Source organism: Macaca nemestrina, chromosome 17 (assembly GCF_043159975.1).
Source record: "Macaca nemestrina isolate mMacNem1 chromosome 17, mMacNem.hap1, whole genome shotgun sequence".
Classification (NCBI taxonomy): domain Eukaryota; kingdom Metazoa; phylum Chordata; class Mammalia; order Primates; family Cercopithecidae; genus Macaca; species Macaca nemestrina.
Window position 1 is genome coordinate 64,960,351 of NC_092141.1, and position 138,444 is coordinate 65,098,794.

At 50.1% G+C, this 138,444-nt stretch overlaps 8 protein-coding genes, 1 long non-coding RNA gene and 1 other non-coding gene across 10 annotated transcripts; 2 read left to right on the forward strand and 8 right to left on the reverse strand.

Moving 5' to 3' along the window:
* Positions 1-7,215: 7,215 nt before the first annotated feature.
* Positions 7,216-10,941, reverse strand: LOC105472416 (keratin, type I cuticular Ha7). The gene is made up of 7 exons (XM_071082022.1): positions 10,388-10,941; positions 10,118-10,200; positions 9,133-9,289; positions 8,627-8,788; positions 8,419-8,544; positions 8,050-8,270; positions 7,216-7,667 (listed from the first exon to the last, which is right to left on the reverse strand). The coding sequence occupies exons 1-7, from the start codon at positions 10,877-10,879 to the stop codon at positions 7,559-7,561; spliced, it is 1,350 nt and encodes a 449-aa protein (XP_070938123.1). The 5' UTR covers positions 10,880-10,941; the 3' UTR covers positions 7,216-7,558.
* An 11,677-nt stretch (positions 10,942-22,618) lies between these two features.
* LOC105472160 (keratin, type I cuticular Ha8) lies at positions 22,619-27,146 on the reverse strand. Its single transcript, XM_011725174.2, has 7 exons — positions 26,593-27,146; positions 26,323-26,405; positions 25,374-25,530; positions 24,878-25,039; positions 24,672-24,797; positions 24,275-24,495; positions 22,619-23,993 (listed from the first exon to the last, which is right to left on the reverse strand). The coding sequence occupies exons 1-7, from the start codon at positions 27,082-27,084 to the stop codon at positions 23,876-23,878; spliced, it is 1,359 nt and encodes a 452-aa protein (XP_011723476.2). The 5' UTR covers positions 27,085-27,146; the 3' UTR covers positions 22,619-23,875.
* A 12,053-nt stretch (positions 27,147-39,199) lies between these two features.
* On the reverse strand, positions 39,200-47,059 carry LOC105472159 (keratin 32). Its single transcript, XM_011725173.2, has 7 exons — positions 46,530-47,059; positions 45,765-45,847; positions 45,445-45,601; positions 43,941-44,102; positions 43,737-43,862; positions 42,484-42,704; positions 39,200-39,924 (listed from the first exon to the last, which is right to left on the reverse strand). The coding sequence occupies exons 1-7, from the start codon at positions 46,995-46,997 to the stop codon at positions 39,795-39,797; spliced, it is 1,347 nt and encodes a 448-aa protein (XP_011723475.2). The 5' UTR covers positions 46,998-47,059; the 3' UTR covers positions 39,200-39,794.
* Positions 47,060-47,647: 588 nt separating this feature from the next.
* On the forward strand, positions 47,648-47,838 carry LOC112425004 (U2 spliceosomal RNA). Its single transcript, XR_003015974.2, has one exon. It is a non-coding gene; the product is annotated as a U2 spliceosomal RNA (small nuclear RNA).
* Positions 47,839-55,775: 7,937 nt separating this feature from the next.
* Positions 55,776-60,724, reverse strand: LOC105472157 (keratin 35). Its single transcript, XM_071083123.1, has 7 exons — positions 60,200-60,724; positions 58,968-59,050; positions 58,616-58,772; positions 57,719-57,880; positions 57,303-57,428; positions 56,582-56,802; positions 55,776-56,262 (listed from the first exon to the last, which is right to left on the reverse strand). Exons 1-7 carry the CDS (start codon positions 60,668-60,670, stop codon positions 56,115-56,117), a joined length of 1,368 nt encoding a protein of 455 aa, XP_070939224.1. The 5' UTR covers positions 60,671-60,724; the 3' UTR covers positions 55,776-56,114.
* A 4,981-nt stretch (positions 60,725-65,705) lies between these two features.
* Positions 65,706-70,116, reverse strand: LOC105472156 (keratin 36). The gene is made up of 7 exons (XM_011725169.2): positions 68,963-70,116; positions 68,201-68,283; positions 67,803-67,959; positions 67,136-67,297; positions 66,911-67,036; positions 66,512-66,732; positions 65,706-66,142 (listed from the first exon to the last, which is right to left on the reverse strand). Exons 1-7 carry the CDS (start codon positions 69,491-69,493, stop codon positions 65,947-65,949), a joined length of 1,476 nt encoding a protein of 491 aa, XP_011723471.2. The 5' UTR covers positions 69,494-70,116; the 3' UTR covers positions 65,706-65,946.
* Positions 70,117-79,983: 9,867 nt separating this feature from the next.
* LOC105472155 (keratin 13) lies at positions 79,984-84,566 on the reverse strand. Its single transcript, XM_011725168.2, has 8 exons — positions 84,034-84,566; positions 82,629-82,711; positions 82,273-82,429; positions 81,923-82,084; positions 81,673-81,798; positions 81,360-81,580; positions 80,720-80,745; positions 79,984-80,365 (listed from the first exon to the last, which is right to left on the reverse strand). The coding sequence occupies exons 1-8, from the start codon at positions 84,502-84,504 to the stop codon at positions 80,259-80,261; spliced, it is 1,353 nt and encodes a 450-aa protein (XP_011723470.2). The 5' UTR covers positions 84,505-84,566; the 3' UTR covers positions 79,984-80,258.
* Positions 84,567-91,912: 7,346 nt separating this feature from the next.
* LOC139359639 (uncharacterized) lies at positions 91,913-97,429 on the forward strand. The gene is made up of 3 exons (XR_011615841.1): positions 91,913-91,976; positions 96,460-97,130; positions 97,226-97,429. It is a non-coding gene; the product is annotated as an uncharacterized lncRNA (long non-coding RNA).
* On the reverse strand, positions 92,816-97,985 carry LOC105472154 (keratin 15). The gene is made up of 8 exons (XM_011725167.2): positions 97,423-97,985; positions 96,188-96,270; positions 95,909-96,065; positions 95,218-95,379; positions 94,999-95,124; positions 94,586-94,806; positions 93,724-93,749; positions 92,816-93,195 (listed from the first exon to the last, which is right to left on the reverse strand). The coding sequence occupies exons 1-8, from the start codon at positions 97,918-97,920 to the stop codon at positions 93,098-93,100; spliced, it is 1,371 nt and encodes a 456-aa protein (XP_011723469.2). The 5' UTR covers positions 97,921-97,985; the 3' UTR covers positions 92,816-93,097.
* A 4,593-nt stretch (positions 97,986-102,578) lies between these two features.
* Positions 102,579-107,504, reverse strand: LOC105472153 (keratin 19). Its single transcript, XM_011725166.2, has 6 exons — positions 106,998-107,504; positions 104,246-104,328; positions 103,899-104,055; positions 103,330-103,491; positions 103,094-103,219; positions 102,579-102,960 (listed from the first exon to the last, which is right to left on the reverse strand). Exons 1-6 carry the CDS (start codon positions 107,415-107,417, stop codon positions 102,706-102,708), a joined length of 1,203 nt encoding a protein of 400 aa, XP_011723468.2. The 5' UTR covers positions 107,418-107,504; the 3' UTR covers positions 102,579-102,705.
* Positions 107,505-138,444: the final 30,940 nt, after the last annotated feature.

A 138,444-nucleotide genomic window follows, 5' to 3' on the forward strand; every position in this document is an offset into this window, starting at 1 on the left:
ACTAGTCATCCAGTCCACCATTTTCCAGGAGAGCTCACACCATCAGTTCCTGTGGCTTACAAGCAGCTTCCCACGCTTTGTGCAAGACACTGGTATCCAGAAAATTAACAGCAGCTAGCTCAGCCTTAAGGCACTCACATTATAGAGAATTGTTAGAAAGTCTTCACAAATCTACCTTTGTGTTACCTCTCCCTGTAGCTTTCTTTGGGTCATTCATTCATTCATTCAACAAACATTTATTGAGTACCTACTCTGTGCCAGCCAGGGACTGAGCCAGAGGCTGGCAATATATTGGCAAGTAAGTCAGAGAGTTGGCCCTGTAGTTCATTTACTCTCCAGTTCTCCCCAAGGTGTCCCATACAGGATAAATCTAATCATTCTGTCACATTCTCAGTTCTTTGTGGCAGATGTGAGATTTCTCACTCATGGTTCTGCATTCAGCATGGTTCTAGATCCCCTTGCCATCCCAGGAATATTCCTCTGGACACGCTCCGTGATGTAACAGTTCCTATCACTCTTAAGTGGGGGCTGTACAGTGGGATTTCTGATGAGTTTAGATTGAAAGGCAGCCAGTAGATGGCCAGAAAATCTTCTTGCCCAGGAGTTTCGTGTAAACCATGCTGGTCCCACTGGCTGTTCAGCCATGACAACCAGTCAGCCACCACTTGGTCCCATATACAGTCAATGAGACCCATGGGGACCCTTCCCTGTAACTCTATACAGATGTGGGTGATATTCTCCAAGGCATGGCTTACCTTGTCCTGGTGACTTACTCTAAGTGTCTGATATTCCTGAACTCCTGTTATACCAAAGCCCTTCTCAAGGGGATGGGGAATGCAGAGATGAAAAGGAGAAATTTCCACCCTCAAAAAGCTGAGAGCAGAAAAAGAGGTCACGTAACTCAGTGGAGGGGTAAGTGACTGGGCCTTAGAGATATAGAGGGGCCATCAAAGAGACTTTGTCTGGAACTTAAGATTGGGAAGACTTGGATGGGCAGGAAAGTGGGAGACAGTTTTCCAGAAAAAGAGGATGAACAGGCCAGGCAAGGTGGCTCATGCCTGTAATCCTAGCACTTTGGGAAGCTGAGGCGAGCGGATCATGAGATCAAGAGATTGAGACCATCCTGGCCAACATGGTGAAACCCCATCTCTACTAAAAATACAAAAATTAGCTGGGTGTGGTGGCGGGCGCCTGTAGTCCCAGCTACTCGGGAGGCTGAGGCAGGAGAATTGCTTGAACCCGGGAGGCGGAGGTTGGAGTGAACCGAGATCGCGCCACTGCACTCCAGACTGGGTGACAAAAAAAAAGAGATAAACACAAGAAAACGCTCAGAAACAGAAGTGGGCTCAGGAGAACTGGGTACAACTTCAGAAATGCAACAGCCAACAACCGGCCTGTCCCAAGTGCTGGATCCCCAAAGAAATGAGTTTGAATGACACAAAACGTCAACCCAAAGAGCCAAATTGCATTTCTAAAACCTGTAAGACTGAAGTTTGTACACCTCTATGCTAAAAATATTGTCTGCTTCTATTTTCGTAACATCTCCACCAGCGGTTGTCAAACTTTAACCAGCAACCCCCAGAGGGCTTGCAAAAATGCAGATTTCCAGGCCCCACTCCATAGTTTCTGATTCAAGTGGCCTGGGGTCAGGCCGGGGAGTCTGCATTTCTAACAAGTTCCCATGTGACACTGATGCTGCTCGTCTGGGGACCACCCTTGGAAGACGGAACCACCGCTCCATAGCAATAGACAAGCTTTGTGGTGACTTCATCCTAGGTAAATGAAGCACCGGGTCACAAAACAGGATTTGATGAATTCAAGAGGAGCCCGTGTTTGGATTACTGTACTTCAAATCAGTTAGCATGCAGTTTTCTCCAACATAAGAAGCAAGTTGTTTGTTTTCCTAGTTCGCCCTTCTTTGCGGAGGTTTGTTTTAGGAGGATATCTAGGATGAAGGAGAGAGGAGAGACAAGAAGGAAAATATGAACACTGTGTTGCTTATGCCTGTGGGGAAGAGGCCAGTCCATGTGAAAAACAATGTTTGCAGAGGACAGAGAAAGGTCACATGAAGTAATATTTATTGACATCTATTATGTGCAGAGAACCAAGCTTGGCACTTGGTATACAATATTTTACTTAATTCTCTCTCACACACACACAAATCTATATGCCCAAATTAGATAGACACCTACTATGTGCCACCTACTATGTTATTTGACCACCTACTATGTGCCACCAAATATTATACTATGTGCTTCCCATATCGTCGTGTCTTTTCATCCTTATAACCACACTACAAAGCAGTTACAAGTATCCCACTGTAGAGTGAAGAAAACAAAGCTCAGAGCAGTTAGGGAAGTTATCAGAGCTCACAAAGTTGGAATGAAAGTATGGGCCTTGAAATGTCAGCCCAGGTCTGCCTGAGCCTGAAGTCCAAGTGCTTTCTGCTCTGCCCAGTGACCCAGAAAGGGGCAGATAGTGGAGTCTGGACTGAACCACAGGCCAGCACTCCTAGACGCCAACTGTCCAGCTGGATTTATTCAACAAATAGCTATGAGATTCCCGCTCTGAACCACACAACTCACCTAAAGAGCTAGAGACAGAACAGAGTCCTCTGGAGGTTTTCGAGCAGATGAAAGAGAGAAAGGAGAAATTTTAGAAGATTAATCCAGTGTCTGTCAACCTAAAATAATCAAAAGGCTCAGGATCTGGTTAAAAGAGTTTTTGCAAACATAGCACGTGAGAGCTGTCTTCTGGGGACACACGAACACTGAAGAATGGCAATCAGTACTCCCAGTGCGGGGGGAAAGTGAAGATCATTTATATAGGCAGAAATAGAGGTGCCGAACAGAATTACAACGTTTTCCATACAAAGGCTAATGTACAGATGTAAGATCTGATTGACTGCTGTTGATTACACTCTCGTGGGGATGCTTAACATTCTGTTGTAAAGAGGCAGCAGTCACAAGGGCCTCCTTCTCCAATGTCATTTACTCCAGGTTTGAATACAAACAAGGGAGTCTGGTTACTGTGCAACATGTCAACACACAAGTCAGGAAGCAACAGTCCTTGCAGGAGAGAAGAAAAACAGCTATATGGCATGACCCAGTTTCCCAGGCTTAATTTTCACCTTGGCATAATAAATTTAGAAAGCCCTGACATTTCATTTTCTTTGTTTGTTTGTTTGTTTTGTTTTGTTTTGTTTTTAGATGGAGTATCGCTCTGTTGCCCAGGCTGGAGTGCAGTGGTGCGATCTCGGCTCACTACAACCTCCACCTCCTGGGTTCAAGTGATTCTCCTGCCTCAGCCTCCGACGTAGCTGGGATTATAGGCATGCGCCACCATGCTCGGCTGATTTTTTATTTTTAGTAGAGACGAAGTTTCACCATGTTAGTCAGGCTGGTCTCAAACTCCTGACCTCAGGTGATCCACCCGCCTCGGCCTCCCAAAGTGCTGGGATTACAGGCATGAGCCACTGCACCCGGCCCCATTTTTTTTTTTACATGCCCAGTGTGCACCCTAGAGTGGGAACACTCAGTCTCCATTTCGTGTGCCCTCCAGCACGTAATACAGTGTCTTGTACATAGTATTTACTCAATAAATAGAACACAAAAGAGTGACGGGCTGGTGGTATGTGCAGAACAAATCCGGCACAGAAGAGAGAGGGCAGGAGGGGGCTCTTCCAAGAATCCAGGCAGGATGTGATGGATGCCAAAACCAGCCACCAGCAGTGCTGATGGAAAGGAAGGCACAGAGGACATAGATGCTGCAAAAGGACTCACAAGACAGGGCAACTTACTGTACATGGGGTCAAAGGAAGAAGAGAAGCCGAAAGTGGCCCCAAGGTCACCCCCAAGTTCCTAGGACAATTGTGTGCATCAAGGAAGCTAAGAAGTCAAAGGAAAGAGCTGGCTGGAGCGGGAGAAGCTGCATTCAGGTTTGGAGAGGATAAGTGTGACATGTAGCTACCTGGGACTGGCCTCTAGGGGGTCCTGGGTCACTGAGAAATGCTCCTCCTCAGATGCTAAAACATATTTACACCTGGCAGGCAGGTAAAGCAGGTAGGCTTAGCCCAGGGGCTCGTACCTGAATAGGAACAGTGATTCTAACTGGGAGAGTCTGTGTATCACCCCCAACCCCCAGTGGGGATGCAATGTTTGGAATCTCTAAAACAGATGGCAGGGAAGCTATTTTAGTTAGAGGAAGTGTCATTTGAAAACAAGCATAACCTGTATTTGAAGTGAGCTGTCTTTTAGTCATGATATGAGTTTGGTATTTACGTTTTTGAAAGTTAAAACACTAAGTGAGAAGGCAAGGTATCTTTATATTCATTAAGTGGGAAGGCATGGTTATGAAACACTGAATTAGGAAGAAAAAAGATAAATTAAAAATGGTTCACCAAGCTGAGCTCATGAAGATTATTAGTGGCCATGAGAACAGATGAAATTGATTTTGTTCTTGGTCAGGAAGACAAAGAGAAGATGCTGAGAGGAAGGACAGGAGGATGGGGCACACACCATCAGCCTTAGGTATTGTCATGCGCATCCGTGTGAAAAGACCACCAAACAGGCTTTGTGTGAGCAACATGGCTGTTTATTTCACCTGGGTGCAGGTGGGCTGAGTCCGAAAAGAGAGTCAGCGAAGGGAGATAAGGGTGGGGCCGTTTTATAGGATTTGGGTAGATAAAGGAAAATTACAGTCAAAAGGGGGTTGTTCTCTGGCGGGCAGGAGTGGGGGTCACAAGGTGCTCAGTGGGGGAGCTTTTTGAGCCAGGATGAGCCAGGAAAAGAAATTTCACAAGATAATATCATCAGTTAAGGCAAGGACCGGCCATTTTCACTTCTTTTGTGGTGGCATGTCATCGGTTAAGGCGAGGCAGGGCATTTGCACTTCTTTTGTGATTCTTCGGTTACTTCAGGCCACCTGGGCTTATATGTGCATGTCATAGGGGATGCAATGGCTTGGCTTGGGCTCAGAGACCTGACAGGTATCACATACCATCGTCTACAAAAAAACTATACAAATAAAAAATGTTCCTGTTCAGGAAAGTCCAGAAATTCACTTGGATCTTCTTGGCTTCCCAGTGTAGACAGTGGTGGGGGCAGGAATGTGCCCTTCCCCAGAGCTCTCTCGGTGACTGCAGTGTCCACCCCAGTGGCCTGCAGCTGTTCACCCTTTCTCCTTTCCACTTTGCTGGAATTTGTGAGAAATGGCATTTGGTGTCAAACAATACATAAGTGCATGGGCCTCATGAGCCCCAACTGGTGTTAACCACGCGAAGGCTGGGAAGTGCCCAGGCAGTGCAGGATTGGTGAACTGAAGATAGACGGGCTCAGCACTAGGTGGCTCAGAACCAGATGTGGCCCTCAACCAAGGAACCAGAAGCCTCGGGGGGAGGAAAATAAGAGACACCTGGCTGCAATTATTGTGGCCAAAGCAAAGCCTATTGGGCCACATTCAGGGCTATATCCATCCAGTCGGTGAGAGTATGTGAGGCGGAGAGGCATAGAATGTCCAGTCGGGAGAATCACTTGCAAGAAGAGATGTCTGGGATTTGGTACCAGAGGGAGCCCTGAGCTCTCAGGCTAGGATAATGAATGTGAGTAAAACCCCCAGGGTCCAGGTGTCCTGACCGGGCTGGTAACCCACCTGCCAGCCTCTAGCCTGCATTTTCTGTGTACCTGAGTGGCACCTCCTGCCACACCTAGCCATGGTACCTAACAGGTAGAGCTTGTCAAGGGTGTGACCTGGCCAAGAAAGGTGGGGACAGGCCGGATCTCCACAACCCCATCACACTGAGGGTTGGTCACAGCCATTTCTTAAAACATGACTCTTGTGGGTTCCTCGTTAGAAGAGCCCACAAGAGCCCACCAAACAGTCTTGTCCTCTGACAGCCCAACGAATGCTTTTTTGGATTCAGTTAGGCTACTTGGAGTGAGAAACAGGCCTCATGACTACAGAAGGTGACTTTTATTACTGCGTATACATGAACAAGGAGTATGACCAAACTTCCCAGCCACCAACATAGAAATCTAGGGCCCCGATGCTGAGAGTGGGTTCTGCTACTATCTCTTCAGCTCCTTTTTCTCTCTGGGAGGAAGAGACTGTACCTGCTGGTTCCCAGGGAGCCTCAATAAACCAACATCCACTGAACACCTTCTAGATGCCGGGAACATTAGATGCATTACCCCTCAACCACAGTGAGAGGTAAATACAACTATCCTACTTCCACAAACGAGGAATAGGTCTCAAGAGAGTGCAGCGACCTGGCCAACTTCACTCAGCAAGGTGGGTTCAAATCTCACTTCAGAGTCACGAAGGTGGGATTTGAATCCAAGTTTCCCTGACCCTAGAGAAGATCCACCTCCACCACACTATGCTACCATGAAGAAGGACCAGTTTTTCATTGCTCTTTGCACCAGGGCACATGGATGACCTGAGACCCAAGAGTTTCATTCTTCTGGACATACTTGGTGCTTGCCGTAAACTGACTAGCATGGCGCGGGAGGCAGCAGCCTCTCCGGGCTGCTCCTCCACCTGCTCATAACCTCGTCTGGCTGTGAACCACCTCGGCCTGTGCCAGAGCCACATCCGAGAGGCAGGCACGGAGTTGGAGTGCTCTAATAGCAGCAGCAGCCCTCACCACCAGCACCTCCAAGACAGCAGCAGAATAGACAGCAGATATATCAGTGGCAGCGTCTCTCTAGAGAAAACTACAGCCTGGAAGTGACCCAAGACCAAGACCCCAGTCTCCAGTGCCCAGTCTGGGCCTCTACATTTGGGAGAGTGGGCGGGAACTCCATGGCTCCGTGAAAGGGGCCAACTGGAGTGAGAGGAAAAACTTGGCAACTTGGCCCAGGCAATTCTCAACACGACCTTCCTTTGACAAGATTAGAACGCTAAGTGATGTGATTTTGCTCTTGGACAAAATACCAAGAGGCTGAAGATGCCAAAATCATGGTAGGGACATGTTAGCTCTGAGTTGTTTTGAAAGAATTCAAACTTGGCAACTAGCATCACTTCCTTCCACCAGTCTGTAGGGATCCCTGGGCAAGGTGAATACACATCCAATGTCAGGAAAGGACCTTCATCCAGAGGCCCCAGAGCACCGCAGGGAGCTCCTGGAAGCAAGATGTCAGGGCCAGTGAGGACACAGGACCTGACGACCAGGACTCTCTGACACTTCACACACAACCAACACCAGGGGGACAGCACTTGGTGCAGGAAAGAGGTTTATTGACCATTTAATGCAGGGAACCCAGTGACATTTTAGGAGATTCTGAAACACTGGAATAGAACCAAAAGAACCAAGAAGAGACACTGGGAAAAAGAATCACTTTCGTGGAAGATAATTATAACATTTCAGCAACAACAAAAAATACAGCTTAGAGGCATAGGCAGGGAGACACTCCTTGGAAGTGTCTGCTACCCGTTGATTTAGGGAAAATGCCTCAGTGAGTCTGGTCTTTCTGGAAGGAAGACTGAGCAAGGTGAAGGCACTCCTGACCCCAGTGCAACCAGCCTCAACCTCCTGCACAGGAACTTCGGGCCTTCAGAATCATCTCCCCATGCTGGCTCCATGGCCAGAGGCAGACCCACCGGTGACAGGGCCACAGCTTGGACAAGAAGTACAGGAGGCAGGCGTGGAGCAGGGATTGCAGGGGAGTCTGCAGGGAGAGAAAGAAAAAGAGTTACATTAGAAAGATGTTTCAGTGATTGATGGACAAGGGTAAGACCAGGTGAAGGCTGGGCCTGCCACCAACAAGGCACACAGACCAGAGAATCTATACCAACAGTTCTTTCATCTGTGTCTTTCCACATCCAGGAGTCCTTGGGGAAGACTTGGTTTAGGGACCTGGCTACCATTTAGAGAACATTTTCTCAATAATCCAGTCTGCACAGACCAGGAGAGGTTAATGAGTCACTGAGCAGGAAAGCACAGGAAGGCTTGTTTATTAAGATGATATCTTCTGCAAGCACTTCCATCACCTCTGAGGAATTGCCTGATAGTCATGTGTGTGGTTTAGGAATTGCCCAGATCACACGTACTTGCAGTCCTCGCTCTCCAGAAGGTTCCGGTACGTGGCAATCTCATTCTCCAGCCGAGCCTTCACGTCCAGCAGCACCTGGTACTCCTGGTTCTGCCGCTCCAGGTCAGCCCGGATCTCGGACAGCTGCTCCTCCACGTTGCTGATGAGGCTCTGCATCTGGGCCAGCTCCGTGCCGAAGCGGTCCTCAGCTTCACACAGGGAGTTCTGCAGACAGTCCTTCTGTAGTGGGAAATAAGGGGATAAAATGTGCAAGGCCCCAGGGAAACTGCTAATGCCCCAAATTTTGATGGTTTGATGCTCCAAAATAAAAGGCTACTAGGCCATGGCACGGGGCATTTGCAGTGCAGTGAGGGTGAAGGACACATACCAAGGTGTGCTGGGCTTGGCGCTCCACCTCCAGGGCATTCACTGTGCATCTCAGCTCCAGGATCTCCGACTGGCAGCACTGCAGCTCCTCGGAGCAGGACATGGCCTGCAGGCTGATGCCTTCAGACTAGAGCACGGAGAGACATAGTCACCTCCCTGCCCAGATGGAGGCCAGGTACTCCCCAGTTCTGTACCCACCCCTCGTTCACCTGGGCTTGAAACCACTGTTCTACATCCTGGCGGTTGGTCTCCACCATGGCCTCGTACTGAGCCCGCATCTCCCCCAGCACCCTGTTCAGGTCAATGGTGGGCTCAATGTCCAGCTCGATCCGGAGCTTCTCCCCCAGCTGACTCCTCAGAATCTTTACTTCCTGCAGAAAGGAGGAAGGGACAGACAGCCTGTGTGAGGAGAGGACCTTTGATGGAGCAGACAGCACCAGGACCCTGACCCTGCAAGCAGTAGGAGGGGAGTCCCACACACAAGCAAATGGGAAAGTCTTGCTGAGAGTGCAGTGGGGAGAGCCCACCTGGACACCTTCCTCGTGCCCAAGGCAAGTCTGCACTTTCCACAGAGGCCCTCTGGACCCTCAGACCCCCCTCAGTCCTGCATCCTGATGCCAGCTGAGCCCAGACAATGCTCTGAGAGCCCCGGGGCCAGGGAGCTCCCCTGTCTGCCCAGCACCCTCCCCGGGAGTCTGAGCGGCCAGGGCCACACCTGCTCATGGTTGCTCTTGAGGGACAGCTGCTCCTCCTTCAGGGACTCCTGCTGGGCCTCCAGGTCAGCCTTGGCCAGGGTCGCGTCATCCAGGAGCTTCTGCGTCCCACACTGGTCCGCCTCTACCAGCTGGCGTAGGGAGCGCTCACTCTCCAGCCTTCCATTACGGGAGGTACAGGGTCAACAGGAATGCCCCAAGAGCCCCTCTCGGCTGCCCTGCCTTCCTACCTCCCACACCACCTTGGATGCTCATTTGTTCACGTGGGCAATATACACTATGCTCAACCCTGTAGCTACAGAGTTTGTAGTCAGGACATTATGTCCATTGACTACATGGAAGACTGAGGCTCAGAAGCAAAACATGAGTTTTTCAGAATTCTATGCCCGGTTAATAGTAAATGCACAGACTCATCCTAAGTGTTCTGACTTCAAATGCAGCCTTTTTTCTGCCATAATGGGAGTCATTTGGCCAGGAAAAAAGAATGGCTAAAAATAAGACTCTGGACCTTCAGTTTGCTGCTTTTCCTCTTTAGTTCGTTATTTCTCATTGTTTTCCTGCTTTTCCCATTCATTCAAGCCCAACTCTTGCTACCAAGGAGCTTCAATGACAATTCCTCCAGCTGATGGATTTGGCCAAGAGTCAGTGAATCTAGCAACAACCTACGCATTGACAGTTTATTTTTGTGATGACTCAATTTTACTTCTGATTGAAAAGCAAAATCCTCTTATCTTCTAGATGTGGGAGAAAATGACATAGGTTCTAACCAATCTAGACTATAGCCCTTCTTTTTCTTTTAATGCTTATATTCTCTTTCCTCCTATATAATGACCATTTCTAGCAATAGGCTAATTTAAGGTTTGGAGAGAAATATTCTTCTAGTCAAAAACTGTTTTTGAACACCTATGATATAGGCTGAGTAATGGGGCAGGCCGCTGGAAATACAGCAGGAGAGAAGTCACACTGGCCCTCCTCGGCCTGACTTACTTGATCCTAAAGTCATCAGCAGCCAGCTTGGCATTGTCAATTTGTACAATCAGCCTGGCATTCTCGGCCTTGCTGCACAGGATCTGAGGAAAATGGAAAGACGGTTCACACACAAAGCATCATACTCTAAGCTCCCACTCCACGTGTGGTGTCTACGCTCATGTCCAAGAGAAACCAAGAACCCAAAGCTCTCTGGACCTTATGTGGATTCCTCCTGCGAAGGCTTCTGCCTTCTCAGACCCAGCACACCCAAGCGATCCCACACCTCACCTTCTGCTGGAGCTCCTCGATGGTGCGGAAGTAGGACTGGTAGTCCGGGCACACAGTGGACTCATGGCACTTGCTCCTCTCGAGGAGTGTGGCCTCCAGCTCCGCGTTCTCCCGCTCCAGCTGGCGCACCTTCTCCAGGTAGTTGGCCAGGCGGTCGTTCAGGAACTGCATGGTCTCCTTCTCATGGCCATTCAGGGTGTTTTTGCCATAGGCCCCACAGATTCCAATGTTGCCGGGAATGTGACAGGTCCCTGGCAAGGGACAAGCACTGTGGCAGGTCGGGGGCAGACAGAGGCTGGGGCGGCCCAGGGGAGTCGACCCCACGCGGACTCGGTTGGCATGTGCCACGTTGGCCAAAAGGCACATGGGGGCAACGTTGGCCTCTGCCCCGGGCTGGCACCCAACGTCGATGGGAGAGACAGAGACATTTCTTGCTCCAGGAGCCATGGTGCAAACCAGAGGGCATGAGGAGCTGCTGTAGGAGGAGGTCATGGTGTAGGGCTGAGACTGCACAGGAGCTTCAGATCAGCTGGGAACGCCGAGCCACTGAGACTGAGGCCTCCTCTCCTCCCAGCCCTTTTATACCCCGTCCTGGGTGGGTGTTGGCTCCAATGCTTTGACCTCCTGCCTTGATTATCTACCTGTTGTGGTGCCATCATCCTGTTACTCAGCTGCTGAGTTTACCATGAAAAGTTTCTCAGCTCATTAAAGGAATGTTGACAAATCTGAGATGCTTCTTGGCTCTTTGAAATCAGGTTGGCTGTTGGTGGGAAGTCAGAGATTCGTTGTTTCTGCTCAACAAACACCAGCAGTTGATTCAGGCCCCACATGCTCTCTCTGGACTATGGTCTCTGTGGATGTGGTCACAATGAAGGCCCAAATCTTTCCGTCAGTAATTTGTGCAGCAGGAGAGACAGAGAACCAATGGGACCAAGTGGCTCTTTCGCCTGTGCAAGACTCAATCAGCCTTTCCTTTGAAGATAAAATATCAGTTAAAAAACCAATGCATCTACTGATATTTGACGATTTTGAGGCACCTTTTTTTTCTTTCTTCTTTCACATTGCATACTCCCCTGAGAAGCAATAAAACATCCAGAAGCATTGGTGCTAACTAAGTCTTGGTTGACTAGTCAGAATCAGCTATTCATTCATTTGCTCATTCATTCATCTGTTCAGCATGTTTCCTGAATATCCCCCATAACTCAGGCAGTGTTCTGGTTGCTGGACACGCAGTGTCCCCTGTTCATCAGGAGTAAACAATGCCACTGAAATGTCTGGGTGTTCTACACAAAATTGAATGAGAACCATAGATCAACAAGAGTTAGTGAAAGACAGGGGATCTATACTTCTGGCCAAGGATGAATCTAGAAAGAAACTACTAACAAACAAAGAAAAATCTTATTTGATCCAGGAAAGGGAGATTGGGCACAGAGCTCAAGCAGTATTCAAACGAAAGGTCCAGAACTAACACTGATTGAGTGCATGGGTGTGCTAGGCCTTCTACTGTGTCCTTTCCTATCTAACCCTTACCACCTATGAGGTGGTTACTCATTGCCTCCATGCACAGACGAGAAAACTAGAGTGAAGTGCATTTTCTGATTGACAGTTAGTGAACCGTCAAAGGCTCGATTCAGCCTCATGTCTGCTAGGCTCATTCTCTTTTCACTTCACCATGGCCCCCCGTGAGAACAACGTGTCATTGCCCCATCAGTGCTAGGCCTAAGGGGAGGGAAAGAAGAGGCTTAGTTACTGGGCGAGAAATTGTGGTGAAAAGAAAATTACTGAAGGTCTTTGTGTTCCAGCAAAGGAAAAGATTTAAATACTATGGCAGTGAGGACAAGAAATGCACATTAAAAAATTAAATGAGGCCGGGCACGGTGGCTCACGCCTGTAATCCCTGCACTTTGGGAGGCCAAGGCGGGCGGATCACCTGAGGTCAGGAGTTTGAGACTAGCCTGACCAACATAGAGAAACCTGGTCTCTACTGAAAATACAAAATTAGCTGGGCATGGTGGTGCATGCCTGTAGTCCCAGCTACTCAGGAGGCTGAAGCAGGAGAATTGCTTGAACCCGGGAGAACCCGGGAGGCGGGAGGCGGAGGTTTCTGTGAGCCAGATTGTGCCATTGCACTCCAGCCTCAGCAACAAGAGTGAAACTTTGTCTCAAAAAAAAAAAAAAAAAAAAAGTTACACTAGTTTGTAACATATGCATCATTTAAGACAGGGTGCGTTTTTCTGAGAAATGTGTTGTTAGGTGATTTCTTCATTGTGGAAACATTATAGAGTGAACTCACACAAACCTAGATGGTAGAGCCTACTACACACTAGACTGTATATAGTACAGCCTATAGTGTCTAGCTACAAGCCTGTACAGCATGCTGCTGTACTGAGTATCACAGTCAACTGTAACACGGTAGTATTTGTGTATCTGAACATAGAAAAGGTAACGCATTGCACTACAACATTATAACAACTTCGACATCACTAGACAATAGGAATTTTCAGCACCATTATAATCTCGTGGGACTACCGCCCATATATCTGATCTGTCATTGACAAAAACATTCTGACTGTATATCCCAAATCCCAGAGATTTTCAGTGGAGCTGGAGATCAAGTCAACCAATGACAGTGTGGCCAGGAGTCATCCCTCCCAAGTGGTAGAGGGAAACCAGAAGGACAATGGGACAAACTCTAAAAGGGTGTAAATAACCTCTTTTAAAAAAAATCCCAATAAGTGGGAAAGTAAATGGCTGATACTAGTAGCAAAACCTTAAATATTTGAAATTGACATACTGGAAATGAGCCATTATTAAGATTTTAAATGAAAATAATAGGATTTAGACATAAAATAGGAAGCAAAATACAGTAAACAGAAATAGTGTAGCCAAATATGCATCAAATATGCATTCCCTTCAGCTACACTTTTACAAGTTTTAGAAAAATCTTAGAAGGGGGTGGGTGCAGGTCTTAATGCTGGGAAGCAACAACTTTGGGGGTGAATTTACTTGAATGGATTACAAATTGCATTGTTACACAGTTAAAAAAAACTTTATGTATGAAAAATGATAATAGCCTTACACTGAGTACAAATAATACTTAAAAGCATGTGAAGATGTGAGCATCTGTTATGTTACTTGTAAAAGAAAAAGTTTAGGGTTTTTTCCATACATTATTGGGGTACAGGTGGTATTTTTTCCATAAGTGATGGGATTTTTTTTCCATGAGTATTGGGGTATAGGTGGGTTACATGAGTAAGTTCTTTAGCAGTGATTTGTGAGATTTTGGTACACCCATCACCCAAGCAGTATACACTACATCCTACTTGTAGTCTTTTATCCCTCACCCCCTCCCCTCCCCGCAAGTTCCCAAAATCCATTGTATCATTCTTACGCCTTCGCATCCTCATAGCTTAGCTCCCACATATCAGTGAGAATATACGATGTTTGGTTTTCCATTCCTGAGTTACTTCACTTAGAATAATAGTCTCCAATCTCATCCAGGTCACTGCGAATGCCATTAATTCATCTATTTTATGGCTGAGTAGTATTTAATCATATATATGTACCACAGTTCCTTTTTTTTTTTTTTTTTTTTAGATAGAGTTTCACTCTTGTAACCCTGGCTGGAGTGCAGTGGCACCATCTCAGCTCACTGCAACCTCCGCCTCCCAGGTTCAAGTGATTCTCCTGCCTCAGCCTCCCGAGTAGCTGGGATTACAGGTGCTGCAACCATGCCCGGCTAATTTTTGTATTTTTAGTAGAGAAAGGGTTTCACCATGTTGGCCAGGCTGGTCTTGAACTCCTGACCTCAGATGATCCACCCACCTTGACCTCCCAAAGTGCTGGGATTACAGGTGTGAGCCACTGTGCCCGGCCCACAGTTTCTTTATCCACTCTTTGATTGATGGACATTTGGGTTGGTTCCACGATTTTGCAATTGTGAATTGTGCTCCTTAAAATGTGTGTGTGCAAGTATGTGTTTTCTGCATAATGACTTCCCTTCCTCTAGAGTAGACACCCAGTGGTGGGATTGCTGGATCAAATGATAGATCTACTTTTAGTTCTTTAAGGGATCTGCACACTGTTTTCCATAGTGGCTGTATAGTTTCCATTCCCACCAGCAGTGTAGAAGTGTCCCTTGATCGCCGCACCCACGCCAACATCGACCGTTTTTGATTTTTTGATGATGGTCATTCTTGCAGGAGCGAGGTGGTATCGCATTGTGATTTTGATTTGCATTTCCCTGATCATTAGTGATGTTGAGCATTTTTTTTAAAGTTTATATACATATCTTTTGAAGTATTGAAAGGAAACTAGTACTTTATATTCTTTATCATATCATGTTTTGTAATTGTTGAATATGTTCCTGTTTATTTTTCTATGTTCTGTTGTGTAGCCTTAAGAAGTGTTTCAAAAAAAACAAACATATCTGAATGCGTAAAATAAGAGTAAATGCCCTACAAAGTGTGATGCTGCATTATATATAAAACTGTGTGCGTATATTTTTAAAAAGCGTAAATACATCTTTGCTCTGAGAAAAAGTTGAACAAGCATCCCCATGAAAACCACAAGGGAGTCAGGGGATGTGGGTGTTGATGAAACCTGGGCTCTTGGAATTCTCTCAAGAAGATACAAGGGGTCTGGAATTCTTCCCAAGAGAAAAACCCACTCTGGGTCAACTGTGGCTCCAGTGGCCCTAAGGTCAGCCATGACTCATTCTTTACTGGGACAATCCTTAGAGGGCCTCTCCCTGCCAGGCCATCCCTCAGAGGCCTCTGGGTGAAATTTGCATTTTCCATCTTCAAAGACCCCTTTGTTCCTATCTTCCACCTCAACACATAGCATCACTATAATCCAGATAATTGAAGCATTAAAATTGTTCCCTTTGATTTGCTAAATAGGAACCGTCTCTTGACCCTATCCTCTGGCAGGATTTTATCCCATTGGCTAAAATCGTGGTTCCTTCTGTCTCAGAACATATGACACTAGTTATTTCTTAAGCATCACAGCTGAAGTTTTGCATCCTTTGCGTCCTGACACGCCTCTCCAAAGCTTGATTTCTGTCTCTGGCTTGGGTTCTGCATGGTCCATTTTGCATAATGACATAGACACTGCCTGTCCTTTGTAAAGCAGAGCGCTCTTCTAATTTTCTTTGGTCTCAGAGGAACTGGCAGTAGGTGGAAGGCATGAGGCAGGTGTCTGGGATATACTCAGCTGTGCAGGTGGGAAAGAGCCCGTCCTTGACATCGCAGATGATCAGCTGAGCCTCCTCTTGCTCCTCCCTTTTTTCTTTTTTTTTTTTTTAACCTTGAGACAAAGTCTCGCTCTCTCACCCAGGCTGTAGTGCAATGGCACAATCTCGGCTCACTGCAACCTCCACCTCCCGGGTTCAAATGATTCTCCTGTCTCAGCCGCCTGAGTAGCTAGGATTGCAGGCACCCACCACCACACCCAGCTAATTTTTGTATTTTTAGTAGAGACGGGGTTTCACCATGTTGGCCAGGCTGGTCTCGAACTCCTGACCTCGTGATCCACCCACCTCAGCCTCCCAAAGTGCTGGGATTACAAGCTTGAGCCACTGCACCCAGCCCTTTTGCTCCTCTTTAAAAAGAGCTCCTGGCCCCTGAAAACAAACATATATGCCAAGTTGTATGAAGGGAAGTATCAGAAATGAAGAGAGAAGAGAGAGGTAGTTCTACAGCCCTCCTTCCTTCACAGGGGCCACCTCTTCTCTTAAGGAGTAAGAGATTTTGAGCTATAATCTGTCTTCAGGCAGAGGGGAGACACTGGGTTCAGAACAGCATCACTTGGTGCCACGGCACAGAACTCAGAGACCGTTCTGACGCATCTCTGAGTGAGAGAGAAGCAGAGGCACTGGGCGGCCCACAGGGTGTGAGTCTGATCTGCAGCCACCTGCTCCAGCTGCAGGGGAAAGATTCCAAAGACACCTAAGGAAACAGGGGCTACCCACACACCGCATCCTGATGTGAATTACGCCAGGAAAACACCTGCAAACCACGACCAGGGTATGTCCTGATACCACTGTGCCTGCAAGGCTCTCAGACATGCTGGGTGAGAACAGAGTCTGAGGAAGGATACCCCAAAACACCTTTATGATTTCAGAAGTCCACCTCAGCAGGCTTTGAAACAAAAAAAAAAAGTCACTATTTTCTTTTCTATTAAATAGGATTTTAAAATCTAGTTACTTGGGAAACTTTGGTTTGATTTTAAGTACTTTTTAAATTATTATTCTGCTATTCTGCTTTGTTCTTTCTTTCTTTTTTTTTTTTTTTTTTTTTTTTTTGAGATGGAGTTTTGCTCCTGTTGCTCAGGCTGGAGAGCAGTGGTCTGATCTTGGCTCACTGCAACCTCCGCCTCCTGGGTTCAAGAGATTCTCCTGCCTCAGCCTCCTGAATAGGTGGGATTACAGGCATACGCCTCCATGCCCGGCTAATTTTTTGTGTTTTTAGTAGAGATGGAGTTTCACCATGTTAGCCAGGCTGGTCTCCAACTCCAGACCTCAGGTGATCCACCCATCTTGGTCTCCCAAAGTGCTGGGATTACAGCAGTGAGCCACAGCGCCCTGCCTATTTTGCTTTATTCCTATCCCAGGTCTTAAGGTCATCAGAGACTAAATACTGAGAAAAATATCTTCATCTTCCCTCTCTTTTGTTCCCTGATCCTAGAGTTTCTTTGTCGACATGCTAGCACAGGACATTTCCCCTTATTTACCTCATACCAAGACCTAATACAAAATCCTTTAATGCAGCATAGTAGAGGTTTAAGACAATGAACTTTGGAGCCAGACTGCCTGGGTTCAGATTCTGGTTCTATCATTTATTAGCTATGTGAACTTGGGCTGGTGACTTGACGTTTCTGTGCCTCAATTTCTGCTTATGCACAATGGAGTGGCAATAGCACCTAGCTAATGGATTTAAGTTTTAAAAAAATTGATACCTGTAAATCATGTAAAATAGTGTCTAGCACAGAGTACACGGTAAGCACTAAATAAGTGTTGTGTTTTTCCATGGATTTTACTGGTGTGTTTACATGCTTACACCATTCATAATTCAAAAATGCTTATTAAATTAGTTATCATTTACTTATTTAATTTAGCAAAGATCAGAAGTTTAGTCTTACTAAAAAACTTTTGCACAGCAAAAGAAACAACAGAGTAAAAATACAACCTACTGAATGGGAGAAAGAATTGTAAATCATGTATCTGATAAAGGGTTAACCTCCAAAATATATGAGGAAGTCCTACAACTCAACTGTAAAAAAATTTTTTTTTTAATTTTTTTAATTAAAAATGGGCTAAGGACTTCTATAGACATTTCTCTAAAATAGACATACAAATGGCCATCAGATATATGAAAAAATGCTCAAAGTCACTAGCCATAAGGGAAATGCAAATCAAAACCACAAGACATCCCTTCACAATACTCAGGATGGCTACTATCAAAAAAAAAAAAAAGAGACAACATGTATTGGTGAGGATATAAAGGAGTTGGAACCATTGCACACTGTTGGGAAAATGCAAAATGACACAGCCACTATGGAAAACAGTATGGAGATTCCTCAAAGAATTAAAAATAGAATTACCATATGATCCAACAATCTCACATATGGGTATTTATCCAAAAGAATTGAAATTGGAATCTCAAAGGGATGTTAGTTAACACTCCTGTGGTCCTTGCAGCAGGAGTCACAACAGCCAGAATGTAGGAACAACATAAATGTCCATTGACAGATAAATAGAAAAAGAAATTGGTATGTGCAAACACTGGAATACCATTCAGCCCTTAAAAAGGAGGAAATTCTGCAATATGCAACGTGAATAAACCCTGAAGACGTTATGCTAAATGAAATAAGCCAATCACAGAGAGACAAATACTGCATGATTCTGCTTATATGAGGTATCTAAAATAGTTTGATTCAATCCTGAAGACATTATGCTAAATGAAATAAGCCGATCACAGAAAGACAAATGCTGCATAATTCTGCTTATACAAGGTATTTAAAATAGGCAAATTCATAGAATCAAAGAGTGGAATGGTGGTTTCCAGAGGCTGGGGGAAAAGGGGAAATGGAAAGTTACTAATCAATAAATATACAGTTCCAGGCAAGCAAGATGAGTAAGGCCTAGAGTTCTACTGCACTGCATTGCACCCAGAGTCCATAGAAATTTATTGTACACCTAAAGTTTTATTAACAGGGTAGCTCTCATGTTAGGTGTTCTTTCTATGATAAAGTAAAATAAAACAGAATAGATTAATGTCATGATTGTAGCAAAATATAGAAAACATGCACTTTCATACACTGTTGAGGGGGAAAATAAGTTGTACAACCTCTTTACAAAATAGTTCAGCAGTATCTGTTAAAATTACAAATGCATTTCTTTTTTTTGAGACGGAATATCGCTCCGTTGCCAGGCTAGAGTGCAGTGGCACGATCTCGACTCACTGCAACCTCCACCTCCCGGGTTCAAGCAATTCTCCTGCCTCAGCCTCCCGAGTAGCTAGGACTACAGGCACTCACCACCATACCTAGCTAATTTTTGTATTTTTAGTAGAGACAGGGTTTCACCAGGTTGGCCAGGATAGTCTCGATCTCCTGACCTCGTGATCCACCTGCCTCGGCTTCCCAAAGTGCTGAGATTACAGGCATGAGCCACCGTGCCCGGACATACACTATCAACCAATAATTTCCACCCATAGGAATTTATCCTATAGATGTACTTACATAGACAGAAGTATAAGGATAAAAAGTATAAGGGTAACCTATAGAAGTCCTTGGTGTGTTAGGCCAGAAACCATCTCTACTGTTTTGTGCCCCCCTTCAGCCTACGGATTTCCCCTCAATGTCCCCTCAGCCCATTCCTCTGTGTCTTTCAGGGGACCATTTTCTATGGGTGCTAAGCTGTAGATGGTCATGGGGCAAAGGTACAGTAAGTAGAAAGGAGAAAAGCACAATCATAGGAACCTGAAGAGTGAATGATTTAGGAATTAGGGAAAATATTAAATTCTGAATAAGTCGTTGTAGAACTATTTATTTGGCCCACTTCATGAATTATGCGCAGTAAAATAGGGAAATACTGACAACGCTGTTTCATTTTCCTCATTAAAAATACAATAATATTGTGACTGGGCCTGGTGGCTCACACCTGTAATCCCAGCAGTTTGGGAGGCTGAGGCAGGCGGATCACCTGTCAGGTGTTCAGGACCAGCCTGGCCAACATGTAGCAGTAGTAGTAGTAGCGAAACCCCATCTCTACTAAAATACAAAAATTAGCTGGGCGTGGTGGCACATGCCTGTAGTCCCAGCTACTCCAGAGGTTAAGGCAGGAGAATTGCTGGAACTCAGGAGGTGGAGGTTACAGTGAGCCAAGGTAGCGTTGCTGCACTCCAGCCTGGGTGACAAAGAAAGACTCCATCTCAAAAAAAAAAAAAAAAAAAAAAAATCCAATAGTATTGAATACTCTGATTTTGAAAGGTTCTGAAGGTCAAGTCTATCCCTGAGAGTTTATGTTTCTCAGCTCAAGAGATACCTTCAAGGGGAAGCTTTCTCCAGCGTCGCTGAGCATTCAATCAATTCCTCTTCTCTCTACTCACACTGACCCTTAGTTTACCTTGAATGTAACCCTCTTCATTCTGTTGTTAGTGTTGTTGGGAATCCCTTGGAAGCAGGAATTTTATCTTACTTACTGCTTTTGTCTTGTTCATCTCTGTAATTCCCAGTATATCACCTGATATAACAAAGCACTCAATCAATAAAAACAGAAGTGACTAAAGGAGCTCAGCTCTGGAGCAAATCATACTCAGTATTATCCTTCACCACATCCGGTGCATGGTGATACTCAGTAACTGTATGCTGAGGGAATGCCTGCATGCGTGCATGAATAGACATAGCATAAAGCCGAACCGTAGCATGTTGCACCAATGATACAAAATCCTCGACTTCTAAACTCTGTGGTGCTAAATCAAGTCAGAATTAAGGCAAGACTTGTTTTCTTTTAAAAATATATTTATATGAAAAGTCCTACAGAACATTCAAAGGTAGATCACATTTAACTTTGCTTTTATCCCATGTCCTTTTATGAAAAGAAGAGAATTATATAAATTGGCTGTCTGGCCGCCTTAAAGCCCACAACTGCTTCATCCCGCCACTTGTGCAGGCAATCTCTGGAAAGAGAAGAGTCAGTTCATTTGGTTTTACATCACTGGGAAGGGCTCTTCTCTGCTAATGACATACTCTGCCTTCAAGAGTCGGTGTTTAACCCTTTTCAGACACTGATACTGACCCTTAAAATGTTCAACACAGACTTAGCAACAGTTGGGTAGCAATGAACTCAGGGTAGGGTCGCTGGTTTAGGAAACTGACTTTTATAACTGTCCTTCTACAAATCTTGCGCTAAACAAACCCACGTCTGTCTCCTTTCCAAATCACACTGTGTCGGTGACCCTGAGAAACAGGGGCATCCAAGGCTCACATTGCAGGATCTCCCTTTAAAAGGCAGCTTAGAGCCACTTGAAGGAACCCGGATGAGATACTCAGGTGATGTCATACCGTAAGAGTTGATTTGCAGCCAGAGCAATCTAGGTCCAAGTCCTGGCTCAAACGCTTGCTAAATGCATATCTTCAGTCAAGTTATTTAACCTTTGTGAGCTTCATCTTTCAGAAGCAGTTCTGATGTCTGCCCTCCGAGAGTGCTGTAGTGCGGCACTCCGTTCTCAGAGGGAAGAGACGGCCTTTAACACCAGGCAGGAGGAAACCACTGCTACATAAAACTCCATTTGAAAACTGTGCAGTTACTTTCAAATGTTTATTTTAACAATCGAAGAGAAAGAAAGCAAAAGCAGGCCTCAAGGGATGTAGATGCTGCTGTTGGTAGTAAGGCAGGAAATCTACCAGGTACAGTCAGGAGACTGAGGCTGGCCTGAAGCAGGAGATGCTTTTCTAAAAAGCAGCATCTCCAAGAGACACATCAACACCACAGGTCCCGTGTTCATTTGCTTCTCTTCTCAGAAAAAGTCGTCCCTGTAGAGGGAGCTTTCTTTTTTTTTTTTTTTTTTGAGGCGGAGTTTCGCTCTGTCTCCCAGGCTGGAGTGCAGTGGCCGGATCTCAGCTCACTGCAAGCTCCGCCTCCCGGGTTTACGCCAAGAGGGAGCTTTCTAACTCAGATCATGAAGGAGAAAAAAGAAACAAAAAAGCCAGTTTCCTGAAAGATTCTTGTTCTTGCTTCATAACATAGCCTAGTCAGTCAGGTTCAGACAAAATGACTTGGTAGCATGAGAGGGTCTTCCAGAAGGACACGCCTTGCCACCAGGCCCACCTTTAGCACTTCAAGCTGAAGCCCCCCAATGCAACTAGACAGTTCCTTCCCTAGGAAAAGGAGGCTGGCTTGAACCATGCCTTTACTCTGACATCAGCGGTTCATGTCACTTCTCCGTTTCCCCTGGTTGCTTTTTCTCCAATGAAGCTACAAGACGTGATGAGGAGTGAGACTAAACTCAGAGCTATTTTTCCAATGAAAACTAGCTGGTAATTGCATTCAGAAATCAGGACCACCAATGGGCTTCATCTGCATTCCCCCGGAGTCTCCAAATTGAAGTTCTGCAGGGATCATAATGGCCCTTGGAATTACTGAGTGCCTCACAAGACTCAGGTGTGTTCTCGCATCACTTTAACCCTGGTGAACCCAAAGGGGAAAAATGGAAACAACATCACCCATGAAAGTGGGTCCTCTCCCCTTGGATGGTCTCAATAGAAAGGAGTTGCTGAGAAGGTTCTGCCCCTCAAAGCAAAGTTTTCTCATTCTTTAGCCTAATGCAAATACTCAAATACAGTCTGCTCTGGGAAGCAAGTTATTATGTGCACCATTTTGTTTCTGATTAAATTTAGATGCTAGAGGAAATTCATTTACCTGCCTGTACGAAGAAGCCTGAGGTCACGGGTGGCCCTTAAACCTGGCCATGTGGGTCAGCCTCTGCACTCCTTAAACATTATACAATCAATACTGGCTCCAGGTGAGGTTTCTTTGTGTGCTTTCTCCTTTTCAAGGTATTTTTATTTCTGTTATCTTAGAATCCATGACAGATCTGAGATATAAGTATGAACAATAACATTATCCCTGTTTTACCGCAGGAGAAAAAAAATGCTGAGGCTTAGGTGTGTGAAGTGATGATTCGAAAACCCCACAACAAGTCAGAGATAAAGTCAGGACTAGACGTGTTCGTTCTTTCAACAGATATTTATTAAGCATCTATTGTGTACCAAGCAGTGGGCTAGGCTCTGGGGATGCAGAAATGAACAATTGCTAATCTTGGGTAAGCATTTTGATTGGGAAAACAATAGATACAGAGGCAAGTTCAGCTGTTGGCGTTGCTAATGAGCAGGACAGAGTGCCAGGGCTGTGAGTCCTTTAGGCTGGTAACCAAACAGGAGCTCTCAGAGGAAAGAAACTTTCAGCTGACCTGAACATTTATAAGGAGGGGGAAGAGCACCCCAGAGGGAACGAAGAGCAGGGACAGGTCTCCAGGCATGTCCAAGGAACAGAAAGGCCAGTGTGGCTGAATCGTGGTAAGGAAGGTAGAGAGCATGAAGACAAGAGGTGGAAGCACGTCATACTTAGCAAATCTCTACCCGTAAATCAATAGGTTTCAATACTTCAGGAGAAAATACTAGAAAAAAATGAAGTCATTGTTCAGATTTTAGACCGGAAGAATTAGACAGGGACAGGGGTTATAGCCAGACAAGTCTTGAGAATCAGAATTTATAGAGACAAAAAAAGAAAAATTTCTTAATCTGAACGTTCCTTTCACATAGAAAGAAGCTATGGAAGCCATATGTAAGAGGCTGTGTTGCCACAGAAGGGGCAAGCCTGGTCCTTTGTCATAGCTAGAACCCCTGAAGTAGAAAGACTCAGAATTTGATACAAGGAAAGTTTCCACTTAATCAGCTTCCAAGGTAGGGAGGCAGGACGATAGAAGAAGGGAATTAGAAAAGACAGGGTCAGGTACAAATCTGGTTCTATTTCCCTCTCCCTGGGGCCATAATCCAGGCTGGCAATGTTAGAAACAACCCAAGAAATGTGGGAATCTCAGACAGTAAAGTCTGTTCTTCACTTCCTTTGTCATAAACTATAAAAAAATTCAAGTTAAAGTTGGTGTTCTTGAAGTGCAAGTGCAATTTTAAATCATGCCGTATTCCTACTCCAAATTGCTTTTCAACCTTATGCCTCTCCAATCCAGATATTCTGAGCCACCATGAGTGGCTGCAATCCAGCCACTGAGGGCATAGAGCTCACCTGGGAAAACCAAGAGCGGGAAAGGAAGGATTTTCATCAAGATTCCACCATCCCTGGTATCTCATAGCCTTTGGACAGGCCTATACATACAGAAAGTTAGAAGCCAAATTTTCTAAAGGTATAACAAGCATCTCTCTTTGGGTATCCCTCGCCTTAGCCAGCCCCTGCGGGTCCACAGGAATTCAGAATTGGCTTCCAGTGGTGCTGGCTCCACAGGTGGTGTAGGGGCCACAGCTTGAGCGAGGAGCACAGGGGGCGGTCACACAGGAAGGAGGCGTGGAGCATGGATTGCAGGGGAGTCTGCAGAGAGAACAAGGTGAGGGAAGTGAGAGGCAAGGAATGAATGGGGTCTCAGTGCCATGTGGGGGCATAAGGAAGGGGTCCCTACTGCAAAATAACAGTGGATGGACATTTCCCTTCACTCTGTCAACCACATGGAGTGTGCAGGACAGAGCAATGACTCACTGAAGAGGAGTGCACAGACAGCCTCATTCTATGTAGAGACAGCCCTTCTGCTGCCCTGAGGACCTCATGAGAATTGGGTAAATGATTTGGCCAGGAATTGCCCAGATCACACGTACTTGCAGTCCTCGCTCTCCAGAAGGTTCCGGTACGTGGCAATCTCATTCTCCAGCCGAGCCTTCACGTCCAGCAGCACCTGGTACTCCTGGTTCTGCCGCTCCAGGTCAGCCCGGATCTCGGATAGCTGCTCCTCCACGTTGCTGATGAGGCTCTGCATCTGGGCCAGCTCCGTGCCGAAGCGGTCCTCAGCTTCACACAGGGAGTTCTGCAGACAGTCCTTCTGTAGTGGGAAATAAGGGGATAAAATGTGCAAGGCCCCCAGGGAAACTGCTAATGCCCCAAATTTTGATGGTGATAACAGGTGGGAGAAACCTGGGCGGTGAGACCTCCAAAATAAAAGGCTACTAGGCCATGGCACGGGGCATTTGCAGTGCAGTGAGGGTGAAGGACACATACCAAGGTGTGCTGGGCTTGGCGCTCCACCTCCAGGGCATTCACCGTGCATCTCAGCTCCAGGATCTCCGACTGGCAGCACTGCAGCTCCTCGGAGCAGGACATGGCCTGCAGGCTGATGCCTTCAGACTAGAGCACGGAGATACATAGTCACCTCCCTGCCCAGATGGAGGCCAGGTACCCCCTGCTTCTGTACCTCCTCCGTTCACCTGGGCTTGGAACCACTGTTCTACATCCTGGCGGTTGGTCTCCACCATGGCCTCGTACTGAGCCCGCATCTCCCCCAGCACCCTGTTCAGGTCAATGGTGGGCTCAATGTCCAGCTCGATCCGGAGCTTCTCCCCTAGCTGACTCCTCAGAATCTTTACTTCCTGCAGAAAGGAGGAAGGGACAGACAGCCTGTGTGAAGAGAGGACCTTTGATGGAGCAGACAGCACCAGGACCCTGACCCTGCAAGCAGTGGGAGGGGAGTCCCACACACAAGCAAATGGGAAAGTCTTGCTGAGAGTGCAGTGGGGAGAGCCCACCTTGCCTTCCTCGTGCCCAAGGCAAGTCTGCACAGAGGACCACTGCACCCTCAGACTCACCTCAGCCCTGCATCCTGATGCCAGCTGAGCCCAGACAATGCTCTGAGAGCCCCGGGGCCAGGGAGCTCCCCTGTCTGCCCAGCACCCTCCCCGGGAGTCTGAGCGGCCAGGGCCACACCTGCTCATGGTTGCTCTTGAGGGAGAGCTGCTCCTCCTTCAGGGACTCCTGCTGGGCCTCCAGGTCAGCCTTGGCCAGGGTCGCGTCATCCAGGAGCTTCTGCGTCCCACACTGGTCCGCCTCTACCAGCTGGCGTAGGGAGCGCTCACTCTCCAGCCTTCCGTCACGGGAGGTACAGGGTCAACAAGAATGCCCCAAGAGCCCCTCTCGGCTGCCCTGCCTTCCTACCTCCCACACCACCTTGGATCCTCATTTGTTCACTGTTTAGCCCTCTGGCCTCGAAGGTGAATTAGACACAGCCCCCCTTCTCAAAGAGCTCATGGTCTAATGAAGCAATCACAACACTACATTGCACAATATACATTTTTGCCATTGTATTCTGTGGCAACTGCAGTTCAGGAAGATGAACTGACTTGCCTAAGATCATGCATCTTGGGACCAACACTCGTGCCATTGCGGGGACTGTCAGTTACCAAAGATAAGCAATAGCCAGGTGCCTGATCGTGATCTGCGGCTCCTTATGCCTTACTTTTCAGCTGTCTACCCCTCTCTCATTTTTGCCTAGGTACCTTATGCCTGGTACTTAGGGCTCCATAATTAAATCTGAACAAAGACTCATCTGTAAACGACTTCTCTGACTTATATATGAAACCCAATGGCTGTCTTGCTCAGTTCATCCTTGAAATCCCCTCATTTTGCTCCTGGTGAATGAACTCAGGCTCCCTTATCCTCCATTTTAGGGAAATAAATGAAGGAGGACAAACATATATGCTTGGATTAATGAGGAGTTTTCCCTTCCATCTTTCATCAGCTTTGGTTGTAATGAAAATTTTACTGTGGAGAATCTAGCAAGGAAGACAGGACAAACATTCACTCACTCAACAAGTATTTGGGCACTGGGATGGAGGGTGGGGAGGGAGTCACCCTGGCCCTCCTCCACCTGACTTACTTGATCCTAAAGTCATCGGCAGCCAGCTTAGCATTGTCAATTTGTACAATCAGCCTGGCATTCTCGGCCTTGCTGCACAGGATCTGAGGAAAACGGAAAGACGGTTCACATACAAAGCATCATACTCTAAGCTCTCACTCCACGTGTGGTGTCTATGCTCATGTCCAAGAGAAACCAAGAACCCAAAGCTCTCTGGACCTTATGTGGATTCCTCCTGCGAAGGCTTCTGCCTTCTCAGACCCAGCACACCCAAGCGATCCCACACCTCACCTTCTGCTGGAGCTCCTCGATGGTGCGGAAGTAGGACTGGTAGTCCGGGCACACAGTGGACTCGTGGCACTTGCTCCTCTCGAGGAGTGTGGCCTCCAGCTCCGCGTTCTCCCGCTCCAGCTGGCGCACCTTCTCCAGGTAGTTGGCCAGGCGGTCGTTCAGGAACTGCATGGTCTCCTTCTCATGGCCATTCAGGGTGTTTTCACCATAGGCCCCACAGATTCCAATGTTGCCAGGAATGTGACAGGTCCCTGGCAAGGGACAAGCATTGTGGCAGGTTGGGGGCAGGCAGAGGCTGGGGCGGCCCAGGGGAGTCGACCCCACGCGGACTCGGTTGGCATGTGCCACGTTGGCCAAAAGGCACATGGGGGCAACGTTGGCCTCTGCCCCGGGCTGGCACCCAACGTCGATGGGAGAGACAGAGACATTTCTTGCTCCAGGAGCCATGGTGCAAACCAGAGGGCATGAGGAGCTGCTGTAGGAGGAGGTCATGGTGTAGGGCTGAGACTGCACAGGAGCTTCAGATCAGCTGGGAACGCCGAGCCACTGAGACTGAGGTCTCCTCTCCTCCCAGCCCTTTTATACCCCGTCCTGGGTGGGTGTTGGCTCCAATGCTTTGACCTCCTGCCTTGATTATCTACCTGTTGTGGTGCCATCATCCTGTTACTCAGCTGCTGAGTTTACCATGAAAAGTTTCTCAGCTCATTAAAGGAATGTTGACGAATCTGAGATGCCTCTTGGCTCTTTGAAATCAGGTTGGCTGCTGGTGGGAGGTCAGAAGGTTTTTATTATTTTTCAAAGAAGCAAAGTTATTTTAGCCATCAGATGCTTAGACCTTGACTGGGTTTGGCCTCTTTATGGATGTGTCCACTCTGGAGACACAAACTTTCCTGTTGGTCAGTGGTGTAGCAGGAGGACTAACCCTTGTAATGGCAATGGTTCTCACTTGGGTTAAGACTCAACCAGCCTTCCCTATCCAGGGAAGAAACTAAGTCTTGGTATTGGTGGATGTTACGGCCTTGGGTTATCAAGAAGTCCTACATTTCTTCTTTCTTTAGTTGGTTGCCTTTCAGACTCACTTTGAGGAGCAACAAGACTTAGATGAATCCATTCACTCAACACACATCCCCTAGCTATGTCCCATTTGTCAGGCACCTTGCTGACACTTGACATATAGTTGGTTAAGCACAGAACAGTTCCTGTCATTGGGGAACAACTGTAACTTGGATAGATGTGATGTTTCAAACAAGGTATCTGAGAAGCTCATGAAAATGAGGATGACTCCGAAAACCATGGCTTATCTCGACCAAGAAGGCAAGCTCAAGAAGCCAGAAAAAAACAAAAAGAAATGAGCAATAATCTTACTGAACCTCAAATAAGAACTTTGAGAAAAGAACTCATGAAAGCCAAAGAACATTGAGTGATCAGAGCCTCTGTGGGCTCTCTTCATACCTTGCTTCCTTGATTCTAAAATCAGTCATGAGCCTTCACCCTATGAGCTAGGGGATTGAGCAGTGATACCTTTTAATCTTTACTTCCAACCTGGGAGGTGGGTACTCCTAATTTTACAAAATAAATAAATAAGCCATTGAGGACAAGAGATGTGAAGTCATTTTTCTAAGATCAACCTCACTATGAAGTATAAAGCCTATTCTCAACATCAGCTTCTTTCAACTGCAGAAGCTATTTCTTCACCTTGACTACCACCAAATCTCCCACCCCCAAGGATAACTACTGTGTCATTGCTAGAACTAAGAAGGATTCAAAGGCCTAGAAACTGGGCAAGAAGTTGAAGTGAAGATGTAAAACAAAAATCTGACGTTGTGTATTTTTCCCTTTGTATCTCAGAAAATACCTCAGATGTGGAGGTATTGATACAATAAAACAGAGTTTCTCCAAGGGCCAAATCAGAAGATGCCAGGGGAAAACCCTGTCTCTAAAATGGTTATATTACACATTCCACATTTCGATAGTTCTTGGTACTAGGGATCCAAGACACATGACTGCTGAGATCCCAAAAGTTTTCTTCCAAAATTTGTGACAGTAGATACATAGACCCCTGAGACTGAGAAAAACCTAATGTGGAACAATCCAAAGCGATTATAACTAGAAGTTACAGAAAATGAGTTTTTGCCAAGTCCCCTGAGCATTGAACAAAAGCTGAACATACATCTCTATAGGGATCAGATGTGCATGCGTGAAACACAGGCTATTGGAGTTCTATCAAGAAGAAAAACAGAATTTGAGCATTCAGTCCAGATTGGGTTTCTCAGGAAAGTAAGTAGTGGTGAGTTCTGACCTAAGGGCTAGTCAGAGCTCACCAATCAATAACCCTTTACAGACAGCATCATTGGGAGACATCACCAGGGCAGGCTGTCCCATCCTCCAGAGGCCACTGGGTGCAATCTGCATATGTTACATCTTCAAACACCCTTTTGTTACTCTCCTCTGCCTCATCACATAGCAACAAGCTTCTCTATAAATCAGAGAGCCAGACTTTTAAAGTCATTTCCTTTGATTTGCTAAGTAGCGCCCATCTTTTGGCTTTATCCTCTGTCCAGATTCATTCCATGGGCTAAAAGCCATGATTTTGTCCATTCACGATACATGACGCTTGTTAGTTACTTTATAACATCACTGCTGAAGCCTTGTGTGTCCAGATGACACCCCACTCTGCTCACTGGCTTGGATCCTGGCTTGGGCTTCTACCATGTACTGTTTTGCATAATGACACTGATGTGGCGTGGCCCTTTGCAAAGTTGCTTGGTTCCACTGACTTGTATTTTCTCAAAGGAGGTGAAGGAGCGGGTGGGGATCCTAAGACTCTGTTTCTTCCCAACCCTTTAAAAAGAGTCCCTGTGCCCCTGGTGACCGAATACGAGGCCAGGTTCAGTAACAAGAAGTGATGAACACAGAGTATGAGAGATGGGAGCCTGCCGCCCTCCTTCATTCACCTGTGTGCACGACATTCTCTGCGTGGATTCTGACTTTACACATGCCAGTCTCTAGAGGCATGAAGTCTACTGCAAATGGAGGTGAGGAGCTGTGGTCTTGGAATGCCGTTTTCACTAATTTGGATACATAGGGGCGTATCTGAACCAGTGGGAGAGAAAGTTGTGGAGCTGTAGGCTAGCACCTGGAGATTGTGCTTAACTCACAGCTTATCTTTTCTGTGTCATGGCTTCTACTGCTGGAAGATGCAAGGAAGCATCTAGGGAATTGTGTCCTGTGTGGGAACATCACCCATCACACATTGCAGTGAATGTAAAGATTTATGACAAGTACTGTATGTAAAGCTAGTGCTGCCACATCTCCAGGGTGTTAGAAAATGGTGTCCCAAACAATCCTAGATCAGGAAACCATGAAGACTCTTGAGAGAAGAGGCTGAGCATATAAATTTATTATTCTAGGTATCCAACTCCTGAGGCTTTGATGAATGGAAAAGGCACCCTTCTGTTCAAATTAAATATGATTTTATCTATATATGAATGTCTGCTCATTTGTGATTAAGAAATACAAACTAAAGAGATATTGTTTTCTTATCAGGTTTTGATAAGTTGGATAATAGCACATAATGTTGGCAAGAGTGTGGGAAACAAGTCCCATCCTCTCCTGTGGATGACAATCACGAGCTTCCACCTCTGCACATAGGCACAGAAACTACAGCCCATGCATTGGGACCTGTGAGCCTCACACTTGCCTCTGATGGCATCGTTTGCTGCTCCAGGCTTCACTGCAATCGACGCACTTGGAGAGTAGCTCAGGAGGCTCACACTGTCCTGGCAAGCAATGGTGAGGGAACAATGGTGAGGGAAGAGATTCCAGAAGATGAATTGGAAAGAGTTGGCAAATCTTTGAGAAGCAAGACTGTAAGAAGGGAAGAAAATATAGGATTCTGTTTTGGCCAGAGTGAAAACAGATCTTTGGCAGAGGTCAAAGATCCTCATGGTGGAAAATATTGAAAACACTGCTTTCTGTTGCTCATTACAAACCCCTGATTATGAAATCATGTGACCGTTCTCTGACACAGATAGATTGAGCTGTGTGGGCTCAGTCATGCTCTCTGCAAAGCCTTCTCTGGCTTCCCAGGTAGGCAGCTCTCCCTCTGCTGACACACTCCTCCCACCCTGGGAAACTGTAGCTGTATCAGAGGTGGTAGCTTCCCACCATGGACTTGGGATCTCCTGGACATCAGGGAGTTTGTCTCATTGCTTTTCCCTCTTTCATCTCCATATCCCCAGACCCTGGCACAGAGCCTGGCTGCAGAGTAGAGTTCTGAATCCATGTGTGTTTAATTATGTAAGCAGGTAATAAGAAACATAGTAGGACCAAGCAAAGACATTTGTATGCTGAACCAATGAAGTGAAATTATAGATTCTTAAGCAATGTGGATAAATACACAACCAGAGATATGCCAACAACTTAGCTTTCTGGGGGGAAACCCCTCCAGTTTGTAGTGTAGGCCAATTTCTGTGGTGTAAATACTCCCACGATAGCCAACTTCAAGCAAACAATACGACGTCACTGAATGTGGAGTTGGAAAGAGATGTGAAAAATCGGCTCTCGTAAGTTAGTAAGAGTTAGCTCCAGCATACCACTTGATCCCACTTTCTAAAGCCAAAATCATGACAATACATTTCTTACATAGTAATTTTTTTGATCAATCCTACAGAGAAACCAAAGGTAGATTGCATTTGATGACACAGGCAAGAGAGGAGGGCAGTATGGTCATGGTGCCACCCACAACTGCTTCATCATCTCACCAGTCACTGAGACGCTCTGGTTCCCCTCAGAGACCCACAGTCCCAGCTGCAAACTCAGGCAGCCTCTGGAAAGGGCAGAACCAGCTAGTTTAATTGCACATCACTGGGAACAACCCTTCTCTGCTCATGCAGGATGCTTCTCTCAAGTCACCCTCAACCCTTTTTCAGATAGTGACGCTGACCGAGGAAAGGTACAAGCCCAAGTGAGGCACTTAGCAAGCACTAGGCAGGGACAAGCCAGCACAGAGGAGATGATGTTTGATAAAGAAAACTGTATAGATTTATGTTGGTTTTTATGTTGTGTTGAGAAAAATTACTCTCTGGACATTTTCTTAAGCTGGTCATGTCAGCCTGTAGGGCAGTGTTCTCAGAGTCTGGTTTCTTAGCCAGTAGCATCAGTATCTCCCAGGAACTTGTTAGAAATCCACATTCTCAGATGCCCACTCCAAACCTAATGAATGCAGGAACTCTGGGTACAAGGGAGGGGGCAGCAATCTGTGTTTTCCCTTGTTTGTGTGTGTGTGTGTGTTTTGTTTTTGTTTTTTTGAAACAGGGTCTCACTCTGTCACCCAGGCTGGAGTGCAATGACACAATCTCAGCTCACTGTAGCCTCGACCTCCCAGGCTTAAGCAATCCTCCCACCTCAGCCTCCCCAGTAGAGGGGACTACATGCACATGCCACCACGCCCAGCTAATTTTTGTATTTTTTGTAAAAACAAGATTTTGCCATGTTGCCCAGGCTGGTCATGAATGCCTAGGCTCAAGTGATCTGCTCGCTTCAACTTCCCAAACTGCTGGGATTACAGGTGTGAACCACCATGCCCGGCCACAATCTGTTTTAACAAACCATCCAGGTGATTGTAAGGAATGCTCAAACGTGATAACCGTTGCTCTAAGAAAAGGGAATAGTCCCAGACACAGTGATTAGAAACGTCTGGGACAAACAGGCTTCCCCTCCCCTCACACCCCCTTGGAAACCAGTTGAGAACGGCTTCTACCTTTGACAGCACATCAGAATCCCCCGTGGGGCTGTCTCATCCTTACAAGGAGCCCACCCTGAATCCTCTCTCAGGGTGCACTGTCTATTCTGTTATTTAAAAAAAATAAAAAGGCCAGGCATGGTGGCTCATGCCCATAATCCCAGCATTTTGAGAGGCTGAGGCAGGTAGATCACCTGAGGTCGGGAGTTCGAGACCAGCCTGGCCAACATGGCGAAGCCCCATCTCCACTAAAAATACAAAAAAATTAGCCGAGCATGGTGGTGCATGCCTGTAATCCCAGTTACTCGGGAGGCTGAGACAGAAGAATAACTTAAACTGAGGAGGCGGAGGTTGCATTGACCCGAGATAGCGCCACTGCACTCCAGCCTGGGCGAGAGAGCCAGACTCCGTCTCAAAAAAAAAAAAAAACCCTAGGGAGTTTTCAGAACTTCTGATGCCCAAGCCACACCCAGACCGATCGCCCCAGAATCCCTGGAGGTGGAGCCCAACATCACTGTTTTGTAAAACTCTCCAGATGGTTCCAAAGAGCAGCCATGGTTGAGAAGCAAGGACTTAGAAGAACAAGAAAAGAAAGGATAGGAAAGGTGATATAGTCAAAAGCAGCAATTTGGGGTCAGAGTGCAGATTCTGGCTTTACTATTTTCTTTTAAGCCATGGAGCTTTTATTTTCCTTTATTGGAAATAAGGATTATAAAACCCACGCTGGCAATTATTTGGGAGAATTTACGCTCCAGAAAGCAGTCATCAGTTGCTAATAAAACTACTTTTAATAAAGCAGTACAGGGTTGCAAGACCTTATCTGCAATTTTGAAATCCAAAAAATTCTGAATACCAAGTTTTCTCATGACTCATTGGTCTTTGTATAGTGTTTCTCTCTCTCTCTCTCTCTCTCTTTCTCTCTCTCTCTCTCTCTCTCGAGACGGAGTCTCACTCTGTCGCCCAGGCTGCTGTGCAGTGGTGCAATCTCGGCTCACTGCAAGCTCTGCCTCCCGAGGTCACACCATTCTCCTGCCTCAGCCTCCCAAGGAGCTGGGACTACAGGTGCCCACCACTACACCCAGCTAATTTTTTTGTGTTTTTAGTAGAGATGGGGTTTCACTGTGTTAGCCAGGATGGTCTCGATCTCCTGACCTCATGATCCGCCCGTCTCGGCCTCCCGAAGTGCTGGGATTACAGGCATGAGCCACCATGCCCAGACGTGTTTATCTGTCTTATGCTCATCAAAATCCACTAAAATGACTTCAGAGACCATTCATAAGTCATAGCCATAGTTTTAAATACACTGCACAAGTCAAAAGATACAAAATAGCAGATATGTAGGCTGAACACGTTTAAAGATCTAATGCACAAGAGGACTCTTGTTAATAATAGAGTATTATATTCAGGATTTTTGCTAAATGAGTACATTATAGCTGCTCTTGCCATGGGGGTGGGGGGGCAGGAAATGGGTAACTACATGAGATGATGAATATGTTAATTTGTTCAGGTTTGACATCTAGTAGAATCAAGGGTGATTTTGGAAATATTATAACCACTGTTGGCAGCAATCAAAAAGGAGACAAGGAAACAGCCACAGAGACAGACTGCTACGTCCCAGCTGAAAATACTAAATAAATGTGATTAATTTTTTAAATGAAGTTAGGTTGTTCATCCTTTCCACCATCTTGTACAGCACAGGAACTCCAAAACAAATAGAAAGGTGAGAATGCCATAAGAGATGTTCAAATATGGGGCTGTAGGTTATTCCGTGGAAGCCAAAACCCATCCCAGGGGGATTAACCTCTAGGAAGGATTCCAGGAGGTGGGGAATATCACCTGGCTTTTGAAGCCCAGCTAGAATCTGGCCATGCAAAGATGAGAAAGAGAGCATTACACATGTGAACAAACATTTTGTGAGTGACAACACAGTTTGACAGAAGCACAGGAGGTTTGCAGAAGATTAGAGGGAGGTAAGCTACAAAAAAAAAAGTGAGGCTGGGAACATAGCAGACTTGAATGCCAGGACAAAGAGCTTAGGCTTCATCCTATAGGTAGTGTCTGCTCCCCAGCACCCAGCACAGCGATCACTCATTGCTGGTGCTCAATAACTAGGGAGTGAATGGTGGCATGTCCTTAAATAAGGCAGGATCTGGTTTGTGAAGAAATAAATCCATATCCCACTCGCAGTCCTCTCGTCACAGTCATCAGCAGTGATGCTTGTTGAATGGAGCTGGTTGTAGAACGAAGTGCTTGGGCCCTTGACATCACAGTTGATTTCTGGCACCTTCAATCCATCTTCATGAATATTCATGGAATGCCATCTCCCCAGGCAACCCCTCCCATTCTCCCATCACCGGTCCTCAGCCCTCTCTTTCCATGCCACTGATGCCAGAGCTCAAGGTCTCATCTTACTTTTTGTTGAAGCTCCTTAATGGTCTCAAAGTGTGAGCAGTAATTGGAGCATATGTCAGGGCACTGCCGTTTGCTCCACTGCTGGCTCTCAGCACCGCCCCTCCCCCTCCAGTTCTCATTCTCCTGCTCCAGCTGCTGCACCTTCTGCAAGCAGTTAGCCAGGCACTCACTTAGGAACTGCATGATCCCCTTCCCACTGCTGCTGAGGATGTCTTCACTGAACCGGCCACAGGTGCCCATGCTAGCAGGGATGTTCCTGGTCCCTGGCAGAGGACAGGCAGAGCGACTGCTGGCAGGGCCAGGCTGGACTGACCGTGAGCCACAGGTTCTAAGGAGATGGCTACTAAGTTGGTGACTCTCTTACAGGTGGGCCCCAGTCTTAGTGCTGGGATCTACAGACATTGGGAACAGAGTTTCCAGAGTGGCTGCTGGCCACAGTCTGCCTAGAGCAAGGAGCCTTCAAAGAGTTCTTGCCAAAGCTTGGAGAGCAAGGATTTCTGCTTTAACTAGAAGCCACGGTCCTAGAAAGTTGAGTTGCAGATTTGTGACAAGGGCCAAGTGCTCAGGTGCGAGTGTTTCCTTGCCCAGAGCTTTTATTCACCTGTCATAGGAGCTTTCCCCCAGTGAATCCTCATTTTTTCTGCCATCAGAACAACCCATCAGCATTTATTCAGTCCTCAGAAGTAGCTCCCCACTTTATGAAAGAAAGGGCTGACTTTGGACTTCTTGTTTACTGCCTTCTGTGTGAAAAGAAATGTTAAATGTTTTCTCTTTAGAGATGCCCCATTGAAAAGTTAGGCTTTGTTCCCTGAGTGACTATCTGGCATCTCTCTAGGAGTGGCATTGGCTCTAAGATGAATCGTCCTCTCCACTGACCTTCAATACCCAAAAACACCAGGTTCAGTGGCTCACTCCTGTAATCCCAGCAGTTTGGAAGGCCAAGGCGGGTGGATCACCTGAGGTCAGGGGTTCGAGATCAGCCTGGCCAACATGGTGAAACCCCATTTCTACTAAAAATACAAAAATTAGCCAGGCATGGTGGCATGTGCCTGTGGTCCTAGCTACTCAGGAGGCTGAGGCACGAAAATCACATGAACCCGGGAGGCAGAGGTTGCAGTGGGCCAAGATCACGCCACTGCACTCCAGCCTGGGCTACAGGACAAAACTCTCTCTCCAAAAAAAAAATATATGAAATACAAAAAGAATATTATTTTATGATTAATGATTTTCCTGGTTATAGCCTGGAAGAGGCATATTCTTTTTTTGATCACACTCTAAAAGGTTATACCTAATATAGTGGTGAGGAAAGATTCATTCAGTGCAACTCAGAGTCCACACACGGCCCCATCTCCCAGATGCCAAACCTGACTCCTGGATCTTTCAGGAAGCTGTCGCCCTCTGGCCAGTCTTCCCTGAATGGCAGTTCTGCCCATGGGCCCTCACTCCCACCCCCAGAAGAAGGTGCTTTCCACTAGGGCAGTGAGCAGCAGGGGTGAGGCCCAGACTCTTGAATAGCCTTGGGGAAAGTGGTGTCTTTGAAAAGCACACCTATTTTTTCCAGTCCCACTCAGAGAGGATCCCTGATATCTGTGAGGGTTTCTCCAAAACATCAAACATGACAGAGGTTTTATGACTTGACCAGGGTCCTGCCTACATTTCCCTATAAACTCTTCCCCTATAAAGAGTTAATTAGATGCAAACGCTTTGATAGGAGGAGAAAGTTCCTCTGAGAATCTCCATGCGTGGTACACTGAGTCCAGTTCCCAGGAGATCCTGGTGCTGGTGGGGGATAAATATCTCCCAAAGTCTATGCCCACAGCTTCATCCATCAAATAAGATACAGGCTAGGCAGGAGGGTAACTCGTGACACATCTGGCTTGAAGTACCATCCAGAGATAGAAGATGATGGACATCACTTCCAGCAGAGGGGGGTATTCCTGGCCCTGGACTGTGGGGCTTGGTTTCATATAAAAAGCTTTAACAGGCATCTGGGGAGTCAGACAGGTCTTGGCAAGTGGGAGGGACACACAGGTGTGGGAATGGGGACCCAGGTGGACTGGAACAATATGCACTGGGGAAACGGAGACTCTGGAAGTCCCCAGGGGCTCCAGGGTCCAGGACTTCAGGCCCACAACTCCTGTGCAATCACTGCTGCTGAGGCTCTGGGCCACAGCTCAAGGTCTTTGATCTTACTGAGCCCAGTGCTCAGAGAAGGAGATTCTGAGTTTGGCAGTTGCTAGTGATGCTTTTTAAGAGAACTGTATTCCCAGGGAGAAATTTCAGCTTCTCAGAGAAAATGTCTCCCTTCTTTGGGAAATGAAAGAAAGGGAAAGGGGAAATGCGTATTAGCCTGAAATAATAATAAACCTAGGGTGCTTGGAGAAAGCATAAAGAGCTTGGAGAGACCTATGAGGCTTGGCGTCAAAACCCTTGACTTCAATTCCCACCTGTTGGTTGCATCTGTGAGCACATCTTTCCACCTCTCTGGGTCTGATATGACTCTTCTGTAAAACTGGGAAAGCAGGGTCAGATCATCTGGAAGGCTCCTTCTAGTTCTGACAGTCTAAGATAACTCTGTCCAGTAGAACTTTCTGCGGTTCATGACTGTGTTGTCCTATTTACTACCACTTAGCCACGTGTGACGAGTGCAACTCAGGTGAACGTTTCAGTATATGCAGCCATATGTCATTAGGAGCTACCATACTGGACAGAACAGGTCTAGGATTATAGAACCAAAGATTTGATCTGTTCAGTGTGTTGTTTATCAAGCTGAGCACTTTCCAGAAAAGTTTTGCACTGGGGTTGAAATGAAAGATTGTTGGTTTGCACGCAGTTGTGAGAAAATCCAATCAGTCAGAAAATCCAATTAGCCCCTCTTTCTTGATATTTCAGCTTCTTGAAATTTGACCCACCCTTCAACCAGGAACCACAGCTTGCTGAGCAGTATGTTCGTGTCCCTGCTGTCAAGCTAATGACCTTGTCTGCCAGGGATGCCTGCAGGATCATGTCCGGAGAGCCTGCAGGCAGCTTCGGGATCCAATCCATTTTTCATCATTTCTTGGCAAGGCCAGAGGGAGGATACTTAATAGAAACATTATCTCAGCTCATTAAGGAAGAACTGTGTGTTTGGAGGGTGAGGTTCAGAAAGGTGTTCAAGATTCCTGTCCCCAGTTCTCTCCTCTTTACCTGCCATGGCCAACCCATTGCCAAGTCAGGTCCATCACAGTGTCTCTTAGATTGATTCCTTATTTTTCTATGATCCCTGACATTATCTTACCTGAGACCCTGTTAGCTTCTTCCACAGCCTATCCCCTCCTCTCAGCCATCCTGTCTGTGTTACTTGGTGAAACTTTCTAAGATGCCACTCCAGTCTCTTTGGGCTCAAATCCTGCAGCAGCCCTCCCACTGCCTTCAGGAGAGAGTCCAGAGTCCAGGCTGTTTGTGGGGTACCCAAGGCCCCCCTACCATCTGATGTCTTTCTACCATTTCAGCTTCATCCCCATCAGCCTCTCACAGGAACCCACTGCTCCAGCCAGCAAGACCCCTCAAGGCCTTCCGAGAGTGACCCCTGCTCTCTTGAAGATCCCCACGCACTTACTTGCCTATCTGGTGCCCTGTAGACCTTCTATTCAACCTCTAAGACCCATTTCAAATGCCACCAGCTACAAGAAGCCTTTCAGATCCTCTCAGCCTAAGACTCTCTCCCAATCTTGACTAGTGTTTACTCTTTCTAGGTAGGAATTTGGCAGTTACAATGGTCAAAATAACACTGCTGTGCAGCTAGACTTGGGTTTAAGTCTTTGTTCTTGCATGTAACCTTCAACAACTGACGTGACCACTCTATGCCTCCACTTCCATGTCTAAAATGGATACTATGCGTACCTTACAAGGTGGTCATGAAAACCGCATAAGTTAATTTATGTAATGTGCTCCACACAGTACTTGGTGCATTATAAGTGCTCAAGAAGTAGTAACCATTACCATTATTATTATTATTACTGTTACTATTATATGGCTCTTATGAAGAAAGGAGTGGGGTCTTATGCACACGGGTCTTAGCTCCTCCTGTAATTACAAGTGTTTGAATGGTGGTCATCACGTGCATTTTTTATACCCCCTGCACTCAGGTGTAGTTTGCAAAGAGTGAGGACTGTGAATATGAATCTCTAGAGCCCAAAGGCCTCGATTTCAGTCCTGGGTTGGCCACTTACAAGCTGTGTGACTTTGGGCGATTTTCTTAACTTCTCTGGGCCTCAGTTTCCTCATTTACAAAATGGATGAAATAATGGTCTCTTTTTCATGGATTGTTGCAAGGATTAAATGAGGCATTACTGACATTGTGTCTGGGAGCTCTCTCCTGGACTAGCCAGCCCCTAATGCAGAACCTGCACCCAGTAGCTGCTTAGCGAAGATATTTTGAAAGAATGAATGATCCCATTGTACCAGCTGTAATGAGATTTAGGGGTGGGTTTAATTACGGTATGATTCTCAATTACAGTAATTTGGCCTAGGTTTCCGGCATGATTATCTCCCTCCTCTCTTTGTTCTTTTATTACTTGGCTCTAGAGTAATTGATTAGTTTTAACTGGTTTACGGCATGAGGCCTTTTTAGTGTACACCTCTCAAGCCTCTATGGAAGCAGAAGGAGCATAAAAATAAATACAGAATTTGCCCCTTCCTCTTGAGCCCAGTTGAGTAGGATTGGCCTGTGGATGCAGCAGCGTAAGTGACAAAGAGAGACAGACATGTTTGCAAGGCCATTGAGTGCAGCTCTATTTGCCAGTTAACTAACAACACATGCTCTTTGAGGCAGCACAGACAACCAGAAACATCACCAAAGAGGACAGTTCACCCATTGAAAAAAGAGGCAGTTTTGAAGTGATGAGGGCTTGAGCACCCCCTGGAGTATCAGAGCTTGTTGCAGGTGATCCACGGTCCTGCTCAGGGTCTTCCTTGCTGGCCGGGTCTGGCCCAGCTCTTTTGGTGGCCACTGAATACCAGGCTGCCCAGCCCCAGGCCCTCCAGGATCCACCAGCACAAAGGGGCTTCAGTAGCGGCCCTGGGGGCAGGGTGAGCAAGGCACGCCGACGATGCGTGGCACACAGACGGTGCGGGGCACACATGGGGAGGGCGCACACGGGGTGCAGGAAGGAGTGGAGCACGGGTTACAGGGCAGCCTGCAGGAGAAAGTCACAGAGGGACAGGATTAGTAGAGAAGGCCTACTCGGCCACAGGTCCTGCCAATTCTCCCCTCAGATGCCTCTTAACCCCATCTACCATGCTTCCTCTGCTCAGCCTCCCTGGTCCCAACCTCCGCCATCTTTGCCTGAGTCACCTCATGGCCTCCTAACTGATCTCCCCAAGCCAGCTTGAGCCCCACCTAACCACTGTCCACTTAGTAGCCACAGCAATCTTCTATAGTCACAAATCCAGTTATGTCCCTCAGTGGCTTCCATTTAAGCTCAGGATGAAAAGCAGCTTCCTCTGGAAGCCATCATTCTCAGCAAACTAACACAGGAACAGAAAACCAAACACTGCATGTTCCCACTCATAAGTGGGAGTTGAACAAGGAGAACACATGGACACAGGGAGGGGAACATCACACATTGGGGCCTGTCGAGGAGTGACGGGAGTAGGGAGGGAGAACATTAAATCAAGTATCTAATGCACGCAGGGCTTAAAACCTAGATGACTGGTTGATAGTTACAACAAACCACCATGGCACATGTATACCTATGTAACAAACCTGCACGTTCTGCACATGTATCCCAGAACTTAAAGTAAAATAAAATAAAATAAACAAAAGCAACTTCCTTAATAGGACCTGCATGATCTTGCTCCCACCTCTTGCCCCAGCCTCACCTCATAGCTCCGTTGCTCTTGGAGCTGCAGGTACTCTGACCTTCTTCCAGCTCCTTGCAGGGACTGTGCTGCTAAGGCCACAGGCCTTATGCCCTGTGCCATACATCTCTGGAACCCTCTTCCCTCTCCACTCACCTACATTTCTTCTCTTGTTTAAGAGCTCAATTCAACTGTCACGTCCTCCTTGAAGCCTCCCCTGCCTCTCTGAGACAAGCCCCCATGGTACATGTAACTCCTTTCATCGTGATTAGTAATCATTCTATTATGGTCTGTCTCCCCTGCCAAGCAGTGAGGCCAGCAGCCAGAGACACATGCCCACCCTGCATCCTGGCATAGAACAGGCACCTAATAAGAATATTTGGATCAGACAAAATAATAAATGAATGAAGAATGAATATATGGTGAAAGGAAAAAGGATGATCTCAGAGACTGACAGGCATGCGCTCAAAACCAGGACCAACACACTGGATGCTGGATGGAAACCCAGTAGCTCACAGAACCAACGGGAGGCCTGAGGATCATGTGTAACCTGAAATGTGTTCCATTTGCCTGGCAGTATATATTTTCTTTAATTTGTTGAAAATACTTAAGAATCAGGAGAATTTGACATTTTTAAAAATCCAGATTCTCAGTTTCCCTGGAACTATCGGAAGATCAGCAATACTGGACCTGCTTCTCACACAGTAGAAGTGGCCCTGAGGGCATGCCACTGCCGGGATTGGACAAGGCAAGAGCTTTCTGCCTTTCCACCATCTCCATATGACCCATGTCATTCATGCATGGTAATGGCCTGGTCCTTGCAAATGTTTGACACAACACTTGCCCTGAAGTTATAGATTCTGAATAACAGAGAAGCAAAGCCAAATGCGGAATAAGAAATAGCTACAACAGTCGTCAGCCCACTGGGTGTCCACGGCCCAGAGGTACCCTGCATTCAGACAGCCAGCAAGTCCTGCTGATTCTACCTGCACAGTGTCTACAGCTGATGCCTCTGCTGCCCTAACTCAGGCCCTCCCCATTGCTTACCTAGGCTGTGGCCAGGGCCTCCTGGACAGTTTCCCTGCCTGGTTCCCCTCCCTCTACTCAGTTCTTCCTGCTGCTATCAGGGCCATCTTTCTGAAGAACAGCTTTGAGCTTGAGAGACATTTACTGAGCATCTACTATGTGCCACGTACAAGGAATAAAAATGTATTATAATGTCTCTGCATTCTAGATGTCTACCATCTAGTGGAGAAGACATGCAGTAAATTCTCTCATTTCCTCCTCAAAACAATAGTAAGGCCTTCCACTCGCCTATAAAATAAAACCCTCCCTTCCCAGCATGACCCATGTCGTTCTCCATAAATGGGCACCAGCTGATCTTGCCTGTCCTGCTCCCCAGCAGGGCTCAATTACACAAGGCTTCCTATTGTCCTCACGACATGCCAAAATCTCCCTTTGGAGAGCAATGGAGCTATCAGGTGAGGCTAGGGTAAGAGGCAGGAGCAGGATCATGCAGGTCCTATTAACAAAGCTGCTTTTCATCCTAAGCTCCCGACATGCCATGAGCTCCAGCCACCTGTCTCCCTATCTCCCTAAACATATGGAAATGATGGGAGGGCAGATGCCCTGTCTTCCTCTGTCTTGGTGCCCTCCATAGCACCTGCCCCATAGTGGGTACTTAATGAGACAGAGTAGTCTCCGAGGGGTCTGGTTCAGGATGGCAGCATGAACACAACTGCCTGACTTCCTTCAGAGCATACCAGCTTCTTAATGGCTCCATAGTCAGGACAGGGTTCGAAGCTGATGGTCCCTCAAGGGTAGATCCAGTTGCTTCCTATAACCTCCCAGAATCCCTGCCCACATATCTGTGAGCCTCAGCTGGGCCTGCGTACTTGCTGTCCTCGCTCTCCAGCAGGCTCCGGTATGTGTTGATCTCACTCTCCAGCCGGGCCCGGACGTCCAGCAGCACCTGGTACTCCTGGTTCTGCCGCTCCAGGTCAGCCCGGATCTCAGCCAGCTGGGCCTCCACGTTGGTGATCATGTACTGCATCTGAGCTAGCTGGGAGCTGTAGCGGGCCTCGCTCTCTGTCAGTGTGTTTTCCAGCGAGTCCCTCTAAGGCAACGGAAGACATAACTATGAGGAAGGGAGCTGTTTACCATGGCCTGCTTCAGAAAGAACCAAGAAGAGACAAATCTCCCATGATACTGGGAATGAGCCCTCCCTACATCAGTCACTTTGGAAACGGAAGCCCAGAAAGGTCAAATAACTTGTTCAAGGGTAAACAGCTGGTACATGATGGAACCATAGTTTCTACTCGTAAATCTAATTCTAAATCCCTCCTTCCTTCTGCAACCTTTGTCTGGCTTCAGGCTTTAGATCTGAGATTTCCCAAGTACCTCCCTGCTGGCATCATTTAAAACCGTGTTTTCAAACCTGGCTGCACATTAGCGCCACATGGAAGCCCTCAAAAAAATACCCATGACCGGCCGGGCGCAGTGGCTCACTCCTATAATCCCAGCACTTTGGGAGGCCAGGGTGGGTGGATCACTTGAGGTCAGGAGTTCGAGACCAGCCTGGCCAACATGGTGAAACCCCATCTCTACTAAAAATACAAACATTAACAGGGCATGGTGGTGCATGCCTGTAATCCCAGCTACTTGGGAGGCTGAGGCAGGAGAATCACTTGAACCCAGCTGGGGCAGAGGTTGCAGTGAGCTGAGATCATGCCACTGCACTCCAGCCTGGGTAACAGAGTAGGACTCCATCTCAAAAAAAAAAAAAAAACAAAAACCATGATCAGACCCCACCTCCAGAGACTCTGGTTCAGTTGGTCCAGAGAAGAACCTGGGCATCAGGATGAGTAATATTGAGATCCATAGGTTTGGAAGGGCAGGCTAAGCACAGAACAAGCTTTCTTGTGAAGTTGAGTTTGACAGTGTCCACCTAACCCATGTCTGATTTGAAACATCCCTCTTTGATCTCTGAGCTGGATCTCAGGAGAAACCTCCCTCCAGGAAAAGTCAACAGGATGAGCATCCATGGTGGCCGAAATCTGGGCCTCCTCTTCCTCTTTCCTGGGGACCTGCATCTATGCTCAGTGCCGCCTGGGATCCAGAGGGAGGGTGCCCACCCAGCAGCTCTCACCAGGCTGTGCTGGGCCTGCAGCTCAATCTCCAGCGCGTTGACCGTGCGTCTCAGGTCAATGATGTCTGATTGGTAGTTCTGAAGCTGCTCAGAGCTTGTAGCCACCTGCTGGTTAAGCTCCTCCATCTGCAGTGGGGGGAAGGAGAAGGCTGGAGTCCCTTCCTGGGGACATGGAGGAGGCCACCCCCACTGTGAGAGGCTCACCTGCATATTGAACCATTCCTCGACATCCCTGCGGTTGGCCTCCACCATGGTCTCATACTGACACCGCATCTCCTCCAGCACCCTAGTCAGGTCCACCGGGGGTGCAGCATCCACCTCGATGTTAAGACGGTCCCCAAGCTGGCATCGAAGGGACCCGACTTCCTGAAAAGGCACAAGAGCTCCAGACAAGTGCGACAATCCTATGATCCCAGCTTACCTCCCCAGGGAGACATGAAAAGATGCAACAAAAGTTGCTAAAGATTGAAACATTAGATGGCCCCCAAGGACTGCCGTCCACTCGGCAGCATCCCAGTGCTCTTCAAACTCCAGCTGAATACCCCTGTGATGGGAACCTCACTGTAACACAACACTTCCTACCACTTTGGCAGAATCCAAGAGCAGCACCCGGGTTTGTTTGATGCATCTGGGCTAAAATGGGAAACCGGTCCCCCTAGTATTCCCAGTCACCCTCCGCGCCTGTGTTCATCCTGGGAGGAGGGTAGCAGGAGCCTGGCTTGACTAGTTAAAGGCCCGAGTTAGGGCAGCTGTCTCCCAGGCTTGGCTGCCAAAGAGGGAAAGTTGTCACTGAGGCTGCCAGGGTGTGTGATAACTTCTCATTAGTGGCTTCTTGGTGCCATTCCCAGTTCTCTGATTTGAGCGAGATGAGTCAGGCACCCGAGGGTGCTTGGTGAGTATGTGTTGACTGATAGTTACTTTACACTTAAGCCTGAGGAAACCCAGCCAAGATTCAGAGACACTTGTCCATTCAAATCCCAAGTCAAGAGGTTGAGAGTCAACCAGGGAGGAGGGAAAAAAACACCATGGCTCAGGTGGACTTGGCAGCACACAGGTGCCCAAAGCAGAGGGCTTCCCCTCTGAGAAACTTCAGGAGATAGGAAAAATCAGAAAGTAAAGGGTTTGCCTATGGCTTCAGCTTGAGCATTTTATATACAAACAGAAGAGAGGACAAAATAAGGATGGAGGCAAAAGGAGGAGACCACTGCAGCTCTACTCCCTCTCAGAAAAGATAGGACTGCTTCTGAGAGTTTAGCCGGGCAGAGATGGACAGGCCATTCGACGTGAGATCTGGAACATAACTCACCCTCGCACCACTGCACCACTCTACCTCTGCTGTGTGGCTCTCGAGAGAAAACAAATTCAGTCGCCACTAGTGAGTGCTTGGCAGTCACACTAGCCCAGGAAATGCGGAAGGGAAGGGGGCTACTTTTCTGAGCATTGACCAAGTGGCAGGTGTTTCATACCCATGCCTTGAGGATTTCCATGATGGATATCCTATCCGTTAAATCCTCACAATAACCCTGCGTGAGAGTGTTGTCCCTGTTTTACAGATGAGGAGGCTCAGGAAGATTCCATAAATTGGGCAAAGTCACTGAAACAACATGTGGCAGGCTTGGGAATTTCAACCCACGCCTATCCAACCCCATACCCCACGTTCTTCCCCCTCTGCTTCCTGGGGCCACTTCAGCGGGACTTCCAGCCTTACCTCCTCATGGTTCTTTTTGAGGCACATCAGCTCCTCCTTCAGGGACTCCACCTGGGCCTCCAGGTCAGCCTTGCACAGAGTGAGATCATCCAGGATCCTGCGCAGGCCATTGATGTCGGCCTCCACCAGCTGCCTCATGGCCAGCTCCGCCTCATACCTGCACAAGGACAGGGTCAGCAACCGAGGGTGGAACTGAATGCAGAACTCAGGAAGGCCTTAAACTGCCGGCACTTTCCAACCCTCCGTGAAACTAATGGAAAGCTGCCCCAGAGCCTATGAGGACAGTACCTCCCCCGCTCCAATCCCCTGGCCAAACTCACTTTGCCCTGAAGTCATCAGCAGCCAGTTTGGCATTATCAATGTTCACGACCATCCTGGCATTCTCTGCCTTGGTACACAGAATCTGTAGGCCAAGGCACATGGAAAGGGTTAGTTCAGGATGAGAAGAAGGAAAAAGAACCCAAATGAAGAGAAGACAGCAGCAAAGGTAGGATCCAGCAGCCCTGCAGCCATCCCTGCAGAAGTTCCTCTTCCCTGGAACTCTGGGAAATATTTAGTGAATTGCTAGTCCTAGGAGAACTTGAGATGTATTTTTTAAGAAACTGGAGCTTCATAAATTCAAATTCCCCATTTTGGATGCTCCGAGCAATGTGGAAGGAAAGAATCTCATGTCTGAAGTCACTCATGTGACAGTTCGAAGGGTCTTTGACATTTACTGAAAACTCCCAGTGGACCAGGGGCTGTTCCAAGCAGTTGACCTGCATCATCTCATCGAATCCTTTTGACAACCCCATTAGATAACGACCATTATTATCCCTGTTTTACAGATGAGAAAACTGAGGCCTGTGGAAGGGATGGGACCTCCCAAAGTCATGCAATGAGGCAATGGTAGAACCAAGACTAGATCCCAGATCTCTCCATATGAAAGCCTCTGGCTGAGTGCTCAAATTATAAAATAACCCTATGCCCTAGGGAGGTCTCTTTGTCTTGAACATAGCTTAATAAGCTGACAAGATTCCAAGCTGGAATGCCGACTAGTCCAGATCCCTTCCCAGAGAGCCTGTTCACCTCACCGCTGCCCTTACCTTCTGCTGGAGCTCCTCAATGGTCCTGAAATGAGACTGGTAGTCAGGAGTCGTGGTGAACACCTGGGAGTGAGAGGCCTCTTGGATCCTGCTCTCCAGCTCCGCATTCTCCTGCTCCAGCTGCCGCACCCTCGTCAGGTAGCTGGCCAGGCGCTCGTTCAGGAACTGCAAGGTTTCCTTCTCATTGCCATTGAAGGCCCCTTCGCGGTACCAGCTGCCGGGGCCTGTGGAGCTGGAGATGCCACTGGCTGCCCAGCGGGAACTGGATAGATAGGTTTTGGAGAGGCAGCTGGCTGGCCGGAAGGTGGTGGGCATGCAGACAGAAGGCAGGCATGCCATGGGCTGGCAGACATAGCCCAGGCACAGCTCAGGCCGGCAGTTCACGCTGCTAGAACAGATCGAGGCAGGCCGGGGGCAGCTCTTGAGAGAGGCTTGCAAGTTGTTGGTGACACAGCAGGCGGATGTCATGTTGGGGAGGCCCTTTCTCCTCAGCCACAGCTGCCTGGATGTCTACAGATCCCCATGCCGCCCGGGCCATTTTATGCCCTTGCAGTGAGGGGGCTCATGATAGAAATTCATCATTGGGTGGTGTTGATGTTTACACCCAGCCCAAGAGGAAGCTGCTAATTAATTTGTAATTTGGTTTCCAATAAGGAGTTCCTTTCCTCATAAAAGAGGCCAAACTTATCATTTGGCTAAAGCAGAAGTCTGGGTTCCTGTCATTGATCACCATGAGAGAGCTTCAGGACACATCTTCAAAGGGTCACCTGCATGCCTGGGCCCTCATTAATAGGGAAGGCCCCCCAGGAGACCGCCACAACCCAGCCTGTGCCTCCATTGGCTTTGCCCACTGCACCCCCGCCCGCTTTAGCCCTGAGAAGCCTGCAGGTCTGTGCAGCAGTGGCTGCCTCTTTTAATGAAAGCATTCCCCATGGGAAGAGGCCTGGTTATTTAACAAGGAGATTTGTGGGTGGTAGAAACTGCCCCGATACTGGCAGCAGCATAAATCCAGCAGAAAGGAACAGGAGCCCCAGAGGCTTCCTAACAGGCATCATCTTCCTGCCAAGGGGAGGAAAATAATATCAGTAGGGAGAGAATGAACTCAAGACACAGGCAGCATCACTTCTCAGCCTTTTGGCTAAGATCAAGTGTGGTATCTGTTCTTATCATTTTAATATCTGATACGTCCTCTATCCGAGGACAGCATATTACATGGATTTTTGGAGCAGGGAGATGGAATAGGAGCTTGCGCTGTTCACTCTACACATTAACCTGGTATTGCAGTACCTCCAGGAATGCTGCACCCCTTCAAAAGCAAAAAAAAAAAAAAAAAAAAAAATCCAAACAGAAGCCTAAGAATCAGGTACAACTTTCCAGTTGGACCCTTTCTCTTGGAAAAGTCCATATCATGAACATCTCCAGGTGGCAGCTGCTCTATCTTGACCCCCTCTGGACCATCCACTCAATTATCACTGCACCTTATACACAGTTGTCAAGTGCTCAATAATTGTTTGTTGAACAAACCGAGATAGAATAGTTACAACAGGTTCTACTTTTACTTTCTCTTGTGGCGGATGGGGAAGGCTCACTTCAGGATCTCAGACCTTGGAAACAGTATGAATCTGCTCCCTTGGGAAAGGACGTTCTGTAGCCCTGGAATGAGGTAAGCCAGGAGACAGGGAGCAGATGTGCCCAACTATAGAAGCCTTGGGCATTCACTTAAGAAGGCAACAGGCTACAGCAGTGGTTTTTCAGTCCTGGCTGCAAAACCTGTGAGCTTCACATTTAGTATGTGTGTGCTATATAGCCACTTTTTTATTCAGTAATCTTCCTGATATAATTTCGGGGTATAAGTACTTGCCTTATGTTTCACATATTCCCAGAAATGTCAGTACAAGAACGGGAAAGGGAAAATGCCACCCAGCCCATTCATTACATAAGAAAAGGAGAGCATAGAGACGCTGCCTCTGACTTGCCATGTGGCCTTGGGAAAGTCATTTTGTCTCTTCAGACCTCAGTTTCCTCATGCCAATTGAAAGGTCACATTGAATACTCTCACAATTCGATTCTCTGTGACAACTATAAATTCCAGTACCTTGTCTGGATTACCTGTTTAGAGAAGATTATAGCATGAGATGGAAGGAGGTGTGATTGCAATACCAACTACAAGGGATGAGACTCATCAGGCCACCCTTCAGAATCGTAGCCAGCACTTGTGGAATGTATACGAATACCAGGTATGGTGCTGAGTACTTGGCATTAATTTGCCCATTTAATCCTCTCACCCAAAAACTATAATTATTATAATAAGGTGTTATCAGTGGTTCTCAAACTGTAGTTCATAGACCAGCAGCATCAACCTGACTCAGGAACATGTTAGAAATGCGAGTTTTCACCCTAGAAGAAAGCTTAGGTAATACCATTCAAGACATAAGCATGGGCAAAGACTTCATGAATAAAACACCAAAAGCAATTGCAACAAAAACCGAAGTTGGCAAAGGGGATCTAATTAAACTAAAGAGCTTCTGCACTACAAAAGAAACTACTATCAGAGTCAGCAGGCAACCTACAGAATTGGAGAAAATTTTTGCAATCTACCCATCTGACAAAGGTCTAATATCCAGAATCTACAAGGAGCTTAAACAAATTTACAAGAAAAGAGCAAACAACCCCATCAAAAAGTGGGCAAAGGATATGAACAGGCACTTCTCAAAAGAAGACATTTATGTTACCAACAAACATATGAAAGAAAGCTCATCATAACTGGTCATTAGAGAAATGCAAATCAAAACCACAATGAGATACCATATCATGCCAGTTACAATGGTGATCATTAAGAAGTCTGGTAACAACAGATGCTGGCAAGGCTGTGGAGAAATAGGAAAACTTTTACACTGTTGGTGGGAGTGTAAATTAGTTCAACCACTGTGGAAGACAGCATGGCGATTCCTCAGTAATCTAAAACCAGGAATACCATTTGACCCAGCAATCCAATTACTGGGTATATACCCAAAGGATTATAAATCTTTCTACTATAAAGACACATGCACACACATGTTTATTGCAGCACTATTCATAATAGCAAAGACTTGGAACCAACCCAAATGCCCATCAATGATAGACTGGATAAAGAAAATGTGGCACATATACACCATGAAATACTATGCAGCCATGAAAAAAATGAGCTCATGTCCTTTGCAGGGACATGGATAAAGCTGGAAACCATCATTCTTAGCACACTAACACAGGAACAGAAAACCAAACACCACATGTTCTCATTCATAAGTGGGAGTTGAACAATGAGAACACATGGATACAGGGAGGGGAACATCACACATCAGGGCCTGTCAGGGGATGGGGTGCAAGGGGAGGGAAAGCACTAGGACAAATACCTAATGCATGCGGGGCTTGAAACCTAGATGATGGGTTGATGGGTGCAGCAAACCACCATAGCACATGTATACCTATGCAATAAACCTGCACATTCTGCAAATGTATCCCAGAACTTAAAGTAAAATTAGAAAAAAAAAAGAAAAGAAATGCAGTTTTTCAGGCTTATCCCAGACAGGCTGAATCAGAAACTCTGAGGCTGGGGCTAAGGTGCAGCAATCTGTGTTTAGCATGTCCTCCTGGTGGTTTGGAGACCCACTGAGATAGAGGAAGATACAGGCATACCTCAGAGATAGTGCAGGTTCAGTTCTAGACCACCAGAATAAAGCAAATGTCACCATAAAGTGAGTCACACAAACTTTTTGGTTTTTCTGTGCATATAAATGTTATATTTACACTATACTGTAGTCTATTAAGGGTATAATAGCATTATGTCTAAAAACAATGTATATAACTTAATTTAAAAATACTTTATTGCTAAAAATGCAAATGATCATCTGAGCCTTCAGCAAGTTGTAATCTTTTTGCTGGTGAAAGGTCTTGCCTCAATGTTGATGGCTGAGGACTGATCAGGGTGGTAATTGCTGGAAGTTAGGATGGCTGTGGCAATTTCTTAAAATGAGACGTCAGTGAAGTTTGCTGCATCAATTGACTCTTCCTTTCACAAAAGATTTCCCTGTAGCATGTGATGCTGTTTGATAGCATTTTAACAGTAGAACTTCTTTCAAAACTGGGGTCAGTTCTTTCAAATCCTGCCACTACCTTATTAACTAAATTGATGTAGTATTCCAAATCCTTTATTGCCATTTCAGTGATGTTCACAGCATCTTCACCAGGAGTAGTTTCCATCTCAAGAAACCACTTTCTTTATTCATGAAAAAGAAGCAACTCCTCATCTGTTCGTTTTGCCATAACATGGCAGCAATTCAGTCACATCTTCAGGCTCCAATTCTAATTTCAATTCTCTTGCTGTTTCCAACACATCTATAGTTACTTCCTCTGCTGAAGCCCCTCAACATCATCCCTAAGGGTTGAAATCAACTTCTTCTAAACTCCTGTTAATGTCAATATTTTGACCTCCTCCCTTGAATCACAAATATTGACATTTAGAATACTGAATCCTCTTCAGAAGGTTTTCAATTTACTTTGCCCAGATCCATCAGAAGAATCACTCTCTATGGCAACTATAGCCTTATGAAATATATTTCTTAGGTAATAAGACTTGAAAATCAAAATTACTTTTTGATCCATGGGCTGTAGAATGGATGTTGTGTTGGCAAGCACAAAAACATTAATCTGCTTGGACAGCTCCATCAGGGCTCTTGGGTGATCAAAATGCATTGTCAATGAGCAGTAATATTTTGAAAGGAATCTTTTATTCTAAGCAGTAGGTCTCAACAGTGGGCTTAAAGTATTCAAGAAACCATGTTATAAACAGATGCACTGTTATCCAGGCTTTGTCATTCCATTTGTAGTGAACAGGCAGAATAGTTTTAGCATCATTCTTAAGTGCCCTAGGGTATTCGGAATGATGAATGAGCATTGACTTCCCACTTGAAGTCATCAACTGCATTAGCTCCTAGCAAAAGAGTCAGCCTATCCTTTGAAGGCAGACTCCTCCTGTCTAGCTATGAAAGCTGCTTCCCCACTAAACTTCATCATTTCTAGCTTTTTATTTAAAAGGAGAGACCTGCACCTTTTCCTTTCACTTGAACTCTTAGAAACCGTGATAGGGTTATCAACTGGCCTAATTTCAATATTGCTGTGTCTCAGAAAATAGGTAGACCCAAAATAGGGAGAGAGATGGGGGAATGGCCGGTTGGTGGAGCCATCGGAACACAGGCAACATTTATCTATTAAGTTCCCCATCTTATCTGGGCATGGTTTGGGGTTTCCCAGAACAATTACAACAGTAACATCAAAGATTACTCATCACAGATCACCATAACACATATGATAATGGAAAAAGTTTGGCCAGCCACGGAGGCTCACACCTGTATTCCCAGCACTTTGGGAGGCTGAGGCAGGGGGATCACTTGAAGTCAGGAGTTTGAGACCAGCCTGGCCAACATGATGAAACCCCATCTCTACTAAAATTACAAAAATTAGCCAGGCATCGTGTGCCTGTAATCCCAGCTACTTGGGAAGTTGAGGCACAAGAATCGCTTGAACCCGGGAGGCAGAGGTTGCAACAAGCCGAGATCGCGCCATTGCACTCCAGCCTGGGCAGACAGAGCGAGACTGTGTCTCAAAAAAAAGAAAAAAGGAAAAGAAAAAAATTTGTATTGTGAGAATTACCAAAATGTGACACAGAGACATATAAGCACATGCTGTTGGAAAAATTAGCACCAATAGACTTGCTGGAATCAGGATTGCCACAAAACTTTAATTTGTTTAAAAAAACACAATATCTGGGAAGTACAATAAATTGAAACTCAATAAATCGAAGTGTGCCTGCATATATTTTAACAGCTGTCACCAGAATTCATCTTGCAGGAAAAAAATAACTGTCTTTACTTAGAAAACTACATTAAGAAGATCTTGGGTTAAAAGGTGGGACCCCAATGCCTCGATTTGGCTGGTAAGACATCACAGGGAGAAAGGAGAGAAGGATTTGAAGTTCACAGGACAATCCTGGAAGGAAGGAATGAGGAGGAGAGAGATAGGAGCCAAGAGCAGGGGCTCCAGGATGATGATGAGAGGTTGTCACTGTGAGGTGAGGTCCCAAATGCCTGCATGAGCAGAGTTTTCCGTTGTGAAGTAAGGACCGGGTTTCTTATAACAGCGGACTGATAAAGGTAGTAGCAGCAGCATCCAAAGTCACAGAAGACCACAGTTCCAGGCAGTATGCCAGATCTGGGGTGTGTCGTGCAGATGGAGAAGTAGGGTCTGGGAAAGTTAGCCACAGAGAAAGTGGGGCACTGTCAGTTCTCAGACCCAGGTCTGGCTGATTCGAAGACTTTCCACAGTACCCCAACCTCTCTGGGGCCAGAGCAAACTATCAGGAAAACAGGTTTAGGAAGAGAAGAGAAAGGGATGCAAAGAATCCAGGAGGAAGGGCCTGTTTGAACAAAAGCAGATAGGACGAATGTCACAGCCTGGCCCAGCACCGTCTCCCTCCATTCATTCCCCCGCAGAAAACCAGAGGCTCCTTCTTTGGGGGAAAAAAAAAAAAAAACTCCAGAGAAAAGACTTACAGAAACTGAACTGAGGTGGTTGTACCATGCAAAAAGCCAGTTTGCCAACCTGCCCGTCCACATAGCACCTTCTATCAGCTTTTTAGTGTCTCGTCATAAAATATAAACAAAAGGATGACCAGATACTTGAAGGAAGTTTCCGATATTAAAGACAAAGTAAAACAAGCAAACAAACAAAACAGTAAAAAAGGAAATTGAAGAAAACAGAAACAATGCAGAATCCAAAACTATATATATATATTTTTTTTAAATAATCTCAGAGTGGGAGAGATGTATATCCATATAGCAGTTATAGCCTTGAAACAAGAACTGAATGTTATAAAACAGGAACAAACAGAGAAGAAAAAAAATAACTTTTTGGGAAAAAAATATAACAAATTTAAAATTTAGTTCAAAAATTTGAAATTGAAAGAGAGATAAATGGCAGAACTGAGAAAGTCAAAAGCATAATAGGGACTAGACCTGGTGGTGCTAGGGTCTATGTCAGAGCTGCCCTGAGCCCCCTGCACTCCCAACTGTGTTGCCAAAAGGTCCTCCACCAGACAAATGACCTCTCAACCCTGGCTGCATGTTCAAATCGCCCAGAGAGCTTTCAAAAATCCCAGTACCAAGTCATATCCCAGACCAGGTAGAGCAGAATTTCTGGGGCTCAGAGCAGACATTGGTATTTTTTAAAGCCCTCCAGGTCATTCCAATGTACAGGCAAGGTTGAGAACTTGTGGTTGAATGGAAACAGCGTTATAATTAAAAGCACAAGCAAATGAAGTAAATAATAATTAGAAGTAGGATTACACATGATTTAGTTGGCTACATCTTGGAGGAAGCTAGGATGGGTTTGGAAAGGATGTGTGCCACAGAGAACGCCATAAAGAACAGCGTGGCCTATACACAGCAGAGTTAACTGGAGCCCATGTACTCCAGACAGCATCCACGTGCTGCTGGCCGTAAGGCTCCCCGCTGACTTTGCTTAGAGTTGGAATTAGATAATGAAGCATGTAACTGCATATTCACTGTAGCTGGCTTGGTTTACTGGGAAGGACACGTCAGAAATGAAACCCTGGCCAGGGAAATGTGGATGGCCGGCCTCGCAGCGATCCAGCCATCCAGCTGGAAGAGAGAGTCGGTAGTGATGACCCATCTTCAAATGCCCTGCATGTGCTGGGCAAAACATTCTCGGTCTCACTTCACAGCATCAGTGTCATGTTCTCTATTTTACTGAGGCTCAGAAATGGACAATGACCTGCTAAAACTCCCACATGTAGTTAGTGGTGGGTGGGGATTTGAACCCAGGTCCATCTGAATCCACATTCGGAGCCCATGTTTATTGCACTAATGTCAAGGTCCCCTTCAGCCCGTCTCCTGACACCACTGAGATAGAAAAGAAAAAAAGTGGCAAGTGAGCATCATCCTGTCCCATCTCAAGGCCCCCTCCCACACAGACCAGTCCTCCCCTGGTAGCTAACACACCTCCTGGCACAGGGGGATGCTTTGTAAGGGTTCGTTGAATTAAGTGAATGATCCTCAGGTGACCACCCCTTTCAGGTGCCTAAGCCTCACCAAAATTAGCCAAGGAATTCCAAAAAGACCAACATGGATGTGGTACCAGATGCCAGGAGTAAGGTGTGGCTGGGAGCAACCAAAGGCCCAGGCCCTCTTTGCAGGGGGCTAGAAAGGAGAGGATTCTGTGTTCAAATCAGAATGAACTATATCAGATGTCCTTAAGGAACGAGGGTCTCCGGCTTGCCTTGGTCAGCATCTTCCAGCCACCTGCTCTCCCCTTGGACACGGCTACAGCTCTCTTAACATCACTGAAGCTCCTTAGCAGGTACTCTCAGCATCTTATGAGGAGCACATGCCAACTGGGAACGCACATCTTCGTTTTTAGTTTAGAAACTTTGGTCTTGGCCCTTCTCCCTTTCCCACTGGGATTAATGGAACTTGCTATTTGCCTTGCCTGTTTGGGGACGACATTCTGGACACAGATGAGAGCCTTTGGGTCAAGCTGCTGGGAGCTCTCACACCCGTCTGAGGAGGGCTCGTTGTACACCTCGCCAGACGCCAAGAGCACAGGAGCACATGCATGAGCCTCCTAAGGACAGAGCCTTAGCATTCAGGATGGAAGCCCTGAAGGCGAGTGCACTCTCCATCTCCTGCTTACGACGGGCTGTGGGTTGTTAAGGGGGTTGCTGAACTTGGAGGGCTGCATGAAAGGGCTGCAATGGAAGGGGGCTGATGTAAATGCACCCCTAAAAGTACCCTGGGAGGGAGACACCCTGTCACCGGTCTTACAGGGACCACAGACAAAAGGCTGATAAAGTGGCCTAAAACCCTCCCCACTATGCTGATCTCAGTTTCCATCTCAGTTCTGTCCATCCCACTCTGGGATCCCCAGGTGACCACGTATACTAAGAGGGATTACAGAGAGGTCTGGAAACACCTGGCACCACACTGGAATTGTGGAGAAAGGTCTTCATTGGGGAAGCCAAGCAAAAGCTCTCACTGTAGGCCTCTACCCACCCCAAACAGGTGCACAGTGACCCTGTCATCCAAAGGGTCATACTTGGTCACACCTCTCCCATGAGTCTGCCCAACAGTCACCCCCTGAACACAGCAGAGACAAAAGCCAACACCACCAGAATGGTGCAAGTTAGGCATCAGGGGCCTTAGCAAATGCACTTTATTGTTCTGCCAACAAAAGCCCTCTACTGCATTTCAGAAGCCACTGTAACAGCACCCAGAAGGAAAAGCTGACCCAGGAGGCAGCCTGAGAACGGAGACACCATTGAAATGATGAGGAGTTGAGACCTTTGGGATCAGCCAGCCTTTGTGACAGGCTCTGAGAAACTAAGGCACGTATTTGCAGTGAGCCTTTTCAGGGCCAGACCCTGGGCCTGGGCTCTGCATGAAGAGAGGGGATTGGGCTACAAGGGTTAAGGTTGGGTAGAGGCCAAGTTCAAGCCCTAGAGACGATGGCTATGCCCTTCTGGGTCACCCACTCTCAGAACCGGCCCCCTGGGCAGGGCACACAAATGGGGCGAGGGCTGCAGGTTAGGCGGGCTGCACTAGGACCGCAGGAGGCCGCAGGAAGACAGGGAAGGCATGACTTGGAGGGTGAGTAGTCAGGTGCACATGAGTTACAGGGGAGCCTAGAAAAAAGAAAACAGTCAGATTACTATGATTTTCCAGTTGCTGTTTGCAGTAACTCAACGTAGATCCTAGACTATGCAAACTGGGAAGCACCTTAAAAATCACCTGATCCTGCCCCCTTGTTTTACCAAAAGGGAAACAGGCCCTGAGAGGAAAGGGGGGGCTTGCTGGAGTCACGTGATGAGTTTGCAGCAAGACCAGAACTAAGAGACCAGGACTCCAGACTCCGGATGCCAGGCTCTTTCTAGGCACCACGCTGTCTTCCCAGAACTTGGTAGGTTGCAGTGAGAAGACTAGAGCACATGCAGTGATACTCACTTGCTGTCCTCACTCTCCAGCAGGCCCCGGTATGTGTTGATCTCACACTCTAGCCGGGCCCGGACGTCCAGCAGCACCTGGTACTCCTGGTTCTGCCGCTCCAGGTCAGCCCGGATCTCGGCCAGCTGGGTCTCCACGTTGGTAATCATGCACTGCATCTGGGCCAGTTGGGAGCTATAGCGGGCCTCCGTCTCTGCCAGGGTGGATTCCAAAGCATCTCTCTGTGAGGGCAAGGGTTGTATAGGGAGGAAAAAGGCTAGAGGTCAGAGAAGGAGCAAGGAGGATTCAACTGGGTCTCAGTGAGGCCTCAGAATCCAAGAACAGAGGCTCGGAGAATCAGGGTTTGAGCTAGGATGAACCACAATCAGACATCTCACTTGAGATGAGCTAATTAGCACCTGTGGCTTCTTTGCTCTAGAGAGTATCTCCCTGTTAGTGTCATCTCTGAGTAACTGATAATTACTCAGAAGATGTATCTGCTTACACAAATATGGGACCTACTGCCTGGACATGTCAGTTGCTACAGGTCTCTTGTCTTTTACCACTAGGGGATTCATGATTGGGGCTGGTCCCTCATTCCGTCTTTTCTGCATGGAGAACCCCTGGTGCTCAAGAACATGGACCCCTGGAGCCTGCCTGTGTGGTCAAAGCATGGAAGCTGGGGAGCTTGTGTTCTCCCCGGCTTAGTCCAGAGGCAGCTCCACCCTGCCTTGGGACTCACCATGCTGTGCTGGGCCTGCAGCTCAATCTCTAGGGTGTTGACTGTCCGTCTCAGCTCGATGATCTCTGCCTGGCAGGACTGCACCTGCTCTGAGCTGGAAACCACCTGCTGGTTCAGCTCCTCAGTCTGAAACATACATACACAGGACCTGGTCAGCAACACTGGGGACTTGGCTTCAGAGAGCTACAGAGGCCAGTTAGAATCATGAGCCAAGAAGGACCTTCCCAATCCCCTAGTCCCACTCATTTATTTTATACTGGAGGACATTGTTGCTCAGAGGACAGCAACCTGCCCAAGTGGCACAACAAGGTCAAAACAGAGATGAGACTCAAAGTTAGGTTTCTTGATTCAGAGCCCCAGGGTCACCTCCGTGTGAGCCACCATGTACCCCTGTTGCACAGACTGTTTTTACCTACCTGGGTGTCAAACCAGTCTTCGGCATCCCGGCGGTTATTCTCCACGAGGGTTTCGTACTGGCACCTCATCTCATCCAGAACTCGGTTCAGGTCAACAGGTGGGGCAGCGTCCACCTCAACATTGAGCCGGTCACCAAGCTGGCAGCGCAGTGAGTTCACTTCCTATGGCACAGACCAGGGTCAGTACTAATTCCCAGAGGGCTGCCTCCCAAGCTCACCTCCTCCTCAGGTTCACCTCCTCCCCATGTTCACCTCTCCCCCATGCTCACCACCTCCCCTATGTTTACCTCCTCCCCATGCTCACCTGTTCCCCACGTTCATCTCTCCCCCATGCTCACCTCTCCCCCATGCTCACCTCCTCCCCATGCTCACCTCCTCCCCATGTTCACCTCTCCCCCATGCTCACCTCCTCCCCTATGTTTACCTCCTCCCCATGCTCACCTGTTCCCCACGTTCATCTCTCCCCCATGCTCACCTCTCCCCCATGCTCACCTCCTCCCCATGCTCACCTCCTCCCCATGCTCACCTGCTTCCCCATGCTCACCCATTCCCCATTCTCACCTGCTCCCCATGTTCACCTCCTCTCCATGTTCACCTCTCCTCCATGCTTACCTCCTCAACATGCCCACCTGCTCCCCATGCTCACCTCCTCCTCCCCATGCACACCTGCTCTCTCACATTCACCTCCCCCCCATGCTCACCTCCTCCTCCCCAGGCTCACCTCCTCCCCGTGCTCACCTCTTCCTCCCCATGCACACCTGCACCCTCATGTTCACCTCCTCCCATTCTCACCTCCCCCCCATGCTCACCTCCTCCCCATGTTCACCTCCTCCCCATGTTCACCTCCTCCCCCAGGCTCACCTGCTCCACCATGCTTATCTCCTCCCACATGCTCACCTCCTCATGATTCTTTTTCAGGCAGAGCAGCTCCTCCTTCAGGGACTCCACCTGGGCCTCCAGGTCAGACTTGCACAGGGTCAGGTCATCCAGGATCCTGCGCAGGCCATTGATGTCCGACTCCACCAGCTGCCGCAGGGACACCTCCGTCTCATACCTGCAGGCATAGAACAGGGCACCTGCATCCGCGTTTCCTTTTTGCATCTAAATCAGGCCTGCCCTCAGACTGGCCAGGTGCTGTGAGTCTTGCTTTTATGCCTCGGGGACAGAGTACAGCCAAAACCCTGAGCCCAGGCATCACCTGTGTCCAGTTCTAGCGGCCCCCAACCACAGGACAAGCAGGACAACTCACTTGGTCCTGAAGTCATCTGCGGCCAATTTGGCATTGTCAATCTCCACCACCAGCCTGGCATTCTCAGCCTTGCTGCACAGGGTCTGGGGATATAAAGAAGTTATTTCATTGCAAGAAAGGACATTTCATTTGTTGGAGCTCCCTAAGGCTGACAAGGGCTGCCTCTGGAGAGAGGAAGTCACCCATCCTCGACCTGTGCTAGTCCATGGGTATTGGAGGGTTGTGGGCAGCCTCTAGGGATCAACTATGGAAAGTCCAGGGTTTCTTCCAATGCAGTGTGTCTGTGACCTGTGACCCAGGTTAGATAGCTGCATGAAAATGCAACAGGAGCTGGGCGCGGTGGCTCAAGCCTGTAATCCCAGCACTTTGGGAGGCCGAGGCGGGCGGATCACGAGGTCAGGAGATCGAGACCATCCTGGCTAACACGGTGAAACCCCGTCTCTACTAAAAAATACAAAAAACTAGCCGGGCGACGTGGCAGGCGCCTGTAGTCCCAGCTACTTGGGAGGCTGAGGCAGGAGAATGGCGTAAACCCGGGAGGTGGAGCTTGCAGTGAGCTGAGATCCGGCCACTGCACTCCAGCCTGGGCGGCAGAGCGAGACTCAGTCTCAAAAAAAAAAAAAAAAAAGAAAGAAAATGCAACAGGAAAGGCCTGGCATGATGAAACGAAGCTTCTTCCTAACTCCCTGTCTCCCAGGCCTACTCAGGGCCCAGGGAAGTTCATTGCCAACAATGTATTCCAGGATTCTGTGGTCATAAATGGTCCCTCACGGGAGCCAGCTGTAACTTTGGGCCAGGCAAGAAGCAGATATGGGCCCTTGGCAAGAAGGAAACTTCTCTGGCAGGCATTTTCATCCCTGAGTTACTTATGGGAAGCCTGAACTGTACTAAATACATCAAACCCAATCTCCTGACTTTAAATAAAAGAGGAAATGAAGACTCAGAGGGGTGGGCAATAGTACCAAAGGTCACAAAGTTCATTCATAGACCCGATGTTCAAGCTCTGGCTCCAGTAACTGCCATCTGGTTCACTTACCCAGCCTGAACCTCAGTGTTCTCATCTGTATAATGGGCTAATGATACCTCCCACAAAAGGTTATTGGGAGGAGCAAATGAGGCCACAGAGGTGAACATGCTTGGTGACTTCCAACATGTCCTGTGGGAACAGAACTATCAATGAATACTGGTGACACCAAGTTCCTGGGAATCCAAAGCCACTCTGAACCTCTTACCTTCTTCTGGAGTTCATCAATGGTCCGGAAGTAGGACTGGTAGTCGGGGCACATGTAGGGGACCTGCTGCTCACACCACTCACGGATGCGGCTCTCCAGGCTGGCATTGTCCTGCTCCAGCTGACGCACCTTCTCCAGGTAGCTGGCCAAGCGGTCGTTCAGGGATTGCATGGTCTCCTTCTCATTGCCAGTGAGGATGCCCTCCCCAAACCAGCCCCCACCCACGCTGTAGCTGGTAGTGAAGCCTCCGGCGGGGAGGCAGAGAGTAGGGAGGCAACTGGGAGCCCTGTAGCTGCTTCTGCCCAGACCCGCTGAGCAGGCAGAGAAACTTCTGGCCCCACGGGACAGACTCGGGAGCTTGCAAGAGCTGCTGGAGTACATTGCAGACACACGAGTGGAGCCCCCACTGGCCCCTCCTGGGCTCTTGAGAGACCCAGAAGAGAAGCCCGCCTTGAGGCATTTGGAAGCCATGGCCCCTGCAACTCAGATGCAATTGATAGGTCTCTGAGACCAGACACCCCAAAGCAGAGAAGCAGCTCCTTACCCCAGATTTATATCTCTGCCCCAGTGGGCGTTGGTTGGCCTTTACAAAGTGTTTTCTCCCCATTAAAGTTAACACCACTTTCTTTTAAAACCCCTCATTAACCTGTTATTTAGTTTCCTGTGAAAATTTACCAGCCTCATAAAATGGGAGCCCCGTTGCTATGTCAAGACTCACCTCCACCACCCCACATCACTGGCAAGACCAAGTCCCCATCAGTTCTTCAAAGGGACCTGTCATCTGAGCCCAGACCTCAGCCTCCGCATTAAGCAGGCGTGGGAGTTCAGCCACCGTCTTGACTTTCTCCGGCTTTGACTTCTTTTATGGGCCCGAGGGAGTAGAGGAGGTCTCCGGGTGCTCCCAGGAGATGGAAGAGTAAACTTGGTTGTTGCAGGAAGGCAGGGGTCTTGCGGCCAGGGAGACACAGAAGGCTCTTGAATTGGCCCAGAAAATATGACTAGGGTGACCAATTTTCTTGGTTTCCTCAGGCATTTTCTGGCTTTAGTTCCAAAAGTTCCATATGCCAGGGAACCCTCAGTCCTGGGCAAAATGGGGTAGCTCGTCACCTTAGATACTGCAGAGCCCTGATGGACACTTCCCTACTCTTTCCCTTGCCAGGAAGTCTGCCCAGGTTATAGAGCCTAACTTCCAGCCACAATGCCTAGAGGTCAGTTAATTGGACACCTGCCCATGATGATATCTAGAAGGGTGTGTCTTCCCCAGTCCTGGTTGAGAAATGGAGAAGCTCTTCCTTCTGGCTGCCTGAATTGGAGCTCTTTTCACACAGCCCTATCAATAACCTGGCTGATGGTAGCAACTATCATTCACTGAGCATTTAGTAGCCACCAGCCCCTATGCTAGTCTGTCTCTATGCATTCTCTTATTCAGTTCTCACACAACCTCGTGAGATTGGCATCACCAATAGCCCATTAAATAGAGGAGGCTCGGACTGTTGCAGGAGCCTGTCCCAGATCACAGCTGAACAAGCATCTGTACAACTGTTCAAGGCATGCTATCTTCTTTAAGACCCCACACACGCTGTGCAACACAGTCGTGGATAGAAAGGTGCTGACTCCTGCAGAAGCAGCCAATGGTCAAAGTGGAAAATGGCTTAACCAAGGTCCACACAGGCTTCCCAGTGAGGCTAAAGCCCAGGGCTTCCAGCTCCAAACCACAGGCCCACCCCACTGCCTCTAAGGGCCCAGTCCTGGTCAGGCCTTCCTTCTGGAGCCTGGGCCCTGCTCCAGCCCTGCTGTGCCCTTCCAGCTCTGAGTGCCCAAGGCCATGACTGTTGTGGATTTCCTGGCCTCCAATTAACTGACATCTGATTGTCTTGTGTTTCAGCCCTATTTTCCCAGGGAGACTATAAGCATGGGGGCAAGGATTGACCTTGTACTTTTTTTGAAATCTCTGTAGTGTTAAGCACAGTGCTGGGCTTCTAGATGTCTATGAATGAATTAATTAATGAATTGATTTTCCCATGGTGAATTGTGTTAAGAAAGGAAAGAAAGAATGGAAGGAAACAAAAGAGAGTAGGGAGCAGGGAAAGGAAAACACAGTCAGTCTTACCATTCCTACTTTTTTTTTTCTTGAGACAGAGTCTCACTCTGTTGCCCAGGCTGGAGTGCAGTGGCACGATCTCGGCTCACTGCAAGCGCCACCTCCCAGGTTGACGCCATTCTCCTGCCTCAGCCTCCCGAGTAGCTGGGACTACAGGCACCCGCCACCACGCCCAGATAATTTTTTTTTTTTTTTTTTTTTTGTATTTTTAGTAGAGACGGGGTTTCACCGTGTTAGCCAGGGTGGTCTCAGTCTCCTGACCTTGTGAACCGCCTGCCTCAGCCTCCCAAGGTGCTGGGATTACAGGCGTGAGCCACCGCGCCCGCTCTACTATTCCTACTTTTATAAATGAGGAAACTGAGACTCAGAGATGGAAGGGGATCAGGCATGTCTGTGTAGGTGAGCAGCACCTGTCCAGACTAATCAGCCCCTTTGGCCAAGAACGAAGTGTTTTCTGGGCCAAGAGCCATTCCGCCCAAGGGAGACGGATCCCACAAGCCAATTTAGTGCTAAAGGTGTGGCTAAAAAATTCTTGATAAGATTTTTAGATAACTTTATAAAACATATATGTAATATTTTTCAAGCTGTTTTAAGGTACTTTGTAAATTGGTCTGGTCTATTTCTGTTCCTTTTTAGCATTCTTTTCTTAAATGAAATAATTATCTAGAACCCCTTATCAGCAAGAACTAACATTGTTTAGCACATTCCTAGTGACTTTCCTGACAGGATCTTTGCACTCTGCTCAGATGTGGTCCAGGTTGTCCCAGATCATTCCATGGATACACTAAATATAGCCCTAAAATACTTTTTGCCCTCCTTCCTCCTTTTTCTGCCCATCAAATCCAAATCTGCCCTAAAACCTTTCCTGATCATCCCAGCCCTCAATGATTTCTCATCTTCCCCAAAACCTGAAACCCTGCCCACACTTGCTCCTGCTATCCCAGTGCAGTTGCTGGGAATGTGGGGGCAAGGTGTCTCCACAGCTGGGCGTGAGCTCCTTGGGAACTGTGCCTGTTATCCAGTCTTTGTTCCAGCCGCTTCTGCCACCCCTGCTGCTTCCTAGATAGGCCTGAGCCTTAAGATTGGATTGGCGGTGTATGCCATGTTCCATTGTTATCTCTTCACTGATTAATTGATGTATATGTGTAAATGAGAAAGACAGTCAGCGTATCTGGAAAGTACAAAAAAGATCAGAAAAACCAGACCACCTTGAAATAAAACATCATATTCACTCTGGGGAAATTTTATTGAATGTTTTCTACTATTTCTCTCTTGATATCAATGAAATAGGAGCCCAAAGACCTGAGAAGGCTCCTAAGTCAGCCACATGCTGTGTGACTTTAGACCAGTCGCCATCTACCGCCACAACACTGTTGAATTCTGGTTTGCACATCGGTCAGTGATTTCAATTGCAACTCAGTTAAGGGTGTGTGTGAGGTTGAGATAGGAGGTGTTTTCTAACTGATACAGGTGCTCTGGACAATGTAATTAAAAGCCAGGCAAGGATGCATAAATAAAGAGCTCACAGCCACACAGGGCTGACCGTGTGCATCAGATGAGGCTATGAGTGTGCCCTGTAAACTGCAGAGTGATCATAAAAAGGGAAAGCACTGTACAATGCAAGATGCTGATGATGTGATTACTTGTCAGGTCACGCCCTGTGTGGTCCATCCACAGTGACAAGGCAGCTCAGCGGTTTCCCGGAGACTCAGTCCATTCCTGGACTCCTGCCTGTTTCCGCACAGAGGACCCCTGTCTGTTTCCGCACAGACTCCAGCCTCAGGCCAGAGGCAGGGGTGCAGACCTTAGGCCCCAGAGCATGAGTGGAGCAGTGAGGGGCAAGGGGCAGGGCAGATGAGAGAACCATGCTGACTGCCTCCCCTGCCCAAAGCCAGGTGCATCCTCTGAGGCTGAGGCTTTGGGTTCACCATCCAACTCCAAGGACACTGCTGGCAGCAGAGCCCCCACTGTAGCATCCTGACAGATACAAAGCAAAGAGCTTGGCCCTCGCAGTGGGGGTTCCTGTTTGACACTCTGAGGCCAGGGACTCTGCATTTGTAGTAAGAGCAACACTGACAGCTACCACTTTTTGGAAGCTACACACACACTGTCTCATTGGAGCTTCCCAGCAGCCCCATTTCACAGATGAACCTGCTGAGACCAGATAGGTCTCATGACATAACCGGGCATGTACCGCAGAGCGGCAGAGTCGAGCTCAGTGCAGGATGCTCTGATGCTACCTGTGCATGTCTTCTCCCGGGGTCTGATACGTGTTTGCTGCACCTCTGGCTTGCTCAGCAAGTGACTGAAGAGTCCCGTTTAGCAGAAAATAGCAGATGACCTGAGGCAGAGTCAGGTCGTGGAGGTCTTGACCATGACCCAGAGGAGAGCCCAGAGGAAAGTGAGTGCAATAGAGGGGGAGGGGGGAAGAGAGAAAGAGAGACAGAGAGAGAGAGACAGAGAGAGAGACAGAGAGAGAGAAACTGCTGAGAAGAGCTCCAGAGTCAGGGTCAGGATAGCCGGGTGATAGGCAGGTCTCTGCCACTCACTGCTCTGTGGCCTGGGACAAGTCACTGCCCTCTCTGGGCCTGTTTTCTCAAGGGAAGACTGGAGCAGGGAGCAAAGGAACCAACTGTAAGGCCCTCAGACCTCTCCCAGGCCATGCTTCTCTGATCAGAGGGATGTCCAGGTCTGGCAAAGTCAGGCCCCACCACAGACCTGCCTGACTCGGGTCTGCCAGTGGAATCCAGGGCTTTGACCTCTGCTCCACAGTGAAGTCCGGCTGTCCTCTCCCCCCACTCCATGTCTGAGCCCCCACCCCCACCCCACTATCCCCGACACCCTTCAGTTCAGCCCTGTGTGCCTTGTTGGTACACGGATTCACCTGCCCTCCACCTTCACCTCCCTGCTCTCCCTGACTGCCTGCCCCGGCGTGGCTGGCTCAGGCTGACTGCCTAGAGTTTGGCCCTCTCTGCTTGTTCCTGGGACCTCCTCTCCTGAACCATCCCCAGTATCAGGGAGCAGGATGACAGGAGCTGGACAAGAGAGAGGAAGCTGAAAGTAAAAGAGAGATAGCCACCGAATCCAGGTCGGGCTACGAAGGAGGACTGGTTCGGGAGCCTTTGTGTCTTCTGGGGTAGGCACCGTGAGTAGATGTCTATTCACTGGTAGGGCCAAGCTGAGAGCTATGGCCAGCACCCATCCAGACTGGGTCAGTGTCTGTTCTCATTGGCCAGGTCCTTAGGCTTCTTTGTTATTAAATACTTGAAATCACCCTGCCACCGCCTTCCACTCAGAGCCCGAGAAGATAGACCTAAATGCAAACCCCACAACTATACTGCAGCCCCTGATCAAACACCCCCATGAACCATACGAGCACATGAGCATCAACAGAGTCAGCCAGGATTGAGTTTGCTATGCCAGGAGAACACACTTTATTGGGTAAATTTCCAGGAAACCTGGTTTTGCATGGCGTAAAAGCACAGTTAAGTCCAGAAACACAATACGGGGAGTATTTTTAGTAGAAAAACCTGCTAAGCGTAGGGGGACCCCTCTAGGGAAGGGCAGGGTCATTAAGCAGCCAGAAGCCACAGGGGTGTCCTCCTTCCTGTGGTCGGGGCCCTGCCCTGGTGGACCAAGTGGGCTGTCACAGCGGGCGGGACTGCACGTGCTCCCTGGAGGAGATGACTTTCCCATCTCTGATCTCCTCGGTGATGGTGCGGATCTGAGTGCCAACCTGGGGAGCCGAGGTGCAGGGCACAGCAGGGGCACAGGGCACCAGGGGGACAGAAGGAACTCTAATAGCAGGCTTGCATGCCATGGCACAAGGTGGGGAAGGAAGCCTGAGGAAACAAAATCATGTACGGTGCATTTGGCATCCGAGTACTGGGCTGAGATTCGTGTTAAACAGATCTAGAGGATCAAGCGAGACAGGTGGCCTCAGACCATCTCAGTGCCCTGAATTTCCCAAGGGTGAGAAGACCAAGCTGCAGGAATTAAGAGCAGAAACTGCCAATCAGAAAAGACGGTGGAAAACATGCGGCGTGTGTTGGATTGGATTCTCCCCCTGCGCATGACCAATGCCTGGGACTAGATGGAGAATCTCAAGGGGCTTTGGTTTAGTCCCCTTCATCTGGGTGACAACCACTTCCGGGTTTGACGCCCTCCACATGGCACTGAGGTTCAGTCAAGCCCTCCCCCAGCCCACTCACTTGCAGTCCTCTCCCTCCAGCAGGCGGCGGTAGGTAGCGATCTCGCCCTCCAGCCGGGCCTTGACGTCCAGTAGCACCTGGTACTCCTGGTTCTGCCGCTCCAGGTCGCAGCGGATCTCAGACAGCTGGGCCTCCACATTGCTGATCAGGCACTGCATCTGGGCCAGCTGGGAGCTGTAGCGGGCCTCAGTTTCCACCAGGGTGGATTCCAAGGAATTCCTCTGCAATGGGAAAGAGGAAGAGCTGCCCATGGGGAGGAATCCCGTACCCGAGAAACCCACAGTCCTGGGCATCTGCCTGTTGCCTGTGATCACACCCCAGGAGAGCCTGCAAGCTGAGGCTGATGCGTCGGGGACCTGCGGCAGGCCGTGGCCAGCCACGCAGGCAGGGGCCACTCACCATGCTGTGCTGGGCCTGCAGCTCAATCTCCAGGGTGTTGACCGTGCGTCTCAGCTCAATGATCTCCGTCTGGCAGCACTGCAGCTGCTCCGAGCTGGACACCACCTGCTGGTTCAGCTCCTCGGTCTGAAACACATGCGAGGGCCCAGGGCGTGGTCAAACCAAGCTACTTCCAAAGGTAACCCCAGCCCAGGAGCCTGTGGTCCCAGGGCACCCCGGCCCCACCTGGGTGTTGAACCAGGCCTCCACATCTCTGCGGTTATTCTCCACCAGTGCCTCGTACTGGCATCTCATATCCTCCAGGATCTTGTTGAGATCCACTGGGGGAGCAGCGTCCACCTCCACATTTAGTCGATCCCCAAGTTGACAACGGAGCACACTGACTTCCTGCAGGGAGGAGGTAAGACAGCATGAGGTTGCAAAAAGGATGCTGGATTGCAGGTTTCACTGACCTAAATTCAAACCCTCTTCCCTCAGTCACCAGCCGCATAGCATTAGACAAGATACTTAAATCTCTCTGATCCGTGGTCTCCCTGTCTGTATTTACTTCCCTCCTTCTGTGGGATATTTGTGAGATGATACAAACCCTAGGCAAATTAAATTGCTGTTATCAGGCACTAGAGCCCAAATAGAAATTTAGTATTATGGGCAAAAGTGTAGACCCTCTATGACCTTAGGCAAGCAACTTAACCTCTTTGTGCCTAAGTTCTCTCATCTGTAAACTGGAGCTTGTAACAGTTTATAATTCTTGGGATTATTGTAAGGATGAAATGAAATGAGAATGAAATGCAAGGGTTTTGTATAGTTCCTGCCACACAGTAAGCCCAAGGCCCAGCAGTGGCTCCCTAAGCTGGATGGGAAACAATGGGAGGTCACGTGGCACCAGCCTCACCTCCTCGTGGTTCTTCTTGAGGCACATCAGCTCCTCCTTCAGGGACTCCACCTGAGCCTCCAGGTCAGCCTTGCACAGCGTCAGCTCATCCAGGATCCTACGCAGGCCGTTGATGTCGGCCTCCACCAGCTGCCGCAGGGACAGCTCTGTCTCGTACCTGCACATACAGAACCCTGCCAAGTCTGTAGCAAAGGAAACCACACACCAGCAGGGCCCCCTGCCCTACTGTCCAGCTGCAGTGACTGACGGTTCAGGAGCATGATGGTCCTTTTCCCTGAGGTCCAGGGCTCATGCCATATTTTCCCATCCAACCTTATTCTCGCTTCACTAGCTCCCAAAGGCAGGGGATAGAGGCAAGGAAGTGGCATGGCAAACCTTCCCTGATCTGGCCCACTCACTTGGTCCGGAAGTCGTCAGCGGCCAGCTTGGCATTATCAATCTGCAGGACCAGCCTGGCATTCTCAGACTTAGTCAGCAGGATCTGAGGAATGAGAGGTTTCCCATGAGCTATAGGAGGCCCAGCACTGTGGGGGCAGGTAGGGGGATAGCTCAGCTCACAGAGGCCACGAACTATGTACCACCAGCACCTTCAGCATTTCCAGCCCTGAGCCACACCCCAGGTGTTAGGGGAGCATCCGCCCCACAGGGGCATCCCAAGGATGTCAGTGGCCATCAGTCCTGGCACCTATAGCCTTCAGAGTGGCGCAGTGAGATTCACTAGGGTGAGGCAGACCTGAGTTCAGATTCTGCATCTAACACTCAGGCTGTGTGATCTTGAGCAAGTTGCTGAACCCCTCAAAATTCAACTTCCACATCTGTTAGATGGGTCCAGTAATACCAATCTCTCCAAGATGAAGAATAAATAAGTCAGGGAATAGGAAAGTATCGGGCACAGTGCTGTATCCAGTAGGGGCTTGGTACATCTTCCTTCCCTTCCTACAGCAAGGGAACAGGGGTGAGGAATGGCTGGCAACAAGGTACAAGCAAGAGACCAACAGAGAAGCCTGAGTCTCCCAGTAAACCAAAGCCCTAGAGAGAAAATTTGCCCTACCAGGAGAATTCCCTAAAAGCTACTGTCCCATCTGGAAAGGCCCTGGAATGAGACAGACACCTCCTAAGAGTTGGGCTGCTCAGCTGGAGAGGGGCCAGGTCTCCCTCACCTTCTGCTGGAAATCTTCGATGGTCTTGAAGTAGGACTGGTAGTCTGGGCAGATGTATGGGATCTGAGACTCGTACCACTCCCGGATGCGGCTCTCCAGCTCCGCGTTCTCCCGCTCCAGCTGACGCACCTTCTCCAGGTAGTTGGCCAGGCGGTCATTCAGGAACTGCATGGTCTCCTTCTCGCTGCCATTGAAGGAGCCCTCGCAGAACCAGCCCCCGCTCCCCACAAAGCCAGAGGAGTGGCACCCAGAAGACAGGTAGGAGCCAGGCAAGCAACTCCCAAGGCCAGAGAGGCCCGACCTAGCAGAAGAGATGTACCCCGCGGCACCGGCGAGACTGGGGACCCTGCAGGAGCCCACAGAGCGGATGGAGGACACCCGAGAGATGCCGCCTGCTGTGCCACAGAGGCCCTTGACAGACCCAGTGGAGAAGGTCGGGGTGCAGGTCTGGGTGGCCATGGTGCTAGCAGAGGAAGGTTGCAGCTTAGCAAGGAGCTCAGGTTCTGGACTCTCAAGGCCTCTGTGGAACATTTATATACACTCTCCATGGGGTGTTGGCATGGTATGCATCTCTTGCTCTTGGGAAAGCCTATTCCTACCCCAGAAAGCTAATCTCATTAGAGTGTCATTTTTGCTACCCATCCAGAACGCCATGCCTTGTAAAAAAAAAAAAAAATCAAATTGTTGAATTTGGTTTGCTAAGTCAGGACTCTCCACTGTTGTCATTTCCTAGCAGAATATGAGTTTTATTGCCTCTTCAAAGAGTCTCTGCACCAGATCCCATAAATTGGGAGTGGCTGCACGAATGACATTTGGTTCCTGCTCTCTCCATCTCCCTTCCCCTGGGGAGCCTCGTCTGTCCCTTGTTACCCCCATCCACTGCTGCCAGCCCTCATAGCTGCTCACCCCTGCCTGGGCTGCTGGGATGGTAAAAGGGAGCAAAGGAACTAAAATTCAGGGAGCACCTGTGATGTACCAGGCTCATTGTTACTTCATTACACCTCGTAACAATCCTAAGAGGTGGCTGATTTTATCTTCATTTTTACCAATGTGGAAACTGGGGCTCTGAATGGTTTAATAGCTTGCTCAGGGTGAACAGGAAGTGACTGGCAGAGCGTGGGTCTGAAACCAGGTCTCTCTGACACCAAATCCTACTTTCTTGCCCCACTGCTTCCCCACACAACTGGGGTCAAGTCTGGGTACCCAGAATTTAGGGGCAGGAGACCTAGTTCAAATCCTGGCTCTGCTACTAATTTGCCCTGTGCTACAGGGGACCACTTCCTCCCTGGGAACCTCAGTGTTTTCATCGGAACAGTAGAGATCGTCATTCTGTCCCACCTGCTTCACACAGATATAAGGAGGATCGAACAAGAAGTGAAAGTGTTTTGCAATCCACTGGGTCCTGCTGAAGTGTTGGTTGGTTAGGTTAGGTTAGGTTAGGTTAGGTTAGGTTAGGTTGACAGTCTTTGATGATGGTTTATGGCTGTGACCAGCAAAGGTTCATAAGTGTGAACACTCACATGGCACTGCTGAGAATGGTCTGTCTGCCCACCGGGCACAGCAGGTCAGCGTGCCTCATAGCCAGTCCCTCAGTCAATGAACACATCATCACAGACTCCGGCTATTATGGAATCTGCGTGCTTGGATCACTGGGCAGAGCTGGAGGGCAGTGTCCTCTGTGGCCATCAGCTTTTTGAACCTCATGGGTAAAATCAGTACCCTAGAACAACCTGCTCTGACCCTCCTGGTCCCTTAACAGGTCACAGAAATGGCCAATGGCAGATTCTTTGGACAAAAGAGGAATACAAAGAAAAAAGCTAAATACTGCCAGATAGTTAAGCAAGCCGAGAGAGAAGAACCTGAGAATTAGGGACCAAAGATAAACCTGGGTCTTCCGCCTTGAAACGTGGACTTTCCCAAGGCTTGGGCAACCTGCTTACTCTGCCCCCACACACGCTTGGTTTGCAAAGCTGGCGTTTATGGAAGCATTTATATGCTTCTAAGGTTGTAATTTGCCAGCCTCTTAAAATATTTTATAAGCTTCTCTCTGAAGTTATCCAGGAAGGATTGGCTGTGGTGAACACGCCTCTCCCAGCAAGGTGGACACCTTGACAAGATGTCCAGGAGCAGCTGGCCGTGGGCCCCTGTACAGCCCCTCTGGGAGCAAGAGCAGAGCATCAGCCCTCCAGAGCGCCCGCTGCCCCAGCCATGGCTTCCCCACAGCCACCCAATCTCCCCAGTTCTCCTGGCAGGGCCTAGGACTGGATTGCCATGGGGTTTCCCTAACTCAGCCCTTTGCACCATGTCATTCTTTATTGTTTGGGGCTCTCCTGTGCATTGTAAAATGTTTGACAGTGTCCCTTGACTCTACCGCCAGATGCTGGTAGCCACCCCCGCCCCAGCGTTGACAACCAAAACTGTCTGCAGACATTGCCAAACGTCCCCCAGGTTGGGGGTCAGCGGACACCACCACTCCCACATGAGAACCACTGGACTCTCAGGACCAAGACTGGGGCTCTGACCCAACCTCCCCTAAGCACCCCCCACTTCATTTTCTGGGACGACTAGTGTGGAGTCTGGCTGTCTCTGTTGGGCCCACTCAAGCAAGTCCTCAATACACCCATGCCTCTGTTTACCTTGTTTGTGACACAGCGTGCTTGTCCTGCAAAATGGGCCCGAGGGCAGCCCTCACCAAGCCCTTTGCACAGTTCTTCTCTGTTCGGGATCTCTGGCTGGTAGGCATCTGAAGTTAATATTCTCATTTTCTTTTTTGTTTTAACCCCTGTACTGTGTGATGCATATCTGAAGCTGATTCTAGGTTTCTCTCAGGACAACTGAATAAGCAAGGAGTCTACTGATCTGAATGTCCAGATGTCCCCATCATTCTCACCTGAGCGTCAAGAGGGCCACTGTGGACCAGAGAGGTGCCTCTAGGGTTGTGGGGAGAGGAATGTACCTTCCCTGGAGCAGGGGACCAGCTCGTCAAAGGAGAAAGTCTTTCAGCTGCCTTCAGTGTCCTGCCTTTTTCCTTATTGTTGACTGCACAGCCAACCCCGTCCGCACACAAGAGAAGGGCCCTGAGCCTGGACTCAGCGAGAACTAAGTTCAAGCTGCTCCATCCCTCTAAGCCTCAGCTTTCACAATAGGTCTGTGGAGGTCATAACACCACAATCACGGGATTGTGAGAACTACATCCAAAGGGGCTTGATAAACAGGAAGTCATTTCACAGATTTAAGAGACTAAAACTGCTCTTAGTACCCATGTAGTCAGAACCCCAGTCCAGTGCTGTTTCCAGGGCACAAACCACTTGCCCTGGTTTAATGGAATACTAATTCAGAGGCCTAACCCAGCTGTCTGAGAAAAGACAGCTGCTCAAAGAGCATGGTCTGGGATTGTGTCCAAAGCTGCAGCAGTCCCCTCAGCTAGGAGTCTCCATCTGGCCTCTGACCCTTACTCTAGAAGCTTCCAAAAACTCTCACTCCACCTGCAGGCTGCAGTGCTGACAGGACGCCCTGTCCACCATGATCCCAGCTTGGGGGCAGGGGAAGAAGGGGAATGCTGCCATAGGAATGGAAAGCGTCCTGGTCTTTCCCCAAGCCCATCTTGAAAGGCCACCAAGTTCAACATCAACCCCTGAGTTTCTGGCTCCTTCTTTGACAGAAAGAAGTCTGCACCCTGAAATGAACTTCAATCTGAAAACCAAGGTTCTCCATGGGCAAAGACCCAAAATATCAAGCCCAAGTCTCCTTCTGCCCAGCTCTGAACAGTCCCTTCTGTGCACAAGGCATTACTGTCACAGTGTGCCCAAGGAGGGAGTGAGTTCTTCAAGCAGAGTATCTCCTTTTATGCTTCTCTGGGCTTTGGTCAGAACATGCTGGTCACCATCACCCAAAGGCTCCAAAGATAGTGAAGGAAACAAACCAGACAGCAGCCTCTGGGGCAGCCAGACCAACCAGAAATGGGTACCGACAAGAATAAGATCTCTGCAGAAGGCCGATGGTTGTCTCTGTTAGAGCAGCCTGCTGGTCCCAGCTCCATCTTTCTGGTTTCCTCCTACTGCCTCTTCCACCCTTAAGGTCCATACACCCAGATCCTACAGAATTTCCCACCAGAAGAGGCACCTAAGAAGTGTTCATTCCATGTTTTAACCTCTTCAGATCCACCCAGCACCCAGCGGTCACCCAGGACCCTGGGAGACCCACAACTCATCCTCATTTCCTCCACACAACTGAATTTTCCTTGGAACAAAGAATACATTCAAGTGACAAAGCACCTGGGAGCCCTGTCCCCTCCCCTGAGACGCAGGGTTCTATATATTCTGTGTCAAATAACCCCATCAACAGCTCATGCCAAATACACTGTCAGCTTAGGTTAGATTCTAGTGCAGACATGCAACAACAGGTACACAAAGTTGAAGAAAGCCTTACAGAAGGGGGAAACCCTACATTAAGACCTTTCTAGCCAGCAATGTAATTTTTCCAAAAACTCCAGGAAAAGTCTTGTTTATTCAGTTTTGATGGTAGAAAACTAAGGGCCATTCACAGACCTGATAAAGAGAGTGTTGCCAGATTCAGCAAATTTTTTAAATGTGGTATTAGGAGCACACTTATACAGTTTGTGTGTGTGTGTGTTGTTGTTGTTGTTGTTGTTGTTGTTGTTGTTTACTTTCAATTCTGATCTAACTGGGTATCCTGTGTCTGAAACCTTCAGTAAGGAAACATCGCTGGTTGAGAGGCTTGGCCAAACAAATGCAGCTGTTCCTTCCCTCCTTCCCTTGTGGCCTGTCACCATGGCTGGCTGTTTTCAGGGTCAGGCATAGAGGGCTTCCCTTGGAGAACCGTGCCTTCCTGTCCTGTCACACCCTGCTCTCAGTGGCTGTCATTCTTGCCCTCCCAAGTCCAAACAGTACTTGGAGGTGCGGAGGCTGAATTATCCTGCCTCCCATCCTGGCCACCTCAGTGACATTCCACCCTCATGGCAGCTGCCTTCAGCAGGATGACTCAGACCTTCCTGGACAAGATTTGGCAAGTCTCTCTCTGCTCCATTTCCCACCCCAAAGCCTGTGCCCCAAATGTCTGCCTGCCCACTGCTATCACCCAGCCTCACCAGGCTCAAGATGATCTGAACATGCACTCAGTGGTGAAGGAGGTCCCGTCCACTGCCTGGCTGCCCCTCCACAGCGTTGGTCCTGTTCCTGAGCGGTGGCTCCTCCTGAGACGCTAGGGCCCTACGAGGAGCGTGGGTCCAGCTTCCCAACCTACTGTTCCTGGCCTGGTCCTAAGCCCCCATCAGGCCTTGACCTTCATCAGGCCTTCAAAGTCCTACTTGACAAGGCCCAGGGTTACTCTAGAAATCTCTTCTCCCGCAAAACACAGAAGTATTTTCTCTCCCCCTGGGGTGTGGTTTTTGCACTTGCCCAGGATTTCAAGGTTCTGCTCCAAGCTGCTTTTGCCATGGTAGATACCCAGAGAGCCACCCTCACCCCAGCCTTAAGCCGTACCTCTCTGGTCCTCTTGTGGCCAAGCTCAGCCTTCCACATCTCAGGGCCCACCGCCTTCTCCCCTGGGGCCAGCTCTCCCTGCACAGCTGCACTGGCTGCCAGCTCCCATCTGGAAGAGTCCACAGTCTCCTGCTCAGACCCACTGAGTCCCTAACTCCCCCACCCCACTTTTATGGTTGGAGCATTTCGGAGCGTCCTTTCTCTCCCTGGTGTGCTTGGAGAAGCTGTGATTGTGGGAGATGCACGGCCAGGCCCACTGGGAGAAAAGAGCTGGTACCTCAGTGTCTAGCGTCCCCTTGATTCAAGTATCACTTAGCTGAACCATAAAGTGAATTTTCCAAACACCCTGTTTGATTGGACTTGTAGTCTGCATTTACAGGGACCAGCATGCAATTGATTTGACTCTCTTCCTAACAAAAGCGTGTCTACAAACCAGACTGTGGGCTCCGGACTGTAATTTACCATGCCTGACACTGTGGATTTTACTTGCAAACTGGTCTGAGATCCTTGGATGAAAGAAGCCACAGTCATTATGACTGTTCATAAAAAGGGATACCAGTTCTTGGCCAAGTCCCCCAAATACCCACCCCCAAACAGGTACCTGTGCAAGTCTCAGCAACACCTGCCACCTGCTTATTTTCTCTCAAACTCTGCAAGAGGATGGAGGGTGTGAAGTGTGTCCAGCTCTTTTGGAGCCCCCAGAGGAGCTGCTCAAAGGGACACAAACCACATATTCTGCTCCGCTCCAATCACCAATAGTCCCAGGGACACCATCCAAAAGAGGGCAGGTCCCTGGGCAGCCCCTCAGATGCCCTGACCCAGGCAGGGAGGAAGGAAGGGCCCCCACAGCTAACTAAGAAAAGCTGGAAGTGGCCAGGCGCAGTGGCTCACGTCTGTAATCCCAGCAGTCTGAGAGGCTGAGGCAGGTGGATCACCTGAAGTCAGGAGTTCAAGACCAGCCTGGCCAACATGGTGAAACCCTGTCTCTAGTAAAAATACAAAAATTAGCTGAGCATGGTGGCGCACGTCTGTAATCCCAGCTACTTGGGAGGCTGAGGCAGGAGAATTGCTTGAATCCAGGAGGCAGAGGTTGCAGTGAGCAGAGATCATGCCACTGCACTCCAGCCTGGGTGACAGAGCAAAACTCCGTCAAAAAAAAAAAAAAAAAAAAACCACTGGAAAAGTCCATCACACCCATCGCCCTGTACCGCCTGCTATGACTTCGCTTCCTAATCCTCCCCTAGGGCTTCCTTTGGCTGGGACTCAGGATCTACTATGGATCCTCAAAGCTATCACCCAACACAGAGGGGGAATAGGCACCAAGGGGGTCTCAGTCCTAGAACATGCCTGCAGCCACAGCCTGCTTGTCAAGGGCCCAGCTGGGGCCCCATGTTGAGATCAGGCCCGGCCAGGACTGGGTCTAGGGGCCAGCCCCTCCACCCTGTGTCCCAGCACGTGGCCATCGAGGCACTGACCTGCTTTCTGGGGTGAGCCTGCCCCCTGCAGGGCCTGGGCAGGACAGCCACCGCATTGAGGAGGGCAGCAACCTGGCTCATTCCCCAGGGTGGAGCCTGGAAGAAAGGGAGGTGCCTGCTGCTCAGGGTGAGGAGGAAGTGGCTGAAATGCCAGGAGTCACAGAACAGCGCCATGTGTCTCCACCTGTGTGGGCCACCCGCTGCCCTCCTCCCTCCAGTGCCTGACCAGGCTCTGAGGTGCCAAGACACCCCAGGAATATCGCAGGCTTGATTCCTTCATCCCCTAGGCTTTGGGATCTGGGAGAGAGCCTCGCCTCTCCCCCCAGATTCCTGGAGCTGAATGCTTGACCCTTGGCAAAGGACCAGCCCCAGTCTTGGAAAGCACATTGGAACCACAGGTCCCAGCTCTCCCGCTGGGCAGGTCTTTGACCCTGTCCAGACCTCAGTCTTTCCATGTGTAAAATGGGCACAGCTGCGCCAATTCATGGGATTGCTGTAAAGATGAAATGAAAGAAAGGATGGGAATAAAGGATATGCTACTGTGTCCCCCTTTCCATTATCTCTTTCATTCCAGCATCTGTTGTGCTGACATGGCCTCATTCACAAACAATCACTGGCATGGAGATTAGCCAGGTGCCATTGCAAAGGGGCTGTTTCCTCATAGCCACAGCACTGGGAAGCATCAGTGTGAGACTGGCATGGGCGTGGCATGTAGGTCAACCCTGGGAAGGTCAACCCAGCGGGCCTGATAAATCTGCCCTCGTTTGAATGGCCGCCCCACACCTGATAAAGAGTTGAGTCCCAGGGAGAATGAAGTGGATTCACCACCCACCACCTCTCCCACCCTTCTGACCATAGAGCCAAGATGACCACCTTCTATTCCCAACTCGGGAAGGCTCCTGCGGTAGCTTTGGCAGAAACACCTGCTCTTGGCCTGCCCTCTGAGCTTCCCCGGGATTCCTGATGGGGCCACAGAGGTCCCCAGATGGGGCCCAGCTTCTCAGTGTCCTCCCTGGGGTCTGGGTGAAAGGCTCTCAGGCCAGAGTCCCCACTGGGCCTAGAGTGCAGCTCATGTCACTGCTCCCATGGGCAACTACCCTCACCCCCACCATGTTCTGCAAAACTAGCTCAGAGAATGAGAGGGCTGCCCCTAAATAGCCTTGCCCAGGGTCTGAGGAAGAGAGGCTGCTCCAGGCCCTGTAAGCCCTGGGATCTGGACCCCATGGTGCCTTGGAGCAGCCAGGGTAGTTCAGCATTGAGACCCCAGGCCCCTCTCTCAGTCTAGGGTAGGGGCTCCTGTGCCCTCTGTACAATGCTTACTAACAACTTTCATTTCCCATGGCTTGTATCTATTTATTCCCTCATTTCTCCATTCAGCCCTTATAACATTCTAGGTATGAGGATGAGACTGACAATGAAATTGGCCCTACCCAGAAGGAACGCATAGCTTAGAAAAGAGAACCAGAAAGATCATGACCAGAGGTGTCTTGTTTACTGAGCACTTACTGTGCACTAGTGACTGTTCTGAGCACTTGGACTTTAATTAACCTATGAGGAAGGAAGATTTAGCAGATGAGGAAGTGAGGCCAGGAAGGTTGAGTAACTTGCCCAGGATTACAAATGCAAATCAGGTCCCTGTGGCTCTAGGATCCATGAACATTGCACTCCAGTCATTGCTGACAGCACAGGGTCTTGCTGGGATCGGTGGGGAAGACCAGAGAAGACCTAGAGCAAACGATGAAACCTGAGCAGAGTTGTGAAGACTGTGACAGTTCATTGGTGTGGGTGTCTCCTCCTACCTTCCTGTTAACCCATGGACTCCTTGAAGACAGAGGCTTCCTTTCATCTGCCTCTCTTTCTCCGGGACCCCATACAGTGCCTGGTATACAGCTGTCACTCAATAGATAGCTGCTGACCAAATAGGTTACAAAAAACGTTAAAAGGTGCCGGGAGCAAGGGCACGTCCTGTTTCTCTTTGACGCCTTAGCTCCTGGCGCCGTTCCAGGCACGTGAACTTGAGTGGAGCCCCACCTTGTTCTGTCGTGCGGGTGGCGGGGTCTGGGGTGGGATTTGGAATGGTGGAGGGTGGACACCTTTCTGCTGGTTTAGCAAGCTGTGCCAGGCATGTCTGAGCAACCGCTGTGTGAATAAGACAAGTGCGTGCAGCCCATACCCAGGCTTGAGGTGGGGGAAGAGAAGGAAGACAAGGAAGGGGGAGAATAAATCACACAGGGAGCAGCAGAGGGGAGGGGAGGGAATATGAGGATGGTGCCAGAGGAAGGGGGCAGATGGCCAGGGTGCCGGAGCTCCATCTACCCTCTGCCTTAAGCCCCATGACAAAAATCAAATGGCACTGGAGGGGCATTTCCCCAGTTTGTTCATTCATCTCTGCCTTTCCTCAGCCCTGACGGAGCCCACCTGCACTCCGTTGGATGACAGACCCCCCTTTGAGGAAGGCGCAGCCCTGCCCCTTAGAGCACACTGTCAGTGCTAGGACAGATGGGCACACACATGTGAACACCCAACTGTGCCCCACCTCAGCCGGGTGCTGCAAAGGAGGGGGTGTCCATCTCATCTGAATTTTGAATAAAAGTTGGTAGTCTCCAATAAAACCAAGACAGGAGTGTGGAGAGAAAGGAGAGAGGAAGGTTGGGTCAGATGGAGGTCTCTCGTTGAACAAAATCCCCAGGGTGCCCAGCCACCTGCCTGCTTCCTCGAGGGCACTTTGGGGTGGCAGGAATTTGAGGTGGGTGAGGGAGGCTAGTGTAGGAGCCAGAGCTGGGGAGAGGCCAGAAGAAGCTGCACCACCAGGACCGGGAGACGGGCGAGGAGTCTAGGCTTTCCTCAGTGACCAGCAGGGAGCGGTTGGGGTGTCTCTAAGCTGAGAAGAAGACTCAATTTCCAGTAATCACCCCCGCTGGAGTGTGGAGCATGGAGGCAGGGAGGCCAGCAAGGAGGCTGTGCCCACATGCCCATAGTTAGGACGAGAAAGGACGTTATGACTAATGCAGTGTCCATGGGAAGCCTTGTGAAGGGGGTGAGGGAGAGAGACAAGGCCAGGATCCGGGCTCCTGGCTCAGCTTTTCAGGTTCTCCAGGATAAAGGGCAAGGAAGGACCAGATCTAGGAGGATGATGGGCGCTCTTTTGCATGGGTGGATTGAAGGAGGTGATGTCTGGCTCGCAGTTGACAATGGGAGTCTGAGACTGGGAGGGACCTCAGCGGAGATTCAAGTTTGGGCGTTTTCAGAACATATGGGCAACTGTAACCATGGGCATGTCCTGGATGACCCGCAGGGACAGTGAAGAGGAAAAAGAGAAGAACACCCACACCAGAATCCAGGGGGCGAGTCAACGTGTAAGGAGTGAGCAGAGCAAGAGGAGGCTGCAAATCAGAACAGGGGCAGCCAGAGGGGCAGGGAGAGAGCGGGGAGTGCAGAGAGAAGGGGCCAGGTTAGTGCAGCGGCCGGCCAGGGAGCTGGTCCCAGGAGTGGCTGGGAGTGGCGGGACCTAGTGGTGGGCCAGGGAGGACATTAGGAGTGGATGCCTCAGGCCAACAGGGAGCCATTTGCCTGAGAAGAAACACGCTCTGCACAAGCAGGGAGGCAGCAGGTGGGGCCTGGGCCTCCTTCTCCCCAGATCACCCCTTCACCGGCCCCTTGCAGCCTGCCCCAGAGGCCTCTGTACTTGACACCCACATTTCCCCCACCCTTGACTCCACTATCAGCACATCGCTGCTGTTCTCACTGAACATCCTCATCTGCCAGGCTGTTGAACTGACTCACGTGCCCCTGCGCTGCCTCTGGTGTGTTCCATCTGTCCATGTCTGCTGGACACCATCGTCTGTGAGGTGCCTGTGTCCTCTGTTTGCTGCTGTTGTGCCTGTGTGCTCACGTGGCCCATGGGCCTGTGTCTGTCCTTCCTAGATAGAAAGCTCCCTAGGCCTGTCCTTGTCTGGATTAGCTGCTCCGCCCAGCTGTGTCCCCCTCACCCCCTAAACCAGGGCCCTAGCAGGGGCCACCTCAGAAACCAGGCCAGAATCAAAAATACGTTTGCAGAAAGGCAGGAAACTTTATTGAATTATCGTTTCTTTGGGGTAGAGAAGTTGAGAAACCAAAGAGTATCCAGGTCACAGAGGAGAGAGATCCAATGGGAAGAGAAGAGCACAGAGGGCCCATCCTCAGGAGACAGTCGGGATGTGGGGTCCTGAAAGCAGAGGGATTGAGGCTTGGGTCCAGCAGCCCCTCCTCTCTCCTGCAGGGAACTGCCAGCTCTCTCCTCCTCTGGGTGCTGAAGACAGAGGGAGGGGACACCAGGCAGATTTAAGGCCTACGGACATCAGAAGTGCGGCGGCCAGAGGCATTAGAGGTGGTGGTAGCAGAGACACTGGAAGTTGTGGTAACAGAGGTGCTTCGGGGGCTGACGCTTCCTGGGAAACGGGAGACAAAACACGCTCAGGCTGGAGGAGACCCACCTCAGGCCAGGGCAGGACCCCCCAGGAGGGCTCGCAAACTCCTCATTAGTCAGGTGGTTCATGGATGGGGACTCTATCGTCCCCAAAGATGGCTCTTGCCAAGACAGCCCAATAGCTCTATGGGGCAGAGCCATCAATTTCAAAAGGAAAATCAATGAGCAAATGACCACTTCCACCCCAGCTCTCCACCCCCCTACACTGGAGAGCCTAGCACTGGCTCCCTCCCTCCCCGCCAGCTCCCACCCCCATTGGGGCAGTGAACAGGAGCCTAACTCCGCCTCCCCCCACTCCATGGGGCTGTTCCCTTACCTGCTGAGGAAGGGACACCAGTCATCCTGGGAGAAAGGAGAGAGGTGGCCATGAGCAGAGGGTAACTGAGGGCAGGTGCCTACCTGTTCCTCTGGGGGAGTGCCTCAGCTTGTCACTTGGAGCCCCTGGGCTAGACTCTAGTGCCTCCTAGCTGTGCCCCCAGCTCAAGAGACAGCAGCATCAGGTGCCTGTCTGTCTTGCCTGTCTGTCTGTCTGAGAGGTCTCTAGGGGAGATATTATTAGCCACAAGATTCAGGGCGTTCGTCCTCCCTCTGGATCACCCAAACCCACAACCCTCCACCTGAGCCCTGAGCCTACAAGGTGGCTTGATCTCTGCTAAGGGTCTAAAGGCTGTTAAAGCACCATAGTAATAGCTTTGTTCAGCTGAGCTGAATCCAAGCTCATATTTTTCCAATATCAGATGTTCCCTCCACGGTCTCTATTCCCTCCAGTCGAACTCAGAGGCCAGAATCCGAAAGTTTAAAGGTGTTAACCTTGCAGCCTACCAAGGAAATGTCCCGTAAACTCAGTGAGGGGTCTCCTCTCTGACATGAGGGGGTGGATCTCTAAGGCGCTGCCTGCTCTGACACCCAAGGGTCCTGCAGTCACTATCCTAAGAAAGAGGCTGGAGAGGACCTACTTGGCGTCCTGGCCCTCGAGCAGGCTGCGGTAGGTGGCGATCTCCTGCTCCAGCCGCGTCTTGATGTCCAGCAGCATCTTGTACTCCTGGTTCTGGCACTCCATCTCGCTGCGGAGCTCGCTCAGCTGGGCCTCGATGCTGCTGATGAGCCCCTGGATCTGCTGCAGCTGCAGGGCGTAGCGGCACTCCGTCTCCGCCACCGTGTTCTCCAGCCCGGCTTTCTGGTGGAGCCACAGAGAAGAAGTTACAGGGGGAGCCAGGCCAGAGAGAAACCTAGAGGTGGTGGCCACTGGGCAGGAGGCCGCAGGCATACCATGCTCAGCTGGGACTGCAACTCAATCTCCAGGCCCTGGAGCGTGCGCCTGAGCTCCGTGATCTCTGTCTTGCTGGTCTGAATCATGGCAGTGTTGGTAGACACCTCCTTGTTCAGCTCTGCACTCTGAAATGCAAGCAGGAAGAAGGTGATGGGGAAGCTCAGCTCAAGCAGCCTGACCAAGAGGCTGTGTCCGCCCAGCTCCCCGGCTATATGGGATAAGGCTATGTGGGGTGGGAGGGCCGGGTACCTTGGCGTGGAACCATTCCTCAGCATCCCGGCGGTTCCTCTCTGCCATGGCCTCGTACTGCTCCCGCATCTCCGCCAGCACGCGGGTCAGGTCAATGCCCGGGGTGGCGTCCATCTCCACGTTGACCTGGCCGACCACCTGGTTGCTGAATTCCTTCATCTCCTGTGGGGATGGGAAAGGAAGATGTGTGAGGCTCCACATCCTCCCTCTGCTTGGCTCTGAGTGCTGGCAGAGTGTTCTGGAAAGTGTTTCCAGGTCCTACAGTGGAGGACTGTGTCCAGCTGCAGGGGAGGGCTCCTCCTTCTCACTGGAGGTGGCTCAGCCCAGGGCAGCCCGCAATCCCCGCTCACCTCCTCGTGGTTCTTCTTCATGTAGGCCAGCTCCTCATTCAGGCTCTCGATCTGCATCTCCAGGTCAGTCTTAGACAGGGTGAGCTCATCCAGCACCCGGCGCAGGCCGTTGATGTCAGCCTCCACGCTCTGGCGCAGGGCCAGCTCGTTCTCATACCTAAAATAGTGAAAAAAAAAAAATGTTTTTTGAAAAAGCAAGACATAAATGATACGAAACACTCCCCCCACCCCTGCACTGGACTCCAATACTTCTAGACCTTCACTCCTGGGATGCTCCAATGTCATTGGTCAGATGGGCTTTTGTCTAAACTAAGAGACTCCTGGGAAAGGAGAAGGAGGGAAAAAAAAAAACTCACTTGAGCCTGAAGTCATCCGCAGCCAGCCTGGCATTGTCAATCTCCAGGATGACCCGGTTGTTTTCAATAGTGGCGGTCAGGATCTACAAAATGCAGAAGAAAGTTACCTCTAGGGCATGGGTGTCCAGTCTGTTGGCTTCCCTGGGCCACACTGGAAGAAGAAGAATTGTCTTGGGCCACACTTAAAATACGCTAACATTAACAATAGCTGATGGGCTAAAAAGAAATTGGCAGAAAAACCTCATAATGTTTTAAGAAAGCTTATAAATTTGTTTTAGGCCTCAGTCAAAGCCGTCCTGGGCCACATGCAGCCTACTGGCCGCAGGTTAGACAAGCTTACTCTGGGGGGGTCCATGTGCTTGAGGAGGTGGCCTGGGAAAACATGGGCAGGACCTGGTTCCCATGGGGCTCTGCCTCTAAACTGTCCTGTGAGCTGGGACAAAGCATCTCCTTCTGGGCCTCCATTGCTCTTCTGTAAAGTGAGGGGTGGGGCTGTATCCCCTTCAGTTGTTTCTATCACTTTAATATTCCATGTCTGAGCACCCTGGGGAAGATGCAGGGAGTGCATTTCTGAAGAACGACCTGCTGAGAACATCTTTGGTTCGTCATGTCTCAGCAGCCTCAGACTAGCACCCTCCCTAGGCCACTGTCTTGAGATCCCTCCCCTGAAAGTCAGGAGGGACTCAGTTTGGTGCCACATATCTCACAATCACTTTGCTGGAGCTGACCTCCCCGCTGAGTGGTGGGGAAATCCAACAAATATTCCCATCCATTTGAATTTATTGTCTAAATGTTTATATTCCAAAGCACTGAAAGCCTACTCCATATGGCCGGGACTCAGCCCAGGCTGGTCGATTTCTGCTCCAATAGGCTGATATCACAGCACAACAGACAGGGCTTGACAAAGGGCACCCAGGCTCAGCACAGACTAAGCCTCTGCCTCTCTCTCCCCAACCTTGGCCATCGCCAATTGAGAATACCAGTTTGAATGGGACCCCTACAAAGTAAACAATTATTCCCAGGGCAATGAATGAACATGTCTCTCTTTCTCTATTGATTTCCCGCATTCTTAGTGGCTTTTAAACCTGTCATGTTTCCAGATAACTCAGTAGGTTAGGATTATAGAGATCGACTCATGAATAACATAACTGTCTGGAAAGCAGTAGAAAAACTGACATGAGTAATAACAATCATAAAAATGAATAATGAGAGAAAACGCATTTGGGGAGTTGTGGCATGAGAAAGTCCATCAGAGATAGAGACTCTCAGTAGTAAAAGAGTAGGCTTTTCCCCTGCAAGAAGGATGTGAATTCTATCCACACCTGGTCCCCCACAACACTGTGTTTCTTGGCCTTGGAGGCTCTGCCCTGCATGGAGGACCCCTCCCCAGCTTCCAAGGGCTCACCTTGTCCCGCAGCTCTTCAATGGTCTTGTGGTAGGGGCTGTAGTCCCGCTCAGGGCTAGCTGGGCTCTGCTTCAGGTGCCAGTCACGGATCTTCACCTCCAGGTCGGCGTTGGCCTCCTCCAGGGCGCTCACCTTCTCCAGGTAGGAAGCCAGGCGGTCGTTGAGGTTCTGCATGGTGATCTTCTCATTGCCAGTGAGGAGGCCACCATCACAAGCACCAAAATCAACAAAGCCACCAGCATAACTCCCACCAAAGCCACCTCCAAGGCCACCTCCGTAGCCACCTCCAAAGCCACTACCAGCCCCTCCACCAAAGCCACAGGTCACGCCGCCTCCGTAGCCTCCAGCTGATCCCCCAGAGACAAACCGAGTTGAACAGCTAGAGACACCACGGCCTCCTCCCAGCTGGCAAGAGCCACCCCCAAAACCACCTCCATAGCTGGCGGAGGAGCTCTGCAGGCGGAGGCTCATGGTGAGAGCAGGATTGAGAGCAGGTGCAGACAGAAGCTTGCTTGGCCTGGGCTGAGGACTGTGGCTCTTCCCCGGAGTGGACACCTTTTATACACCTCCACGGGGGCTGGATATCGTCTCTCCTCCCTTCCCCACCCTCTGACTTGGTGCCAACTACACTTCTGTTTCCCACAAGCTTAGTTATCTCTGCTCTCTCCAGGGTGGGTTGTGCCTTTTGGGGATGGCTTTTTTTTAATCCTTAACAAAAGGAATGATTCAGAGGGGACAGCATTCTGCCTGAGACTGCCCTTTTGACAAGTGAATTCTGTTTCACCTCCACTTAAGGAGTTCACTCTGCAGGCTCTGAGCCCCACCCGGTATTAGAACGGGACCTGAGATGCAGAGGCCTGCCAGGAGCTTCTGCAAGGAAAGTGGTGGCTGCAGAGGGGCTCTGTGCTTTCCAAGATCACCGTAGCCCTCGACCTTCCTTTTTTCTATACCTAAAACTTCTGACTGGGATGTCCTGGGTTCTTCTTAGGACTTCATCTACTCCAGGGGCCCCAGCAACTCTGATGACAAACTTGGCTTGGTCCAATAGAATCAACTGCCTTGAAAGTATTTAGACTGATAAAGTATTTAGACTGCCTTGAAAGTATTTAGACGGATACCTCCCAGGCCATCAGAAAAAGTCACAGTGACAGAGGGATCTTAGGGGCCATCAGACACAGCTGTGGAAACTCAGGCGGGGAAAGAGGAAGTGGCGCTGTGCATTATCACAGCGAATATTCTCAGAGCCCTCACCATAGGCAGGAACCAGGTGAAGTTACTTTATACTCGTCGTCTCATTTAACCTTCACAGCAGCCCCAGGAGGAGGGTCCTACTATTACCCCCATTTACACATGAGGAAAATGAACCTTAAGGGCAGAATCAGGACTGAAATCCAAGTCTGGTTCTGTCTGACACTAAGGCACATTTTTTTTAGGTACATTTTTCATACAGTAAAATGTATAGGTCACGTGTCCAGCTTGATGTCACGCATGGGTACGCACTACCTGTGTAAACACCACCCAGGACATTCCCAGCGTTCCATAAATGTCCTTGTGCCTTTTCCCAGTCAATTACCTGACTCCACACCCCTGATGTAACCACTCTTCCAGCTTCTGTCCCCATAGACAAGTTCAGAGGTCCTCAGCTAGAGGCTGCTTTGCTTCCCAGAGGACGTTTGATAATGTCTAGGAACATTTTGGTTGTCACAACTTGGGGGTACTACTGATAGCTAAAGACCAGGGATGCTGCTAAACATATTATAAGGTGCAAGACAGTCCCCACAGCAAAGAATTATCAGACCCAAAATATCAATAGTGTTGAGGTTGATATGCCCTGGGTCGGTCTGGCACTCAGGTTGAATCACTCCATGACACTAACTGCTTTAGGGCACAGCCATGTCCAGGAAGATGGCCCTGTAATAACGTGAGCAGGGTCCTTTCTAGTACGCTAGTCATATGAGGTCTGTCCCAATCTGTGAGTGTTTGATCAAGAGGCCACATAAGAGGATGTGACACAGGACCTGGGACCAGGGTCTCTGCTTAGGATCCTGAGATGTGGCTGAGAAACTCAGGGACTATGTAAGAACCCTGCCAGAGGCAGCTTCCCCGTTCAGGCTGGGAGGAAAGGACCTCAGATGGCATCTGTGAGGCCAGGCTAGAAGGCCCTCCATTCCAGGGCTGACAATGGAGGACCCTGAACTCAGACTCCCAGTCCCCACTCACCAAGGGGCCAGGGTTGCTGTGGACGGCATCTTGGGATCAGCTTTCTGGACCACAGCAGCCACAACGTTCTGGATGATACCAGGCCAGGGGCTGGGTGGGGTGGCACAGGCATGAGGTTCTCCTGGAACCCCCTTCACTGATTCAGCAAGACCAGAAAGGAGAAATCTGAGTCAGGGCTTTCTGGGCCTTTGTTTTCTGGGGGAGAGAAGCGGGCCTGTGCTTCCCACAGGGGTATCAGCAGGGACAGAGCCAGGGCACGTTGCCAGTGTTCTAACAGCCTGGCGAGGCCAGGGATTCGGGCTGACCCCTGACCCTGCCCGGCCCTCCTGCCCAAGCTGATGGCTCAGCTCTCGCTCTGAAAAGAGGTGATTCAGCCCAAAGCAGGAGCTCTTGCTCTCTCGGTAGAGGATCAAAACTGACAAGAGGGTGATTAATGGAACCTGCCAGGCCTGGGGTAACAATGCCCCAAACCTCCCAGGGCTGACAAGCAGGTTCAGGCCAACGCCTCTTAGAGTAACAATGCCACAGATCCTCCAAAGCCCCAGTAACACAAACACGGAGTGGCCCATGACATTCTTCCCTTCGTGGGGTCAGGGCACAGCCCCTCCCTGCTTAGCGGGGACTTGTAATGCCCTGACACAGGACTGCCTTCCTCCAACCTGCAGTGAATCCCAGAGCCCTCTGGGAGGAAGCTGGGCAGACATCCAACCAGGGACCCATCTTTTTTTCCTATTTCCTTCCTGGTCCTAATAGAAGAAGGAGAGAGCACTGGGGCTTAGGCACTGCTACCTCGTCTTAAGCTTTCTGCTTTGCTTTTTAGCAAAAACAACAACAATGAGAAACCCAATGACTGCAGTCTCCTCCCAGTAACGTTTCAAGGGAAGGAGCGGCAAAATTGCATTCATGAGTACCCCCTGCAAGCAAGGCTAGGCTTCACACGCTGTCACGGAGTCTCACAAAGGGAGAGGGTTTAAATCAGCCCCGTTTTACAGACGAGGCAGCCAAGGTTCAGGGAGGAAAAGTCACTTATCCAAGGACACTAAGAAGGCAAGATTTAGACCTGGCCTCTGGCCCTCTCTAACCTGATGACATCTCAGCCGCCTTGCTGTGAATTCAGATGTATGATCTCTGAATGTTCTTAAAACCCTTGTAATAAGGGTGAGTAATAAATAAGGGTGCTAGGAGCATCTTTGTTCTAATATTTAGTCTTTGAGCCCAGTTTCTGACATAGAACTTTTACTCCCTTAGAATCTCCTAGTGAAAGGAGCATCTTCTGTACTAATGAGGTGATTCTTGGCTGGGCTCCCGGAGGGAGGTTGCTCACCACAAAGACTTTCAGCCCACCCCATCCCTGGTCCTCTGGGAAGGGGAGAGGGGCCCGACACTGAGTTTGTAATTGACTATGGCTATGTGATGAAGCCTCCATACAAATCCTTGAACTATGAGGTTCAGAGAGCTTCCAGGTTGGTGAGCAAGAACACATCCGTGTCCCAGGAGGATGGTGCACCCCAGCTTCACAAGGACAGACGCTCCTGCTCTCAAGACACCTCTGCACCTCGCCTTGTGTATCTCTTCATCTGGCTGTTCATTTTGAGCCTTTAAAACACCCTTTGTCATAAATTGGCAACAATAAGTACACTGCTTTCCTGGGTTCTGCGAGCTGTGCTACCAAATTATTGAACCCGAGAAGCGGGTCATCAACCCCTTGTGGTGATTTATAGCCAAGTCAGACAGAAGTTGTGGGTCACCTGGGGACCTACTCTTTGCAATTGGCATCTGAAGTTGGCTGTGGGGGCAGCCTGGTGGGACTGAGCCCCTAATCTGTGGGGTCCATGCTAACTACAGTTAGTGTCAGAATAGCATTGACTTCTAGGACACCCAGTTGGTTTCAGAGGATGGTTTGGTGGGAGGTCACGGAACTGTTCTATGTTGAGCGTAGGTATAGATAGGAAAAAGTAGGGTTTTTTTTCTATATTCTCATTCTATATATGTTAAAAGATAATAAAAATAACACTAGCTAACATTTATTGAAGCCTGTGTTAAACACTCCGCAGACGTAATCTCATTCGGTCCTCAAAGCCACTCTACTGTTTTTATTGTACCCTTTTCTCAGGTGAGAAAGCTGAGGCCCAGCAAGGTTAAACACGTTTCCCAAACTCGAAAGTGCAATTGTGTCCATGGTAGGCCCCTTTCAGGCCAGTGGGGGCACCATCGCCGTCCAAGCAAGGGTATCTTCTACGGCCTTTCCCTTTCTCGGGCCAACCTGTCAATCCAGGCCGGGATGGTGGACCGTCCTGCTTCCTGCCGTAGCTAGGCCTGAGCAGCTGATGGCCTGATGGAGCGGCCTGCCTGCTGTCTGTTCCTGGTCTGAGCTCCAAAGCTTGGGGGCCCGTGGGAGTGCTCATTCAGCACAAAACTGTTGTAGGAACTTTCTCATCCAACCCCCTCATGTCACCTGTGGGGAAACTGAGGCCCAGAATGCCAAGGCCCAGAATTCAGGAATAAGAGGTTCAGGAATAAGAGGGGAAAAATGCATGAATTTCCAGCCGCACCACCAGCCCATCGTGGGCCTTACATTGAAATGATTTCTAAGTTTCCTTCAGCAAGTCGCCTTTCTGAGTCTCTGATTCTCAAAGATTTGTCCACAGTCATTAGATTGTTTATCTGCAGAGGTGAGGCTTCAACCCTGTCACTCAGATTCTAATCTGGAATTCCTTGCTTGGATCAGGCACCTCTCTCCTTGGACTCCAAGGGACCCAGAATCCAGGACGACTGACCAACCTCAAAAAGGGTCTCAAGTCTCCTCCACAGGGAAGAGGCCTCTCTTGAAAGGCAACCCCTCCCCAGAGAGTCACCCCAGGCCCTCTGGGCAGCTCCCACTCCTCAGAGATGCCTGCTGGGCACAGCACCACTCAGAAGTCTTTCAAGGCTGAAGCTCAATGCCTTAGGCTCTTGCATTTCTACAGCACCCAACTTTTTAAAATCCTTTTTACACCACCACTGGTTTCTCAGATACCCAGTGAGCTCAGCAAGGGCTTTGGACAAGGTAGACCTGAGTTTCAATCCTCCATCCGCCACCGACTCGCTGTGTAATCTTGGGAAAGTCACTCAACCTCTCAGGGCCTCAGTAGTCACCACTGAAAAATGGGTACTGGATGAGTTAATATTCCAGGTTCCTCAAAGACCTGAGACACGGGAGGTGCTGGGCAGGCGGGAGGTTGCTACTGCCTCCCTTTTACAAATGAGGAAATGCAAGGTTAGCATTGCTCAGTGACCTGTCAAGATTCCTCTGAGCCTCCACCCGGCAGGGACACATTACTTTGCTTCCCTTCCCTTTCTGGTCCCTACAGCCAGCACGGCGCCCACAGCAAGCAGGCAAATGGGAGGAGGTGAATTTCCTAGTTTATTTCTCCCACGCCATATCAGGTTCCCTGAGGATGGGACCTTTGCTGAATATACCCGCAAATCCTGCTCGTGGCACAGGAAAGCTCAGGATAAATGTCTGAGATGCCGTTTCAGGGATATTTTGTCCCCTGGCTTTAGGTGAGGATTGGCAAAGGTGAGTGGTATCCAGTGGGGTCACCCCGGCTCCAATTCAGGAGAGCCACAGGTAGTAATAGAAAAAAAAAATTGCAGGAGAAAAGCTGTCTGCTGCTTATTTCCCCCTGTGCTGCCAGCTGCCCATGGAGGGACAGGTGACCAGGTGGTCAACAGGTGGGCACATGCCCAGCATACTGATGAATGTCTAAGGCAGGAAAAAGCAAAGGAGAAGCAAGTTCACGCATTAAACGAGTATTTATTTAGCACTCGCACTGAGAATTCAGCAGTGAAGACACTGAACACAGTCCCTGCTGTCACAGGCTCCCTTCCGAGGTCCCAGGACACAGATCATCTCATAGAGACCCTCAGGATCATCTTGTCCAGCCAGACTCCCAGGTGAAAAATGGGGAAACTGAAACCCAGAGAGAGGCAGGGGCCAGCCGCAGTCCTCAGGGAGATAGCGGCAAGCGAGTCTTATGCCTGGTCTAGGAAGCCCAGCCTGAGCAGAGGACACACCCAAGGCCCTAATCTCTGGTCGGAAAGCAGCCATCTCTCTGTGGGAAGAAGGGTGGGGCATCGCCCACTGCCTGCTTCTCTGATTGGCTGGAAACCAAACCTGACCTCAGCCCAGGGCAGTCAGAAGGTGCACCCTTTCTGCCCAGAGACTACTTAAAGGCTCAGCAGGGCATGAGCCATCCCTGGATGCGGGTGTCTCACTCCAGGGTCAGGCTGGGGATGAGACTTGGCAAGTTCCAAGGATTTCTCTGACAGCCCCTCCAGGCATCCCAGGAAAGCAGAAATAGGTACTTCAGGGAGATAGGAGATTTTCCTCCTACCCCCAAGCCAGAGTCTGGCCCAGAGAGAAGGCGCGCCGGACGCAGCCCATAGGCGAAGTCACCTTGCCTCTCTGCACCTTTCACAGAGGTTGTTAGTTTTGGAAACTAAAGGCTGAGAAAACCCTTTGCCGGCTGCTTGGAAGGCCTGAGACCTCTTGACAGAGGCCTGAAGGCCAGTGAGGCAGAAGCAGCAACCAGGCCACCAGCTTCCACTGCCAGGGACCGAAGAGAGGTGGGAAGGAGACTGACTGTTCCCAGGACGTGGGGGATCTGGCAGCTAATGGTTTGGGTGTCAGGGTGAACTTAAACCACAGCATGAGAGACTATGGTTAGGCGTGAGGACAATCTTTCTGACCTTAATGACTGTATGGCATTTGGCATGCTGCCCGCAGAGGTTAAGAAATGGGTTTCTGTCGGGTGCAGCAGTTCACTCCTATAATCCCAGCTACTCGGGAGGCTGAGGTAGGAGGATCACTTGAGGCCAGGAGCTGAGACCAGCCTGGGCAACAGAGCGAGACTTGGCCTCTTAAAAAAAAAAAAAAAGAAAAAAAGAAGAAAAAAAAAAGACAGGTTTTAGATTTTTAGTTAGCATACCTCTTAAGAAGAGTGTTGCAGCTTCTGTCACGTCACGACTTAAAGGGCAAAGCGAGGGTCTGGAATCAGAGCGACCAGTCCCAGACCCAGCTTCACCATTTCCTGGCTTGTGACCTCATTCAGGTTACTAAACTTCTCCAGGCCTCAGTTTCCTCTTCTGAAACTGACGCTGAAGACTGATACTAACTTAAAGAGCTGTTTTAAGAGTTAATGAGACGCCATCCCGGAATGCCCAACCCAGGGCCTGACATATCATAGACACTCGCTAAATTCCGTTTCCTTCCTCCAGCCCCGGGGGAGTCTCGCCTGTGTGTGTTCTCAGGAGGCACATTCTTAATTAAATCTCCCCTGGAAAGAGCAGGCACCACTTTATCTCCAACCAGGGTTTGTGGGGAAGGGGCTTTGCACAACAAGACACATGGGGACCCTCTCAGAGGGCTTGACCCTTCCCCCAAAATATCAGATTCTCCAAAGAACAGAAGCACCTCCAATCTGCTCTTCCCAGTGAGACCGAGAAACCGGTTCTCCCTCCCCACCCCCAATCCTCACCCCAGGGCCTGAGTCAGCCCAGCCTCTGCACCCAGAGTTCTCTGCTTCCTCATTTTCGCCCTCTGTTAGGGATGATAAATCCAAGAGCTCAAAGAAAACAGCCTGAGACCAGAGGCCACAAACAATGTGTGCATGGATGCTCTAGCAGGACTGCGGTGGAGTTGCCAGGGATGGGGAGCCGGAGCAGGATTTGGATTAAGGAGGGTAAGAGGGGTTGATGTTGCTTTCAACTTAATCTTGGGAAAATCTAGGAGGGCTTCCTGGAACTGGTGTCTTTCCCTCTGGGCAATATAAGTGCCTTTTGGGAGGAGGCATCAGCTTCAGTGGGGATGGGGGACAGCCTGCAGGGGGATCAAGTTGGGAACTGGCTTGTCCACTCTGGAGGTCAGTTATGCCTGGCTAGAAAGGAGGGGAGATTGGAGCAGCACATGTGGTGAGGGTCAGAAGCAAGCAGCAGGGTCCTGGCAGCAGGCTGTGAGAGGGCCTGGGGTCCTAGAACCAGCCCTGGTCTTGGAATCCTATGGATATAGGCCTAGACCCAGCCCTGCTGCTTATCATCCATCCACAAGGCCCGGGGCAAGTCATTTTTCTCTCTGCCTCCAGTGACCTCATCTCTAAGGTGGAAATAATAAATCCCGACCACCTACAATGGTGAGGATTAAATAAGCCCCCTGGGTGAGTGTGTGTGGCATCATGCCAGTCATGGGGTGGTGAACCAAGGCAATCAATGCAATCAGTCACTTGGTAAATATTCATAATTATAAGATGTGTCGAGTTCTGTGCTGGGTACACCAAACTGTTCTTAGGGAACCTTCCCACCTTCACTTCCCTGGTCACCCCATGGTGACCCAGAAGAGCAAATCACCTGAGTAGCACTATGTTTGCCCCAGCCACCAGTGCCCTGGGTACCCAGAAGAATTGTGGCCATGCAGGGAAGAGACCAAAGTAGGGGGAGATGTCACCACGTGGACCCTGGGTCTCCTCAGAGGTCAGAGGCCAACCAGGACCCCATCAACAAAAAATGGATATACTACCAAGAGATATTTGCAAAAGGAAAAGTAATTCTTTATTGCATGAACAGACACCATACAAATGAGCTTGTTAAACAACGCAGCTGCTTCTGCACCTCCTTGCTCTAAAGAAGGCGGGGAGAGGTAGAGGGGGAACAGAGCGCATGCAAAGCCCTGAAATAAAAGACCGAGGGACCCTTTTCAGCTCTCTGAAGGCGGGGACTGGGGTTTGCACGTTCAGGCCCCCTGGCCAGTCCTCCACTTGGCCTGATGAGAGTGGGGAGTGGCAAGGGATGTTTCTCCTGCAATGGGCACTTAGATTTCTCTCTTGCGGGAAGAAACCACCTTTCCATCCACTGACTCCTCTACGTTGATGCGGAAATTGCTGCTGCTACCGCCACCTCCGGAAGAGGCTAGAGAGAGAAGGAGCAGGCTTTAGAGTGGGGGAACCTCCCCTCTCTCCCAAGGTGGCCAGGACCTTGGCGAGGCTCTGGGAAAACTAGACAGCAGCCCTGAGAATGGCCACTGGCCAATCCCTCAAGAGCTGCCAGAGATCTGGTGTTGAATTGCTCATCACAGAGACGGGCAGTGGCAATGGCAGGTATGCACGGCGGGGACAACAATGTCAGGGCTTTTCAAGCTGCACGTGAAGGGGGATGAATTGTGGGCGTCTTATTGGAAGTGTATGAAGATGGGGCCTGGGGAGAGACAGGCCCTGAACGAAGCCTACTCAACCCGGAAGTTTCTCAATAAATCACCAGCCCCAATCTCACCTGGGGCTGACAGGAGGTCCCACCGGGGAAGAGGCATCTAATGGAACGGGAATGTTCCCACCTAATGGGATGTTTGGGCTCTTTTTCCTTCCTCCCTATTCCGAAGGGAGTGGTGGCTTCAACATCTCCCCTCCCCACCGCATACCAGAGGAGTGAGGCCCTTCCTACCTTCCCTGATGCCAATGTCAGCCATCCTGAAAGAAAGAAGGAAGCTGATTTAAGCAAAGGGCACAAGCTCAGGTGTCTCTAAGGGAAGCTCATGTCGATGCTATGCAGTCCTCTTCAGACCCTACGCCACCGACACCCACACACCTGACCCCTCTAGAGGTGGGACATCCTGCTAACGCATCCAGGCCTGCTACCCCCAAGTAGACAGAATCTTTTTTTTGTTTTGTTTTGTTTTGTTTGTTTTTCGGGGGTTTTTTGTTTTGTTTTGTTTTTGAGACGGAGTCTTGCTCTGTTGCCCAGGCTGGAGTGCAATGGCACGATCTCGGCTCACTAAAACCTCTGCCTCCCGTGTTCAAGTGATTCTTGTGCCTCAGCCTCCCCAGTAGCTGGGATTACAGGCACCCGCCACCACGCCTGGCTAATTTTTGTATTTTTAGTAGAGATTGGGTTTCACCATATTGGCTATGCTGGTCTCTAACTCCTGACCTCAAGTGATCCACCCACCTCGGACCCCCAAAAGTGCTGGGATTACAGGTGTGAGCCACCGAGCCCTGTCCAAATTGTGAACTACAAGAATACCCATCTATTTCATGCAGAGAATGGAATGAGCACTAGATCTTCACTACCACTAGCCCAGCCTCTATCATTTACAGAAGAAACATGGATCCAGAGAGAGGAAGTGACCTGCCCCAGGTAACAGCCAAGGACCAGAGTGCAGAGTCCAGATCCTCCCTCCTTGCTCAGTTCTCTTTTCACAGCCCCTCAAGGCTGCTTAGGGACATCCTGCCATTCCCTTAGGATGACCCTGCTCCGCAGCCACAAGCAGCCCTCATCACTCCTGCCCCGGTGCCCAGGCGCCTACTTGGCATCCTGGCCCTCCAGCAGGCTGCGGTAGGTGGCAATCTCCTGCTCCAGCCGCGTCTTTATGTCAAGCAGCATCTTGTACTCCTGGTTCTGAGCCTCCATCTCGCATCGGAGCTCACTCAGCTGGGCCTCCAGGCCACCGATGAGCCCCTGGATCTGCTGCAGCTGCGTGGCATAGCGGCACTCTGTCTCAGCCAGCGAGTTCTCCAGCCCAGCTTTCTGGAGGAGTGACAGATGCATAGACACATCAGACTAGAAAGGAAGCCACTGAGGGCAAGCGGTGAGGGGGCACTGAATGGAGTTCAGGGAACCACCTCTTGAGGGGGCTTGAGAACTCCAAGGCTTAACTAGCCAGGAAGGGTGGGAGCTTCTACCACCCGAGAGGCTGGGATGAGGCGAGGGTGGCTGTACCATGCTGAGCTGGGACTGAAGCTCTATCTCCAGCTCCTGCATCGTGCGTCTCAGGTCTGTGATCTCCGTCTTGCTGGTCTGGATCATTTCTGTGTTGGAGGCCACCTCTTTGTTCAGCTCCTCAGTCTGCAGATCATGCACAAGAGAAGTGAGTCCCGGGGCCTCCTCGGAGACTCAGGGAGCTGGGGCAGGCAGGGCAGGGCAGGAGATCAGGCCCACCTTGCTGAAGAACCAGGCCTCAGCATCCCGGCGGTTCTTCTCCGCCATGGCCTCGTACTGCTCCCTCATCTCTGCCAGCACGCGGGTCAGGTCCACGCCCGGTGCTGCGTCCATCTCCACATTGACCTGGCCGGCCAGCTGGCTGCCGAACTCCTTCATCTCCTGCAGGGTGGGAGGGGCCCATTTAGAGACGGAGAGCAGAAGAGAAACCTGAGTCTGGGGTCCCACATGCCAATCCTGGCTCTGCCCCTAACGCACCCCAACCGATGTTCCCCATTGCACATGAAGAGGTTCGGTCACATGGACCCCTCAACTCTGAGGAGCTCTCTGCTGCTCTAGGTCCTACCAAAGGGAGGACCCCGAGACTGTAGGGCCCTGATGTGAGCTCACAAAGCCAATGAGGAAGTCAGTCATTCGTACTGGCCACCTGGCCTGGCTGTGGGTCTGGGCTACCACAGGTCAGTGCCCCTTCCTCTCCATGAGGACACCTGGTTTTGGGGTTTGGGGGTGTTTCTGAACCACTAAGCCCCAGGCCAACGATGAGGAAGTACCAGCAGCCCCACTCTGCCTCCCACCGACTTAATCTTGCGAAAATCTGGGAGGGCTTCCTGGAGCCACTGTCTTTCCCTCTGGGCAATTTAAGTGCGTTTTGGGAAGAAGTTCCCCAAGGGTGATGGGGGCCAGCTCTCACCTCCTCGTGGTTCTTCTTCAGGTAGGCCAGCTCCTCATTCAGGCCCTCGATCTGCATCTCCAGGTCAGTCTTGGCCAGGGTCAGCTCATCCAGGACTCGGCGCAGGCCGTTGATGTCAGCCTCGACGCTCTGGCGCAGGGCCAGCTCGTTCTCATACCTGAGGAGAGAGAGGGAGGCCAAAGAAGGAAGTGGGAGGGGTCTTGGCTGCCTGAGTCAGACCCAGGAGAAGGCCAAGTAAAGTGGGCAACGCAGGAAGAGGAGAGGGAGGGGGGAGCGCACTTGAGCCTGAAGTCGTCTGCAGCCAGCCTGGCGTTGTCGATCTCCAGGATGACCCGGGAGTTGTCGATGGTGGTGGCCGTGATCTGCAGGAGACAGAGGTGGTGCCTAGAGGACTCCTCTCTCTCCCTTGCTGCTCTCCACTCTGCACTCAAGGCCAGCCCCTCACTGACAATCACCCCTCTGACACCACCAACAAAAATCTGTAGGGCCTCTGGGGTGGGCAGAGTCCAGCTGCATCTTGAGTGTCCACTTCTGGTTTTGTCCCATACCAGCCTCCTTGAGACACCTGAGGAGTTGCCCTCCTTGTCTCCAGGGCACGAAAGACCAAGGAGGCAGTACTGCCTGTGGGAATTGGTTGCCCAGAAGAGTGGTGGAGTGGGGTGTGGTCAGCTCTGACAATAGCCCTCTCAGAGACACTCCACCAGCCCCCCTGTGGACAGCTCATGGTCACTGCCTCCTGCACATCTTGGACACAGCCATGGATCTACAGAACATTCCAGCCAGTAGCAACCTGGAGGGCAGCTAAAGAAGGCCTTTTACAAATGAAGAACCCAGTCTCAGGGAGTAAAAAGGTGAGTGAGTGGGTGACAGAATGTGTAATGAGTTCCCAGGTCTCCTAAGACCCAACAGTACTTTTGGCACAAAAGGCCTCTTTATAGGAAAAGACAAGAGGTTCTAGCATCTGGGACTCATGAGGCCACACTCCAATCCCATTCTTGCCAAAGAGGTGAAGGAATACTTTATGCAGAAGCCTGCAGGGTGCATGAGGTAGGGAAGGCGAGCTGCTCTTTTTTTTAATTATTGTTTTTTTCCATTAGATACAGGTTCTCACTCTGTCACCTAGGCCGGAGTACAGTGGCACAGTCATTAGCTCACTGCAGCCTCTAACTCCTGAACACGAGCAGTCCTATCACCTTGGCCCCCCAAAGCACTGGGATTACAGGTGTGAGCTACTGCCCCTGGCTCTTTATAATTGCCCCCACCTGTGCCCCTGTTGGTCCTAACCAGATTCCCAAGACCCCTCCCTTCCTCCCCCAGCACCACCAAGTTGAGAAGATGTGCACTAGCCTCTGCACCTGGACAGCAGGTGCATTCCAAATTTGCTGAGGTTACACACCAGACAGTCGTTGCCTGGGCAGGAAAGGATTTCCTCGAGTCAGCAGTAACACTGACATTAGAGCCACATACAGGGTACCAGCCACCTGCTCCCCTCTCTTTGACATCTGAGGACTCACCTTGTCCCGGAGCTCTTCAGTGGTCTTGAAGTATTGGCTGTAGTCGCGTTCCGGGCTGGTCGGGGCCTGCTTCTGGTACCAGTCACGGATCTTCACCTCCAGGTCAGCATTGGCCTCTTCTAGGGCACGTACCTTGTCCAGGTAGGAGGCCAGGCGGTCATTGAGGTTCTGCATGGTAATTTTCTCATTGCCAGAGAGGAGACCACCATCGCCACCACCAAAGCCACCACCAAAACCCCCACCAATGCCCCCTCCAAAGCCTCCACCAAAAGCACTGCCAGCCCCTCCACCAAAGCCACAGACCCTCATGCCACCCCCGTAGCCCCCTCCTGACCCTGAAGACACAAACCTAGCAGAAGAAGCTGAGATATTTCGGCTTCCACCTCCCCCATAGAGACTACCCCCACCAAAGCCACCTCCCCCAGCCAGAAGGGAACCCCCTCGGGTAGAGCCACCCCCAAAAGTGGAGGAAGAAGTTTGCAGAAATGTGGTGGTCATCGTCAGGTAGCTGGAGCCCGTGAGTTCTCAGCAAACCCAAGAGATGCTGGCAGGAGGTACCAGGCCAGGCTGCACTCTGGGGCTCCTTATATTCCCCTCAGAGGGTGCTGTGGGACCTCGTCTCCTCCCCCAAAGCAAAGCCAACTCCTTCTGCCTTCCTGACAAACACAGCTGCCTGCACACCTTGAGTGGCTCATGTGAAGTTTTTCTCTTCTATTTTTTTTAATGCAACAAAAGAGATGATTCAGAATTAATAGTGTTTTCCCCCGGGGCACGGTTTTAACACTTGGATTACAGGTTCATCTCTCCATGCCAGAAGAGAGCAGCAGGGAGTGAACTCTAATCACAGCACAGCTACCAAAGCCTCTAGCTGAACTGAGAGCAGCTCAAGCCACTGTGCCCTCAGCTGGACTGTCTCCACTGCCCCGAGCCCTGAGCCTCTGCCCAAGGGGACAGCTCCGTGTTCTCGGTTTGGGAGTCCACTTCCTGATCATTACACTGTGTTATCCAACTCAAAACCCTGTGAGTGAGTGAGAGACTGCAGGGCTCAGGGGGAGTGGAGGCCTCTGGGGATGGGAATGCAGGACCCCCAGTTGGAGGACAGGAGCCAGGGACCCTGAGTAGTGTTCCAGCTGAGGTGACCAGAGGAGCCAGCATCCATCCCTTCCCTGGTGCTGCAGATGGACTCCCCTCCTCCCACCTCTACTCCCCTCCTGCCAGCCTCCAGCCTGTGTCCCTGGCACCCTCACAAAAGCCCAGCAGGCTCGGGGCTGACAAGGGGATGACTGATGATCCCGACACCTGCCAACTGCATAGCGCTGAACCTTTGCTCGCTTCTGGGATGTGTTGGGGCAGACCTCCGCTGATAAGGCTGGGGCAAGTTCCAAGCAGCATGTTGCTGCTTAGCAGGGCCAGATTAGCCCCCATCTGTCCTGTCAAGTGCTGGCTGGGGAGGGGCCGCTGCAGAAGGCTCTATGTGCCTGAGTGCTGTGGAAGGGAAGAGATGGGAGATTGGCGGGCAGGCTGGAAGACACTGGAGATCTTGAAGACCAAGGCATCACTTCACAAAGATGGGGAGTTGAACACTCAGGAGAGCCCTTTTCTCTGCCACCGGCTCAGGGACACCTTTCCAGGGACAACTGACACCTGTGGGCAGTGCCTCTTGGAGGTGTGGCCCGGCCCTCCGGACCTGGCCCCAGGGCTTACAGAAACTCAGGAAGAGGATTCCTAGCCCAGGTTGCAGCATGGTGGAGTGGACAGGGCTCCGGAGTCCCTCAGGCCTGGGTTTTAAATCCTGGCTCTATCAATTACCATGGTAAGACTGTGAGGCCCGGGTTCAAATCCTGACTCTACCAATTACCACGGTGAGACTGTGGACATTTACCTTTTTAAGTCTGCATTTCCCTGTGGCGGGGGCACTCTCAACTCTCACTTCCAGGGAAGCCGTGCGGCCCAACAGTCACCATCCTGCCTCCTCCTGGATCCCCACCCAGGTGCCAGACATGCAAGGGCCAGGGTGCATGACCAGCACCTGGGCCTGAGTGCCCTCACCAGGAGGGGCTTTGTCATTGGGCATCAGAACATGCCCTGTGAGCCTCAGCATGTTCTTCGGCTCAGCGGCATCGCTCTGCCATAGCCAGCGCCCGTGGGGCAACGCAGGGTGTTCCTAGGTTCTTCTTTTGCTGTAATAGCATAATCCTTTACTTCTACCCTGCACTTTGTGATTCACAAAGGACTTTTGCTTCCATCGCCTCTTCTCATCCTCCCAACAGAGGGTGACCCCCACCCAAGATTCAGAAAGAACCAAATTGAAACTTGGAGAAGTGAAGCAACTTGTGCCAGGTGGCACCAGTGGTAAGGGGCAAAGCCAGGACTCAAACAGGTCCTCACACCCTCAACCAAACAGGGCACGGGAAAAAGAGTCCTTCCTGCAGACCCCACATTCCTGCATCTGAGCTGGGCTGGCAAGGGGAACTGCCAGCCAGCAAGGCTGGGGGTGGGTTCCTTCTCGCCCAGCTCCACAGTGAGCCTGGCCTCCAGTGCTGGGCACACACAGTGTGGTATTGTCTCATGGTGGGAGGGTATTGTCTTTTCCTCCGAAAGAAAAATAATCAAACTCAGATCATCCAGAGCTCATTAAAAGCCTCTGCAGACATTGTGGCCCCAGCAATTAACACAAGAACAATTACTGGCCCATCACCCCGGGGTGAGGAAGGGCTGGACCCCAGCCAGATCCCCTTCTGCACCTGACTCTCCTCCAGCAGCCCCGCGTGGTGGCTTTCCCTACACTCACAGGCCCGGGCCAGGGGCGGCAGCTCACACACAAACCCCTGGTTTCAGTCCAAACCGCTACCGTGGGCTCCAGATCTGGGTGGGGCCCGGGGCCTCTTCATTAGCCCAGGTGGGATGGCCTTGCGAGGATAAAGCTCTGTCTGGCCCCAGCCCAGGCTGTAGCCCCGGGCCCTGCCCCAGGCAGCCTGCCCAGGATGCTGTGCCAGTTTCTGATCTTTGCCCACTGCAGCCAGATGGGGCCGTCTGTGGAGTCAGCCGTTTCTCCTTGGAATGAGGCAGTGCAGCCCGGTGGAAAGAGAATCAACGTCTCTGAGCCTGGTTCCTGATTTAAACTGGGGCTGTTAACAGACTCCGCCAGTCTCAGGGCCATAGTGAGCATTTGAGGGCACAAAGAGAAGGAAGTCTTCATCAACCTTAGAACCCTCCCACACCTCCCCTGTTCCTCAGGGAAATGCCACGGACCGAGGGCGTGACCTGGAGCCCAGAGACATACCTTTAAACCGCTCTTTTCCGGTTTACCAGGTGGGTGGCTTTGGGTAATGACCCTCCTCTCCCTGATCCTCAGTCTACCAATCAGGAAAATGGGAATAACTCCAGCCCAGCCTGACTCTCAGATGGAGCAAGATGACTCACAGGAAATGCTCAACAGACTGAAGTGGCCACAATGACCAGGAGGTAAAGGCGCTCCCCCCAACTCCCCCACTCCCCTCTCTCTCCTATCCCAGGTCTCCAGTCCAGCCCCACCCCGCACAGTTCACACACAAAGGAAGGCTTCATTCCCGACACTCGGGCCTGAGACCTGACAGTCACCTGCCCCACCTATGTGGGCCCAGACCCCGCCCCACAGCCACATTCCAGGGGCCCCTGAGGCAGAGGGAAGGTTTCAGCTGTGACAAGGGAGGCTTTCATGGGCAGGGACAGGTGCCTCTGGGCAGTCCCAGCTGGGGGTGCAGCCGGGCCTCTCCCTCTAGCTCCAAGGCTTCCTGAGAAGTTAAGTGGGGGGTGGGGGTTTGTGGGTGCTGGAGGCCAGAACAGGACAGCTGGGGAGGGGGCAGAAGGGGGTCCCAGTCCAGGCTACAGCAGGGGGGCTCTGGGGTTACATGTTCATAATCAACCTGAGACCCACAGGAAATGGAGGAAACAGCTCCTCCTTCAGGTCATGGCCATGATGGGGTCTCCGGTCTCCTTAGCAGGGTGCTGAGTACATTTGGCAGCATGGGGTGTGGAACTAGTATCCCTCACTTGTCCCCGTTACGCACAGGATTGGGCCTGCAGCCCTCACCTCTCCACCAGGAAGAAGTGGGACTTCTTTTGGGGCCTCTTCCTTACCTTGAATTGGCCTCAGTTCTTGGCAGCTGAACTGTAAACCACAGGAGCAGGGCCATACCCACCCAAGGGCAGAGTTGTACCAGGAAGCTGGGACTTCGTTCTATTGCTGGCTCAGGGCAGGCCCCAGGCAAGCCAAGTTGGGGGTCTCTTTGGGAGGTCTGGGTCACTGCTGGGTCCCATTCCAGGCTCTGGGCCCAGGTATGGGCTGGTGGGCATTAAAGGGCTTATGCAGGGCTGCCCCAAAAATGGGTGAATGTGTTAGTGCATGCACACACACAACACACACTGACAGGTACAGTCTCCCCAGCCTTGCTCCAAGCAGGATGCCTGGCCCCAAATCCCGTTTCGATGAGGTGGAGAAATGTGTCAGGAGGAACTGCCCCTAGGGATCCCCAGCCTGAGCCTTCCTATGGAGCGAGACTGGAATGTCAGCAAGATGGGCACCAGGGGCATCAACTCCAGGAGACCACCTGGCTGGGGATGGCACCATGGGCTAAGAATCAGGTAACTTAGGTTCTAGTTCTGGCTCTACCATGTAGTCACTGTGTGGCCTTGGACAAGTTACTGAACCTCTCTGAGCCTATTTCCTGATCTATAACATGCAGCTCACACTACCTTTTAGGGCTGTTTTTTATTCAATGGCACATAGTATGTGTTCAATAAATTTCACACAGATACCTCAACCCCCCGGGGAGTAGAAAGAAAACTAAATCTGGAAGCAAAAACAATTTCAAATCCCACCTTTGCCATGCGTTAGAGTAGCTACATATAGAACAAACCACTTCACCTCTCTGAGCCTTAGTTTACCTCTGTAAAAAGGAAGCAACGCTTATTTCACAAGGTTATTTTAAGGAACAGGTTGAATAAATGAAGCCTTCTGCTTCTGCAAACAGGAATTACCATTACAGGCAAAGTATGTGAGTATCCTCCCCCCGCTTTCCTGGGACAGAGTGAACTTTGGTTCAAATAAAACCTAAACACGGCCAAGGCCTAACCCATTTCTCCATGGGCTGAAATAACAAATCGAACATCCTTCCTCCCTTGGACAATAAAATTTTATTGGAAGGTCAGGGGAAGAGCCAGGGGTAAGGGTCCCTTCCTTCCCATCCCCTTACCCAGGAGACACCCTCCCAAGGACAGCAGAAGCCCCCAGAGCCTGCTGCCTCAGAGGACCTTGGAGGCGGACAGGTTGTTGTAGTGATCTTCCTGGCCCTCGAGCAGGCTGCGGTAGGTGGCAATCTCCTGCTCCAGCCGCGACTTGATGTCCATGAGCCGCTGGTACTCCTGATTCTGCCGCTCACTATCAGCTCGCACGTCGCCCAGCTGGGCTTCAACACCACTGATCAGTGCCTGGATATGCGCCAGCTGGGCTCCAAAGCGCGCCTCGGTTTCTGCCAGTGTGTCTTCCAAAGCAGCTTTCTGAGGGTGGGGGGAGGGGGTGACTCAGCAGAGCCTGGTTCCCAGACAGGGCGTGGGCACAGCCACCAGCCAGGTTGCCCTAGGCTATAAGCGCATAAGTGTGCATTGCACAGGGAAGCAGGGGGACACATACCATGCTCAGCTGGGACTGCAGCTCAATCTCAAGACCCTGGAGGGTGCGCCGCAGGTCAGTGACCTCGGACCTGCTTATCTGGAGCTGCTCCGTGTGGCCAGCCACCTCCCGGTTCAATTCTTCAGTCTGCATAGAGAGGAGGAAGAGGAAATAAGCACTGAGGCAGACCTTCACGTAGGGAACACGAAGCCCTCCCCTTGCCAACCCCCAAAGGGTGCCTGCTTCCCTCTGCGTACCCGGCTGGTGAACCAGGCTTCAGCATCCTTCCGGTTCTGCTCGGCCATGACCTCGTATTGGCTTCGCATGTCACTCAGGATCTTGGCGAGATCGGTGCCCGGAGCTGAATCCACCTCCACACTGACCTGGCCTCCCACTTGGCCCCTCAGCACACTGATTTCCTGAAAAGATACAGCAGAGATGGGCATGTCAGGGCCCAGACCCCGCTGGGCCTGGCCCAGGTCACTTCCCCACCCTCCCACTTGGCCCCTCAGCACACTGATTTCCTGAAAAGATACAGCAGAGATGGGCATGTCAGGGCCCAGACCCCGCTGGGCCTGGCCCAGGTCACTTCCCCACCTTTCAGGCCAAAGGGGCTTAGTTTTCAGGTACAGACCTAGTAACTAGCACTGGGGGACAGACTGGGTCATCACTGATTCCTCTTGGAACCCTGGGATCCATAATCCCACACCCAAGGCCATGGTGAGGGTGCACCAAGTGTTACCATGGTCAGAGAATACAGAATAAAAGAGTCTTCAGCCCTGGGAGGTTAGGGAAGGATGGAAGAAAGACCCAGCTTGAAACCCACCTCCTCATGGTTCTTCTTCAGGTAGGCCAGCTCTTCCTTCAGGCCTTCAATCTGCATCTCCAGGTCAGTCCTGGCCAGGGTCAGCTCATCCAGCACCCTGCGCAGGCCGTTGATGTCGGCCTCCACGCTCATACGCAGAGCTTGCTCGGTCTCAAACCTTTCAAAGGAAATAGTTGCAGCCAGGCAGAGCTTCCCCGGCATCTCTGAAGACTTCCCTACCTCCCCAGATTTCAGGAGTCCATAAGGGGTTAGCTTCAGGCCAGCTAGGCTAGGTGAGGGCAGATTCCAAAGCCTCCAACCCCTACCCAGGTCCCGGCTTCTGCAGCACCCAGGGCAGAGACACTCACTTGGTTCGGAAGTCATCTGCAGCCAGACGGGCATTGTCGATCTGCAGGACAATCCTGGAGTTCTCAATGGTGGCACCAAGAATCTGGAAGGCAGAGGCAGAGGTTGGCACCAGTTCAACACACAGGCACTGCCCACTTGCTTTCTTCCCAGAAGAGAGAGGGGAGCAAATGAATATACCCCAGCTCCCTAGAGACCAAAACCCTAGCCAACATCTGCCGCCCATTTGCCCACTCTCTGGGAGGCCTTGGAAATAGTCCATGCCCAGGAGCTAGGGCAGGAGGAAACACTGGAGCCAGGGGGGCATGGGCGGGGGAGGGAAGGAAGGCAAGCCTGGGGAGGAACTCTCTGAGACCTGTGTGCAATGAAACTCTAAATGGCCTGAAGAAGGTCTATAAACCAGATGCGGGGGAGATCTTATCTATACCTGTCCCCCCTACACTCCCCTCCAACTACGCAAAGCACATTTTGCCCCCAGGGAAGAGAATCCCATTTGTTGAGTATCTATTATGTGCCAGGCACTTTGTATCTCATCTTTTATAGCTTCTGGAACCTCACTGCTAGGTCAGCGTGTACTCCTATCTTACAGAGGTGGAAACTATAAAGTTTAGGATGATGCCTCATCCAAATTCACCCCAACCTGAGGTCTTTCTGACCTAAGGGGCGCATTCACAACAGCCAGCTTATATTGATTAAGGTAATTGGGTTCTGTTTTTTCAAAGAGCAGGCCATCACTCATTAGTCAATGCACCAAGTGGTGATTGTATAGTTTTTCTGTTTGTTTCTTTGTTTGTTTGTTTGAGAGTCTCGCTCTGTTGCCCAGGCTGGAGTGCAATGGCGCGATCTCGGCTCACTGCAAGCTCCACCTCCCGGGTTCACGCCATTCTCCTGCCTCAGCCTCCCGAGTAGCTGGGACTACAGGCGCCACCATGCCCAGCTAATTTTTTTGTATTTTTAGTAGAGACGGGGTTTCACCATGTTAGCCAAGATGGTCTCGATCTGCTGACCTCGTGATCTGCCCACCTCGGCCTCCCAAAGTGCTGGGATTACAGGCGTGAGCCACCACGCTCGGCCGATTGTGTAGTTTTTTAATGCAACAAAATAGGTTATAAAATATCAGAGGGGATTTCCCATAGTATGGTGAGAATTGTTTCACCCATTCATGTGTATGTGTTTGCACACACACACACAGAGGTGAGAAAAAGAACGCGTAAGGGGGCATAGTAAAATGTACTTATTGTCCCAATTTTTTTTGTTGTTGTTTTTGTTTTTTGAAGACAGGGTCTCATTCTGTTGCCCCAGGCTGGAGTGCAGTGGCACTGATCACGTACGGCTCACTGCAAGGCACACGCCACCGTACCCGGCTTTTTTTTTTTTTTTTTTTTTTTGAGACAGAGTCTTGCTCTGTCACCCAGACTGAAGTGCAATCGTGCAATCTCGGCTCACTGTAGGCTCTGCCTCCTGGGTTCCAGCGATTCTCCTGCCTCAGCCTCCCGGGTAGCTGGGATTACTGGCATGCACCACCACGCCCGGCTAATTTTTGTATTTTTAGTAGAGACAGGATTTCACCATGTTTGCCAGGCTGGTCTAGAACTCCTGGGCTCAAGCAATCCCCCCACCTTGGCCTCCCAAAGTGCTGGGGTTACAGGCGTGAGCCACAGTGCCTAACCCCTGTAGGTCACAATTTTAAAATTGTGTAATTTTAAATTTTAATTTAAAATTTTAAATTGTGTAATTTTAAATTTTAATTTTAAATTTTAAATTGTGTAATTTTAAATTTTAATTTAACATTTTAAATTGTGTGATTTTAAATTGAAACTGCATGTGTAAAGCACTGTTTTTGTTGGCTGTTGACATCTCTAGCGCTTCCTCCTGTTCTGTAGGTCTGGGTCTATGCCACGAGTACAGCACTGGAAAATATTTTGGGGATCTGTGTGTTGGGGGACCCAGCGTGTGCGGCTGTAAATGTTCCATGGCTTCTGATACATTTCTTCACGACCCGATAAATTTCTCCTTCCCTGCGGGTGGAGACCAAGCCCTACCCCTCAGGCCCCTTAGGGTTCCCCTGTAAGAGCCTGTGACGCAGATCCGTTCTTTCTCCCACAGGGAGCTGCCGCTGTACCGGGTCCTCCCGAGCAGAGGTTTACCAAGCCTCCCTCCTTTACCCCGCCCAGGGGCCACGACCGGCTCTCCCATTCTTCCTAAAGGAACGGGCCCCAGGGCGGGAGAGTGGGAGGAGGCCAAAGCCTGAGAGGGATGAACACCAGACCCTTCCGGCCAGAGAAACGGAATGCAGGAGGCCCCATGCTGCGGTGGTAGGGGGGCAAGACTGGCCCCGGGTGGACCAGATCACCAAAGCTAAACTCTCGCATCTTCCTGCGGCAGCGCGGCCCCTGGCCTAGACCTCTGGGCACTCTACAGCCGGGTCCCATCTCCTCCCCACTCTTCAGGCCTCGCTGACCCGCGCCCCTTCTTCCTCCCGGCGCTCAGACCTTGCCCCCGCCGCCTCCGGAGGCCCCACCTACTTACCTGCCCTGCCCAGTTCCCTCCCCTTTCCACCACCCCGGCCTCTGCATCCAGCCCCGAGGTCCTGTCCCGCACATCTCCTGTCCCCCTTTACTCGGCCCCACCTGTGGACCCTCCCACGTCCTAACGGACTCCCGCCAGCCGCCCCGCCTGGAACCTCGCCCGGCCCGCGGGGCTGGGTTTCCGCGGCAGGTGCACTGCACTTCCCGCGGTCGGGCCTCCGCCCACCTTGTCCCGCAGGTCCTGGATGGTGGTGTAGTAGTGGCTGTAGTCGCGGGAGGGCCCGGGCCCCTGCTTCTGGTACCAGTCGCGGATTTTCACCTCCAGCTCGCCGTTGGCCGCCTCCAGGGCGCGCACCTTGTCCAGGTAGGAGGCCAGGCGGTCGTTGAGGTTCTGCATGGTGAGCTTCTCGTTGCCCGCCAGCAGCCCGTCGGACGCGGCCAGGACGCCGCCGTAGCCGCCGCCGTAGCCCCCGGAGGAGGACGAAGACACGAAGCGGGAAGAGGACACGGACACACCGCGGCCGCCGGAGCCCCCGTGCATGCTGGGCGCGCGAAAGGCGACCCCCGGCCCAAAACGCACGGAGCCGCCGCCCAGGCCTCCGAAGGACGACGTGGCCGACGACTGGCGATAACTGTAGGAAGTCATGGCGAGGCGGAGCACGGACGGAGCGACCCTGGTCCCAGACGCTGCGATTCGCGGAAAGAGCGGAGAGGCTCTCACCTGGCGCCTTTTATGCCCGGGGCCGGTGGAGGGGGGAAGGGAGGAATGGTGTCAGGGGCGGATATCTGAGCCCTGAGGAATTTGCAGCCTCCTGAGAGCAAATATGGGCGCTCTCCCCATTGGTCAATTCCCTCCCCTCCCAGAGACCAGAGGCCCCTGCCCTCCAGAGCTGCCCCGCCCCGGTCCGCGCAGAAGCTCCGACCCACACCGCGCCCCCACTCTCGCTCTGCAGACCCTCTTCTGGACTTTCCCCCATCAGGGACGTACTTAGACACCCCTGTCCCTGGAAGCCACGTTCTGACCCTTTTAGATCACCCAGAGTTTGACACCACTGGGCATTACAGTCCCTCTGGGGTCATATTCCTGCACACCCCCGACCCAGTGATTTTGTTCTTGCTTTTTTTGGAGACAGAGTCTCTCTCTGTAGCCCAGGCTGGAGTGCAGTGATGTGATCTCGGCTCACTGCAGCCTCCACCTCCCGGGTTCAAGCGATTCTCCTGCCTCAGCCTCCACCTCCCGGGTTCAAGCGATTCTCCTGCCTCAGCCTCCCGAGTAGCTGGGATTACAGGAGCGCGCCATCACGACCAGCTAATTTTTGTATTTTCAGTAGAGACAGGGTTTTACTATGTTGACCAGGTTGGTCTCAAACTCCTGACCTCAAGTGATCCACCCGCCTCGGCTGCCCAAAGTGCTGGGATTACAGGCGTGGGATTACAGGCGTGCCCAGCCCCAGTGAATAACCATTCAGAGTACTCCCTGTTAAAAGCCCCTTGCTTGCGATCCTAACCAGCCCACCCCCCCCCCAAAGTGCATTCACAGATTCCTGCCCTCCACTGGAGATTACAGCCTCTCAGAACCAATTCTTAGGAACACCCATGCCCAACTCCCCTTTAGTCCCCTCTGACAAAGGCACAGTTTCCGGATGAGGGCACTTTGAGCTGCATGAACCCAGCCCTCCCAAGACAAAGCTGCCTCACCCTGCTGTTGCTATTCAGTGCCCCAGGTGACAACAGACTCCTGAGAACAGCTGCAGGGAGCAGTTCTGGCAGCTGGCACCTTTGCAACACCAGGCTCCAGCCTGACCCCCACTCTGGAACTCTCAAAGCCCACTCGTCCCTGGCCACCAGGATAATCCCCTCCCTTCCATCCCCCAAAGCATGCATTCATTCAACCACATGAGTATTGGGCTGCTTTAATATTTCCAAGATGAGGAAGCAGAGCCTGGGAGAGGCCAGTAACTTGCCCTTGAGGCATTTAGCATCTGCCACTGAAAGGCAAAAATAGGATGAATCCCTGCCCTCCTTGTCAGAGGGCTGCTGAATGCATGTCCTCATCCTTGTATAAAGACGAGTGCTTGAATGAGCTGGGCAGAGCAACACCAAGGTGCCCGGGCACAAGATAAGGGTTTTGACAATAGAGGCAGGGCCTTCCTCCCCACACAGCCCCACCCCTTGTTCTGTTCAACAATTCCACCCGCCTTTTTGGATCTCTTTGGAGGGCCATGCCCCCTGCCAGGCACTGCAGGGTGCTGCAACAGCCTCACCCCAGTTCCTGTCCCCAATGACCCCCTGTCCCCAGAACTCTCCCCATGATACCTTCTTGTCCTTATGGCAGAGCATTCACCCAGGCTTGGAACAGAGGCCCTCCTGAGAAGGTGTTAAGGGAGACAGGCCAGTCCCTGCCCATCTCTGGGCCTCAGTTTCCCCTCATGAAAAGAGGGGTGGCCCAGCTCAGCCCTCCTCTCTGTGTACTATCGCCTGGGTCACCTGTGACTGGTGGAGACTTGTCTCCGGCCTCAGAAACCTAAGTTCCCAGCAAACTATCTTTTAGCTGCCAACTCATCCTGGAACTGGGGCAGGAAACCCCATAAATACACACCCCTAACCCACCAGGAACCACTCTGAGCCCTCATGAAGGCCAGTCTGAGGCTGTTTAGTGAATCAGTTGCAGGAAGACTGAAGGTCTTTGGAGAGCCCAAGAGGGAAAAAGAGGAGTCCAAGACCAGCCATAAAAGTCAGCGCCCTGGGACTGGTCTGCTCTGAGTCACTCCCTTATCTAGCCCTGAGGAGGAGGCCTGCTCCTTGTTAGGGAGAAGGGGAGGTTGACCAGATAGTTGCCATGCACACCAAGCCCCAATAGGCAGCTTTGTTTTTCTGGCCTAATAGCATGGTCTGGGGAGGGACTTTGTATTAAAGGGCAAAGAGTAGAATCAAAGTTCTACTCATAAGATTAAGGTGTTCTGAGCTCCCTAGCCTTCAGAGGCACTTGGAGTCCCAGCCCCCTACTCTAAGACCATAAACAGAAGAACAGTTAACTATAGGGTAGCACAGTTTACAAGGCCTTTTCGGATCTCATTGGATCCTCACAGCAGCCCAGTGGAAAGGTTATTCTTATCTCTATTTTACAGATGAGGAAACAGAGGCATGGTGAGAGGCAGGAACTTGCCGAAGGTCCACAGCCAGGAGTAACAGATTCTGGCCTCCAGCTTCTTGACCATTAGTCAAGAGTGACGGAGGCCCTGCTCTCCCTTCCAAGGAAGTCTCAGCCCCCAAAACAACTCCATTGGGTGCCTTCCCTCAAAATCTTATCATGCCAGTTCCAAGGGCAGTCAACCCCAGACTGAACTGTTGGCTGGGCCAGGGAGAATGCCTTGTTCCCTCTCTCTGGCCAGAAACAGTGCCTGGCCATGAGTTATGTGGCCTTTGGCACTTTCTGATTCCTCAAGAACTCAGGAGAACTGTCTATAGAGGCTGCCCTACCCAGAGATGGAACTGGGGGTCAAGCTGCTGCTCCCATTCAGGAAACAGTGCTCACAACCAGAAGGCTCCTGTCAGCCTCTGGCTTCAGGAGGGCAGAACCTGGTCAGAGGAGCACCCATCCAAAGTTCATGTCTCCAGTCTCAGGTCTGGGGTCTGCAGAAGAGGGGTACAGAGGGTCGGAAGTGATGGGTATGGAACAGTGAGCTCAAAGCAATCCCAGGCAGGATCCTGCCCAGCCTTCCCCAACTTGATTCTACCGAACCCCAGCACTATAGGATCCCTGTAGGAAAAGAGATGATCCCTGTCAAGTAAGATCAGAAACTCTGCTCTCTCTGACTCTCTTTTGGAGTTTCACAAGGCACAGTACCAGAAGCCTTGGAAACCTCAGTTCCTCATTTGTAAAATAGAGATGATAATAATGATGATGAGGAGGAGGATACCTATTTCAGAGGGCTGCTTCAAGTAACAAATGTAATGGTGCTTGTAAAAGGTTTATCACAACACCTGGCAAATAGTGAGCACTCAAACAGCATTATTATTATTATTATATAATGTTATTGTTATATAGTATTTGTTACTATAATTTTGGCTACAAGTGTTATTATTTAACTTTCTTTAACCAGTATTTCCCAAATGTACTGGACCATGGAATCTTTAAATATCTATTAATAACCCAGGAATTACAGAAAACGCCAGTCCAGCCCCAGGGTGCTCAGAGAGGTAAAGTGACTTTCCTGGGGTCACATGATGATTCAACTGACGGAATTGTGGCAGATCTGGAATTCGTTTCTAACTCCTAACACTGAGGCTGAGGCCCTCTCTGCATCTCCACTCAGACATGAGCACGAAGCTTCTTACCCTTCGGCAGATGCAGGTGGTTCCCAGAGTGGAGAGGTTAAAGGTAGGGGAGCTTTCATCATCCCAGGAGAAATGATACAGTGGTTGGATATCACAGGAAAGAAGCTGGGGGTGAGAGACCTAGTCCTTGGATAGAACGGCATGGTGTGATAATGACAACAAGAATAATGATGACCAAGGTAATAATAACACAGTAAATAATCATAGCCAACGTCTACTGGGCCAGGCTCCATGCTAAAACACTCTGCATATATTACCTCAATGAATCATGTTAATTAAGTATTATTGTCCCCATTTTACGGTCAAGAAAGTTGAGACTCAAAAGGGTTAATACCTTGTCCAAGGTCACACAAATAAGTAGTGGACTGGGTATTTGGGCCAAAATCTTTAACTCCCTCAAGCCACAGTCCCGATCGCTAATGCTGCCCTCTTCTCATGAGAAAGGGGTCAAGGTGCCTTCTTCTGTTGCCCTGGAGAAAAAGCCACCAATTTGGGAAAGGCATTGTATCATATGCCAAGATCCCGACTTGCCCTGCCTGTTCCCATATACAATTATTTGTTTGGTCAGTCAACGGGCCATTCAAGCAAGTTTCCTCCAAGTTGAGCCTAGCAGAGGAGACAGACTAATGTCCATGAGCAAAGCAGAAGGCTCTGTTCATAACCTGGAGGAGAGGAAAGGTAAATGAGTGGAAAACTTCATGAGCTTGCATGTCCTGTCGATTAGTAGCTCCTTACCTGAACGCCCTCCCCTTCCCCAGGGACCACCAGCACCAGGTGCTTCCTCACCCGCTCCTCCATTCATTCAGTGAACATCCATCAAGGGCTGCTTCTGTGCTATGCATGCTGCCAGGGGCCAGGGCACAGAAGTAAATACAAACATTTCCTGCCTCTAAGAGGCTGACAATCTGGTAGGGGGAGTATAGAAGTGTATTAGCTTTGGTGAAATGTGGTAGGTTCAATAGCTACATCAATTTTCACTCTTTCCTGAAACCCTGCTGTGATATGACAGTTAAGGAGTATTTTAAGAAAATGGAAGAAGAGGCGAGGCACAGTGGCACATGCCTGTAATCCCAGCGCCTTGGAAGGCTGAGGCGGGCAGACTCCTTGAGCTCAGGAGTTTGAGACTGGCCTAGTCTCAACATGGCAAACCCCCATCTCTACCAAAAATGCAAAAAAATAGCTGGGCATGGTTGTGTGCACCTGTAGTCCCAGCTACACAGGAGGCTGAGGTGAGAGGATCATTTGAGCTTGGAAGGTGGAGACTGTAGAGAGCCAAGATTGTGTCACTGCACTCCAGCCTGGGTGACAGAGTGAGACCCAGCTGGAAGGGAGGAAGAAAGGAGAGGAGAGGAGAGGAGAGGAGAGGAGAGGAGAGGAGAGGAGAGGAGAGGAAAGGAAAGGAAGGAGGGAGGGCCAAAGATGAGAAATGTCAACAAAAGCTTTAAAGCTCAAAAATGGTAACACAGAAGATGAGAGAAAGCTGAGACCTAGGGTTTGGGGGATTAGGAAGGGGTCAACAGAGGAGAAAGCAGGAAGTCCATGAGAGGCAAGCACATTTTCAACATACTCTAGAGAAGTTCAGGAATTGGAGCACCACAGACTTGGAGAGGAAAAGTGGAAGAGGGGCCACAAGCAGGGCTGGCTGGAGGTTTCTGTCAACAGCACCAGGCCCCCTCCCACACCCCTACCCAACTAAGGCAGCCAGGGGACCCCCTCTCCCCAATTCAGGAGAAGACAGGAGATTAACTTTTCCTGATTAGACTGGCCCGCTCACAAAGTTTGATGATGTCAAGCGTAGGGAAACTGGGAGTAAATGAACCTCCTCAAACACATTGGTGGGAGGTGGGTTGTAGTAACCACTTCGCAGGGCAATTTGACAATGTCGTCATTTTTTAACATTCACGCACCCCATGAGCCATTAGTTCCACTCTTCACGTTCACCCGAAAGAAACCCTGGCCCATGTATTGAGGAAGACAGATAAAAGGATGCCCTGTGCAGCATTGTTTGCTGTAGTGCAGACACAATCACTAATGGCAGGGAGGTGGTGAGTAACTATGTAACATCCATGCTGTGGAGGACTAGAAATGAAGTGGAATGAGGAATGACAATGAATAGTGACATTGAAAACCCTAAAGAACTAGTTATTGGGCCCGGCACGGTCGCTCACGCCTGTAATCCCAGCACTTTGGGAGGCCAAGGTGGGAGGATCACCTGAGGTCAGGAGTTCGAGACCAGCCTGGCCAACATGGTGAAATCCCGTCTCTACTAAAAGTACAAAAATTAGCCAGGTGTGGCAGCAGGTGCCTGTAATCTCAGCTACTCAGGAAGCTGAGGCAGAGCTGCTTGAACCCGGGGGGCAGAGGTTGTAGTGAGCTGAGATGGAGCTATCACACTCTAGCCTGGGCGACAAGAGCAAAACTCCATCTCAAAAGAAAAAAAAAAAAAACGTTGTTGGGTACAGTAAATCCAGTTTGAGAGCAACAACCTTAACATGATCAATTCATGTCAACATACACTCAAAAGATGACTTATTGCTAAGGCCCATATGAATATGTATGAATATATGCATAGATAAGGAAGGAATTGAAGGATGGTAAGCCAACAGGAACCTAAGCGTAATCTCTATGGTTTTAAGTTTTATAAGAATGTATTTGTGTATTTCTTGTTAATTAAATGTATTTGTGTATTTCTTATTAATTAAAATAAATAATTTCTTAAGTAACACTAAACCAAGGACATTTAGAACTAGCCATATTTAATATAGTCAATACCCTCTTCCCCTCCCTACCCTCACCATTGACATCACTGTCTCCGCTCATCCACACCAACCCTAGCCTTGAATTGAGAAATGAGAGAGGAAGTTTTGGAAGAGGGAGAATTCGATGTGAGGAAAAGAGAGACCCTGGAAAGGGTTTCTATGCTCCTGCTTCCACCCTTGGGTCCGCCAGGCTAGTTTTACTTCTTTATGAAGCAAGAAGGCGAAAGGGACAAGAAGAACTTTGGAAGAGTCTGAGTACAGGGAGAGCTCCTTGCGGCCAATGACTTACACCTGAAGAAAGCCACTCCCACTCTGGCTCTCCAAGGATCCATGGCCTGGAAGCATCTGAAGTTGGCTCCCCTGGGTGTTCTCACAATAAGCAACAAGGCTTTCCCAGGTGGTGGCATAGACTTGTAGAGCTACAGCTGATGGCAGAGCACAGGGTATTCTATGCAAGACAGTAGCCACCTTGTGGGCACATGTGAGGCATTGCCCTGGGGACTTTCTGAAATAGCTGGAGGATCTTTAGGGGTGCTGGAGTGGGAGCCACCATGTGGGCCATCAGGCTAGAGCTATTGAGCCAGTAGCATTTATGCCTCAAAACAAGCAATGCAATCAAGTATGTAGACACTGGGAATTATGTCTGCCGGGGGCATTGAGAGCTGTTTAGTTACAGAGCCATGGCCCTTGAGCAAGAAGCTGACAGACCAGTAGGTGTTTCTCAGGCAGAAGAGTAAAGAGAATGGGGGCCTGGAAGAGATGAGTAACCAGGCCCAGCTTGGGAGACTACTGGCAATTCAATATGGTTGGGCCATGGCAGGAGGGGAGGGGAGGGGGACCCTGAGGACAAGGTCAGCTGTGGCGGAGCTGCAAGCAAGACCATGGAAAGTCATTTTCATCAGGGATGGGATGTGGGTTCTGTGTGGTGAATGGGTTGATGTGTCAAGGGAAGCAGGGATGACCAGGGATAAAGAATCCAGTCTAGGGTCTTTTAAAATAGTCTATGCTAGAGAGGAGAGGGTCTGAACCTAGCCATAGTGATGGGCTAGAGAGTAAAGGACAGAGACAAGACATGCTGTTATGACCTGATGACAAATGGGAGTGATGAAAGACAAGGACCCTGCACAAAGCACTGCTGTGTACCAGAGATGCTGGCCGAGTCCTGGACAGTCTCAGCTAAGCAAGACCCCTGCCACCACCATCCCCCAGCCCTGGGACCCATCCATCTCTTGGGGAGCCTGACTCTTGCCCAGATGGGGAAGAATCCTATTCACCGTCTTGAAGAGCCCAGCAGCCGGGACAGGGCAGCGCTGGCCACGTCATGAGCAGCCCAAAGCCGCCCTCGGGTCAGGAGGCTGATGCTCTCGGGACTTGAACCTCCCTACAGCCCAGGTCTGGCCATTTGGGCTGCAGCCCATCTCAGAGGCTTCCTGAGAAGTGGAAACCCAGGAAAGGGGGAGGGCAGGGCAAGTAAGCTAGGTCAGGATGGCCCCTGGTGTTCCTCTCCGAGTCCTCAGGGGAGGAAAAACCAGCCTGACCGGAACCAGGGCAGATGGTGTGGGTGGGGAGGGAGAGCCGAGTCTTGCAGGGAATAGTCCCTGGTCCAGGGGCCAGCTTCCCTCAGGTGCCACATTCCACAGCCTGGGAAGACAGGGGCCTGGCTTCCTCCTCACTCTCTCTCCCTGAAGTGGAGGACGTGAGCAGGCTCAGGCTCACTCCACACAGGGAGGCTCCCCTCCCCCACACCGATCTTAGCCAGGGGTGTCTCTCTCGACCTTTGCCCTGCCCTACTCAATTTGGGCCTCATTTGACGCCTCCGCCCCACCTCAAGCTGTGACCCATTCCGTCTGGACTGGGGCAGGGAGAGTGCCAGACACAGGACAGAGAGAAAGGAAATGTCCAGGTGCCTGCCTGGATTCCCAGCACCCAGGACAGGGCACCTGGGTGCTTCCCTGCTCCCTTCTGGCCGACAAACTTCCCTCCCATCAGGATCCTGGTGGGCTGTGGGGGCGATGCTGCCTCCCTCAAGAACAGACGCTGGGCAGTCCCAGATGAGCAAGACCCCTCCATAAGCAAAATCTTTCCATTTCAAAACCCATCTGATCCCATGACTCCTGAGGGGAAACTTCAGCTCTGTACTCCCCATCACCTGGGAAGGTTCCCGTCCAGAAACTCAAATTGTCCTCCTCGGATGCAGGGGTCTTGGACACGGTGAGCATTTTCACTGAACACCCGCTGTGTGCTGGAGGCCACCTCCACCCGGCATAGGCCAGAGCATCCTCCCTGCCCACCTGCCTCCTCCCTTTACCTGGAGGCAGCCGTGCCAGCTCCTCTCGGTTCCACTGGCATGAGTGTCTCCTCCCTGAGATGTCCGCCCTGACCCGCTCAGGCTCGACAGCGTTCCCACCCCCACCCACTCGCCCAGCACACACCACAGCTCTGTCTCCTCATCTAGACTTCGAGCTTCTATATCTAGCCCCAGGGCTGACTCCAGCATAGTAAACTTTTAATGATTATTTGCCAAAATGGAGCCTTCTCCTGAAGCCCTTTTATTATTTTTTTTTTTTTCATTTAACACGAATTATGGTCCACCCTCGGTGTGCCAGGCACCTTCTAGACTCTGGGCTTCAAGAGCAGGGCAGTCGAAAGCTGCCTGCCCTCCTGGGGCTTTCATTTGGGGGTAGGGGGCAGAATAGCAAAGCCAGGGAGGGGGTCAGCAGGGAAGGCCACTGAGGGGTGATCAGGGAAGGCCTCTCTGAGGAGGTGACGCATGAACAGAGACCTGAATGAGGCAAAGGAGCCCTCAGACCCCCAGGGAAGATCATTCCAGGCCAAGGGCACAGCAGAGGCAAAATCCCTAAGGAAGAAGGAGCTTGGTCTGTTCAGGGAACACCAAGCAGGCCCAGCAGTTAAGAGGGGTGAGCCAGAATGAGGGTGTGCAGGAGATGAGCCCAGGGGAGGCCAGGACAAAGCGCTCGGTGTCTGCAGTCTAATGGAGGCACTGGCTTTTATCCTGAGAGTAATGGTGCTCTGAGCAGAGGAGCACTGGGATGCCCTCCCAGCCCCTAGCTACTCCCTGTGGAATAGACCGTGGGGCCCAGGGAGATGGAGATCTAATAAGAGGCTCTAACAGAGTCCAGGTGAGAGACACTGGGGGCTCGTTCCAGGGAGACATCAGAGGACTTCAGGAACAGTGGCCTGGTGCAAGGGATATCTCCAGGGCAGAGCCAACAGGTCAGGCTGATGATTCATGGGGAGGACAAGGGAAGGAGAGAATCTTGCATGGCTCCTGGTTAAGGTGTGAGCCTCGCATTTGCAGTCAGGAAGCTGATCTGGGACGGTGGTTTAGCTGATCCCCCTCCAGAAGGACAGGAGTCACACCCGGGCCCTCCTGGATCTGTATTGGAAGGCGCTCTGGCAGAATTAGTCTCTACTAACCAAGCAATGACTCTACCCTGATCCTGCCAGCCCAGCGCTGATGCCCGCTGAGGGAGGGGATGGACAAGGGCTGTGTCCGCCTGGGCCCTGCCTTCACAGATGGAGCCCACGGTTAGGGGTTGCTATGAAAAGAAGTGACTTTCTTTTTCCTTTCTTTTTTTTTTTTTTTGAGACAGAGTCTTACGCCATCACCCAAGTTGGAATGCAGTGGCGCAATCTCGGCTCACTGCAACTTCTACCTCCCGAGTTCAAGTGATTCTCCTGCCTCAGCCTCCTGAATAGCTGGGATTACAGGTGCCTGCTACCACACTGAACTAATTTTTATATTTTTAGTAGAGGCAGGGTTTCACCATATTGGCCAGGCTGGTCTCAAACTCCTGACCTCAAGTGATCCACCCACCTCAGCCTTCCAAATCGCTGGGATTACAGGCATGAGCCACCGCGCCCGGCCAAGAGACAGATGATTTCTAATGAAGATCTGTGTTTTCCACGTTTTCAAAAAAGCAGCAGTGAGCACTTCTCACCTCTATCATGGGTTGAGGGGAGTGCTTATTATTTTCAACTCTGACTCATTCCAGGCTCCACTGGCTTTAGGCTGGCAAGCGGGGCCTTGCAGACTTGGGGGAGGGGTGGTCAGGTGAGTGAGTTTCTGGACCAGGTGAGCAGAAGTCTGGGGGAGAAGGGGCATTCCTAATAGCAGCTAGAAGGAGCTTCAGAGCTGCTCTGGAGACAGGATGCCGAGGCCCTGCTCATCCCGGCTCCAACCGGCTGCAGGATAAACATTCATCAGGCAGAAACCACAGAGAATTGCATAGTGAGATGGGCTGCCAGGAGCTGGGAACACCAGGAATGCCTGGGTCTGGGGACTCAGGGGGAGATGAGGGAGAACGGGGGAGATCCCCTTTGCCCCAAGAAAGAGCAGGTGACGCCTGATCCCATGACAGGGGTCTGGTATCTGAAGGGCTTTTTGAAGTCAGTTGAAAGGGAACACCACCCCACCCCAAAGACACACACAGAGTATTAACAGAAGACAAAGCCTCACTGGCTTCCTTAGGCATCTCACGTCCATTCCAGGCACGAACTACCCAGTGCCAGCGTCAGCCCTCACTAGGCTGCCCAAGCACCGACCCGAGGCCTACCAGCCAGGCCAGCACCAGGGAGGCGCAGGGGATGCGCCAAGGAACCACAGTGCCAGGAAGCATCTTCTGCCCTGCCCTGGCTCAGTCCTGCCAAGACCCTTCCCCCTCCAGTGGAATGTGCTAGAGTTGGAGAGGAAAGTGCTTCCTCCAAAGGCCTTGCCTGGGATTAGGGCTGGAGCCTGTGGGGATGAGAAGATCCACCAGAGATATCTGTCCTCGCTCAGTAAACATACAATGAGGACCTGGCACACAGAAACCAAACAAACACCTCCCAACAGGGAGATCCGTGTCTGGGGCTTCAGAAGAAAGGGCTGGAGCATGGGGAGAAGAGAGGAGGCTTCAGGTACCCCAAGTTTCCCGTTCCTGCCGTGTCCATATTACCTCATCCTTACCCTCACCTCGACTGTGAAGAAACATAATAAGCCTCTTCTCGGCCGTGCACAGTGGCTTGTGCCTGTAATCCCAGCACTTTGGGCGGCCAAGGCAGGTGGATCACCTGAGATCGGGAGTTCAAGACCAGCCTGACCAACATGGCGAAACCTCATCTCTAAAAAATTAGCTGGGCGTGGTGGTGGGCGCCTGTAATCCCATCTACTAGGGAGGCTGAGGCAGGAAGAATTGCTGGAGCCTGGGAAGCGGAGGTTGCAGTGAGCCGAGATCAAGCCACTGAATCCAGCCTGGACAACACAGCAAGACTCTGTCTCAAAAGAAAAAAAAAGGAAAAAGAAACACAATAAACATCTAAAATCCCAGCAAGATGATTTAGACAAAACTCCTACACTGGTAGGATGGGGGCACAGAAATCTTCTAGCCCAGAGATTTTCAAGCCTCGCCTGCTGAGCCCTAAGCAGGGAGGTGGGAGCTGAGCGGATCTGCTGTGACCAGCCACACTCACACACACTTACACACCTCACACAGCATTCGCACCTACTCATACAGACATGCACACATGCAGACACATGCTCACACATACACTCACACACTCGCAGGCCTTCTCACACATGCACTCACACTGGTTTTATATACTCAGCTTTCTGTGAGATTTTGCTTCAGCAAAGATTCTCCCCCTTTTAAAGCTCAAACACAGGCTTTAACCTACCTCCGGCAGTTTGTGTAGGTCAGAAAACTGAGACAGAATGGGGCCTCCGCCTGCCTAAAGTCTCACAGCTGGTGTCCCGCTCAGCAGAAACCAGCAGGCAGGGGACCCAGGGTGTCTGTTCCCAGGGGACGACCTGAGCTCGGGGAAGAGAAAGAGGTAAACACTATAGGCTCCTGACAAAGGCAGGAGGCAGGCCAGGGTCAGAGGAGGGACACAGACCCGGGGCTGCTGGAGCTCAGACAGAGGGCACCCCGAATGAGACACCAAGGCCTGGGTAAGCAGGGAGGGCGCCCTGGAGGAGGGAGCCGTGCATAGTCTTAGGGTGAGCCATAGTAAATGGTGCCTGGAGTGAGGACATGGAGGTGGCAGATAGTGGGAAGTTCCAGTAAAAAAGAAATCTTATAAAGACAGGCCAAATGTATTGGCCTCTTCCTCTATGCCTAACTTTGTTCAAGTAAGTGGCATCCATGAACTTTTTTAAATCATCGAAGCTCCCCTATGCAATAGTCACTGTCATCACTCCCATTTTGCCAACTAGGAAATTAAACTTGCCTAAGCTTAGTTTGGTAAGGCACAGAACTGGGATTTGAACCCACAGGGTCTGGGCCTGCACCATGCGGTCTAACCACTGTGCCAAAGGAAAATCGGGGAGCAGAGGCTGCAGAGCTGCTTCGAATCAGACAACAAAGGACCTCACAGGTCAAGCCACCAGATTTGATTTTTTATTTTTTTCCTGCAGAAGCCAACAGGGATTGTTTGAGCCAGGAGATGACACATGCAAAGTGCCAGGTGAGTCAGACAGCAGGTGCAGGAAGCCCTGAGGCTGCAAACACAGGGCTATCGCCCAGCTGGGTCTGCAGCCCTATCCCAGCATCCCCTCACTCCTTCCCTCTGCCGCTCCCCTCATCATCACCTTATCACCTCAAGACCCAAGGACCACAGCCACCTCCCCCAGAGCTGACCTCTCCTGGCAACTCACCCCAGCACCAGGCTCATCTGTCTCAAGCCAGCTTTGATCAAATCCCTGCTCACAAATTCTCAGGGTCAGCCGGTTCTCTACAGCAGGAACTCAGTGTGTGGTCCTTCCACCCTCAGGACAGAACTCATGGGGAGGGGAGCCAGGGTTACTGAATTGAGTCTTTGTGAATGAACCTGCATCTTTAATAAGTCTGAATTTTTAATAAGTTCTCCAGGTGATTCTGAGGCTCACTGAAGTGTGAGAACCACTAGCCTGACGCATGAGATCCATGAGATATGGGAGAGGGACAAAGATGGAGGGCACCCTGAGTGAGGGAGCGAGGCCCGGATAAGCCGAAAGTGGGTAAGCTGAAAGCAAGATAAAGTGGCTGAAAGAAGCCTAGCCGTGGGCCGTTTACCTGCTAATAGAGGAAGTCCACGTTAGCATAACTAAAGCTTGCAGTGTGAGGTTAGACACCTAGTTTTGCTGCTTTCTGTCTGGGTGACCCTGGATGCAGGTGATCAAAGCCTCACTTGGCACAGCTGCCAAATTGCCAAGAACTGAAAGGTCAAAAATTTTACTCTTTTTGCAAGTTAAAAAGTTGTCCTGCCACAGTTTTATGGATGCTGGCAGAAGACACGAGACCCTGGGTCAGAGACAAAGACTCACGGCACAGCAAGCAACTTGAACTTTATGTTGCAAAGAGCTGTGGGTTCAAATCCCAGCTTTGTGCCTTACTAAACTAAGCTTAAGCAAGTAGCCCCCTCCCCCCAAGTACCATGAGGACAACACAAAGCTTGACTCTAGTGGATGCTACACTACATGTACAATGGGTTTTGCATCACAGCTGAGGAACTCCACACTTTGGGGAACCAAATTTTTTATGATGGGCTGCAAGAAAACCTGTTTGATCTTTGCTCCAGAGAGAAATATTGTTATTATTATACAGAACAGTAAAAAAAAAGAAAAGAAAAAAAAACCTGCCTCTTTTCCAGAGGAAGACGTCATCTCTATCGTCCAAGGGCAAAGAATATGAGCGAACAGTTCCCACAAAAGGAGCTACTAACACATCCTTGAAAACACAGACCAGAACAAAAGCCGTCAGTGCCCCTGATTGCAAGATGTGCAGAAATACAAAAGATCCACAGACAATTGCCTCCCCAAACAAATGGGAATATCAATATTCGTCTCTCATGAAGGTAACAGGCTTTAAATCAGATAATGTGAGAGAAATTTCCTGGAAATAGGAGGACGATTACAATAGGAGGCGATAAGAACATGAAGGCAAATAACTAGAGTGAAAGTGGAAAGTGATAAACTGGGAAACTCTTGCAACACAATTTATGGAGACAATAAAGCAGGAAGATATTCACAACCCTTATCACAGACCAAAGGTTAATATCTTTAATATTTATAAAGGGCTTCTACAAATAACTAAGCAAGAAACCAAGAACCCTGCAGGAAAAAGGGCAAAGCACATGAGCAAACAGTTCCCAGAAAAGGAGCTACGAGTTGCATTTAGACTTATGAAAACATTCAACCTTAATCGAGAAGAGAAATACAAATTTAGAGTACCATGAAATCCCATGATTTACATGTCAGATGGGTAACGATAAAAAAGGTTTGCTAACTTACCATTTGTTGGGAATATGAGGAACTGGACATGCCACACATTGCTGGTAGTATAAGGTCTACGAACAGTCATTTCCAATATGTATCAAAATCTTAAGCCAGGAATGGTGGCATGCACCTTAGTCCCAGCTACTCAGGAGGCCAAGGTGGGAAGATTGCTTGAGTCCAGGAGTTCAAGGCTGCAGTTACCTGAGATTGTGCCACTGCACTCCAGCCTGGGAAACAGAGCAAGACCCTGTCTCAAAAAAAAAAATTTTTTTTAATATAATTCTTTGACCTATCAATTTCCCTCACAGGTGTTTATCTTTCAGATGTACTTCTGCACATGTGCCAAATGACATGAAGTACTAGGAGGCTCACTGCAGTATTATTTATAATAGCAAAAGACCAGAAATGCCTAAATGTTCATTACATGATACATACGATAAATACATATGATACCTATGCAATAGAATACTGTGCCACCATCAAAAAGAATGAGGCAGCTCTGCATAGTATTGATAGGAAAGATGTTCAAAGTGTTTTATTAAATGAAAATGTAAGATGGTGCAGTAATGTAGACAGTTTGCTATTATTTTTATGTGTGTGCCAGGGAAGAAGATATGCACATCTATGTTGGTAAATGCACTGGTTTTTTTAGAAGGATACACAAGCAAGTGAGATAGCAGGGGATGCTTCTGGGAAGGGAGCTGAGAGACTGCATTCAAAGAATGGAGAGACTAATGTTTTGCTGAATATCCTTTGTACTTTTAAAATTTTGTACTGAATTATGTATGTATTACTTCTTCCCAAATATATTAATATATTACATATTATATTATACAGAATTATATATTATATATAATATATATAACATAATAATTATATATTATACATTATATAATATATATTACATATATATTGGGGAAGAAGTAATACATGCATAATTCAGTACAAAGTTATATATTTGTAAAAAAACAAAACCTAACTTGGGCATTCAGATCTGCCAAGAGGTTTGGGGGGTGCTGGGACCCCAGGCCCGGGCCCTGCAGGAGCTCACAGCCTCAGTCTTTCTGGATCTGCTGGCTGCAGATGGCCACTCTGAGCAGTTTCTTGCTTTGCCCAAAGCCATGCCCAGGAAACACCATTCATTCCCTCATTCACTCGTGTGCTGTGCATGGGCTCTGAGCCAGGCGCTATGCCACATGCAGAATTCGAGACAAAACAGACTCAGGCCAGGCCCCCAGCAAGCTCCCTGCAGATGGGAGAGGGAAGAGTGGGGGAGGGAAGGATCTATACAAATAGTTAAAAAAAACAGAGGCCCAGCAGTATAGTGTAGCAGGTAAGATTAATAAGTGACCATGTACCAAGGCAGTGACAGGCCTGGCCTTTGAAAAGAGCCACACCTTGGGGTGAGAGCCACTCATTAGCCAGGCCCAGGTATTCACCTCCCCAAGCTCCAGTTTACTCCCCTATAAAACATGGACCATAATCACACCAGTGTGGCATGTGGTTTAGGGCCTGAGCCTTGGAGCCAGGGTGGCCTGGGTTTGATTCAGACAGCCACCATTTTATTTCAAAGCCATGTCGTGCAATGCCTGTTACCTCACCTGTCAGAGCCTCAGTGTCCCCGCCTCTGAAATGAGGCTAACAACACCAACCTCAGAGGGCTTTCGGGGGAATAAATGAAAAATCAGGTGTGAAGCACAGTATCTGGCACTCCATAAAATCAATAGCTATTACAGCAACGTGAAGGTTAAATGGCATGTGTCAGTCATCACTGCAGGAGACAACCACTCAGCACGTGTGGGCTGGGAAGAGCTTTTTGTTTTGTTTTTGGGGTTTTTTGTGTGTTTGTTTGTTTGTTTGCTGAGACGGGGTCTTGCTCTGTCACCCAGGGTAGAGTGCAGTGGCGCAATCCTAGCTCATTGCAGCCTCAAACTCCTGGGCTCAGTTGATCCTCCCGCCTCAGCCTCCTCGGTAGCTAGGACTACAGACATGCACTACCATGCCTGGGCCAATTTTTTTTTTTTTTTTAGAGACATGTTCTTTCTATGTTGCCCAGGTTGGTCCTGAACTCCTGGGCTTAAGCAATCTGCCTGCCTCGGCCTACCAAAGTGCTGAGGTTACAGGTATGAGCCACCATACCTGGCCAGGTACGGGTTTTTATAAAAGATTTTGTGAGAGGACAGGCACAGTGGCTCACACCTATAATCTCAGCACTTTGGGAGGTCAAGCAGGTGGACTGCTTGAGTCCAGAAGTTCAAGATCAGCCTGGGTAACATCTCTACAAAAAATTATCAGGGCATGGTGATGTGTGCCTGTAGTTCCAGCTACTCAGGAGGCTGAGGTGGGAGGATTACCTGAGCCCAGGAGGTTGAGGCTGCAGTGAGCCATGATCACACCACTGCACTCCAGCCTGGGTGACAGAGTGAGACCATGTCTCAAAAAAAAAAAAAAAGATTTTTGTGGGAGTCGCTCACTGCTCCCTGTGCGGTAGGGTGGAGGGAAGGGGAAAGTGTTCTTCCAAAAAACTGAGACTTGAAGAATGAGGAGTGGAAAGAAAAGGGCTCAGGTGGTGGGTGTTTCTGGCACAGGGAAAGCTGTGGGAAATGGCCTGGCCAGGTGAGACAATGCAGGGAGTTCAAGGAGCAGTTCAGTGTGTTGGAGGCATAACACTGGGAGAGAGTCAAAGGTCTGGAGTCTGGGGAAGGCAGGGGAGGGGACTGGTGCTGCCTGCGGGCCTGTTGGCAGTGGGGCTGTGGGTGGATAAGAGACAAGCCAATGGAGGGCCTCACAGAGGGGACAACTGCAAGAGTCCGACTCACCATGCAGATCCTGAATAAAGCCATGCTGGGCCTGGAGAAGGGTGGGTCGGGGAGGGATGGACACTGAACAGCAAGTCTCACCTCACATCCAGGAGGCCCCCCGCCAGCCCTGCCATTCCACAGGCACTGACGGTTGCCAGTCAGCCTCAGAGGCCAACTGCATGTATTTGGAAATGGAGTAAGGCACTGGCCATGTCCAGGCAGGCTTTCCAGCCCTGTCCCCCACAATCACAGTCTTCCTGCAATTTCACACAAGTGCTGGCCATGGTGCTTAGGTTCTCAAATGCCTGCCTCTACTCAGGCTATCCCATCCATCTCCAGGGTCCTTCCCCTCGGCCATTACAGGTTGAAACTCTGCCTCTTCACCATTGCCTGGAGTAGACAGAATAATGGCCCTCCAGAGATGTGCCAATCGGAACCTGTGAGTATGTACCTTCCATGGCAGAAAGAGACTTTGCAGATGTGATTACATTAAGGATCTTCAAATGGGGGTTGGGTTATCCTGGATTATCCTATTGAGTCCAAGGTAATCACAAGGGTCCTTGTAAGAGACAGGCAAGATAGTCAAGGTCACAGAGAGGAGCTGGGACCGTGGAAGCAGAGGTCAGAGTGAGGCACTTTGAAGGAGGAAGGTCCCACAAGCCAAGGCAGGCAAGCAGCCCCTGGAGGCTGGAAGAGGCCAGGAGACAGATTCTCCTGCAGAGCCCCTAGAAGGAAAGCATTTCTGATGACACCTTGATTTTAGCCCATAAAGTCCATTTCAGACTTCTGACTTCCAGGCCTAGAAGATAGTAAGTTTGTGTTGTTTTAAGCCACTGAGTTTGCCACTACTTGTTATAGCAGTAACGTGGGACTCATACATCACTTCTTCCTTCAGGCCTGTGTGATCCCTGGCACACACTCTTCCTCCTCTGAGCTCCTCTGTTGCTTTACCTGACCCTCTCTCGGGCACTGTCCTCTCCCTATATGGGTGAGAATTCATTGGCTCTTGTCCCCTCTACCAGCCAGTGAGCTCCTCGAGGCTGGGGTCTGGCTCGTATTTGTGCCCCCCTTGCCCAGTCACTGGTTGTGCTGATAATTCTCCCTGGATCCTTAGATCCACTCTCCACCCTCCTCTGCCCTGCTCTGTACCTGGAAGGCTGATCCCTGCGTCACTGTCTCCCTTCCCTCCAGCTGCCCCATTGGAATCAGCCATCCATCAGGAGGCAGCAGCGGAAGATGGAGAACAGGAAGAACGGGGCCTGTGTATCAATCCCCTCACCTCTCTTTCCCAGCCATGGTTCTGGCCACAGCTCTGAGGCTCCTGCAGGGCAGCCCTCCCCTAGCCACACCCCCTCAAACTCCCTTTCCGCATTCCACAGCTTCCCACTGCTCCACTCTGGGCTGTCTGATCCCTGCTGCTCCAGTCCACACCTCCAGAAATAGTTCTCTCTCTACACTCGGTCAACCCTGAGAGTCCATCATATTCTGTGGGGTCCCTGGTGGATGCCGGTGTGGCTGATCATCTACATGGACAGCCAGGTGCAACATGCCTGGTACATGTGTGGCCACTGCGGTCTGTCTGTCTTAGATGGTGGCCCCACAGGGTTGGCTGGGAGGGGCATTCCCCATCCCCAGCACACAGGCAGGAAGAAAGGTGTTGGCACTAGAAGACCAAGAGGGGCCGTGAGCAGGACAAAAAAGCAGCCAGACCCTTACCCCGTCTCTCCTCACACAGACCCACACGCTGACAGGTCCCAGGCCACATTTCTCCTTCTGCCCACCCTCACCCCTGGGGAGCTCAGGGCAGCGCAGAGGCTGGGCAAGTGGGACTGGCGGGGTATCATGCCTTGGTCCCAGAGGGCTGCCTCCCTGCCTGGTAGGTCTGTGCCTGGTGCTGCCAGGCCCGGCCCAGCCTCCACACTCCTTCCCCTTAACACCACAATCTGAGCTGGTGAGTGACTCATCCCACCGTCCTCCTACGTGCCCCATCCCTGACCCCACCAAACTCGGCCTCTCTTGGCTCCATCTCTGCACTGGTTCACAGCAGCCAGAGCACCTCCACCCCCACGCCCTGCACCACAGACTAAGGCAGCTCACTGCACCTCAATGAGGAAGAGCCAGGCTCTGACATTCCCAGCCTGGATCTCCAAGGAGGTGACTGTACTGACAAGTGGGCAGGGCCCCAAGGCCCCCACACTGACACCATTGATTCTGGCAACTCTGCTGTCTCTTGACATCCATGATGTTCACTCCTTACAACAACCTTCCAAGGGAGAGGATTACTGCCCATTTTACAGATGAGGAAACTGAGGCTCGGGGAGGTTACATGACATGGCAGGTGGTAGTGGAGCTGACTCCAAAGCCCCCTGCCTTCCTCTGTAGCATCTCCGCCTCTACCCTGAGCCAAACTTGGGGGAGCCATGAGTTGTGTAGGAAAGGGCTTGGGCGCTGGCTTGGCGGTCCAAAGCCCTGAGGCCAGGCTCCACCTTTCATGAGCTGGCTGACTTCGGGCAAGCCCTTAGCCTCTCTGAAACTGTTTTCCAGTCCATAACAGGTACAGTGATCCTGCCCTGCCCACCTCACCGGGCATTCAGAGGCTAAGAGAGAAGCAGCTGCGTCTGCAAAGTGAAGTCTGCTGTAGGTAGTTGTGGGATGCGTCCACGGCCCGCCACGGGAGCCCGGAGAGAGGCGGTGATGTCCGCTTTGGAGCCAGCCTCGGCTCCGGACAGGGCAGGCTGCTGGCCACAAGGCCACGGCTTTGCAAGCTCCCCAGAAAGGGGGCAGCTTCCTTTCTCCTCAGACTGAACATCTCCCTCCGCCACCAGTGCGGGAGGAGCCCAGGGCCTCCCCAACTCGGCGCCACAGCGCCTCCTGGAGGCCGCGCGGGGACTCGACAACCTGCCTGCAGGCGGGCTCCTTCCTCCTACCGCCTCCCTCTGCACCCCTGACCCTGCTCAGTGCTGTGTGAGAGGAACGGTCAGAGGGAACCCGTCTGGGCAAAGGCAGGCCCCACACTCCAGGCTGCTCCCTGGCCTCCCTACAGCAACAAAGGGACGTTGAGCTGAGAGCAGTACAAGAGAAAGAGCCCCAGGAGGGCTGGAAGTCCAAATGCCTGCATTCTACCCGTGTGGCCCTGGGCATGTGTCTTGCCCTCTCTGGGCCACAGAAGAGTGGAGGAGGCCACCTCTCTAAGGGAAAAAGAGCTCCCCTCAGCTTCTGTAAGCTAAAGAAACTTACAAAGCACTTTAAGCAAACGAAAGCTTTGGCCAGGTGCAGTGATTCTCCCCTCAGTGCTAAAACTGTGATTTCTCTGACACTCAATTTCCCGGCGTGTAACACGGCCACAAGGGGCCGCTGCAGCCACAGTTGTGAAGGAAACAGTTCACACCTGGCTATATAGTTCACGGATAGTTCGTGGGGTTTTATAGGTTCTTGTTCATTTCTGTAAAGTCTTCCCTGGACTTGGCAAACTTTTCCTCTGAAAATTCCAAAGTGTAACCAAGAAGGGGAAGGAAGAGAAGAGACTAAGAGAAGGGCAAAGAGGATTTTATTTTGTTCGTGTTTGGACCTAAGAGAAAAACCAGAAAGCTTTCCCCTGCAGCTGAGGGGAGCCACAACATCGGAGAGAGATAGGAGAGGGCCCTCGGGGAGAAGAAAGCTTGGGGAATGCAGATCTCTCTTTAAGATTGATGACTTTCAGAATGATAAATCAGTAGAGCCAGGGAGTCCTCAGTCCTCGCCCCATTCCTTTATCGGTCACGCTTGCACACATGAGTTCAACAAGCACTGGCCTCTGCCTCTCCTTGCAGAAGTGACTTGTTTAGAAGTTAGCACAGCTAGCTCCCGTCTGACTGGACCGTTGTCATCTGAGAATTGAGGGTCAAAGTCAGGTCTTCCCACCTCAGAGGAGAAGCCTTCTCTAAACACAGGAGAGGCTCAGCAGGGTAGGGTATTGCAAAGAGGACTCACTTCAGAGCAAAGTCAGCCAGGCCCTGTCACTTAAAAGCTATGCGACCTTGGGCAAGTCATTGAACCTAAGACTCAGGGTACTGAGACAGCAAGACCTTCCTTGAGTTGCCGAGGTGAGAATTAATGAGACTGTCTAATGTGCCTGGGACCTACCAGAAGCTCAGCCAGTGGAGTCATTAAATTTTGTCTTTATTATCAGCAATACAGTTCTCTTAGCACACATTGCAAAGGACAGTGTACCCAGCTCAGGGGCACAAGCTGTGTGACTGCGAGTACATCAGAGAAAACAAGGTGTGATGAACTGGTGTGGGCATTTGTTGGGACAACGACAGGGCCCTGGCCTGATCAGGGGGAGGATCAGGGGGAAAAGGAGATATTGGGGGTGCTGGAGGTGGGGATAGAGGAGGGGCACTGTCCCCACTACTCTGCATGCTGAGCTTCTGCAGTCCCGAGTAGAGACCCAGCTCTTTCTCCTTGTCCCATTCTGCCTAAGGCCTGGAGCTTCTCAGAAACTCTGACAAGACACGTGTCCATCTTCAGTGGGGACCCTCCCCCTCCTAGAAGTCCCCCGTCCTGCTGGGGAGGGCAGGTCAGGATGAGGGCAGCAGCTACCCGGCAGCCTCCATCAGAGATCATCAGCATTTCCCACCATGAATTCAGCAGCGCATCTCGTGGTCAAATCCACAGGGGATTTCTGGGTTCTGTAGCCTCCTCTTGGAAACTTACAAAGCACTTTAAGCAAACAAAAGGTTTGGCCAGGTGCAGTGACTCACGCCTGTAGTCCCAGCACTTTGGGAGGCCAAGGCCAAAAGCTTTGAGAAGTCCTGCAAAAAAAAAAAAAAAAAGAAAAGAAAAGGTTTAGTTTGTTTATCTCCATGTTTTCCACTGGATTTTACCACAAGAGTTTTGTTTGGGGTTATTTTATATTAACACCCCAGGGAACACACACTGGAATATCCAGGGGCCCAAAGAACTCAGGATGGGGCTCCAGTTAAGAACTATTATGTTCAAGACCAGCCTGGCCAACATAGTGAAACCCCGTATCTACTAAAAATACAAAAAATTAGCTGGGTGTGGTGGAATGTGCCTGTAATCCCAGCTACTTGGGAGACTGAGGTGGATGGATCACCTGAGGTCAGGAGTTTGAGATCAGCCTGGCCAACATAGTGAAACCTTGTCTCTACTAAAAATACAAAAAATTAGCCGGGTGTGGTGGCGGGTGTCTATAATCCCAGCTACTCGGGAGGCTGGGGTGGGAGGATCACTTGAACCAGGAGGTCAAGGCTGCAGTGAGCCGAGATCGCACCACTGCACTCTAGCCTGGGTGACAAAGCGAGACTCCACCTAAAATTAAAAAAAAAAAAAAAAAAAAAAAAAGAACTAGTATGAAGGGGATACTCTCAGCAAGCATCCCCTGCCCCAAATTTTTGTACCTCAAACGTGGCTATTTGCTGTGGATTCTGAATTTGCTTTGTTTCCTTTGTATTTTGCGGAGTTTTCCATTAGGGCTGACAGACGTTCCTTTGGGAAAATCCCAGCATGTGTTAGTCATGCCAAGGGGAATGGAGGGAAGGCTCTTGGCTTTGTTCTCCTTTGGGCCTGAGAGGAGGGAGAACAGTAGGACCCCTGGGGCAGCGGGGCTGGCGGGGCCTGAGATGGATGTGAGATCCAGGGGCAGAGAAAATGCTAAGAGCTTTTTGGACCATGGATTTTCCATGACTTAAAAAGTCAGTGGAGCCCAACCTCCCTGGTGCCCTCATTCCTTCATTGCCACTGCATTTGTTCCACACACTGAGGAGTCTGGTGAGGAAACTGAGGCCCAGAGACAAGAAATACCTGGGACAGAGACTCACTGTTCACGGGTGGCTGCTTGCTTTCCAAGAAGACATTTCCAGAGCTTTCCTGCTCGTGGGAGGCATCTGTGATTGTTTTAGACAGCATGAGGCGAAGAGGGTGGGATTGCGGGTCACACCCATTCAGATTCTTTGAGAGCTGAGTTATGTCATCTCTCTGAGCCTCAGTTTCCCCTCTGGGAAGCTGGTGGTAGTGAGAAATAAGGAAGATGACTTCTGTACAGGCTTGCCACCGTCCCAGGACAGATGAGGCCCAGCTGCCATACAGAGGAAGTGACAGCCTGGAGCGGGGCCAGGGTGCAGAAGGAGGCACCTGGAGGAAGGGGCAAATGAGGAGAGAGGCAGTGTCCATGCAGCACACTCCTTGGAGGGAGAAGGGACCCAACTCAGACACAGCTCGCTCAGGTCGGGGGCAGGAGCCTCTGAGGTGGGGGGGGGCGGTGACAGGCACGTGGGAGCTCCCACGCAGGGACACGCCCCTGCCCTGGGGGTTACTCAGTGGGGCCGGGAGTTTGGCAGGTGGTGCTCCCCAGTCCAACGCTGCTTCTGTGGGTCGGGATGAAGACTCGTCTTGCCTGTGACCTCCTCCATGAGGGGCTTATCCAGAACAAAAGCTGTGGGCAGTTCCTGACCAACAGGTTCTCCTCCCCCACTGCAGGGCTAAAAAAAGGTGAAAACAAAAGGGACATGTGCTTCTCTGCGACTCTCGGGGTACAGTTCAGTCTCCCCACTATGAGCAAGTCCTCCATGACTGACCCCCTACTCCCACCAGCTCTCCGTCATCCCTCATCAGCCCCTCCTCACCCTCTGCACAGTAGCCCCAGCAAGTTCAAGTTCCAGCTCCTCCAGTGCGCCACTTTCAGTCACACCTCCAGGCCTTCACTGATGCAGTTCCCCCTGCCCAGAACTGCCCACCCCCAACACACACACACGCATACACACACACCCCACCACCACCACCACCACCTCCACCTCCAGCGAATATCATCACCTCCACCAAATATCACTGCCACCAAATATCAAATATCAAATATCAAATATCAAATCCAACATCTTCCTAGTGTATTGGCCCAGCACTTTCTCCAAAGAATGTTCCCTGACTCCCGAGACTGTGTTAGTTGTTTCTGCTGTATGGCCCGGAGTCCCTGGGCTTCCCCCTAATGGAATGCAGCATACTGTATGGAGGTGACTGTTACCTGTTGGTCTCCCCGACAAGACTCTATGGGGCAGACTCTGCCTGAGTCACTGTAGTAGCCCCAGCCACTAGCCCCATGCCTGGCACAGAGCAGGCCCTCGGTGAGTACCCATTGAATGAAGGGGTCAATGACAGGCAGAGTCTCCACTTGGGACCCCCAGTGAGCAGAGAGCTTGGGGAAGCTAACCTTCCTCCCCACCCACACCCCACCTTTGGATCTCAAGCTTGACTCTTATAGGTTTGGTGTTGATTCACTTCCCTGAGGTTTCCCTCCGTCTTGACAAATGCTCCTTCTGACAACCCCAACATGACTGAGTCGTGGTGAAGGCAAGAGATGAAAGGAATCATGTTTGAGAGTTTGGCCTGAGTTCAGGTGAGGATGGCGTGTCTCTAAGGTTGAGGGTGCTGGTGGCAGCAAAGACGGATTAAGGGATTCCTGGGTGGGAAGAAAGCTCAGGAAGATCAAAGCCGTCAGAGGACACATTAAGGGAGGAGACCACCCCTCATATCGTCTTATGCCCAATTTCTGCCTCCAAAGAAAGAAGTAAAAACCAAAAGGCAGAAATGAAATCCACAGGCAGACAGCCCGGCGCTGCACCCTGGGCCTGGTAGTTAGAGATCGACCCCTGACCTAATTGGTTCTGTCATCTATAAATTACAGACATTGTATAGGAATGCACTGTGAAAACCCCTATCTTGTTTTGTTCTGATCTAATTACAGGTGCAACCGATGCATGCAGCCCCCAGTCACATACCCTCTACTTGCTCAATCAATCACGACCCTCTCACACGCACCCCCTTAGAGTTGTGAGCCCTTAAAAGGGACAAGAATTGCCCACTCAGGGGGCTCGGCTCTTGAGACAGAAGTCTTGCCGATGCCCCCGGCCGAATAAACCCCTTCCTTCTTTAACTAGGTGTCTGAGGAGTTTTGTCTGAGGCTTGTCCTGCTACAACATGAGTGTCACACCCAGCGTGTGGGTGCAGAGCCATCCTTAGGGACTGTCTGTCCTTGCTGGGTTATTCACCCAGGACCCCTCTGCACCAGCACTCTGGTTCTGACACTCTTGTGTCCCCTGACAGCTTTGATCTTCCTCGGGAGAGATCAGGGTACCTTTTGGAGAAAATTGAGGCCACAGCACAATCTTAAAAAGTGTTAAAAACTGTTAGAGGCCAGATAGGTCATGCTAGGAGCAGGAGATAGGAAGCCAGATCAACACTGGTGTGGGTGACTTGGGCCAGGAACTTTTCTTCTCTGAGCCTCAGTTTCCTCATCTGTAAATGGAAGCAACAATGGCAACCTCACACAGTTGTGAGAAATCAACAAAATGACATATGGAAGCTTCCTGGCCCATGCCCATCCTAGGACGCCTCCCCAGCCACCATGGCCAGGTCAGGAGACCCCATCTGAAAGTACAGCCCATCCCTCTCATCACCGATGGCACTCGCTCAGCACTTGCCCATTGGCCTGTCTGCCTCAGGCACCAGACTGTGAGCCCATGGGGGCAGAGACCTCGTCTGTTCTGCTCACAATTCCGTCTATTCCCAACCCCTGACACAGAATAGGCACCCAATGAAGATCTGTTGAATGAATGAATGAATGACTTAAAGAGGGGATTAAAATAGACAGGGACTCCAATATGAGATTTTCAAAAAGAGGCAGGTGAGGACCTACCACGCCTTATCTTTCCTCACGATCTTTTAACTTCATGTCGTACTATTTTGTCTGGGTTTTATTTTGTTGTTGTTGCCTCGTTTCTTGAACATTTTTTCTGGTTTCACAAGAATTCCCTCAGACAATCCCAGAGGAGCTCGGTCTAGTAAGAGGAACAGAGAAAGGAACTGATTTTATTCCTGTTTGGGCCTGAGATGGGGAGCACTTCAGAGCCCGAAGCCAAGAGGCTGCAGCAGCAGCAGCCTCCACAACCAAGAAGGACATTCCAAGGGGCGGAGACTCGAGATCAAAGCTCTAGAGATTTGGGTAGAGATTTGCGGAGTGTTCGAATGATATGAATAATAATAGAGACCCTCCTCTGTCATCCACGTCCCTCCACTATTTGCTCATTCCCCCATTCCTCCCTTTGACAAGCATAGACCCAGGGCCTTCTGGGGGGAAACTGAGATCCCAGAAAAGAATCTACCTGTGTCAGGTCACTCGTCTTATCCTCAGCTCTTCATACTTCCCACGTAAGCCTTTTTTCTTTCCTTTTTTCCTTTTTTTTTTTTTTTTACTTTAGAGACAGAATCTCATTCTGTTGCCCCGGCTGGAGTACAGTGGTATGATCATGGTTCATAGCAGCCTCAAACTTCTGGGCTCAAGTGATCCTCCCACCTCAGCCTCCCAAGTAACCCAGTAATTAGGACAACAGGTGCATGCCACCATGCCTGTCTAATTTTTTTTTTCTTTTTTGGTAGATGCAGGGTCTTGCTCTGCTGCCCAGGTTGATCTCAAATTTCTGGCTTCAAGTGATCCTCCTACCTCAGCTTCTCAAAGTGCTGGGAATACAGACATGAGCCCCCACACCCAGCCCACATAAGGCATTTTGACAAGCCTCTGCTTATGGGATTTGCTAACCTCTGTATTCCTTTGGGGCTCAATAATTGCTCAAGGCCGTAGAGAACAGGAAACAGAGCACCAGCTTTGGAGCCAGGCCAAACTGGAATTATATCTTATACCTTTGCTTGATCATTTACAAGCTGTGTGACCTTGGACAAGTTACTTAACCTCAAATCTAACTTAGAATTTGCTCATCTATAAAACGGGCTTCATAATCCCAGTGTCCTTGGATCCGACTTCCTAGATTCAGTTCCTGTCTCCACTGCTTAGGAGCTGTGTGACCTTTTTGGCAAGTCATTTAATCTCGCTAACCGTGTTTCCTCATGTGTAAAATGAAAACGTGGACAGCATCATGAGATTGCTGTGAGGATTAGATAAGGGGTTTATTCCCTTATCTTATATCAAGTGCTTAGTGAAGTGCCTGGAACTTTTTTTTTTTTGAGACGAAGTCTCGCTCTGTCTCCCAGGCTGGAGTGCAGTGACCGGATCTCAGCTCACTGCAAGCTCCGCCTCCCGGGTTTACACCATTCTCCTGCCTCAGCCTCCCGAGTAGCTGGGACTACAGGCGCCCGCCACCTCGCCCGGCTAGTTTTTTGTATTTTTTAGTAGAGACGGGGTTTCACCGTGTTAGCCAGGATGTTCTCGATCTCCTGACCTCGTGATCCGCCCGTCTCGGCCTCCCAAAGTGCTGGGATTAACAGGCTTGAGCCACCGCACCGGGCCTGTCTGGAACATTATTAAGTGCGCCATCAGTGTTAGTCCTTGCTCCTTCCTTGTGGATAATTGTTCTTATACTTAGTTACCCGGAATTCCCCCTCTGGTGTCTGTGCCTCCCTGCTATAGAAGCCAGAAATTAGCCTTCCAGCCTCCCTTGCAGCTGGAGCTCAGACACATAATCAGTCACACACATCACAGAAGCCTGTAAGCTGGGAGCTAATTGTCCTAAAAAAAGGAGGCACCTGGTTGAATCCATGCTGGAAGCAACAACTGCAGACCTCCAGCTTCTATAAGCAGCGGCGCCACAAGTTTGGTGATAGCGCCAAGTGGAATAGGTTACTGAATCTGCACCTGCAGATGGTGGCAAGTGTGGGCTTCCTCTGGGCTGTGCTGCCTTCAAGCCTGTTTCCTGGGAGTTCTTCCTGAAGAGTCTATGGCTTACCTAACATCCTTTAACAAACTGGCTTCAGAGTGTGGCTTCCCTTCTTTGCAGGCAAAAACCCTGATGGATACAGAATTTAGTAACAAGAGTGATTACTGGCATGAGACTTCTAAAAGATCTGTTTGGGTGTCCAAAAGACAATGTAAATTTAGCATGTCTGAAACTGACTCCCCATCTTCCATCCCACAACTCCTATCGTCTAGTTGCTCAGACAAAAGACTCAGAGGCCTCCTTGACTTCTTTCTTTTGTAATATGCAGTCCTTCAAGAACTCCCTGCAGTGCTATCTTCAGGTGATGCCCAGCATCCAGCCACCTCTGACTATCTTCACTCTGAGTGCCAGGGGCTCTTCACCTGGATTACCTCCCTGCAAACTGGGCTCTCTGTTTCTGCTCTTAGCCTCGCAACCTCTCATCAAGTGGCCTGTCACTCCTCTGCTCAAGGCCCTGTGTGTTAGGATGATCATCAGCACTAGCTGCTGTGCCTGGAGTGGTCCCCACACATGCTTGACTGCCTCCCTCACTCCGTCAAGTTGATACAGAAGGGCTGGGCTACTGGCTAAACCTACCCTTAAGCCTGGAACCTCAGCCCTAAAGGACCCCATTTTTCCCCAAAAATGTTACCTTTTTGGCCTGCCTGCCCACATGCTCTGCCCATAAAAGACTTCAGCTGGCAGATCAACACAAGTGACTTAGCACTGAGGATACAAGCGACTGAGCGGCGAGCAGAAAAGCAACTGAGCATCGGAGACTATGGATAGATCTGGCTAACTTCAGATGGTGCCGCTTTGGAGAGGGTCCCTGCCGGGGACGGTGGGGCTTCAGGGAAAGATCACCATCCCATCCCCTTTCCATCCTCCCTTTCCACTGAGAGCCACCCAACGCTCAGTAAAGTATTCTACATTCGTCACCTTTCAAGCAGTCCAAGTGACCTGATTCTTCTTCCTGGATGCCAGAAAAGAACCTGGGTGCTGAGAAGGCAGGGGCTGCCACCCTGACCCTCCACTGAACTGGTTGGTATTTGGCCATCCCCTGACAGCAGAGCTGAAAGAACATGGATGATGCTGCAGGGCCCGAACAGAGCCTGCTCCCGCCAGAAGGAGCGACTGGCCGGTTCCAGCATTCATTTGCTCTGGTTCCCACATTCGCTCCCACACTCACTCCCACAAGGAATGGCCAGCAACAGGTAAGTGAAACAAAGTGCTCCTTAGCTGGGCGTGGTGGTGCACTCCTGTAATCCCAGCTATTCGGGAGGCTGAGGCAGGAGAACCGCTTGAACCCGGGAGATGGAGGTTGCAGTGACCTGAGATCTCGCCACTGCACTCCATCCTGGGTGACAGAGCAAGACTCCGTCTCAAAAAAAAAAAAAAAAAAAATACAAAGTGCACCAGTTCCCACCCATGAAGGGCATCGGGGGAACTATTCCATCTCAAAGTCATTGCTTACGTTTTACCTTCTCAGTGAACCCAACCCTGGCCGTCTATTAAACATTGCTCTCCTCCCCACCCTGCCATAGCACTCCAGTCCCCCTAGATATTCCCTACTTCTTTGTGCACTTACCACCTTCAAATATAGTATTATTTATTTCTTTATTACATTTATTGCTCTTGCCCAACCCTTACCTATAATGCAAGCTCTATAAAGGCAGAAATCTTTGTCTCTTCTGTTCATTGATATATCCCAAGAACCTAAAATAGTGTCTGGTGTAAAAGGGGCTTGATACATATTTATCCAATAAAGTTTGTTGAATGAATGACATGATAATCTCTTTGGTTATCTGGCCTAGATGGACCAGTGAAAATCTGGCTGTGATTAAAATGAGATTCTAGAAGCCCACAGCTTGTGAATTAAATTGGAATTGGCTAGTTTCTTCTAACTGTACTGAAGAGCTTAGAGAAGGAGTAATACACTTGAAGTTCTAAGTTCCTGACTCTGTAGACAGTCAGAGGACCAGGGACTGTCCACAATTATTCTTTAAAAATATCTCATTTCTTGTAGTTACAAAACTGAAGTAGTTAATAAACTTAAAATTGACTTCTCCAAGTTGAAATCACAACCTCGCCAAGTCTCTTGTATGAAAGTTAGAGCACTGATCAGGAAAGAGGGATACCCACAGAATTGGAACAGGAAGATATTAGAGAATTTAAGTGACTCCAAACTCCAAATTATCTTCACAGTCTACCCTACCACCCTTTATTGCTTTCAAAATCATAAATAAGCCAGATGCCAGCATACCTGGGGGAAGAGGCCAATTACAAAGACAAAGCTTAGAGAAAAAGGTTTACACACCAGGAGAGTTTCAAGCTGTTGCTAATCTATATGAGCAGAAATGTGAAGACTGGGATTGGGAATGAAGTTTTGATCCAGCTTAGTTAATGTGGAAGCATTCACCAGAGATTGGAAGTTCAGCTGCTAGCTTAAGTATCTGGAAGTGGATCAGAACGGTTGCTCAGATGGATGACAGAAACCGAACTCAGTAATGGCTTATTCGAAATAAAGTTGTTTCTAGAAAATCCTTTTTGTAAAAAAGAAGAAGGAATCTGACTGCCTAGGGAGACAGGAATGTTGGGGTAGAATTATCGTGTGGAATCCATTCACTCATCCACCAACTATGAGAGCCCAGAAGACACTGTGTAGACTCCAGCTATTAAGAAATACATAGATCACGGGGAACACAGCATCTTTGAAAAACACAGGAACAGTTGTTCTCTGGGGATATGGATGGAAGATGCTGCAGTTGAATTAGGCCTCCTGATTTGAATGGAGATGACGTCTCAGGTACAACACGGCAAA

Excerpts from the sequence above, each read along its gene's own strand:
- LOC105472154 (XM_011725167.2), bottom strand. The coding sequence starts at position 97,920 with ATGACCACCACATTTCTGCAAACTTCTTCCTCCACTTTTGGGGGTGGC. Across the intron at positions 95,380-95,908 it reads TGAAGAAGAACCACGAGGAG|GAGATGAAGGAGTTCGGCAG; the intron begins GTGAGAGCTGGC and ends CCCACCCTGCAG. Across the intron at positions 94,807-94,998 it reads TTCAGTCCCAGCTCAGCATG|AAAGCTGGGCTGGAGAACTC; the intron begins GTACAGCCACCC and ends TCACTCCTCCAG.
- LOC105472153 (XM_011725166.2), bottom strand. The coding sequence starts at position 107,417 with ATGACTTCCTACAGTTATCGCCAGTCGTCGGCCACGTCGTCCTTCGGA. Across the intron at positions 104,056-104,245 it reads GCAGATGACTTCCGAACCAA|GTTTGAGACCGAGCAAGCTC; the intron begins GTGAGTGTCTCT and ends TTCCTTTGAAAG. Across the intron at positions 103,492-103,898 it reads TGAAGAAGAACCATGAGGAG|GAAATCAGTGTGCTGAGGGG; the intron begins GTGGGTTTCAAG and ends GTATCTTTTCAG.
- LOC105472416 (XM_071082022.1), bottom strand. The coding sequence starts at position 10,879 with ATGACCTCCTCCTACAGCAGCTCCTCATGCCCTCTGGTTTGCACCATG. Across the intron at positions 10,201-10,387 it reads TCGAGGAGCTCCAGCAGAAG|ATCCTGTGCAGCAAGGCCGA; the intron begins GTGAGGTGTGGG and ends CATTTTCCTCAG. Across the intron at positions 9,290-10,117 it reads GCTGATGACTTTAGGATCAA|GCTGGAGAGTGAGCGCTCCC; the intron begins GTAAGTCAGGCC and ends CCGTAATGGAAG.
- LOC105472159 (XM_011725173.2), bottom strand. The coding sequence starts at position 46,997 with ATGACATCCGCCTGCTGTGTCACCAACAACTTGCAAGCCTCTCTCAAG. Across the intron at positions 45,848-46,529 it reads TTGAGGAGCTCCAGCAGAAG|ATTCTGTGTACCAAGGCAGA; the intron begins GTAAGGGCAGCG and ends CTTGGCCTACAG. Across the intron at positions 44,103-45,444 it reads TCAAAAAGAACCATGAGGAG|GAAGTCGGGTCCCTTCGATG; the intron begins GTAAGGCTGGAA and ends GTGCCTTTTCAG.
- LOC105472160 (XM_011725174.2), bottom strand. The coding sequence starts at position 27,084 with ATGACCTCCTCCTACAGCAGCTCCTCATGCCCTCTGGTTTGCACCATG. Across the intron at positions 24,798-24,877 it reads AACAGTGGTTCCAAGCCCAG|TCTGAAGGCATCAGCCTGCA; the intron begins GTGAACGGAGGA and ends TCCGTGCTCTAG. Across the intron at positions 24,496-24,671 it reads GCCAAGCCCAGCACACCTTG|AAGGACTGTCTGCAGAACTC; the intron begins GTATGTGTCCTT and ends TTCCCACTACAG.
- LOC105472155 (XM_011725168.2), bottom strand. The coding sequence starts at position 84,504 with ATGAGCCTCCGCCTGCAGAGCTCCTCCGCCAGCTATGGAGGTGGTTTT. Across the intron at positions 82,085-82,272 it reads TGAAGAAGAACCACGAGGAG|GAGATGAAGGAATTCAGCAA; the intron begins GTGAGCGGGGAT and ends CCATCCCCACAG. Across the intron at positions 81,581-81,672 it reads TGCAGTCCCAGCTGAGCATG|AAAGCCGGGCTGGAGAACAC; the intron begins GTATGCCTGCGG and ends TGGCTCCACCAG.
- LOC105472156 (XM_011725169.2), bottom strand. The coding sequence starts at position 69,493 with ATGTTCCACAGAGGCCTTGAGAGTCCAGAACCTGAGCTCCTTGCTAAG. Across the intron at positions 68,284-68,962 it reads TCGAAGATTTCCAGCAGAAG|ATCCTGCTGACTAAGTCTGA; the intron begins GTGAGGGAGACC and ends CTCATTCCTCAG. Across the intron at positions 66,733-66,910 it reads TGCAGGCCCAGCACAGCATG|AGGAATTCCTTGGAATCCAC; the intron begins GTGAGTGGCCCC and ends TTCCCATTGCAG.
- LOC105472157 (XM_071083123.1), bottom strand. The coding sequence starts at position 60,670 with ATGGCTTCCAAATGCCTCAAGGCGGGCTTCTCTTCTGGGTCTCTCAAG. Across the intron at positions 59,051-60,199 it reads TTGATGAACTCCAGAAGAAG|ACCCTGTGCAGCAAGGCTGA; the intron begins GTAAGAGGTTCA and ends TTATATCCCCAG. Across the intron at positions 56,803-57,302 it reads TGCAGGCCCAGCACAGCATG|AGAGATGCTTTGGAATCCAC; the intron begins GTGAGTCCCAAG and ends TTGCCCTCACAG.